Source organism: Bos indicus, chromosome 10 (assembly GCF_029378745.1).
Source record: "Bos indicus isolate NIAB-ARS_2022 breed Sahiwal x Tharparkar chromosome 10, NIAB-ARS_B.indTharparkar_mat_pri_1.0, whole genome shotgun sequence".
NCBI classification, from domain to species: Eukaryota; Metazoa; Chordata; class Mammalia; order Artiodactyla; family Bovidae; genus Bos; species Bos indicus.
This window is the reverse complement of record NC_091769.1, coordinates 57,516,691-57,638,586: the sequence shown is the minus strand read 5'-3', so window position 1 is coordinate 57,638,586 and position 121,896 is coordinate 57,516,691. Positions and strand designations below refer to the sequence as shown.

Here is a 121,896-nt window from a genome sequence, read left to right as displayed (position 1 = left end):
TAAGGAAAAAATAGAACTGTTTTGGGGATAAGAGATTTTAGAAGGAATATGAATGGGCATGATGATCTGAAGTTGCAAAGGGAATGTGAAGCAGCTTAGTCTGCATTGCACTGCCAAGACAGCATGTTACAGGACTACTGTGTGAGACAGCAATCGGGACGAGGTGTTGTAAAAACTAAACCTGGGAGATATAAAAAGTACACATGCTTGCATAGTGCGTTAATCTTAAAGAAGCTCAACATTTCATTCTCATTTTCAATAACTTAAATGAATAGTACTTAAAACACATCACGCAAAATTAAAAGACTTGTGCATATATTTCAGATTTCAACAGTAATGTCAAAAATACACAGTATGATTTTACATAGGATTTGTGCTACATTAGAACACTAGAGACAAACATCACTTGAGTATTAAGGAAAACATTAAATATTAAATAACTGAGAAATAAAAAGTGTAAACACTAATCTAATTGTGGGGGGGAGGGGATTTGCTATTGCAACACGTCCAATGAAGTGGTTTCAACAGTACAAAAAGGATTAGGACATGAGTGTTTCCAGTCTACTTGGAATATGTAGAGCTCATTCCAGGAATCCTTTGATTAAAAACTGGTCCAGGAAAACAGGAGAAGATCCACTCTCCTGCTTGTCAATTTGGTACACTCCTTTCTATGCTAATTTTTACTTTCAAACTTGGGTACTGGGCAAATACTTTAAGCTGTCACTCTTTATCAACATCTTGGTGAAAACTGAGGGTTTGTTGGAGATTCAGTGTAAGATTTGAGTTCGTATGCAGCACCGCTATCAACTTCCATTGACTTTCTAGAGAACAGGAGCCGTACATCTCTATGGAGGTAGATCTTTCCAGATTTAGAACTCTGGAACCTAAACAAAGAAACAACAAAAAGATGCTTCATTTCAGGAAATAAGTGTTTAAAACAAACAGATCTGAGTAAGTTTTGAGTTTGAAAGTTTTAAGTTTTGAAAGCAGGAAAAATCAGTCTTGTTACAGTATTAACAGTCCCTCTTTAACAAAATATTTGACATATTATATTGCCAAAGCAAGTGCTGCTATGTTAAATGCTTCCCCTTCACTATTCCGTACACATTTCATACTCTCTTTTCCCTCTTACAATGACAGAGGTGCTTTCTGTAAATCTGGGTTTCACATACAATCCTACTTTATATTCCTGACACCAAAGCACATGCACCTTTCCTCACCTATAGCATTAAGTTTCAGTTCATGTCAGCCAGTCATACTACATTTGGGCATCCTCTAGTTCATACAAAGAATGACTCATTGCACATAACCTGCCCTCCTACAATTTTGATTCCACACTTGGAAAGTTACCACAGAAAACTATATCAAGCTTTGAGGACAATCACAGGATGAGAAAGGACTGCTACCATCCGTAGTGGCTAGCAAAGCCTAATTATCAATAGAAATCAAGAGGAGAAAGTTAGCACTGAAATGAAAGTGGTAATCAAAGCTGTATATGGAACTGTTTCTGTCTTCTGCTAACATCTATAGTATACTACTGCCCCCTTCTGATGCCTATGTCAGAAGCTTTCTCTATCTCCTTTATACTTTAATAAAACTTTATTACACAAAAGCTCTGAGTGATCAAGCCTCGTCTCTGGCCCCAGATTAAATTCTTCTCCTCCGGGGGCCAAGAATCCCGGTGTCTTTGCGTGATTCAACAACAACCTTTCATCTTGGGGGCTCGTCCGGGATCCTTCAGGACAAGGTAAAGATGCTTGGAGCTCTAGTTCTTTGTTCTTTTAGCGAACACGTTTTCTGCTGTGCTTTACTAACTCTACCGTGTGCTTGTGTGAATGAATGACATGCCCTGCGTGAAGTAAGTAAGGAGCCCTGCTCTGTGGTTCCACAGTGATCTCATACGGCTTATGGCAGAAACCTGTTGGGGGTTTATACCGACCTGCCAATGCCAAGAGGCACCCAATGTCTCCTTCGGGAACCGACCAGAAATGGGCAAAGCATATAGACCGAATTCTCCTTTCTCGGTCAAACTTTTTGGTCTCTTTGACCATTTCATAACTCCTTGGGAATTAGAAGTACTAACCTAATCTATCGGATCATAGACTTTCAAGGGACTATTGATCCATACTGTTACTGTGTACTGTGGCTTAGGTCCCAAACTTGGACTGGTAGCCAAGAAAGCACCTGGCCTCACTAGGAATCCAAAGTTAGGAAGCTAGATGGAGCTCTAGCTCCAAGAACATCTCTGAGGTTAAAGGTTACTCAGATTGGGACTGCAATGGGTTTTTTCCTTTGGTAACGCTGGCTCTTAGTGGATCAGAGGAGGCTCTTATACTGGTGTGGTGATGCTTGGAAAGAACATCTCAGTTTTATGTTCATGCCGGTCTTATTGTGGTCAGGAAATACTCAGGGTCGTGCACAGGCACTCAGGTGACAAATGTTTTCCCCAGTGGTCTTAGCTTGGGAGGCATTCCGGAAGGTTACTCTGATTGCACCCCGGGTGGCTTCAGAGGCAAGCAAGGTTAAGGGTGAAGAGCTGGACATCAAGTAGGGATGCTATCAAGTCTACCCCTGGTACATCCCCACCCCATCTCGGTGGTAGAACCAGGAGGGACAAGTATAGCGCCTGCGTCAGTAAGGGACAGACTAAGTCCAACCAGGAAGGAAAAGCTTTTGGTGGTGTAAAGTCTGTCTACACCCCCATCTAGAGCAGGGAGGGACGCCTCCGGTAGAAAGATGGCGCTGGTCGCTTTTTTTCTCTCTTACAGATGGGAGCTAACAATTCCAGCCTCACTCCTTTGAACTGTATCCTAAAAAACTGGGGTAGATTTGATCCCCAGGGCTTAAAGAAGACACACCTGGTCTTCCTATGTGATACTGCATGGCCACAGTATCCACTGGAGGATGGCGAACGGTGGCTAGTTGGAGGGTCTCTTAAGTATAATACTGTTCTACAATTAGACCGGCTCTGTAAGGAACAAGGGAAATGGGTAGAAGTAGCAGAAGGCAATGGTACCCCACTCCAGTACTCTTGCCTGGAGGGTCCCATGGGCAGAGGAGCCTGGTGGGCTGCAGTCCATGGGGTTGCGAAGAGTCGGACATGACTGAGCGACTTGACTTTCACTTTTCACTTTCATGCATTGGAGAAGGGAATGGCAACCCACTCTAGTGTTCTTGCTGGAGAATCCCAGGGACAGGGGAGCCTGGTGGGCTGCCGTCTATGGGGTCGCACAGAGTCGGACACGACTGAAGCAACTTAGCAGCAGCAGCAGGGATTGGAGCTTTAATCACATAAAGCCTACAGGGGTTGGAGGCTTTAATCACATAAATCTATCTGGCAGATTATGGGTATGTCAGACATACCCTTTATTGCTAATTTTTGTGATTTTCCTTTTGTATAGTAGAAATATCTGGGACTGTGGGTGACATTCCCAAATTAGCTGAAAAATCTGGTGGTCAGTTGTATACATTAAAGCAGACCTCAGGCTGTCTCACTCTCATTCTTTCTGAAGTTTTTCACCTTTTCAATCTGAAAAAGAACATGGTGAACTTTGGGAATTACACCATACTTTCTAAAGTAGTTTCTTTACAGCATTTACGGTATCTAATCATTGGTTACATATGGGTAAGGTTGTTGCAACAGATTATAAAGAAATGGCTGGTACCTTCTCCTGATGAATGGGGCTTCTTGGAGTAAGAAGTTAAGATGAATTATTGTCACTGATGTAATCAGTCTCCTCACTGATTGAGGGCTTACTATTAGGAGTAGAGTTATGGACAAAAGACTATTGAGCTTTCTACTAAGCAACAGACTTGCTCATGGAACCTAAGAACTGCACTAGGATATCAGGGCTACAAGGCTTACCCCTGGAAGTATGAACTTCAAGAGCAAACAAATGGTTTCTCACAACCTAGAGCTATGAGCTGGGTAGTAAAAGTTTGAGGAAAACATCTTTCTGAAAGAATAACCAGAATATAAGCTGTATGAGAACAGAGATTTTTGTCACTGCTGCTTCCCTACAGTCTAGAAGCATGCCTGACACATCAATATTTTCTGAATGAATGAATGAATAAATGAAGGTTAAGAATTTCCCTGTCCAACTCAGAAGCCACAAGCACCTACTGAGCACTTGAAATGTGGCTAGTTCAAATTGAGGACAGCAAATGAACATAAATATCTCACTGATAATTTTTATGTATATTACATATTCAAATTATATTACATATTCAAATTATAACACTTAAATGTGTTCAGTTAAATAAAACATATTAATCCTCCACTACCTATTACTTTTATTAATGTGGCTACTAGAAAATATAGAACTATTTATATGGGTCATATTACACTTTTATTGGGCAGCATTGCTTCAGAAAACTGTTTCACTGCCCTTCCAGATATATTAGCATTTTTTCGCTATAAAATATTTTACATTACACAGCTACCAATAAAAACTCCCCTAAGTCAACAAGTAATAATGACTGTAGAAAAATATGCCATGTGCTTTCTGCATCCTGGCATATCATAAAAAGTGTCCAAGTTAAGCAAATTCCAAGGGGCACTTGTCTAGTTAGAGAGACAGTTCTTTAAAATAAAGTAAAAATTTTAGAGTTTTCTTCTGAAGTAATGTATTTTCATATTCATTTAGAACATTACCTCAGATGTATGAGGTAGCGTAATAACCGTTCTTCTGTATGTCGGATGTTCTCTTTATTAACACTTCTTTTCATTTCTTGTTTAACAGGTACAGAAAAAGTTCTTTGTCGTAGGAATGTCTGATGATTGGCTGGCATATCTCGCAAGTCATATATCACAACAAACATCTTCACCACAGTCTTATTAGGATTAAATAAGGTCTGAAGAAACAATATAAAAATTATTTTTTAAAAACAATGATTTGTTGGTTTGACTTACAATGATTATGCCAACAGTAAAATAGGCTTTGTAATAATAAATTAATCCCAGTGGATATAATTCAGTTTGAAGGAATAAAGCTAATAAAATTTCAGAAGTTTATGAAATGATATTCAGTATTTTTAATAGTTCAATTTATTTTTTTTATTTACAGAAATAAGAGATTCTGTAACAAATCAAAATCTTTTAGTCACAAATCTCTTATTAATAATAGACAATACACAACTCTTACTCTTGTTCATATATTAAGAAATAGTTCCATTAAATAAAATACAGCTTCACTGAATTAAAACATTCCAGTTCAAATATTTCAAATATTACTTTATTAAAATGCATTAACTGCAAAATGTTCAAAATAACATTTCAGCTTTCCTCACATTTTAAGTGAATAAATAGAATTTTTTTAAAATAAAAAGTTTGGTAAAACTAGACTTTGATGTTTTAGTTACATATGGTTATTATAAAATTTAAAATATGTTCTCAAAAAAGAAGTTTTTGTTTGGAAATTTTTCCAAGTTTAGGAAATAAAGTTCATTATTATTAGTTACAAAGTACACTAAGTAATACTTTATATTCTTACAGTTAGATTCATTTCAGAAACTTCAGTGACACTAGACTTTTTTTTTACCACCATCAATATCATAATAGACCAAAATTAAATTCAATTGCTATTTGGCCATGAAGGAATATTATTTTTTTTAAGTACTAATTTTTAAACAAAATTCCAAGCTGCTGATTTGACTTTAACCAAATTACCAACACATCAATAGGTAACTTGGTGCCCATGCTTTCAGAAGCTCATCCGTGGCACTGGACATCACTCACTGAATCAAAATGAGAAATATATCAATATTATGATCCAATTTTTGAAATCTAGTGAGTCTTAAAATTAAGGCTAATATATTTAACAACTACAACAACTAGTAAGCCAGAAGTTCAAGCCATGTTTATACATAATTAAACTTACATAAGGAATGAAAGACATACCCAAGTTTCAGATTTAAAATAGCCAGCAGAGTTGGCAGTCTTCAAACAAGGGGTAAATGTGCTGCCTCTGGGTTTATGCCTCATTATTATGACAACTGATAGCTAGTTTTCCAGTGACCCACACTTTCACAACAGCTACATAGCCAGAGGCAAGAGATCAGAAGATGATCACTCTTTTAGTTCAAGAAATCCATTCACATAAAAATCTTACTTTAAAATGCGATGATTTTTCCTAAGTTATATATATGTATACATACTCCAATATAAACATGCATATAAATTGCTTAGTACTATGTTTCATTTCTGTGTGACACAAAATAAACAAATGTACAGACTCTGCCATACTAGAACAATGGGGATGCATAAAAGTGGTCTGACAAAGAACTGATTACACTGCAGCCAAAAGTCATAGAAAGGCTTGCTGAATTAGACGAGATCCTTAGTGTGAGGAACTCAGCTAGACTCCTTTTTTTTATTTTTTAATTTCAGCTTTTTTGAGTTACAGTTGACAAATACAGCTAGACTCTTTTGAAGAGTTACAAGAGTCAATACTGTAATAGACTTTAGACTCACAGGATTATCCTGGGTCTGACTTGGAGATGGACTGAATCACAAATAGGCCTTGATATAAAATTACTCTTCTAAGAGCTGTGGATCAAAGATGATGAAGGATTACTGCACTGGGCTAGAAGAGTTCTCCTAAGGCAAAACTAGATCAACATCTAGGCCAAAAGGAAAGATGCATTCTTTACCCTGACGTCTGCAGGACTTCATTTCTGCTTTGTGTAACCATCTCATTAAATCAATTTTAGAAATTATTATAGTAGGGATAATTTTTCTTCCCAAGTTCCCTGCTAAAGCAATACTAATACATGGGTCAATCTCAACCTGTCTTATTATATTAAATAGAAGATACTGGTAATCTAAATTTTATTTATACTGAAAATAGCTCTATTTAAGTTGTGTTAACTGTCATATGCTATTTTTCTAAAGCATTCACCTTGATTAGCTTATTAATTCTTTCCTTTTATGGAGGTCCCCAAATGGTCATTCCTGAGGCAGAGCAGGGAAACTCCAAACAAAGCTGCAGCCCCACTGTTACTTACCAAAGTTGTTGCAGCAGCAGTAGCAGGAGAAAGGGCTAAGTTCTATATGTATGTGAGAGAATGATTATTGCAATTGTAGGCTATAAAACACATACCACTTGTATTGTTCCTGAAGGAGGTACTCGATAACCCCTTTTACCAAGGGACTCTAAAGTAATCACACCCTTAAAATAAAAGAAGACAAATTGAGTACAAACTGATGCATATATATACACAGAAAAGACTAAAATTAAAATAATAAATTATGTAATTAATAACTTTTCACAACTGTATTTGTATGGGAAAAAAATTCACATTGAATTAATAGAGATACATTCAAGGAATACAAAATAGTAAGGATTTCACCCATAAGGAAACAATTTACTATTTTTTCTGGAGATGTTGCAATAAACAATACATAACATCAATGACCATGCTGCTTGAAATTTCTATTAAGATATAAGAAATAGAAGTAAGAAGTTCCTTAACTAAAAAGAGGATAAAGGGAGATTATTCTCTTGTATCATGTGGGAGGAGGAAATGAAGAAGCAAAACAATTTACTGATCTTTGGACATATGAAAAGTCAAAAATGAGGGATGATCCTGTTTATGTCTGGCCCAAAAAATGAAGTCAATTATTCAGTCAGGAAATTAAATTGTTATATACATAAATGACTTTCTGACTTGAGGTGGACCACCATCATCAGCATCACCTGTGAACTTGTTAGAAACACAGAGTTTCTTATTTCTCCCCACACGCCTATTAAATCAGATCTACATTTTAACAACATTCCCCAGATGATATCATATGTACGTTAAAGTTTGAGAGGTACTGTCATATTACACAAAATAATTTTCTGAGAAAGATGCTGTAACTACTGTAGAAGTCCAAACAATGGCAAACAGTATAAATTACAACACAGAAACTACAATTGAATGTGTGAAAGTTTCTAGATAACCAGGATGACCAAATGACTACAGATGGTGATTGTGGTACTTAATTCTTAGGTAGCTTCAAGAAAAAAATGCTGATTCATTTAACTGGGTGAATAGTTTTCTTTTGAGTATTCAAGTAGAATAATTGCATGTTCTACGATTCATATCCCATCATTTTACATTGTACTTGCCAAAACATGCCAACCTTATATAAAAGTAAATATAAAACAGGACTGTCCCATCAGGTAATATCTCTGTTGGGTTTGAAAGACTGACCAGGGGTAGGGGTGGGGGATAAAAGGGAAGGGACAAAGGTAAAAAGGAAGGCCAGACTCGAATATGTGAGTACCTAACCTTCAAGTGAACAGCACTTGACAATCAGAATATTAAATTAATATGTTAATAATGGGAAATGTTCATGTTCAGTTCAAGGGCACTGAAAAGACATGTGGTTCTTAATCAATCTGATATATCAATGGTAATTTAAAGCATGAAAACAGCATGTTAACAAACTGCGTCCCTAACCAAAACAGTAATGAAGCTTTAATAATTTTTCTCTTACAATTTTCTCTACATGAAAAAATGCTATAGTATATATAGTGCTCCTCTTTTTCCTAGTGCCAGAAAGAAAAGCAAAATATATCTAAGTAATAGCTACCTTTCTAATTATATTACTCCAGCCAATACACTACTGTTTTTCCTTGCCATCCTCTGTTAAATATATATAAGAACACTGGTGAGGGAAAATCTACTACCAAGCCTGCACTCATTTCCTTTAATATAATTCTAATAGTTTTTAGAACATAATAATAATAAATCAATTTATAAGGGAAGAATATAGATTTTTCTAAAACCTCAAATTTTAAGGCAACACTTCACAAAATTTCTAAGCAATGTAAGACTAGTATTGACGATGGCAAGTTAGGAATTTTAAAAAGAGATTAGGAAAGTATTTGGAATTTCATTAGTAGTATTATTAAATTTATTATTTTAACAATTTCATTATTTTAATCGGTTGGCATATTAATATTTATACCTAGAAAATTACTGTATATAACATAAGGAAGAAAAACACATTTCCTTCTGGCATTTTAGAATGGAATAGAAGGATTAAGATGAACTCAATTTGGTCAAAATCTTACACAAAAACTCTTTCTCAAGTGATTGTGTAATAGAAAATATGCAAAACTAAGTAAAACTGAAAGAAGATATCTTAATATGGCTAATTACAAATAGAAAAAATATATAAAATACATAGTGTTACTTTTTAAAAATCAATTAATTAATTTATTTTTGGCTGTGCTGGGTCTTCGTTGCTGCACAGGCTTTTCTCCAGTTACAGTGAGTGGGGACTATTCTTTGTTGCGCGCGGCCTTCTCCCTGTGGTGGCTTCTCTAGTTGCAGAGCACAGGCTCTAGGGTGCATAGGCTTCAGCAGTTGTGGTGTATGGGCTCAGTAGTTGAGGTTCCTGGGCTCTAGAGCACAGGCTCAATAGTTGTGGCACAGAGGCTCAGTTGTTCCACGGCATGTGGGATCTTCCTGGACCAGGGATTGAACCTGTGTCTCCTGCATTGTCAGCTGAATTTTTTTTTAACTACTGAGCCACCAGAGAAGCCCCTACAGTGTTGTTAATATGATCATAATGCAAGTCATACCAGGACGCTGCCATGAGCAACCTGCTTTAGACCTTTCTAACTGGTATCACCATGCAATAGTTTCTAAACAGTGAAATGTCACATTACCTAACACTTGGAGAATATTCTTACCATTAACACTGGACTGGAGAGAGATATTTATCTGGCTTTGAGCTAATCTTAAAGGAATTATTAAATGAAAAGCCTGATACTATCTCCACACCACAAAGACAGAATTTTCTGTGCTAAAATTTCACTTTTGTGAGTCAACTGTATAATTTGTTATGAGAAATCCCAAGGTCATTATTAGAGTAACAAAGAGGGATTTGATGTCTCAGTTCCACTGGTCTATGATATATACTACCTTAGCAAAACATGATCAGTCCTTTGAAAACAGACAACTACCAAAATATAAATAAGATTCCCTAAAAAACAAGATTAATTTTATTAATATACAGTAGGAAAGATCTGTTGTATAAAATTTGGACTGGGTCATTTGCAAAGGCAACTCATTTTTAATGAGTAAAAAATTACATAATGGAAAATTTATTAAAGACAATTATCAGAGAAAAGTAAAAGACTCTTAAAGGATATACTAACTTAACCTGATTTTAACTCTTTTCAGTATTTATTCAAAATCTGTGATCACCTGGATGTACTTTCTGGAGAAAGAATGATAAAATCCTTTACCTCTTAATCCTTCATTTTTTAGATGTCAACCAAGGTCAAGGATAAATTTTGTTTTGCCTTCTTTAAAGAACAGTTCAAATTACCTCTTGCTCATGAATTTCACGCCAAGATATTTTTTGAGCTAATTTTCAGTCAATTCACTCTTTTATCTTGTTTCTAATTCCCCTAATGGTCATCTGGAACTCTGTACACTAATGACCTTAGACCTTATCTTTCCATTTCTATATTAGTATGTGCCAACAGAATATGTGAAACTAATGAGACTCCTTGATGTTCTAGTAAAGCAAAATGGGCATCTTTATAGATGTATTCTAATACTGTAAGCATTCAGTATGCACATTTTTTTGATATTGAGCTTATCTTAATGATATTTCAATGATATTTTCCATTATCTAAAATTAAGTTATTTTTTCAAAATTATACTGAAAAGTGGATATATCTTTCTATGTTAAGTGAATATCATTTGGTGTATATGATAACTGGGCAGGTTTGTGAAGAACTGAGCCTGTTTTTTGTAACAACCATTGTTATGCATCTTCACGATTATTACTCACAAATGTAATTATTATCAAAAAAAGAAAACCTTGAATAAATGATTACATATCGTTGTGCTTTTTGATTAAAGTATGAAACACATATCAGACTCCTGACTCTCAATTACATAATAGAATTCCCTTTTCATAGGTTTTATTCATAACAAAAGGCACTGTTGCTAACGTCCTTGAGAATCTAGAAGATGGGGGGAGAAGGATATTAGAAAGAAAGAAGGAAAGAAAGAAATTGGATCAGGTGATAAGCTAGGAAACTCAAATAGGAAGACCAGAAATATATATTTCTATGTCTATTGAAATTTGTATTTCCCAAAGTAAGGCCTAACATAAAAACCCTGATCTGACTCCATATTTTATACCATCAGTATAAACTTCTTAAACACTTGTATTAGTAGCCACTGACTTGTCTTTTGGAAAGGGGTTGACAGTAATCACACAGCAGGACCTGGTATCATTTTTGCAGTTGAGGGATTATTTTATCCTCAAATCTGCTGGAATAAAAAAATGATAAAGATAAAATTATAGGATCTTAAGGTTCAAGACGCTGCTCTTATTCCCCAGAGGTGTTTTACTCTCCACTAAAACATTGGTACAGAGTCAGAAATAGCTAGTATTCTAAAGAAACTTGTTGTTCAGTCACTCAGTCTTTGAGACCTCATGGACTGCAGCACATCAGGCTTCCCTGTCCTTCACTATCTTTAGGAGTTTGCTCAAATTCATGCCCATTGAGCTAAAAAATCCTGTTCTGTTATTCAGTCACTCAGTCGTGTCCAACTCTTTGCAACTCCATGGACCGTAGCCACCAGGCTCTTCTGTCCATGGGATTCTCCAGGCAAGAATATTGGAGTGGGTTGCCACACCCTCCTCCAGGGGATCTTCCCGACCCAGGGATCGAACCCAGGTCTCCTATTCTGCAGGCAGATTCTTTACTGCTGACCCACCAGAGAAGTCCAAATTCATTTCTACTTGATATTATTGGCCGTATTTAGCAAGCAGGCAAACTCGTTTGCAGTCCTGATGGTAGATTCAGAATAGCTTGCATTTGTGGCTAATTGTCGTAAATCAGTTTACGTACTCTGCACAGATTACTCATTCTTCCCTAACTCTGAACAGCAGGGCTGTGCTGCTAGAAGCTCTCAAGTCGGAGCCTCAGGAAACCAGGCAGCTTCTGGTGTAAAGTCTCACCCTTGGCATTCCCCGGGTCTGGGCCAATTTATCCATCAATTTCAAGAAACTACACAAGACCACATACAGAGCTAAAGAAATAAACTATGTAATATAGTATTCTCGTCTGTTTTAGGAATCCTAGGATTGGGATTGGAAAAAAAAATGGTCCAAAGATAAACCAAACAGGAGAAAGGGAGTGAAACGGTTTCACAGAAAACGTAGGTCACTAAATCTTTATTTAAACTCTACTGAGATGAGGATCATAGTGAAGGCAACACTGATAGGACTAGAGTGCACAGTAAGAACTTAAGAATTTGTGTGAACTCAGCAAGATATGGAATTACAGTGTCATTAATCAGAATTTTATCATTTTTTCAAATTATATAAAAACAAGTAAATTTTCAGCATCATCTCAAATACAAGAGAAGATATCTGTCATTGGAGCTTGCTCAGAAAGAAGCTGTAAGGTGCTGTTTTGGCATATTTGTCTCTATTTGGCCCTCAATCCCCTCTTAGGAAATGGTTTATATTTTCAAGCATTGCACCAAAGCAGTACTAAATCTCTTTAAACTTAAAGGCATTTGTCATTAAGATGGTTGATTTCAGCAGAAGACAATTGAAAAATACTTGCCATGTAAGGAGAGGGAGCATTATCCTCGGAAACACTGTAGAATGACACTTCAACTGGAAGAGTCAAATGGGTGGGGCAGAAGACACCACTTGCCCCTACCTCTGCAGTAAAGCCATCGACAATGCCAAGAGGATCTAAACGATAGTTCAAGACAGATTCCTGGAAGATAAGATAAAATAAATTTTCAGAAATAATTAAAAGTTAACACATTCTTTCTATTTAAAGCAATATGTTACTACCCTTTCTGGCACTAGAAGAGTGGTCACTGCCATTGCCATGCCCTCATTTCAAAAGTTCATCTGACCAGAAATCAATTTCCTCTCACATCAATCATATAAAGTTTGGCCTCCTTACTATTCCAATCTACATAGAACTATCTTTAAACTTAACCACTGTTTAGACATAATTGTGTAATAAGTTATTCTTATCTCTGTGAAGAAAAATATGCTCTACCAGAGCAAGTATAATATTACAAATTTTCTTATTCCTCACAGAGTATACTCCTAGTGTTAGCCACAGAGAAGCACTTGAAAGCTTGTTAACAGGTTATATTACAGAAGTTGCATCAAAACAGAAAGTCAAGTACTCAGCTTTGAGAAACAAGTGCTTCTTAAAAACTGTTGTATGTGACATATGTTTTATTTTTCAGTTTAATTTAAAAAACAGCAAATACACGTTGGGGAAAATATTTAAGAGTATATAAATAAAAGCAGTAGAGAAGCTCCTTATTCATCTCTCCCAAGTTCATTCAATGAGGAAACCACTGTTATTTAATATTTATCTGCCCAGGTATGAGAAAAAAGTAAATCTTTCCACAAGCTCTCTTTTACATATATATATATATGTGTGTATCAACACATATATGCATACATCATGAAATGTGAGTAGCATTTCTTTGATTCAATAATTCTTTGAAAAGAAACACTCCAAGCCCTCAAGAGTCTAAATTTGAAAGTGACATCAGCAATTCTCAAGTTCCATGGTCAAAAAGACCATGTCAATGATCTAAAGTAGTCTCTGATTTTAGATTTTTAAATGAATATACTAGCATGCATGCTAGGCTCTATTCAGTGCAAAACTACAAGAAAAGGAAATAAAAGGCATACAAATTACAAAGTAAAAAATAAAACCTTTCCTATTTCTAGATGATTTGGAAATCTACATACAAAAATCTGCCCCCATGAACAAAATTAATAAGCAAATTGAACAAGGTGATGGGTGGTTATATATGTGTTTATGCATGCATGCATGCCAAATTGCTTCAGTAGTATCTGACTCTGTGCATCCCTATGGATTGTAGCCTGCCAGGCTGCTCTGTCCATAGGATTCTTCAAGCAAGAATACTGGAGTGAGTTGCCATGTCCTTCTTCAGGATATGTTTTTATACATGCATATATATACATACAACATACATATGTACACACACACACACACACACCCATCGTTGTTGTTTAGTTGCTAAGTCGTGTCCAACTCTTTTGCGACCCCATGGACTGTAGCCTGCCAGGCTCCTCTGTCCTACATGCATATATATACATACAAACATACATATGTATATACACACACACACACACATATATATATATACACCCACTGTTGTTGTTTAGTTGCTAAGTCATGTCCAACTCTTTTGAGACCCTATGGACTGTAGCCCTCCAGGCTCCTCTGTCCATGGAATTTCCCAGGCAAGAATCCTTGAGTGGGCTGCCATTTCCTTCCTGACCCAAGGATTGAACCCACGGCTCCTGCAGTGGCAGGTGGATTCTTTACTACTGAGCCACCAGGGAAGCCTATATACATATATACACACACACATACACACATACCTATAAATACATACAAAATCATTCATTTATTCTTTGGCTGTACCTCACAGCATGCGGTATCTTAGTTCCCTGACTAGGGATTGAAACCCTACTCCCTGAAGTGGAAGCAGAGAGTCCTAACTACTGGACTGCCAAGGAATTCTTTAAAATCACTGTTGGTGGGAGTGTAAATTGGTATAGTTGCTATGAAGAACAGTATGGAGGTTCCTTAAAAAAATAAAAATAGAGCTACCATATGACCCAGCAATCCCACTGGTTTACCTGGAGAAAACCATAATTCAAAATGATACATGCACCCTAATATTCACTGTTGCACTATTTACAATAGCAGGACATGGAAGCAACCTAAATGTCCATCGACAGAGGATTGGATAAAGAATATGTGGTACATACATACAATGGAGTAATACTGAGTCACAAGAAGAATGAAATAATGCCATTTGCAGCGAAATGGAGGGACCTAGAGATTATCATACTAAGTGAAGTAAGTCAGGTAAAGATAAATAAAATATAATATCACTTAGATGTGGAATCTAAAAAGAGGGTACGAATGAACTTATCTACAAAACAGAAAGAGTTAAAGATGTAGAAAATAAACTTATGGTTACAGGGGGTTAAGTGGGGCAGGATAAATTGGTAGATTGGAATTAATACATACATACTACTATATATAAAACATAACTAATAAGGACCTACTGTACTGCACAGGGAACTCTACTCAATACTCTGTAATGACCCATATGGGAAATGGATCTAAAAAAGAGTAGATATATGTATATTTACAACTGATTCACTTTGCTATATAGCATAATCTAATACAACATTGTAAATCAATTATATTTCAATAAAAAACTTTTAATGTCATTTACAAGTACAATGTTTAAGACTTTTCTAATTGAAGACAACTAAACCCTTGATATACTTGATCTCAAGTACAACAGTCATTAAATAAAGCAGCACATGTATGAAAGACCATTTGACTTTTTAAAAATAATCTTATTTTAGAATAAATTTAGATTTACAGAGAAGTTGCAAATATAGTAAAAAGAATCATTTGATTTTGAAAATCAACCTCCTTTGATGATGAATCAGCTTCTATCAGCCCATCATCAATCCCTTCTGGATCCCAGAGACAGTTTTACCAGATAAGATGTGGTCAAGTCTATTTTCCAGGTAGAGTAATGGATACCTCCATCCAACCTGATTTCACCTATGTGCTCCATCTCTTCCCACCAGCTACCCAACTGTAAGCTATCACTGCCAACAATCTCCCTACTTCACTTGTCATGAAAAGGAAAGGGAAAAGGAAAAAAAAAAAAAGGAAAAATAGGAAAGGAAGGAAAGAAGGTGATTTCAAGGCTTTAGAAAAATATAATCTATTTATTTCCTTTTCAAAAACAAATGATATAGCACCATGGATCTAGGTTAAGAAACATCAACTCTTAAAATAGTTTTAAAAAACATTACCTCAAAATTTCCTAAGAGACTAAGACTTGTTACAGGTGGAGCACTAGAACTCAGAAGTGGTTTTTCATGAATATCTGGATCATCTTCAATGTTTAAACATGGTTGAGGACTATTTAAAAACAGAACAAAAAATTAAAAAAGAACAAATCAGCAAATAGGCACATTAACAACAATGTTTTCTAACTTACTTTTGTACAAAACTAACTTAGGAAGATCTGATCAATTTTACTTAAACTCTCATAATAAAAATTTAATGTAATCAAATGTTAAGATATGAAATATCTTAAATTCCTGATTTTATAATCTTTGTTATTGTATTCGATAAAGAATATATATAAAGCATCCTAGATTTCAAGGTGGAATTTATAACATATCACATAGAAGCATCTACTGGAAACATATAGTAGTGTAATGCAGTCTTCTTAGACTGCAAGGAGATCCAACCAGTCCATCCTAAAGGAAATCAGTCCTGGGTGTTCATTCGGAGGACTGATGTTGAAGCTGAAACTCCAATACTTTGGCCACTTGATGCGAAGAGCTGACTCATTTGAAAAGACCCTGATATTGGAAAAGATTGAAGGTAGCAGGAGAAGGGGATGACAGAGGATGAGATGGTTGGATGGCATCACCGACTCAATGGACATGAGTTTGGGTACACTCCGGGAACTGGTGATGGACAGGGAGGCCTGGCGTGCTGCGGTTCAAGGGGTTGCAAGGAGTCGGACACGACTGAGTGACTGAACTGAACTGAACTGAATGCAGTCTTCTATATCAATCTTCATTTTAAGTTAAGAACTAGAATACAAAGCAAAATTATGTGACTAAGGAATATAATGCGAGTATTATTTGTCAAAATGGAACAAACTGCCAAGGCTGTTTTGCAAAGGTGTATAAGACAAAGGAGGAGGTGAATGACCAGAAGCAGACAAACCCACTTAAATGTTAAAACCAATGTCAAGTGTTTGTTTATTATGATGCCATTATATAGTTAGCTATGCATTGTCTTGATCTCTCTCATCTTTAATAACTGAATGTGTGAAATCATCTTGAAAATGATAAACTGAAAAATAAGATTCCTGTTAAAATTTTGATTTTCAGAATCAACATCATTTACTATGAAAGGCTAGAATTTTGTGTAATACTATTTCATATATACAAATGAATTTTAAGATAAATACCTTCTAGATGATAAGCTTTTCAGATGCAGGAATGAAGAATCCAGATCAAAGCAACCTGATTGTGCCTTTCTTTGAGGAACCTAAGGTTAAAATAATCACTTGTTAGGTTTCAAAAGAATTTCAAAAGACTGTATTTTTTTCTTGAATTGATCAAACAAATTTCATATGAAAGTTAAGCATGTCTTAAAAATAATACTTCTCTCTTAATAGTGTACTTAAAATCACCCTTTTTATTACATATTGTCCCTATGTCTTCATTTTATTAACTAGTTAAAAAATAAACAAATGATTAATAAAAGCACTTTTACTGGTTTTTTTTTTTTTTTGGCCACACCTCGAAGCTTGCAGGATCTTAGTTCCCTGACCAGAGATTAACTAGGGCCACTGCAGCGCAAGTGCCAAGTCCAAACCACTGGACCACCAGGGAATTCCCTAGCTTTTGACTTTTTAAGGACCAGACCAGGGACTTCCCTGGTAGTCAGTCCAGTGTCTTAAGATTCTGGGCTCCCAATACAGGGCTCTGGGTTTGATCCCTGGTCAGGGAACTAGATTCCACATGCCACAGCTAAGACCCCAGTGTAGTCAAAGAAAGAAAGAATCAGAACCAGTTTTCTCAAAAACCAAATTTTACATGTAACCTTAATATAGAAAAATATTTTTACTTTTTACTTTACATACTTCTGTATTGAATGTGGTAGCAATAAATGATTTATAACTTTACAATAAAAGGGGGGAAAAGAATTAAATGGTGATGGGAGCCTGGGGTCCTAGCAACTCCACTGCTCCTTTACCTATCCCTACTCCAGTGCACATTTCTAAGAACCCTGGCTGGGGCTTCACAGAGAATAGTTTTGAAAAATACTATTTCGGATTTTCAATCACTATTGTATACCAAATTACATTTAAGACAAACCACCAACTAGCTCAAAATACTCTAAAAGTCAAAGACCCTAGTGTAAATTAAAAGGTAAAATCACATACAACATGCAGGTTAGATGAATTTGTCTCTAAAATTAAAGTTAAATATGTATTAAAGTATCTGAGTGATTGGTCTAATTTGTGATTAAGAAACAGATCATACTGAAAGTCTAAACAATCTCAATATTTTTGAGAGTTGTACAAGTATACCATGCTATATTTTGGAGTCAGAACTTAATGTGAAATATTCAATCCAAATTCTCATGTCTTCAATTCAGGAACATTTTCTACTTTCATTTCTTCTAATACTGCATTTTCTTTATTCCATCTAGTCTTCCTTTTGGAATTTCTACTAGGCTTATATTGAACATTTCATTTTATCCTCCAGGCCACTTTTATACTGTACCATCTGTCTTTCCTTCTGCACTTTATTCCAGGTGCTTTCTTAACATGTGTCTATCTATTTATTAAATCTCTATTCAGATGATTTCAGTCCACCATTTAATTCATGTATATGGGTATGTGCACATATGTGTACACTTCAATTATATTTTTCATTTCTATTTTCCCAATTCCACATGTGCTCTTATCTCAGTTCCCTGTCTTTATCTTCTTTTATATCCTGGAAAATTTTACAAAGAATTATTTTTAATTCTCTTTCATGCTGCTCTAATAACAAGATTCCTAAATATAAATTCCCTTACTTCTTTCTCCTATTGATTCTTTTAAGGTGCTTTGTAATTTTAATTCCCCTGAGATCATCTTTAGCAGGAGCTATTGTTGAAAATAAATCCTTGGTGCCATGGGTTATAGATGTGGGATAATCTCATGTTTTCTCATATATAGCACACATTTTGAGCCCCCTACCTCGGGGTGATTTAGGCTTAGGTCCAAATTCTTTTGGGGGCTTCTTCTCCCATCTAATCTATACCTTCCTGTTGTACCTTTTAATTAAATAGGTGATTTTTTTCTCCTCCTCTCTCCCATTTCTAGAATGGCAGTCCTCTTCTGTTTCTGGCTTTATGGAGTTTGGTTTTAGGTCTCAGCTATGATCAGTATAGACCTGACTCCTGACCCAGCAGGAACATTAAACCTTAGCACTATATTAGATTTAGATATTCTGGAAAGCCATAATTAATTCACCCCTAGTTAGTATTTGGAAATGTATCTTTCCTGCTCATACACTATATTATGTATTTAGAAGTTGTGTTATATTTTATCCAGTATTTCTGTTTTTAGGAAAGAGGAAGGATCTTGTATCAACTCAGTCCACCATATTGAACAGAATTCGTAGTGGTCTTTACACCAGGATGATGCAAGTATTTTTCCTGACAACTTGGGTATTTTGAAAGCACCTCATAGGTAGGCCAAATATTTGGGATTATTTTATATTGTTTGGAATTCAACTTCTGTAAAACAAATACCTAAGGTCCTAGTTACAATTTAAATCTAGATCTCTTATTCAAGAATTATTTTACATTAGTAGCAAAATAACAGCTTAACTCTAGTTTAACTGAAATGGCAGCACTAGTGACTGTCAAACGCTTACCATATGTCAGGAATGACACTAATCATCCTCCCAACACTAAAGCAGACATTATCACTCCCTTTTTACAGATGAGGAAACTGAGGCTCAGAGAAATAATATTTCTCAACTAATGTCACACAGCTAGAGAATAGTTGGTGTGACTTCAAAACAAGGCTCTTAACCATCACACTCAGATCTATAAATTTATTTGTAAATGTAGAAAGGGGAAACCTCTATATCTCAAAATAAGATGATGAATTGTACAGGTCCTAAGTCAAAGACAGCCACAAATCTGAATCCCAGATGATTCAGCTGGTGGTGTCAACCAGGCTCAGTACTATAACACAAATCTATCTATAAAGAATACATTGACACTTATTTTCCTTACATTTAGTAAGAATTAATATGCTGGATATTAAGAATTTCAGAGAAATTTTATAATCATAACATAATAAATTCATTTTATCCACTTTTCCTTTTTCCATATTAACATTTAGCTATTAAGGATATCAAAAGGTAAAATGATTTCCCACTAAAAATTTATTTTGAAGTATTTAAATTAAAATTTTTTCAATTAAAATTTTGATAAAATTATTTGCAAACATTTTACATAATAAGAGAAAAAAAATAGGAGAAAAACACTTACAGGACTGGAAAGAAGAGGCAATCCAGTTCGAGGATGAAAGGCTCTGGTTGAGGTTCCATCCAAGGAATGAAAATTATGTTTCTGCCAGACACTTGAGTGTCTAAGTGGTATAGTTCTCTGCTAGGAAAATAATTAGATTTTAATAGTAACATTTAAGTTTTTTGTTTTTAGACTTATTCTTATTATGTACTGAGTTATTATATCCTCGGTGGTAAAGTTAATGACCTATAAACCTATCTATACACACATATTCATTATTTGTTGTTAAGTCGCTAAGCCATGTCTGACTCTTTTGCGGCCCCACGAACTATAGCCTGCCAGGCTCCTCTGACCATGGGATTTTCAAGGCAAGAATACTGGAGTGGGTTGCTATTTCCTTCTCTGGGGTATCCTCCCAACCCAGGGACCGAACCTGCATCTCCTGCAGTGGCAGGCAGATTCTTTATCATCTGAGGCACAAGGGAAGACCACATACACACACAATTATATACACTTTCATTAGAAAACAGAGTTTAAGAGTTTTTTCTAAGATGCTGAATGAACTCAAATAAAGAAAGTATGTCTAATGTATGCCTTGTTGTTCAGTTGCCCAGTTGTGTCTGACTCTTTGTGACCCCATGGACTGCAGCATGCCAGGTCAATGTATTTTATACTTAGTCTAACATTAGTAAGCTAATATTAAATTCTTTTATTTGTGAAAAAAACAACTTCTCACAGTTAAAAAAAAAATTAGTACAATATTCTAGAATACAAAACTATGTCAATAGCAAGAGCCCTCCTCAGAAAACATAATTTGGTAGTTAGTGCATGATACAAGAATATAAATGTGAATTTTAAAATATACTTAACACAGTCACAGTACCATGTTTTTGAAGTGATATAAGAAATAGACTAGTTCTTAAGAATTTATGCAAGTTTATACTCAGAAATGGGAGAAGGCAATGGCACGCCACTTCAGTACTCTTGCCTGGAAAATCCCATGGATGGAGGAGCCTTGTAGGCTTCGGTCCATGGGGTCGCTCAGAGTCGGACACGACTGAGCAACTTCCTTTTCACTTTTCACTTTCATGCATTGGAGAAGGAAATGGCAACCCACTCCAGTGTTCTTGCCTGGAGAATCCCAGGGATGGGGGAGCCTGGTGGGCTGCCGTCTATGGGGTCACACAGAGTTGGACACAACTGAAGCGACTTAGCAGCAGCAGCAGCATACTCAGAAATCAAAAATTCATGAAAACACATGAATATAAACCAGAAAGAACTAATGGGTCCTGGCTTTATCATTTCCTAGCTTTATTACTTTGGGCATGTTATATAACCTCTCCAGGCCTAGAGTCTGCATTTGCAAACTTGAATTAGTAACAGCACCTAATCTCACATCGTAGTGAAAGGATTTAGTAAGCCAACATGTATAAAACATTCGTAAGAGTGCCTAGGCACATAGCAAAGGCTGGTATGCTTTTGGGTTGCCATTTCCTTCTCCAATGCATGAAAGTGAAAAGTGAAAGTGAAGTCGCTCAGTCATGTCTGACTCTTAGCAACCCCATGGACTGCAGCCTACCAGGCTCCTCTGTCCATGAGATTTTCCAGGCAAGAGTATTGGAGTGGGGTGCCATTGCCTTCTCCATAGCAAAGGCTATATAATTATATTTAAAGTACTGCTAAGTTGCTTCAGTCATGTCTGACTCTGTGCGACCCCATAGATGGCAACCCACCAGGTTCCCCCGTCCCTGGGATCCTCCAGGCAAGAATACTGGAGTGGGTTGCCATTTCCTTCTCCAATGCATGAAAGTGAAAAGTAAAAGTGAAGTCACTCAGTCGTGTCTGACTCCTAGTGACCCCATGGATGCAGCCTACCAGGCTCCTCTGTCCATGGGATTCGCCAGGCAAGAGTACTGGAAGGGGATGCCATTGCCTTTTTGGATATTTAAAGTAAGAACATGAAAAAAACTAATCGTAGTGGCTTGAAAAATACCATGGTCAAAGTAAGCCTCCCTATAACGTACCAGAAAGGATCATGAAAAGCTAGTATTCTTAAGGTCAGGGTAGGTTTTTGTGACAATTAACATTTTAGTAAATTGGAAACTGAAATTTGATTAAACCCATGTGTTAGAGGAGAGGAAATCTTCTGTTGAAAAACAGCAATTGGAAACATGGCATAATTTTAAGACTCTAATGTCCAACAAGACTAATCTGCCTGATAAAGAAGATGAACCAAGGTCATTCAGATTTGGATCAAGGCAGTTAAGTAGTTTTCCATATAACTGAGATATAAATTTGTAATGCTTTTTAGAGAAACAAAGGAAATTTAAGTCTAATAATAATTTTCTAAAGTTAAAAAGTGGTTTGGTGGACAAATAAAATGGAACTAACTTAAGTATGCCTGATTTATGCAGTAAAGTAAAAGTTTAAAAAATGTTTAAAAATCTACAATTATTACCACAACTATAAGCAAAAGAGATTCATCATTCTTACTTTAAAATTGAGGAGACTGGAAGTTTGAGAAGTGAGTGATTTATTCAGCTTCACTCAAGGACCAAATTTGTCAGGACTGGAATGCAGGTTATTTTGACCACCGATCAGTGATTTCACTAGATATTCCTTAGTTGAGCAGAGGCGTAACACAATGGGCACTCTGCTCATAATGGGCCAGAGTTGCTAACAAATAACACATTTAACTAATAATACAAGTTTCATTTCTGACTCCTTTTTACTCTCCAGCAACTGTTTCCAGTATTGAAATAAACAAAAAAGGACAAGAGGAAGAATTTACCTAGCATTTGCTCTTAAGGGGGTGGTTTATGTATAAGCATGTTAATACTAGTTCTGTAGCCAGATAGTCTGCTCTATAGACAACGGGCACCTTGGGCCTTTATAACAAGATCTTCTGTAAACAAAATTCAAACCATAACAAATATTTGAGGATTATATTTGAAATGTTATATATTACTTACCAACACCTCTTTATTTTTCAGTCGTTCACATGTGGACAAACAGTCTTTTATATTCTTTCTCTGAGAACAGTTTTGAGAGTTTTCATCAATCGGATCTTCTTTCTTATCCTGTTCGTTTCTTAATTGGTCTAGCTTTTTGCATTTGAAACCTTCACTATCTTTAATGAGATAATTTTCTATACTATTAAGTTGAGTGTTTTGTTCACATGGCTTAGGCCTTTTTGGGTCTTTATTTGAGCATTCATTTTCATGTTTACTCAGATATCCAGACATTTCCAACACAGTAACTTTTACTTTCGAGTCATTTTTTTTTGAATTATCACACTGGTGATTGATAAAAGATTCTGGATTATAATTTTCATTTATTATTTTGTCCTTATACTTATTTGTGCAAACCTGTTTGTCAATACTGTTACAATTTGAATACTCTTTATCAATTTCATTGTTAATTTCTTGCTTCTTAAATTGACACTCAGAACATGTGTTTTCTAACCTGATTGTCAAATCGAAGTTATTTTCTTTGCAGTGAGATATATTTGAAGGGGTCGTTAAACCAGTAGCTTTGTTCTGTGTCTGCTGAAACGTACCTTGGATTTCACTAGGATTGTCCTTATACAGATTTCTTCTTATTTGAGGTTGCAAAGAAGGCTTGACTTTACTGTTGCAATTAAAAGAACTAAAATATTTATTAGATATTGAATTTTTCCCTTCACTGATGTCATCTAACAAGGAAAATTTTGTATTAGAAATGGAAACAGAAGTGTCATCCTTGTTTTTCTTCAATAAATTTTTGTCTTCATAGGAACTCCTAAATACTTTAGAAGGAACTGAACTGGAGTCCTGCATATTGAATGATTGCCGGGGCATGTGAGATGCCATTGGATCAATATGCTCCAAGTGTTGAGCAATCCTTGCAATGATATCTTGCCGTTCCTGGAGTAAAGAGCTTATCAACGGATTAGTCTCACCAACAGACTGACGAGAATGAAGACCATTAGAGATGTAAGTGCCATTTCGAGGAGTTTCTGGTTTTACTCGAATCTTCCCTTCACTGGTGTCTTCTGAAGAGGTGAGCTCTGGACTGCCAAAAGAGACAGAGAATGTTTCTTTACATCTTCTTACACTTTCATTTTCTTGTGAAACACGGAAAAGTTTTGAATTAAGTGAACTAGATTCTTGCATATTAAGTGGATGTTCAGAAACATGGGAAGTACTTGGATCACAATGAATCAAATGCTGAGCTATTCTTGCAATAACTTCTTGCCGCTCCTGAATTAAAGAGCCTATTAAAGGATTAGTCTCACCAACTGACTGCCAGGAACTCTGGTGACTAGAGTCACTGGAATCAACCACTGAAAATGATTTTAAAGTTCTCACTGATGTTTCATGTGACTTTTTCTCTCCTATATTACTGAAGCCTAAAATATTGCCTTGAGATGTTCCATAGTCAGATTTACTGCCAATGCCTGGATATAGCTTGACATTTTTGACAGCTGCACTATATTCTGGAGTTGTGCCATTTTTTGCATGTAATATTATGCTTTCAGGTGCCATGGTCCAAGTTTGTTTGCTGCAAACACGCTGTGAACTGTCTGTACTACAGTGATCTGCTTCTGTAGAATTTCGGTGCTGATGGGTTTTAAGTTCGTGTTCTTGAATTCTTTTCTCATAAAGGCCAATATTAGTGTGAATACTACAGGTCAAAACTGGATAATTAGATTGTCTGGGCAAGGACTGAACGCTGACTTTCAAGGCCACATTGTGAGAAACATTGGGAACAGGAAACACATGTTCAATTGGAGTCTGTGAAAAATTCCACTGTAGGTCTACATCAGCAGCACTGATTCTAGAATCACACAGAAAAAAATGGAATCAATGGATTATAAAACATATCATTATTATATATTATTTTTAAAACTTTAAACAGTCATATACTTACCTTTGTTTGCACTAATTACTATTGAGATTTTATTTTAATCTACTTTACCATGCATGTCACTCTAACAAAACCAACAGAAATAAATAGACTATGCCTGCAATACAGACAATCTTCTTTTTAAGAACACTATAGTAGTAAAGCACTAAAGTTAAAAAATAGTGTAATTCAAAATTAGTTGTCAAAACAGAAAAAAGGAACTTTCCATTTGCTACTAAATAAATGAATTCAGTTAATCCTGTTATAATTATATGCTTTCTGTGAGGTGATTTAGACATACTCTCTATCTCATGGCTACCTGCCTAAAGAGACAGTTAAGACAGCTGTTCAGCAGCTTGTGTGTTTACAGTTTTCAAGATCTAAAGATTAAGTAGGTTTACCACTGTGAAAATTCAGCAGCCCAGAAAGTTTTTCCACTTTATTTATAATGGTGGTATCAATTCATTGTTGGTTCTACAAAGTAAGCTTAAAAGTTCTCGGAAAACTACTCTACACCAAATTTAACCCAAGAAGCAAAACTCATATTGAGTCATATCATATCTAAACTTCTCTAACTTGCTTTGAGAAAAACTTGAGTAAATTTTATCCACTTACATTTAGAAATGAAGGAAATAAACTGCTTAAAAGGTCAAATACCATTCAGTAGTTAACCACTTTAGCTGAATATGCATGGTTCTTTTTCTGCCCTAGACATACCTGTAAAGAATATTTCGTGGAGTAGCACCATGAGAAACACTCAGCCAAGCACTTAATTGAGAAAAAAACACAAATGAGCGGACAGCCAACAGGAGAGTTTTCTCTTCAATAAATCGATCACCACTCCTGAGGAAAGTAAAAAAGCATCATCTAAATGTGGGCAAGTACAAAATGACTGAATTTTAGAAAGAAACTGGTAAATATATCACTCAGGATATGTGCTTTCAAGAGTGTGGGAGTACATTTACAAGTGTCACTTGAAGTCACAGAAGTACAAAATAGGTAAATTTTACTACATAGAGGGACTCAAAGACATATTATTAAAGTAATTTATAGAAAGTAATGGAAAATCAAATTTACCAGGGACAACTTCAAACTCAGGTCAACTTACTGTCGAGGAACTGGCTCCAATATCCATCTTTCTAATAATAACGCATCTTGTTTAATAGCAGGATCATTTAGATCAATCCCTTCAGTGGTGGGCCCATCATCACTGTAGCAGCAGTCTGGTAGTAGCATCACTTCCACCATGATTGGAAGGTTATTCTTCCACAACAATGCGACCTCAGACCTAGTTCGTCTGGCTTGGCGACACTTGGAGAAGATGGAGATAAGTAAAATGGCTCAATAGCCCATCCAATTTTATATTTCAATTCAAAAAGTATAACTGTAAAGGAGACATCTGTATGAAAATGAGTCGCCTATTCAAGGGCTTTCCTCAGCCTTGTCTGTCTATTTAGGTTTCCTCATTAAACAATGCATCAGCACTATTAACTCCAGAGTGTGGGGATTAGTAGCTAAAATTACGATGCAAATTTTCTTGTGGTAGGATATCTTTGCTCTATTTTGTGGAAAAATAACTGCCATGCACAATGTCTGACAGGCCTCAAGATGGCCCAGCCTTGTCTCATCTGTCAATGATATCATTAATTATAGATGAAAGATTCAGTCTAAGAGCAAAATATTAAAAGTTCATTTTCATTAAACACTCAAAATAGACAAGATTTTAGAAGTTTAAAATTTTGGACTACACTTAAAAAACTAACTGGCAGAACTATCTTTACAGCAAATTATATGCTACATACCAAAATAAATATTTTTAACAGTATTATACAGAAACATTAATGACAGCAAAAGGCATCCTCCCATTAACATGGGGAAAATAATAATGAACATAAATCTAATAAATAAACAAGAACACAAAGTTGATGAACTAGGGCTGAAACTAAAACTAATGAAATCTAATTCATAGTTAACAAGGATCATCTTAAATCTGATGTGTGTGGACAAAGGTATGAAATTGGCTGCGCACTTACCTGATGATGGAAAAGCTATGTACTATACTTTTTCTTTATGTTGTAACCAATTTTTTACTTAAATGTGAATGTTATAATTGTAATAAAGGTGATGACAGAATTTAATTTATATAAAAGGCAGATAAAATGCATTCAACACACAATTCTCACCTGGGCCAGCTTGTCACTACATTCATGTTTTGTAGTTATTGGGTAACAGGACTGTGCTGGAGGACAATGGAAACTTTCTGTCCGACCTTTAACAGAACATTCAGGTGTTCGTCCTTCTGTTATTAGCAAGGCCAGAGAGACCAAGAACTCCTCTGCATCATACTCAAAATATTCATCCAGAGTATCTAGTATTAAAAGAAAGAAAAGAAAGAAAGATGGGTCCTTGCTTTAAGGTATCCTTGATAAGAATTCATTTTTTAATGTCTACAAAAACTAATACCACAGCCCAAATTCAATTATATCCACTAACAAAGAGTGAAGCTATTTCAAGTCCTAAAAGATGATGTTGTGAAAGCGCTGCACTCAATATGCCAGGAAATTTGGAAAACTCAGCAGTGGCCAGAGGACTGGAAAAGGTCAGTTTTCATCCCAATCCCAACAAAAGGCAATGCCAAAGAATGCTCAAACTACTGCACAATTGCACTCATCTCACACACTAGTAAAGTAATGCTCAAAATTCTCCAAGCCAGGCTTCTACAATACATCAACTGTGAACTTCCAGATGTTCAAGCTGGTTTTAGAAAAGACAGAGGAACCAGAGATCAAATTGCCAACATCCGCTGGATCACAGAAAAAGCAAGAGAGTTCCAGAAAAACATTTATTTCTGCTTTATTGACTATGCCAAAGCCTTTGACTGTGTGGATCACAACAAACTGTGGAAAATTCTTAAAAAGATGGGAATACCAGACCACCTCACCTGCCTCTTGAGAAATGTGTATGCAGGTCAAGAAGCAACAGTTAGAACTGGACGTGGAACAACAGACTGGTTCCAAATAGGAAAAGGAGTACGTCGAGGCTGTATATTGTCACCCTGCTTATTTAACTTCTATGCAGAGTACATCATGAGAAACACTGGGCTGGAAGAAGCACAAGCTGGAATCAAGATTGCCGGGAGAAATATCAATAACCTCAGATATGCAGATGACACCATCCTTATGGCAGAAAGTGAAGAGGAACTAAAAAGCCTCTTGATGAAGATTAAAGAGGAGAGTGAAAAAGCTGGCTTAAAACTCAACATTCGAAAAACGAAGATCATGGCATCTGGTCTCATCATTTCATGGCTAATAGATGGGGAAACAGTGGAAACAGTGAGAGACTTTATTTTCTTGGGCTCCAAAACCTCTGCAGATGGGGACTGCAGCCATGGAATTAAAAGATGCTTGATCCTTGGAAGGAAAGTTATGACCAACCTAGACAGCATATTCAAAAGCAGAGACATTACTTTGCCAACAAAGGTCTGTCTAGTCAAAGCTGTGGTTTTTCCAGTAGTCATGTATGGATGTGAGACTTGGATCATAAAGAAGGCTGAGCATTGAATAATTGATGCTTTTGAACTGTGGTGCTGGAGAAGACTCTTGAGAGTCCCTTGGACTGCAAGGAGATCCAACCAGTCAATTCTAAAGGAAATCAGTCTTGAATATTTATTGGAAGGACTGATGCTGAAGCTGAAACTCCAATACTTTGGCTACCTGATACGAAGAACGTCTCATCAGAAAAGACCTTGATGCTGGGAAAAATCAAAGGCAGGAGGAGAAGGGGATGACAGAGGATGAGTAGGTTTGACAGCATCACCAACTCAATGGACATGAGTTTGAACAAGCTCCAGAGATGGTGCAAGACAGGGAAGCCTCATGTGCTGCAGTCTATGAGGTCGCAGAGTTGGACACAACTGAGCGACTGAACAACAACAAAAAATCCTTTAAGATAATAATATTTTTAGATGTCAAATATAATAGCTTTCATGAAGAAAACTTTGCCAACAGCCAAAAGGTTAAAATGTCTTATTACATAATATATTTTTAGTTAAGATATTTTATTACTATTATTAAATATTAGAAAAAGAGGCAGATCCAAAAGTATGTTTTTCCCTTTCTCTCCTTTTCCCATTCCTTAACTAGTTCCTAGTTCTTATAGCCCTAATTCGGTGATGTGGACATTCATAGCCACAGGGTTCTTCTTTTTCTTTGTTACACAGTAGTAGTAGTTTCAGAGGAAGACATTTCATAATTATCTAACAGGAGATGCAGGCCTGATTGCAATATATGAAATGTGATGTTTTTTGGTTCCTATGAAGTTTCAACAATCTAATCTGCAAAAGTTTCACTTAGTTATATTAATTTTAAATTTCTTACAAGTCCTCCAATTTTAAAAGTACAGTTAGTTTTCAAAACTGTTAACCTGCTATGCAGGTTGGACATGCATGCATGTGTACATGCACACACAAAATTCAACTTATAGTACAGTCTTAAAAATGCTGCTTTCTCTCATCTCTGCCAATTAAGCAGTACATATAGGAGACATACACGCCTGTAATACAGGAGACACAGGAGACGGAGGTTTGATCCCTGGGTCAGGAAGATGTGACGCTAGTGGTAAAGAACCCGCCTGCTGATACAGAAGATATAAGAGACTTGGGTTTGATCCCTGGGTCAGGAAGATCCACTGGAGAATGACATGGCAACACACTCCAGTATTCTTGCCTGTAGAATCCCATGGACAGGGGAGCCTGGTGGACAACAGTTCTTAGGTTCACAAAGAATTTGACATGACTAAAGCAACTTAGCACACAAGTGACTAAGCACATCCCGAAGTAGATGACGAGGGAACGCAAAGTTGTATTGCATATAGCTACTAGTCTCAAACGGTTTGACTCAGAGATGATTTTTAAAACAGTGGAACGTTGAAGCACACAATAAATTCCAAAGAAGTTCAGATAATACTGGTAAAATTTTGCAAAAGAGGCAGATGTTGGGCTGAACCAGGAAAGAGTAAGTACAACTTGAGGGGAGCATTTGTACAAAAAAAGTGTAGAAAAGGTAGGACTGGAGCCTGATTGTGAATGGCCTTGAGGGGGGTATGATGATAAGCATCTATATCTAGCCTCAGGAATGCTTATCAGAAAAAGAAGGAACCTTGAGAGCCAACTTGATTGAGCTTGTAGTTTAAGGCCATTCCGAAAAGTTTCCCTAAAATGAGCATTTACAACATATAAAATTGCAGTCAATACTTGATGATATTGTCAGGTATTGTCAATTCTCACTACTTTCTATACATTAACTTTTTTAATCCTCAGAGCACCTCTAGAAGGTGGGAACTATTACCACCATTTTTATAGATAACCGAAGCATAGAGAGATTAAATAACTGCCCAAGATCACCCTGCTAGGAAGCTGCAAAGTTGATATTTGAACCTACATAAGTCTGGTTCCAGAATCTGAGTCCCTAACTACCCCAAACATGCTTTCTTTTATTGTAGCTACAAATTTTGCTTTTATATACTAATAGATATTTGTAAAAATATAAATATAAATAATATACATTCAACATATATTTTAATAATATATTTTGGAATATTTGTGGTACAGGGTTTGTTTCCAGGAAAAGGACCATAATTTATAATATTGTGCCAACTGGGGATAAAAGAGAGGTCTGAACTTTTATTTTTCCTCTAGGAACCAATTAGGTCATAAGCCAAGGGTCTCCTGTGGTCTCCTGAGATGCAGTGAGTTAAATCATGATGTCCTGCAGAGGGAATCAAAAGACATAAAAAGAAATCCATTCATCCTTTTTTCTCTGATGGTTCTGTGGGTTTTCAAGATTAGCTCAGCTTTGCCATGGGCTGGCAACATGGCATGATTTTAGCTCCTGGAAAATTTCTCTGGGCTCATCCTTTTCCCTCTCTCAAACTGTGGGGTAATCTTGGAGAGCTAAAAATTATGTCAGAACAGTTGCTCCTAAGCTATGAAATGCTGAGTGATTCCAAGATGTCAACTACTCCATGTGAGTACTAAGGATGGTCCACAGCCTAAGTAATGTCTCATATATATGTGATACTATTTTTTAAATTATAATTCATCTTCCAAATGGATAAAGAAGATGTGGTGCATATACACAATGGAATATTACTCAGTCTAAAAAAAAATTAAATAATGCCACTTGTGGCAAAATGAATGGACCTAGAGATTTTGATACTAAGTTAAGTAACTGTCAGACTTTATTTTTTTGGGCTCCAAAATCACTGCAGATGGTGACTGCAGCCGACGCTTACTCCTTGGAAGAAAAGTTATGACCAACCTAGATAGCATATTCAAAAGCAGAGACATTACTTTGCCAACAAAGGTCCGTCTAGTCAAGGCTATGGTTTTTCCAGTGGTCGTGTATGGATGTGAGAGTTGTACTGTGAAGAAAGCTGAGTGCTGAAGAATTGATGCTTTTGAACTGTGGTGTTGGAGAAGACTCTTGAGAGTCCCTTGGGCTGCAAGGAGATCCAACCAGTCCATTCTAAAGGAGATCAGCCCTGGGTGTTCTTTGGAAGGAATGACTCTAAAGCTGAAACTCCAGTACTTTGGCCACCTCATGCAAAGAGCTGACTCATTGGAAAAGACTCTGCTGCTAGGAGGAATTGGGGGCAGGAGGAGAAGGGGACGACAGAGGATGAGATAGCTGGATGGCATCACCGACTCGATGGACATGAGTCTGAATGAACTCCAGGAGTTGGTGATGGACAGGGAGGCCTGGAGTGCTGCGATTCATGGGGTCGCAAAGAGTCGGACACGACTGAGTGACTGAACTGAACTGAACTGAAGTAAGTCAGATAGAGAAAGGCAAATATCATATGACATCACTTATATATGAAATCCAAAAAAATAATACAAATGAACTTATTTACAAAACAGAAACAGACTCAAAGACTTAGAGAATGATTTATGGTTTCCAAGGAGGAAGGTGGGGGGGAGAGGCACAGATTGGGAGTTTTGGATTAACATGCATACACTGCTGTATTTAAAATAGATAATCAGTAAGGACCTACTATAAGACAAACAACAACAACAAAAAACAAGCCTAGTAGGATATGACTTACTCACATACTAGAATTATTAAGTTTAAAGTTATAAAAACCAAACTGCTAGAAAAAAGCATTTTTGAATAATTTAATATTTGACTGAAATTGGTTGTTTTGGTCATTACCTCCTCAAATAGCAAACTAAAAATACTCCAAACCATGACTGGAATCTGCAACCCTTTGGAAGGCTTACTGAATTTAGCCAGGGTATAAAATATCTATATGAAAAATGCCAAACAAAGATTAGAGATGACAGTAGTTACCTATTAGTTATCTATGTAACTATTACAAAAAATACTGCAGGGAATAATATGGACTAACAATGGTATCATGAAACACATAAAATACTAGCTAAATGCATGTGACAACATGATGACAGCCTTTAGCAACTTGTCAGTAAAAACTTATGGGTATCTGAATTTTAACAAATGATAATACTAAACAATAGTCATTAGAAAAGTTGCATTATTAAAATTTTAATAATTTCAATTTCTAAAACCTCTGCCATACAATAGAGTTTACTGTAGTAAAGAATATGACTAATGAACTGGGAAATTTTATGACATATTAAAGAAAATTCATTAGATATGAATTGCTACCTTAAGGACGTAGATTATCCCAGAATAAGGTATAATTTTGGGGGTCTCTGTAAACAATTTACTTTTATAAAAACAAAACGTTTCAAATGTAGACAAACATGGGCTGCAAAGGCTTACCGACTAGCCTTTTTTTTTTTTAAAGAGATAAATTGATTTAAAACATAACTTTGAACAGAAAGGTTGTTATAAATTTTCACAGGCTATCAATGACAGATCATTAGAGAATAGAAGTCAATCAATTAAAACATAGTTCTCGAATCCCTCTCCCCCGAAGACCTCAGTGAGGATACTGCTTACACCACAGCCTGACTAGAAGCTGTGACCAGACTGGCTCCCTTTTAGTGGCGCTCTCTTCTAGTTCTGGAGTTCAGCCATCTTAAAGTTCTTCATCTGTTCTCTCCAACAAAGAAAATAATTTTCCCATTGGGAAAATCTTAAACAATCAGAATGATCCACAGGTGAAACAGGCTAACCTGGGAAATAAACTCTTCATCACTAAGGATGCTCACCAACAGACGGATAAATAATTGCCCAGGTGTAGCTGAAGGGATTTAGCTGTCAAGTGGTAGCTGAATTAGACATCCATTGGTTCTTTCAACCTTGAGTGTCTATGAATCTCTACTCTTAAGTACTTCATAAAAAGCCCAGGGGACAGGCCAGAACCACCATTTCCTTCTTGGGAGGATCTAACTGGAGTCCCTCTGAACCAGAACTTATCATAAACACTTAATGGTGGTATCTGAATCCTTGATTTAAGAGAAATCTAGAATACTTCAAGGCTCTGTCCAAAGGAAATGGAAGAAGAATGTCCTTCCTATCACTGGGCTGCTGTCTATGCTGTTAAGTTTACTTCTAAAGTCTGCCAAGGTAGTAGATTTCACACCCCTCCTATATGGAATAATATGAAGCATGAGAACACCTGGGGGACTGCTAAAAAGAAAGTTTCTCTAAAAATCACGTCCTTTCAAACGTATAGTGAACAATCTGGTAATATGAATAAAGATTCTCCCATGAATTTATTCCAAAGAAATAACAGAACAAGTAACAGAATTGAATGTCGAAGGGTATTTATTAAAGTGTTTATATCAGTCAAAAAATGTAATCAATCTAAATGTCCAAAAAACGGCCCTGGTTAAAAAGGCACTGTGGTAAAGTTTTACCTAAAATAATGATATAGACCTACTTTTGACAAAAAAAGATTATCCACAACATAAGTGAAAACACAACTCTCAAAAGAAAGAATGTTATGATCATGTCTTTGTGGGATTACATATGCACACATGTGTAGATTCCTATAAAGCAAACACACAAACTAAATTTTAAATAAATTTCTAGTCTCTGATTGGCATTAGACAAAAGATAAAACCTATTAGCTGAAAATAATATGCAAATAAAAGAATTACATAGTGTCATATACATTAATTAATTAGTTATTGTTTTGTAAAACCCCTGCTAAGTAAATCACATTAATAGTGTGGTTACTTAGTAGAGGAATTTGTAACAACAGACATAGATAATGGCATACTAGTTCTGGTGTTGAAATTAGAACTTAGAAGTTTCAAATACTTTTCTGCTTTGTTTTCTTTCTTTTTTTCTCTTTAAAAGCAATCTTTTAAAAATAATTAGGTAAGAACTAGTACCTTATATTGATAATATGAAAAACATATGGATGAATCTGAGAAAGGGTGTTAAGATTTAGGAGAAGAGGTTATGCTTAGAGAATTGGGCTCAGTTGATATAGCCAGTATGTAGGTATGAAGATGGTGTTAACTGCAATACTATAATTGCAAAAACTGAGAGGAATTATGTGAATGCTTTATACTGACTGTTGAGGGATGGCTTTTCTCAGCAGATAACATTTAAGCCAAGGTCAGAACAAGGAAAAAACCATTAAAAAACTGGGAGAAAGAGCACTCTGAGCAAAGGGTCTAAGGTAGGAATGAAGCAATAATGTCCCAGGAACTAAAAGAAGGTGAGTAAGGATGGAATGGCAGTAGCAGAGAGGAAAAGTGGTAAGAATTATAGTTCAGAATGGTGATCAGGGCAGAGCAAGTTTGATGCATGAAGTAGGGCACTCAAAGCCAGTGCTCTAGGACAACCCAGAGGGATGGGGTGGGGAGAGAGGTGGGAGGGAGGTTCAGGATGGGGGACACATGTACACCAGTGGCTGATTCATGTCGATGTATGGCAAAAACCATCACAATAATGTAAAGTAATTATCCTCCAATTAAAAAAAAAAGAATGGTGGTCAGCGACTACATCATACAGGATTTTGAAGCTAGGGAAAGGAAATTAGATTTTATCCTAAACATAGTGGGAAGTTGTTGGATGGTTTTAACTAGAGAAATGACATGATCTGATTTACATTTTAAAATGATCGCCCTGACAGATATGTTAATAACAAAATAAGGGAAAAAGAATCAGAGTAGGTATACTAGTTAGGAGGTTGGTTTTTTCCCAGGGTTAGAGATAGTTTTGGGAAACACTGGCACTTAGACAGCATTTAGAGTGAAGAGTCACCCAGAAGCACATAGTGAGAATTCATGACAAAGGCCTGAGACACTCGAACAAGTAGAGATCTGGTGGAAGATGATGAACAAGCAAAAGGAGCTGGTATATGTCAAGTATGGTATAATGGAAGTTCCAGGAAAAAAAAAATGTTTCATGGAGGGTGTGGTCAACTGTCTCAAACAGTAGTGAGGTCTAATAAAACATAAACAAAGAAATGACCACTGGATTTGACATTAAGGAAGTCATTGGTGACTTGGACAACAGTGATCTCAAGAGATGGTGATGATGGAAGATTAGATAGATGTGGCATATATTGTCAATTATTCTGAAGGGTACAGATGATAAACACAAAAGCCTACTTTCTTAGTCCTCACTTAACACAGTGACGACTCATGTATCACAATATAAGTACTACACATGTAGAATCCTTTCTCATACAAAATTGTCTCCAAATGCCAAAAGAGAATAAAAGAAGTTCCCTTCTAAGTCTTGGATACAGGGGCAGGAGATTCTCCCTCTTCAGGGCCTAAAATCCAGTAACTGAATTTTACTAATTTGTTCTTCAAATGTCTCTTGAAATTAAACCTTCCTTTTTAACCAACCTCAAAACAGTTACCAAGTTAGATTCTTATTATTTACACCAATCTCCTAGTTATGGTCTAGGACTCCAGGCCCTTATTTGTCTTGCACACTGATGCAGATTAATCTTCCTGAAAAGCCATTCCACCACATTCCTCTCAGCTCAACATTTTTCTGTTTGTTTTTTGTTTGTTTTACTGGCTCCTTAACTGTCTATTAAACCCAGTATAAATGCTTAAGCCTGACACTAGGGCCTGGGCCACCATACAGAGCCAGCTACTCTGGTTGTGCACTGCCAGATTCTGATAAGAACACTGCCTCCAGAAGTTATAAACTGAGGTGAGTCCGCTTAAGGCTCCAGCTCTGGTTCTTAATCTCTTCTTTTACTGCTACCTACGTGTAACCCTGTTCTATCCAAACTACTGTCTATACCAAGCTCTACTCATTTCTCACCTTGTACTACCACCTTTTCTCTTTTACCTATTAAATATGCCTCAAGTTTTCTGAAGAACTTTCCTGACCATTTTTCCTACAAGAGTCCTTTCCTAACTCATTTCCACACTGATCTTTCACTTACTTGGTACTCTTCCCCAGAACTTATGTAAGCCATTACGCCATGAATGGTTACTTCAGGGTACTGGCACACAATCCTAAGGTCATAAATTTCACCTCCACCTGTGTATATTTCACTCTGTTCCATATACAGTCTGTACTGCTAACTTGAGCCAACCTTCTCCCAAACTGCAAGTACTTCCAGAGTTATAGTAACCCATCTATTTCCTTATAAAAATATACTTAATATTCTGTTGATGTTAATTTCCTAATGAATGAGGTTCTAAGTACTCTGAAATATTCTTGGTTTCTCATTTACATGCTCCAATCTCATAGGTATGTGTTGAGTGTTTCTGTTTTAAGTTAGAATTGTAAAAGATCTTAGAAATTATGTAGCTAATCTACCTTACTTTCAAATGAACAAAGGTAAAAAGACATTAACTTCCTTTTTATCAAACTTGTATGTATACCGCTGCACACCAGGATCTAGGTTTTTTCATTCCTAGTGCAATTTGATTTATACACTATGAGAAATCTTTAAGAAGAAAATAAAGGAGAAAGTTAACTTTAATGACAAGTGCAAAAAAGAGAGGCTGTGGCTATAAATGAAAGCAACTTTATATGTACAGTATTATTTTATTAATACTAGTGACATAAATATTTTCACTAGAAGAAGAGTACCTTCAAATACAAAAATATGCTTTGTTTTTGTTAGCCAAGAACAAAGCTTAAACTGATCCTCAGCATTCTATTCTGAAAAAGGCAAGTGATCTGTAAACAAACTTATCACAGACTGACTTTTAAAAACAACTTTCTAGACTTGTGTATAGTTTGCTTAAATTCAACCAAATATTTCTGCTGTACATATACATTATACAGCAACCACCAAAATTCAAGATTATGATTAAGGCAATTAACATTCTGAGGTTCTATCAGAAAAACAAAGTCATGTGTATGTGTAGCACAAAGTAATAGTTAAGAACATGAACTCTTAGATCAGGCAAACAGTTCTGCTACTTGCTGGTTGGTTTTGCACAGGTTATACCTCTTGTACCTCTCTTTGTCTTAGCTTTTAAAAAATCTATTAGATGGCAATAATAACACTATTGACCTTCAGAGGGTAGTTAAAAGACCTGCATTGCTATTTGTAAAATATTCTGAATATTGCCTGGTACACAGAGTGCACCATATGGCTTCTTAAACTTAAGATAAAAATAAATGCAATGACGTGGGTCTTTCTCTCACTTTACAGATGATAAAACTAAATTTGTAAAATCATTTGCCAAGGTCACAAACATTATCAGTTGAGAACCATCTCTAAGAGCTCACTTTATACTACCAATAGTTTCTAATAATTCTCAATTATGAAAGTGCATTCTTATTTTTCACTTCACACAAAATATGACTCATTTTTAGAGTAGAAGTTACCCTACCTACTCAGGGCACAGATTCTAGAAAGCCCCTCAGACAGACATATCTTCAAGGATTCCTGGTATTAAAAGAATTTTCAATGTTTCAATGTTCTGTTTTGTGCATTCAAAACCACTTACAGTTAATTACAACCAAGCTTGGTCCCTTTATCATCAAAGAAAAATGAGCAGCTTCTGTGGGCAAGACAACAGGGGATAAGTTAAAAAGTAGGGCAGGAGTGGAGAGGGGAGAGTCTTGGCTTTTGTATATAATTCAGTTTAAAAACTCAAAGGAACATTGTGAATTTTAATTAATCTACAGATGAAGAAATTAGACTTCATAGAAGTGACAGTTCAGACACATAGAGCAATATAATGGTAAACTAACGCCTTAAACTAAGATCTCCTATGCATATAAAACATTAAAAATTTGAGGACTTATTTCCAAGTTTTATCTAGTATGCCTACCTAAACTCTACTCCCCAGTTAGTCCAAATCCAATTCTAGCTCAGGAAAGAATAATGAACAGAGAGTCAGCCTCATGTATTTGTTAGTATCAAGGTCATTCTTACTGCTCATTCTGTACTGGTTATCCAGCCTCTGAACATTGATTCTAGTCCTTATTGTAAAACATCTTGATGTCTAATTCCCAATCTGTTTCCCTTTGAATCCTCACTGAACTTCCCTGTTTACATGGTTACTCTGCTGCAATCCTAACAGAATTTTCTTTGTTTCTTTGCTCATGCACTGAGACATGAGGATTGTGTCCTCAATATCTATTATATCTATAAGGATTCCTATATGCAATGGCTACCCAAACTAAACCTGGTATTTGGAAAGCTGCAAAAGAAGAGTTGTAAATGAGTTGGAAAACCAAAACCAGAAGATAAGCAGGGGTTAAAAGCCTTAACTAAGGAGTACACTGTTACAAACTGTGTATTTTCCAATGGAGAAGTTGAAAATCTGCCAATTTTTTTCTAGTGCCTGATTGCAGTGAAATTTCAACTCAGATGGGAAGTAGACGCAAAGGGAAATTCTCTCATAAGCTTCAGGTGTTCCTACTGCTCTAATGGCTATTTGTCTCTAATTAGATCATAAAATCCAGGCATGCAGGAACCAGGTCTAACACAGCCATCATTCTATTACCAGTGTCTAGAACAGTGGGCTTCCCTGATAGCTCAGTTGGTAAAGAATCCATCTGCAATGCAGGAGACCCTGGTTTGATTCCTGGGTCAGGAAGATCCCCTGGAGAAGGGGTAGGCTACCCACTCCAGTATTCTTGGGCTTCCCTTGTGGCTCAGCTGGTAAAGAATCCACCTGCAATGTGCGAGACCTCGGTTCGATCCCTGGGTTCAGAAGATCCCTGGAGTAAGGGAAAAGCTACCCATTCCAGTATTCTGGCCTAGAGAATTCCATGGACTGTATAGTCCATGGGATCACAAAGGGTCAGACACGACTGAGCGAATTTCACTTTCAGGACAGTGCCTGGTATATAGAAGATGCTCAATGAATATATAAGCATAATGAAAAATGATTAAGCATATTTAACTAATAAGATCTCAGGTGTAGATCAAAGACTACACACTGAAGTATGCCCAAGTTTGATTAAAGTAGATTAAACTGAAGAATTCAGGTTTTATAGGACAAATGAGCTCAGATTATTAGCTCTGTAACAAACGGCAGACTGAAGGTGTCAAAACATCAGGCAATGCACAAGAAGCTCTTTTAACTTTTATTTGACTATGCTTTTTAAAAGACAGAATTTAACTTATTGACACAGACATTTCAGCAAAGAGTTGTTAAAACACACTCACATACCCAACCAAAATGATTATTTCAAGTATGTTCCTGGGACCCAATCATCAGTATCTCAAGAGAATTTATTTCCTAAATTCCAACTTGACAGCCATTTCTGCCATTTGATAGTGTATTCTCTAAAATGCTGACAGCAGGTAATTTTGAGGGTCTGATCTTACACATATCTCACACAGAACCTCACAGAAACCAAAGGAAAAAGCCTTGGTTAATTCTCTAATCACTAATTCTCAATTGTTAACAATCAGTAGAACTAACCAATGGAAACGCACTAAAGAAAAGCAGACTTAGTGATTTGTTAAGTGACAATTTGGACTTTCAATTATTTTCAATGCTCTAAAATGTTTCTTAAATTTTTCTAAAGCTGTTCATGTTTGTAGACATTCTATCAGGCTCACAACTGGTGTTGTGCAATTTTCATATATACGTGTGTGTATAACATACACACAAAATTTTAATTATTGTGAACAAAATCAATATAAGATATTCATTCCATCATTCTTAAGATATTTTAAGGTTAATAGTATTTTCTAAAGCACTATGAACTTCTTGATACAAGGATCTAAAAGTTAAAAGTCAAATAGTTCTAGTTCTAAAACTAAAGAACATAAGAGAATTCTGGAAGTATACAAGGTGCTCCTTTGATGTGAGGTATGACAAGACTATTTACTCAGAACTCAGCCCATGCTAAGTTCCTCTGTTCCCTAAGTTATTTACAGTCAAATAATAAGTACTATCTCTTTTCCCACCTTTGCAAATATCACATTATATAAAATAGCAACTACCTACAAATCTGAATTTGTTTACCATAACTATTAAATGAACTACAGTAATAAAAAAATACAATGCTGTGTAGTTTCCAAAACACTATCATAGGCTACAGTAAAACTTAAAAAAAGCATATGTCATTTAAACTGCTCAGATGATTATATTATAGATTAAAAGTTTGCATAACAAAGAAATAAAGCATTTATGATTAGTATTTACACATCTTTCATCAAAATAATTTCTAACTAAAAGTGCTCTAAAGGTATAACACAAAAGAAACTACTCTTTATACTAGTAAAGCAATTGCTGAGTTCATTAAAAAAAAAAAAGAAATCTCAATCTAATTATGCAACTACTTATTATTGAATTTTTACCCAGTTGTTAACAAATAGATATTTTCTAGGCACAGAAGAGTAAAAAGAGTTCATCAGAAGCCAAGGAAGGTAAAGCTTGTACTTCACACAATTCTGCAAGGCGACTCTCTTCCCAGAGGACTATAATTGTCTGTTGCAACAAACATCATTTCTTTTACAATCTGAATTCTCAACTACACAAAACCTCTATATATGAGTGCCATCCACATTCCCCTTCTGGCTCCTTACAAATTCAGCCACAGTAATTCCTGTGGAGATAAGGGAATTCTTATAGAAAATAATCAGAAAAGAACAGAAGGATAAGTAACTAAGAATTGTGATCAAAATAAAGAGGAAAAAAAGGGGAGGAAAAGGGACAGGAATAGAGAATAGACAAAGAGGAAAGAACAAATAGGAAAATAAGAAGGGGGAAATATAAAAGGAAAAATAAACTGAATAAGAGTAGAACTATTTATTATTTGACAGTAAGAGTAGGGATGATTTGTTTGACAATCATATTGCTTATAATGATTTTCCTGTTGGCTTTAGACAAATGATCTCAAAAGATAATTTTTCTAAGGGACACATAAGATGCCAAAATTATAATTCATCTTAAACCTAAAATATTAAAATTTTATATTCTTCTATAGAACTATGATGGTTCTAAAACATGGCCTAACTGGGAGGTAAATACTGACGTTATATCAAACAGAGGTAAATTCAAATACTGAGTAACTGCAGGCAAGTTAAAATAATAATTCTCTCAGAAATTTCTGAGAAAGAAAAAGATTCTTTGGCATACCTTGCTATGGTGAAGTGAAAGTGAAAGTCGCTCAGTCGTGTCCAACTCTTTGCAACCCCATGGATTATATATGGAATTCTCCAAGCCAGAATACCAGAGTGGGTAGCTTTTCCCTTCTCCAGGGGATCTTCCCAACCCAGGGATGGAACCCAGGTCTCCTGCCTTGTTGGCAGATTCTTTACCAGCTGAGCCACAAGGGAAGCCCCTTGTTAGGGTAGGAATTATCAAATTAAATTTCAGTAATTATTTAACCTTCAAAAGCAAACCTCATTGAAATGAGGTTATATACAACATAACTGATGGCCAAAGTAAAAAAATTCATGTAAAGATCTGAAAACAAATTAACCTTTAATAACTCTCACAACTGCAAAAGTAAAACATGCACTGCAGAATCTGATTTTACTGTTTTCACAAAGAAGACAGCAGGATGTAATTAGGACAGTCCTGGGCAAGTTGAGACATGTCACTCAATTTCTTTATGTAAATACTGATAATGGTAAGTGTTAGGGGAGAAAGGTACTTTTCCCCTTTACTTGGGTTGGGTCTCTGTACATAGGAGGAGAGCAAGACTTCACCTTATCTTCCCACCAAGGAACATACTGGAGAGAAATGACTGATTTCTATATTCACCCATTTTATGAATTCTTCCACAAGGCTGGTAGGATGGGTAACATGACTGGTTTGGTTTTGGTAGTCATTAGGCTATTTCCAGTCGAAATGGAGTAACAGGGACTTGATTTACCTACACGCCTAAACCACGACAAAATACAAACAACTGTTTCCAGACATTGGACAACAGACAGTGCAAGACAGTGATCTCTGAGAGAAAAATAAACAGATGAGTCCTACAACTGCTCAGCTTTAATGCCTGGAGAAAGTTTCCAGGCTGAAGAAAGGAGAGAGTTTCCAAGAGAGAGGAGAAGCAGACACAACCCAGCAGTCTCCCTGAGTAAAGGACAAAAGAACTAAGGGAAAGGGAGGTTAAGTGGATAGAGTCACAGGGCAGAGTATCAGATAAAGGAGAGTAGGGTGCAGAAGGCGAGCTCAAGAGAGAGGAGTAAAGAAAAAATATAATAAAACTATAAAATTCAGCAAATATATATATTCAGCAAGAGTGAACCCTAAAATAACGTATAGACTTTTGATGATGATGTATCAATGTAGATTCACTGACTAACAAATGAACCACCATGTCATGGGGTATCCATAGTTGAAGAAGTTGTGCATGTGTGGGTAACAGTGTAGATATGGCACTTTGTGCTCATAGTTTTGCTGAGAATCTAAAAGTCCTTTCTAAAGAAAGTTTTTAATTAAAAAAACATTTCCCTTTTATACAATTCCAGGAAAATATTCTCTTTTTGCTTTCTGCAGATTTAAAAAATAAAAATCAATAATGAAAATAATCTATTCACTTATCCCAAAATTATACTTAAGAAGTTTCCTTTAGGAAACATAAATTATAGAAAAAAAATAATTGAAAGCAACGTCACAAGCAAGAAAGAAAATGATCAAAGCTCAGGTGAGTTTTTACCTCCCAGGACCAAAAAAAAAGGACATTCTGTACAAACTTAATATAATTTATGTTTTATATAGAAGGACTGATGCTGAAGCTGAAGCTCCAATACTCTGGCCATCTGATGCGAAGAGCTGACACATTAGAAAAGACCCTGATGCTGGGAAAGACTGAAGGCAGGAGGAGAAGGGGACGACAGAGGACAAGATGATTGAGTGGCATCACCGACTCACGGGACATGTGTTTGAGGAAGCTCCGGGAGATGGTGAAGGACAGGGAAGCCTGGTGTGCTACAGTCCATGGGGTCGCAAAGAGTCGGACACTACTGAGTGACTAAACAACAACATGTTTTATATTAAGCACTTTAATGTCTGATGGGTATGGATATACTTAAAAGTGTTCAGGGCCTGAAAAGTAAGTGTGAGTTACTGAAAGAAGAGAGAAATATTACTCCTGCAACAATTATTTGCTATTTAACTTGTATTACAGGTAAAAAAAAACTGTTGTGTGACTGAGGGAAGCACAGCTCTTATAAAAACTGACATACTCAAAGTCTACTGACAACAATCTTGTTTCTCATACCTGTAATCTCTGGTGCTGCATTTCTTGGACAAAATTCCCCTGGACTAGACTAGTGAATATCTATATTCAATTCTGTATTTTGGGAATATGCCAGAATAAGAGTCCATAATGAGCAGTACAGCACAGTATATTGTATAATGCTGGTTTTCAGCATTCTATATATACAGCAGTCTTGGAAATATCAATCTAGTGCCAGTCAGATTTGTTTATAAAAGAACCTGTCTACAGGAAATAACTGAAAGAACAGTTAATTTCTTTCACTTATAAACTGAAGGCTGCCGGTCACCTTTCTCTGGTCTGTAACTGTGGAGCCATGATGCAGTTATAACACTAATATTTACAATGTCATAACAACAGCTGACATTTCCTAAGCTCTTACTATGTGCCAGATACCATGATGATTATTTTATCTTATTTAATCTTCGCAATACCGAGAATATATCACACTGTTTTACCTCCCAAAATAGGCAGAGTATATATGGAATAGTCATTCATATATAACCACTGTTGTTAATTCATCAAATCCAAGATGTCATTAATTTTAAGACATACAACTATTTCATCATTCATGAACAGAAAAATCCACCAATTTAACTACAGTGGGCCATCAAAGTGAAAGAAACAAATTTATTTCGGACTTCAAAGATGTCAAATATAGAAAATGTGTTAAGATCAACCAAATATGGTAACCCTAAAATTATAAGTTTAATCAGAATGTGATTCAAATGCAATATTTCTTAATAGACTTGAAAACAAAGTGAGCTAACTAAGTGAATGCTTTTCAGCCTCTTTTGAAAAGAAACCCAATCTTAGAAAATGAAATCATTTATCCAACAAACTTCTTAATGGAATAGGGAAAAAAGAGAACTATAGCTGCAGGTGTTCATATGAACTGCATTCATACTTTATGCTTACACATTTTTAGTCAAAATATGTAAACTACTCAAAGTAAAAATGCCTTCATCAAAGTGTGCATTTAACAGGGATTGGTTAAAGTAAATCTATATTGTAATAAAAGGGTGAAATAAGACTGAATATTTATAGTGTTGTGGTTAAGATAATGATTAACAGACAATCTGAATCCCCATTCTGCTGCTAATAATGCAGCCCAAGGGAACCTAATTTGTCTCTCTAAACTTAACCTTTCTGAAAAATGGAGCTAATACCAATTTCATAACATCACTGATTTTATGAGGTAATGATATGTGTTGAACAACACAGTGCCTGGCATACAGTAAGCAGTATTATATAATACACAGCCTTACTGCTCCTTAATAAGCCAAAATATCTTGATAGAAATTTTCAATAGTTTTAGAATCTTGTGGTTTTGAATCCCAGGCACACATTGAACAAACTGGAAAACTTTAAAAACAAAGTATAAGACAAAACAAACAAACAAAATAAAAACAGAAACAAAACTTGAACACATCCAAGACTAGATATTATATTCGCATAAAAGCTCCCTATGTAATTCTAATGTGCAACAGGGACTGAAAATCACTGCTCTAGTTGAAAACTTGAGGCTAAGTAAAGGGAGAAAATGAGGATATTAGGCAAGGTAGGATATAGGGAAAGCAGAGGTGACATTAGAAAAGCAAGGGACCTGCTTTACACTGGAATTATGTTTTTCAGTTGTAGCTGTGAATTTGCATGTATCAATGTATAACATGTAACTGGGTAGAACTGGTTCTCAGACTGGAGTCTGTGGACATTCTGAGGATCTGAAACTCTCTCTCCAAATTTAACACATGATTTATTTTCAATGAAAATCTCAAAAAAAAAAAAAAAAGCATAAACCTAGTCTGGAACATTGTGGACAATGATAATCAAGGACTGCTTTCTTATTTCAATGTTATATTCATATGTACAATTATGACTTACATTGACAGTTTTGCTGGTGTTTAAACAGCATGACTTGAATAGCTCTTGGCTGGTAAGAAGAGAGGTGGACTTAATATAGTCCACAAAACAGTGACCTGGGGTACCAACAAAAGTTGACAGTGAGTCAAATGGGACAAGCAAATATCAAGCCATAGTATCGTAGGCATGTTCAACTCAAAAGGACTTGGCCCATAACACCAAGCATGATAGTCACATTTTGACCAATAGCTTTTTAATACATCACAATGACAAAGTTTAGTGGTTCTGTAATTTTATCCACATTTATTATTTTTTTAAAAATATTTTAATTTTATTGGAGTATAGTTGATTTACAATGTTGTGTTAGTTTTAAGTGTACAGCAAAGTGATTCAGTTATACATATACATATACTCATTCTTTAGATTCTTTTCTCTTTAGGTTATCACAGAATATTGGGTAGAGTTCCCTGTGCTATACAGTAGGCTCTTGTTGGTTATCTATCTTATATACAGCAGTGTGCATGTGTTCATCCCCAGCTCCTGATTTATCCCTTTCCCCTATGCTTCCCCTCTAGTAACCATAAGTTGTTTTTGCTATCTGTTAAGTCTGCTTCTGTTTTGTAAGTACATTCATTTGTATCTTTTTAAAACTGGATTCCATATATGAGTGATATCATATATTTGTCTTTCTCCTGTTTGACTTCCTTCACTTGGTATGATAATCTCTATGTTGCTGAAAATGGCATCACTTCATTTTTTATGACTAAGTGGTATTCCATTGTGTATGTACCACATCTTCTTTCTTTATCCATTCCTCTGTTGATGGACATTTAGGTTGCTTCCATGTCTTGGCTATCATAAAAAGTGCTGCAATTAACATCAGGGTACATGTATCTTTTCAGATTATGGTTTTCTCCAGATATATGCCCAGGAGTGGGATTGCTAGATCATACAGTAGCTCTGTCTTAATTTTTTAAGGAACCTCCATACTGTTCTCCATAGTGGTTATACTAATTTACTTTCTCACCTGCAGTGTAGGAGAGTTCCCTTTTCTCCATATTCTCTCCAGCATTTATTTTTGTAGACTTTTTGATGATGGCCTGAATTTAGCTTTTTCAAAATTATTTTGGTTTTACAGTTGCATGAAGTCTAAGAAATATGAAAATAAATATGGAGTTCATTTTTCTACATTGAAATTAAAAAATTATGTCAGCTGGTCCAAAAAAACTTCTTTAACTAGTTGTGGGGAGTCCTGGAGGAAAAACTAAATAAATGGATTAAAATCTCAGCTCCATTATATAAGGAAGAGGCTTTCAACTTTTTATGAACTCTTGAATATCTCTTTTTCTCTCTCAGATATTATCTTGAAGTTGGCAAAAAGTCTTATTTGGCACACCTATCAGAATGGCTACTGTCAAAAAGACAACAAATAAAACAAGTGTTGGCAAGGATGTGGAGAAAAGGGGACCCTCATGCACTGCTGGTAGGAAAGTAAATTGGTACAGCCACTATGGAAAACAGTATGGAAATTCCTCAAAAGATTAAAAATATCATCCACCAATTCAACTCCTGGGTATTTATTGAAAGAAAACAAAAACACCAATTGGAAAAAATACATGCATCCCTATGTTCACTGCACCATTATTACAATAGCCAAAACATGGAAGCGATCCAAATGCCCAGCAAAACATGAATGGATAAACAAGATATGACTTATTTATACAATGCAATATTACTCACCCACAAAAAAGAATGAAATTCTGTCACTGCAACAACATGGATGGACCTAGAAGGGTATCACGCTAAGTGAAATAAATGAGACAGAGAAAGACAAATACTGTATAATTTCACTCACATATGGAATCTAAAAAACAAATGAACGAATAAACAAACACAACAAAACAGAATCATAGATAAGGAGAACAAACAGGTGGTTGCCTAAGTGGAAGCGGATGGGGGAAGAAAAGAAAGAGGTCATGGGTATAAAATGAACAGTGTAAGCAAGACAGCTGGTAACTATGCAATATCTTTGAAAGGGTGACATATCATAACTAGACTTATTATGGTGATTATTTTGAAAGGTATAGAAATACCAAATCACTGTGCAACAGGAACTAACATAATGTTGGATGTCAACTGTACTTCAAAAACAGAAAAACTAACTTACTCACAGAAAAAGAGATCATTGTGGTTATCAGAGGCAAGGGGTGGGTGAAGGGGAAAATGGATGAAAGCAGTCAAAAGGTACAAACTTCCAGTTAGAAGACAAATAAATACTGAGGATATAAGGTACAACATGATAAAACCAAGCCAAACTCAATTACTAAAGTAATTTTCCTCATCTGCATCTAAAAGTCCACCTCAATGTAAAATTTATACAGATTTTAATATCGTGGGCCTTCTATTTTTAGAATTCATCATCTTATTAATAATTGCATGAAAGTCAATATATCACATTTTATTTACATTATAATTTTTCTGAGTCAGGAGTACTTTCTTATAGTTTACCTCAATTATTTTCACAAATTCTCTCAGGTGAAAGACTAAAGAAATATCAAAAAAAAAAAAATCTAGAAAAGGTTATATAATCTTCCAAAAATACATAGAAAATTTTTAGACTTGATATATCTTAGTCCCATTTCAATATTTAGGTCCCTAGCCAATATGCTACTGATCAAATATAGGCCTTACTACCAATTTTCTTGTTTTTTTGTTTCAGCAACTCTTTTTCACTTGTTTTTAACAACTGAAATAGAGTTGGCCCAGATGAGGTCTCTGAGTCATCTTACAGATTTAGAAATTGGTTAAATGCATTGTTTTAAGCCATGAAGTTGCAGAAATTTCTTACAGCAGAAACAGGACTCTAAAACAAGTATTATCTTAGGAGTTTGCAGAAAATGTATATTCCTAGGTCCTACTCCCAGAGATTCTGACTCAGGAGTCTGCATGTTTAATAAGAAAGCTTTATGCCTCTGATGCAGGTGACACACTTTGAGAAACAGCACTTTAGATCATACATGAAAATACAGACCTCACAGGTAAAAAGAATCACATCTAAGTTTTTTTTTTTTTTCCACATGTAAGTTTTAATGGGGAAAATATTCAATATGTATTTATTTAGTGAAATGAGACATTTCTTAGCTTGAAAAGAGAAAAATATATATAAAGGAAAATACTGGCAGATTAAAATGTATAAAATCAAAGTATTTCTTAAAGAAAAAGTAGAAGGGAACATATTTCTATACTATATGGTTGACAAAGTGTTCCTACATATATTAAATTATTCCATATGCTATTTTAATTAAACTTGCTATTTTCAAATTTGAAAAGAAGAATTCACATAAGTAAACACAGACCAGAATGTTTAATCTCTCTAGAGAGGATATTTAATCAAAGAAATACCAATATAAATCACAGTGAAAAGCCATGTTTTATCTACTATAATAGTAAAGTTAAAAGTATTTTCAAAAATTACTATGGAAAAAGGTTTGAGTGATGTTATGTCAACATGATGGAATATCCTATGGCCATTAAAATAATTATATTGTTTATAAAAAGGCATAAAAAATTCATTAAGTTAAACAGCAATACACACAATTTTATATTTACTTTTTTCAATAATGTATAAACTTAATTAAAGATTATCTGAAACAATAAAATATAAAAAATTAAAATAATCTCTCCAAAGTTTGCTAAAATAAGCTTTCTAAAACTCCTGGAGATTTTTAAACACTGCATTTCACTTCTAAAATTAAAACAAAATTACAAAGAAAAAACATGATTTCATAAAAGAAAAGACACTTAATAACAAAAAACTGACAGTCATGATCACAGAAAAGGAGTCTCTCTTGAGAATGGCTGCCATCTTTGTCATGGACAAATGAAAAAAAACTTACATTACACTAGCACAGGTCTGAGGACCAAACTTCAGGAACCACCACCACTATCCTGAAAATGATTTGACTTCAGGCCCTGTGTGAGTAATAACCAAGAACCCAACTATCATTCTCCAGAGGTCCCTCCCCTCTCCTTCTCCACTGCTCCCACTTCAGTCAGCCTGAGAAGCTTATCTATCATTTGAAGGAGCAATGATGGGGAAATAGAGACCACAACGTTCCACAAAAGTGGAAAACTGCCAATCCATTAAAAAAGGTGGTGGGGGTGGGGAGACTGCAATGGATCAGAAGTCAATGAGAATGATAGCTTGCCAAAAATAAAATGAGATAATGTAATAGCACCAAGAAAGAATACCCACCGATTCCTTCAGTGATTCAACAAGTTGAAGCAAGCAGACAATGTCAGCCTTGTAACCATTTGTTTGTTCAAGTGGATTCATTCACTGACCTCTGCACAAGTGTGGAGAGATCAATTATTTTGAATAGAAGTTATAGTTTAGTTGTAAATGGCTATTATAAAGATATCACCTTGCTATATTAGGTCGGTAAGATGAAAAACAACAGTTTTTCTATTTTTTTCTTTAGTTTCATATCGCTGTAGTTCCCCCTCAAATGTGTAACTCTGCCAAGGCAGTATCCTTTGATAAAGATAATGATCAAGCAGTGGGATTTAATGCTAATATAATGCTTTTAATTAAAGTTTTATTGGATAACTGTGGTCATTACCATCAACTTGAATCACCCAAGTATAGGATACTTCTAGAACCAGATTAAACTGGTTTTAGTTCAGTGAACAGATTCACAACTATCGTCAATTGAGCATAACTATTATTTATTGTTAGATTATTCTAAAATCCTATGTTTAGAAGATAAACTTGCCAACTGGCTTTAAATCCATATTTAACTTAGATCTTTCACCTAAATTTTTTGATAGCTAAATAACAGATCTGACACCAACCTTTACACTTATAATAGATCTTGAAATTGATAGATCTCTCGATAAAACAGAAAACAAATGAAAACAAAATTTCAGTAACTTGCAAAAAGTATGAAAAATGCTATACTAGAAGCCAGAAGATCTGGATTCCAATTCCAGCTTTCTCATGAACTAGTTACAAGACTTCAGGAAAGGTCAATTAAACTCTGTGACCCTCAACAAACTTACTTGTAAAATGAAGGAATGAGAAACAAGATGCCCCTTCCAATTTAAATAATATTTAATTCTACATGTGTTGATTTTTGAAATTATAAAATACTACCATCCCATTTACTGTAAGTACCACTTTGGCCACAAGCACAGACTGATCCTGGTACGTATAGCCTACCACAAACTAAAAATAATCATGGGGGTTCTGGTCAAAGTACAAAACTTGTTTCCAACTACAGCTGTTTTTGCTTTTTGTGACTTGAAATCTTAGAATGATCTATGCCTCCTCCCTTTCTCCTGTCTCCAACAAGTCCTCATTGGTAAAGTCTGACTGCTTCTACTAACAACCTCCCATATCTCATCTCTCAGCATTCTCAGTTTGGTCAGAGCATTGGATTCATAAAGGTGACCAATGAGAGATGAGGTGAAGAGGGATGCTATCTCACTTTTTTAAACCTCTTTAGTCATTACTGTCCTGTGTGCATCCAATGTTCTGGCCCACCTGATCTGATTCTCTCACAGGGCCACCTTGAGATATCTTACCCCTTCTTTATTCCATTGAATAACTAGAATTCCTTGTTTCCAGCACTCCCCTCCTCACAAATCTCATAGCCCCATCTCAATCTTTTTAATCTTTCTCTCCAACTATGCCAGTATTCTTAAAGTCACACCATGGAAAAACTTTGTGGAAAGGTGATTCATCCTTTGTGTATTATTTAAGGAGAGCAGTCCAACTCTCTAACACTCACTGCTTTTCCATTCTTGATACCTCAGTAATTTTTCAATGATTCCCCCAAATCAGAGTTAGCGACTCAAAAATCACTTCAACCAACTTTTTAAAAACTGCATTTTAAAGGGTCAAATCTCACCATTCACATTCTTTGGAAGATTTAAATGTTTTTCTTCATAAAGAATTTTCTAGGGCTTCCCTGGTGGTTCAGTGGTTAAGAATCTGCCTTGCAATGCAGGGGACCAGTTTGATCCCTGATCCCTGATCCAGGAAGATCCCACATGCTGCAGGGCAACTAAGCCCATGTGCCACAACTACTGAGCCTGTGCTCTAAAGCCCGGGAGCTGCAACTACTGAGTCCGTGCAGCTAGACCCCATGCTCCCCAACGAGAGAAGCTACCAGAATGAGAAGCCTGTGCACCACAACTAGAGAGTAGCCCCCACTCGCCACTACTAGCAAAAGCCCACGTGCAGCAAAGAAGACCCAGGGCACCCCAAAATTATAAATAATTTAAATATTAAAAATTTCTCTATTAAATTAATTCAAAATTAAATTTGTTACTCTTGTGTATGAGTTTTTAAAATTACATTTTCTAATGACCTACACATTTACGAAGTTAAAAATTTAACTTTACCACGTGATCAAAGTTCTAAAAATTAAGAGAATAGGGTAAAAAATAACGTGATGAGCTCTAGTTCAGCTTAATACACAATTCTTAATTAGGTCATATCCAAGCTCATCTGGTCCTATTATACCCTCCCATGATGCTTTATTGTTTTTAGGAGACAAGCCTGTTGTATCTTATGCTTTTCCTTCCTAAATTTTAGCCCGCACACACACACACACACACAAATAAATCACTATTTACCTCTCTTCTCTAACCCACTAAGGTCCATGAGAAGAAGGATCATCTCTCTTACAGTTGCCCAGCATAGTACTTGGCATGAACAAGCTCGCAAACACTACTAAAATAATGAATGGTTAATATTCCATCACATTTTGTTTTCTCCCTATTTCAGCTTACTTCCAGTTAAAGTGATAAAGGCTTGTTGTTTCCCTGTCCAGATAATTATCTTGAATTTGATATTTTGCACTGAAATAGTTTTTTGTGAGTTTTTTAAATGCCCTTATCTATATGATTTTCTTAAATGGGACAAGGAAATATCTGTTTAAAATTTTTTTTTAATTGCATTAGGTAGACACTAAATCTCTAGGCCAGGGCAAAAACATTTAATTTAAAAAAATAAAAAGGAGAGAGAGCACTTTCTGAGTTCTAATTTCCATATCTGTTATTGGAATTTCTAGGTCTCAACAGTCTTTTAAGGAATAACAGAATTCTTCATACCAACCTATTGACTGCTTATGTGATGAGTTGAGGGCAACTTAAGCTCTAGAAAGAAAACTAAATTTTAAGCAATTTAAATATTGGCTCAAAGGTAAGAGTGGAAAATGAAGTCTCTATGTGTCAAAAAATTCAAGTGAAACCCAGCTCGTCTCCTGAAAGCAACGGCAGAATCAGCTGCTGTTCTGCCTTCAAGCAGAGGACAGTCCTGTGGAGTACATTCAGGTAAAGCTAATTCAGGGTGATGCTTGATAAATAACAGGAGTATATTTCAGTGCTATGGGAATGGTTAGGTGGGAACTCAATCTTAGATATCAGAGAAAGCTCCCAGAAGTCTTAATATTTAAAACGAAACAATTAGAACCTGTCAGCGTCATTGACAAAATTTACTAGTGTCCATTTGTTTTGCCTCCTTAAGTTCAGGTTACCAGGATTGTGCTTTTTGCCATACACCACAGATACATGGACACAAACAGAGCTATATAGATTTTATTCATTTCTTTCTTAGTTGCACTGATCTTATTTTCTAATTTCTCTGTTCTCTGTGTAAATCATTAAGCCTAATTCGCTACTGTTTCAGGGCCTGAAAATACTAAAGTAGAAAATATTGTCCTTTCGACTGTCTTTTGTGGGAATATTTCTGATCATACGGGTGTTATCGCTCCACACCACATGCAGAAAGAAGCAGGGGAGGAAAAGCTGAGAAAACACTGCCACAAAAGGAAACAAAGTCCTTTCTCCCAAAACCACAAGTTCTAGATTTAGCTCTACACTCAAAAGATGACCCTGTGCTAAAAAAGCAACCATCTACTATTCTAGTGCTGTTTTGTTTTGTTCCAGCTTTACTAAACTCAGATAACTGGCACATAGCTTTCCAAAATTATCCTCAAGCTTAACCTAATTTAGTCTTTCTTACATTTTTACCTCATGGGAATATGGTTATAACATAGGCTGGTCCCCAAAAATACACTATGTCCTTTCAATCTCCTTCCCTCTACCACATGCATGACTCCTTCTAAGCACCCTCAACATTTGTATTTTCCACTGATTGTTGGTATGTGTGAATCCTAAAACTCCAGCAGAAATAAAAAGTGGATGTAGAATTGTTTTTAATTAAGAGTTGAAAACTTGAGCACATACACTAAGATCAGTTCTGCTCAGTTCTCTAGAACAAAGATGGAACTAGGTACCATCCACTGCAGTGGGTCTGTCATCTCTCGCACAGAGCAATTTCTGGAAGAGCATTCTGGTGAAAGTCTAAGGCCAAAGGAGGTGTCTTTGAGATTTCCTGTAATCTCAACCTACAACTCAGAGATGATATGTAGGTCCTCAGATCTAGATATTACACATTCTCGGCCTGGTCCTTTTGACTAGATTCTCTATCAGAAGCTCATCCAGAATAGAGAAGTCAGCACAGGAATGTGGGGTCCTCCCCAGAACAAATCCATCTGCAAGAGTACGAATGTATGGCGTTTATGTTAGAACATTTCCCCTCTCCTCAAAAAGTGACAAAACAGCACTGCACACTCACTACTTAATACTTTGCTTCCATTCATATCCTGAAGTTCTTATCCAATCTGTTTTAAACCTCAATTCTCTAAAATTAATGCTTTTATTCTCTGACTAAAACCAAATTATGTCTAATAAGATTTCTTAAGAGAATTTATGAACCTTTGGCTATTTTCCACAGAATTATCTATGTATATACATAGATGCATTTTTTCTAGCAAGAGGGTTGATATTTTTCATCAGATTTTCAAAAGGGTCAGTACCCAAAATATAAAACAAGGACATAGAGCAATCTTTTTATTCTTTTTCTATGTGGATATTTTCAGAAAAAATGATTTAAGGTAAACAAACACACCAATGCAATGCAGTCAGGTAAAACCAGGAAATGTATTTCTAAAAAGGTTCTCCTACCCTTTTTGTTAGATGTAAAATAATTTCTGGATCCAATGCAGAAGCCACTTAGGTAGTACCATTGAATGCACTGACAGTGAAAAAAATGGAGTAAACCAGTAAAAGATTGTCTTTTCTTTACATTTGCTGGTTCTCTAATTTTCAATAAGCTAAACTTTATCTTCAGCTGAATTGAAAGACTAAATATGTTTATGTAAGAATCACAAAATCTTAGCACTTGATTAAAATATGAAAACCAGGACGGGAACCAGATTGAACCTCTCTCCCAAAATAACATAAAATTATCACTACCCAAAGCAATGAAAATAATGTGATCAGTTGAAAAAGAACCTGAAATTTTGTGTACTTATTAAAATGACAAAAGACCATTTTCTGAACATTTTGGCTTGGAATTTTGAGTTTTTACATTTTAGCCCCTATATCACCAGATTTTTATTCTGTAAGTTCTTATATTTCAAAACAGTTACATTCATCATGTATGTGATAAAATTTAACTTCTGGTTTCCAGACAGCTGACTTGTCCCTTGTCATTAATGAGTGGTAAGTACAAGGTCATCCTTATCACAACCTAGTTGAGGAATTTAAAAGAAAAGTCAGAAACAAGTTACTTCCCAGTAAACAAATCCCTGGTGAATTTACCAGCTCTAGTCAGTCAGCCCAGCACTGGTGGGAACTTTTATGCATACATACACACACACACCCCTCAAAAATAACACTGTATCAAATAAATTTTTTTCTGCCTCCTTGACTTCATTTATTTTCCCATTTACTCATTGTTTCCTTGCCATTATTGACCATTATCTTTCTTCAGAGGTTTAGTCACATACTTCCCTATCAGCCTTGCCCTATCTTCTTCTATTTTGTTTGTTTTTCTGGCCATGCCAAGCAAGGCATGTGGGATCTTAGTTCCGCAATCAGGGATTGAACTCACTCGGCCTTAAGTGGGGGCACTGGAAGCTCGGAGTCTTAACCACTGGACTACCAGGAAGTCCAGCTCTGCCCTTTCTTCTGCCCAAATCCCCAAGTTTTGAAGACTTTCTGGGTCATAAAGTATCTTAGAAGATTGAGATTCTGCATAAAAGTATATCTGAATATGTGAAACTTAGAAGAAAAATATAAAAAATTATATTTATAGTATACTTAAAATTCTCATCAGAATTTAAAAATGTAGAATAATTTTTAAAGAAAAGAGAATGGCTAATATTTAGCAATAAAATGTTACATAAATAACAGGGATTGCAAATAACTGGCAGAGTTTTCTTTTCATACTCTGGATAACAAGAAGCTTACAGCAAAATGCGAGGTACAGCTATATATGACTCTTAGGACCCAATTCTTTTTTCTACTCTATCTTGACTACCTCCTGTAATTTATAATTTTAATGTTCCTGTGCTTATCATAAACCTTATAATTCAAATCCTTTGATGTTCAGAAGTCTTTGAATGAGTAAAACTGAGACCAGCGAAGAAAACAAGGCAATATTTCCAGTTTATCAAGTAATAGCTTAATAACTCAGCCTCATCACAAAGAATTATATAATCAGATTCAAGTAATACTCCAAACAACTGTGTTTTTAAAACTTGGGTCTCTGATATTAGATACAATGGCATCTGAAGATTTTTTTAAAAAGATTATACTCTTGCAAAAGCAATACAGTTTACATAATAGCACTGCTGCTATATGAAAATGTCTGATCAAGAGTTATTAAGACAAAACTGACTCGCCTAGCTGACTATAATAATCAAATCTTTTCTGGGTTCAGAACAGGAGTAAGTGAATGGAATTTCTGCAAGGAAGAGTCAAAGAAATACTGCATATAGTGCTACAATACTTAGAGCATACATGTAGGAATCACACACTTGGGGATAATACTTGCTGTAGGAATTATTTTTTAAAAAAAGATTTCACAAAAGACCAAAAGAAAAAGAAATACTTGGGTTGTTACCCCTTCTTAACCTGAAATTCTAAATAAGAGAAATTTTTTGAAGAATTATAAATGAAATACTATTTACATATTCTATATTATTGCCTGGTGATTTAAAAGTTAAAAATATTTTATTTGAAATAAAATCTGTTACAGAAAACACTGCATCTGATAAATATGAGAATTTCTATTTGCTATCCTATCAAGTGGCTAAGACAAAAAAGAAATCACTACTTTTGAGAACTGAAGTATTTTTCTATTTACAAGTACAAACAAATAAAGTCAGAAAGATCTGACACAGAATAAGACAATTAAAATTCTATCGTCAAATAACAGATAAATTCAAAGAGCTGAAGTATGCTAGCAATGTCACCTTGACCAGATTTTAAAAAATCAGTTATTACCCTGAGATTCTGTTACTGAACAGGAACTCTCACATGTATAAGATGTATAAGAACCATCTTTAGGTGATGAGCCCAGAAATAAAATCTAGGATTCTGCCAAGACTATTCCTCCTACAACACAATGGCAAGGCTTTTGTGTGACACAGAAGCAGATCTAAATTTCTTGCCAACATCATGTTCTTTTTTTTTTTGCAGCATATGAATGAAATCATCCTTCTCTTGGAAAGTCTGTTAACTCTTAAGAAATAAACCAAGCAGATGGGGAACCAATACGAGGAACACTTTGGTTTCTGTGGTTGTATAATTAAAAAATAAAATGAGTAATTGATGAGAGTGATAGCTCAAAAAAGGGAAATAACTAGACTGAGTTCCATGGGATTAGAGCTATATTTGATGAGTTTGGGCCCATTTAACAACCCTCTGCCTCCCATCCCTGCCCACCTGCCCCCCCCCAGCTTCTCTTCTGCAAATGAGTGCTTTATATCATGAAGGCTAGCAAGTACAAAGTATATAATAGCTTTTTTTATTTTGCCATAATTTTTATAATGCCTATCAAGTTTTGGCTACATATAACAAACTGAAAAAAACTAAGAAATGCCAGATTTTTTTTAAGTTTAGCAATATGTAGGTTCACATAAAATACCTTTCTAAATATACATGTACCCGTAAAAATGGTCAGTAATGTGCACAAAAGCATGAAATATATTTTGAGTTCTTTTCAAGGAAAAAAGAGCCCTCTTGGCTTATCAAATAATGCTGACCCTCCCTAATTACAAGCACTTCTTGAAGAGAATAATGTCAAAACCAATCATATTCCAAAATATATCATTTGTAGAGATAAAATATAAAGCTCGCATATTAGCTTGGAATTTATATTATACTAATTTTACTCAGACATAAATTGCCTAGTGAATTAAAAAGGAGCCACTTACAGGTGAAAGTAGATAAACAAAAGAAAACTGTTTATAAATGGGTAATATGTTAATTAATATTCTGTTCTGCTTTAATTAATTTAAAAGAATCATTAGCTAAATCAACTATGTAAGATATAATTTCACAGTATTTGAAACTGCGTGAAGATTTCTGTTTAAGATATTTTAAAACTTGCCTGTAATTAGTTGGATAAACTGGTTTTTCCAGATCTCATAAAAGTAAACTGTAACCCATATTTTGTTTAATTATTACAAATACTGAATTGGTGAGGTTTAATTTAATAAGACTTTACTATATCTGCAGTATTAACTAAGTCAGATAAGGAATTATTACATTTAATTGAGGCTTACTTTAATTTTAAAAATAGTATCTTATACATTTCTAGTTTGTCTGCAAAATCCTTTATATTTTCAATTTTCTATATGGACATTTATTTAGTAGAACACACCACTGTCTGCATTTTGATTATACTACTATACTTTATCTGAACTGAGAAGAACTAGCCAACAGATCAAACAATTAAGAGCTTATACAATTTGAGGTTGCATCTTCAGAAATCCTTTATAGAAAGATTGAACATCAAAACTATGTCAAAATTCTCACTAAGCTAAATTCTGATAATCTCTTCAAATTCAGAAACAATGAATTTCAGTTAAAAATACGTAACTTCTATAAAATACATTCTCCTTAAGAGCTTCTATTTAAAAAAAACAAAAACAAAAACCTCCCGCACCCAAGTACAGTTAATACTTCTGTCTAAACCTCTTTCTCTTCCCAATTTTCTCGTTTTTGTCATATTTTCCCCCATTAAAGTAAGCACATTGTATTTTGGTTTCTTTTCTCCCTCATTGTTCAGATGAGCATTTTAATAATCTTTTAAGCCATGCTGTTCAAAGAAAACAGGCTATTTGAAGGTAAAGAAAATTCTCTAAGTTCAATGGTTTTCAACATGAGATCATTTTCCTAGACCTGTTTATTAAAAATCCACGCAAAGCAAACACTGCAACTGTAAACAGCTACTGAAAATTGGAAGTTTAAAAATAAAGCCGTTGAAAACACTTCATTACACACCTTCTCTGTGAAGCCCTTTGTTTCCACTGAAAACCATACTGGAATCCTTGTACAAAAGAAGTTGCCTTCTGGCTGTCAATAGCTATACAGTCAGTAACTGAGGGATCCAGATGTCTGCAGTGGTTAAAACAAATGTTCAGCCGTGGGTGCTGATTTCGCTTCGCTCTGTGTAAGGTTTTTCACAAAGGCAGCAGAGTAAGAGCGCACATAGCAACAGCACTCACAGCTGATTGGATGGAGGGTGTGCTCTGCCGCCCCTGCTCGTTGGGTCCACTACAGCTTCCCTTCTACTTGGCAGCGCTATCTTGTTGTCTTTGCTCTTCTTACCAACTCAGCTGTGTCTAGGCAACGTGAAAGGAAAGATTGGTGTGACGATAATGACAAAGTATTCTAGCATGAGTCCCTAAAATGTGCGTCTCTGGGTACTTTTAAAATGGAGAGAAATTCATAGGGCAAACATTCACTTCAGTCGGTGTTTCACATAAAACAGAGGACAAAGGGGTGGTGGAGGGAATCAATTTATTACTTCACATTTCAAGTAAATCAGGTTCTACCATGTGAAACCCTCTGTAAACAAAGAATACAAAAATTTAGGACAATCAGGATAAAGCATTAACCTCTGTCTACCCAGAACTATGAATTACTTTACAACAAACTTCACAAATTCCAAGAAAACCAAGATTAGTTAGTTAAAACAAGACAAGACCTAAAAATAGTCCTCCCTCAAATTTATGCAGTGTCTTTTAAGAGGGCAAGACAAACTGAGGTTAACAGGTTGCTTAGAAAAAATTGCTCAGTAAACTCTGACAATAAAAGATTTAACTAGGTATCTGCATTAAAATATCTCTTCTCATACAAACAATGACAACATAAAACAATGACACTGAGTCTGAATTAAATTTATTTTTCAGGAATTTTTTTCCCTCTAGGAAAAATGTTTGGGGGAGTCAATGCAGGTAGTAGCAGATAAACAGATATGAAGAATCAGAAAAATTTCTCATTTAGGAAATATTTCCCATGAACTTCACACAAACTAGGATAGTGTTTTTCAAACTTTTAAAGCAATGGAATCCTTTAAATCTGCATTCTTCCAATAAAATGCATTATTAGTGGTGGCATTAGGATTTCTATACAGGAGAGAGTAGGCAGAGGCAACAGCAGAAGCATACTATTTATTACTCAGATCTTTGTTTATGTGGAGTGTCTTGCGGATAGGGCAGAGAGGCTGATGGAAATGTTGGCACTATTAAAGCACCCCATGAGCACCATGAGGCTATTTTTAAATAAGAGGCTACAAACAACACTGCAGTTTCATATTAGTCCCAGAATCTACAAAATTCCTACCCTTGAAAAAGCTTTCAGGATCCCTGGAGTTCTACAGAATACAAGTAAGAGATATAACCTGTAAGAGTTAAACCTTATTACCTTAGTAGTATAAGGAAAGAACCCGATCGTTGGCTTAACAATTAGCCAGAAGGAGAGCTGCTAAGCCTTCTGAGAAATAACGAGAGAGATGTGTTTGGGAGCACAATAACCTCTGAGATAAGCGACTCAGAGAAAGAATGGCAGAGTAGAGAGAACAAGGATGTTGGAGTCAGGCTGACCAACTTGGGTTCAAAATATGAATCTGCCATTTAAAAACAGTAAGATCCTATACAAATTAGTAAACTACTCTGAACTTCAGTTTTCTTGTCTATAAAATGGAATTAATTCACAGGACTACTGTGAAGGCTAAAAGGTGCTCTTTGCTAGTCAGACTGCTTTTTTTGGTTACTAAGGGCTCTTAAGGTTCTTCAAAACTTAAGAGCCTTTGCAAATTCTATTCCTCATTTGCTTGGAGTGGTCTCCCACAATCCCTTCCACTGATAAGTCTCCCTTAAATTTCTCTTCCCCAGGGCAGCTTTCTGAACCTGGTCTCCGTCTCTCTATACTTTTTTCTTAGTCCTTAGCTCACAAAATGTTAAATAATTATTTGCAAAATGACTGGTTGGACATTCTCCTCCACCACACTGTAAGTGCTTTGAAGGGAGATACTACAACTATCTACATTATTGCTTACCTAGCACCATGACTGATTTATATTCCATATACTACTTTATTTGATTTCATAACCATGCAAAGTTAAATAGAGCAAGTTTAAATAAGAATATCAATTCCAAACATTTATTCAAGTCATACAACTAGAACCAAAGAAAATAGATTTAAAAAAAATTTTGGATAAATAATTGCATAATTCAAAATTAACTTCTTCCTATATCTTTGAAAAAAAGAATATATGATCTCTAAACTGTTTTAGAATACTTCCTTTCAGTTAAAATTCTTAAAATTTTTAATTAAAGGCTAATAATAGCCAGTTTCTATAATCTAAAACTATTAACATATTCAAAGAGAACTTATTAAAAATACTAAATTTAATCAGAAGCATGTAATTACAAGTGAATAAAATGAACTGGAAGAGACATGCCACCTTAAAAAGTAAAATGCAACCAAGAGATTTATTTAGCAAAATGCTTCCTCTGCTACCAGTTTTCAAAATGATAAATAAATTTCAAAATGGCACTTTATATAATTCTGAAGAATGGTTGCTTTTTCCCCTGGTTCATTGTGGTACACAATGCTATAAATAATCTCAACAGTCAACAAGTTAAAAATCTGAATAATATATCAATAAAATGCTATACTAAGTACTAGTCTCAGGTTCTCAATTCTCAACCCTCAACCAGGAAAAGAAACCCTTTTTGCCCAGTATGGTCATAATTGTGTTCTCCAAATGGGCCAGTTCAAGAAGTGTAAATTATCTATATTATACTAATCTAAGGAAATAAGTAGGAAGCAGATCTCCCATGAGTTTTTTTAAGCTACATATTCCAAATACAGAATGGAAAAATTTGAAATATTAACTGTTTCACATAATCCGAGTCCTCTGTTAGCAGAAACAATCGAACTATCTACTTTTAAGATGCCGTGCTTAGTCACTCAGTCCTGTCCTACTCTTTGTGACCCCAAGGACTGTAACCCGCCAGTCTCCTCTGTCTATGGGATTTTTCAGGCAAGAATACTAGAGTGGGTTACCATTTCCTCCTCCAGGGGATATTCCTGACCTAGGAATTGAACCTGCGTCTCATGTGTCTCCTGTATTGCAGGCAGATTCTTTACCCACTGAGCCATCGAGGAAGCTTTTTAAGATACCTTATCTTTTAAGATATCTTTTAAGATATCTCTCTTTAAGAGATAACCATGCTAGCTTGGATAGTTTTTAAACAAAAAAGATAAATTGCTAGAAGAAAAAAGAACCCTTCAAAGGTAATTACATAGCTACTATATATATCACAAGAGTCGGACACAACTTGGCGACTAAACCACCACCACCATCACTATATATGTAGGCCCATAGACCAGGCATAGTGCTAATTTCTTTACATGCCCATCTCCTCTGATAGTTACTATTCTCACAGATGAGAAAACTGCTTTATAACCTGCTCAAGTAGGCAAAACTAAGTGGGCAAAGCCAGGAAACAGGTATTCCTAAATCTGTGTGCTTTTAACAATTCCTTTCATAATTATATTTCCATAAGACAAATATGGCATCATATAAGAATAAACTTGAAATACAAAAATCTCAAGCTAACATTTTTCTATTTATTACTCATTCAATAACCACCACTACAGCCCCATTACACCTCAGAACTGTCATTGATGTTACTTACAAGACAGAAAAACAGGATTTGACTGCTAAACAGGGAGCCAGGCTATAGTTACATTAAGGACACAATAAAAGGTTCAATCTGTGAACTTCACTACTTCATAATCACAGATCACATACCTGATTCAGAGAAAGTAAAGGAGGTAGAAAAGAACATTGAACCAGGAACTACGGATCTGGGTTCTAGACTAAACTCCACCTTAAATACTTCTCTGAAATTATTCATTTCTAAATCAGAAATATTTTTTTTTTCTTCTTCTTTTGACTGCAATGTTGGTATGTTGTAAGGATCAAATGGGACAAGATACAATAATTTTGAAAAACAGCACAAATAGGATATTGTCATCACTGGTAGTCAGTCTTCTAGGGGTTAACAGTGTAAACATGTTTGCACAAAATACAACCTAATTACTGAAAAGATCCCTTAAAGCAGCAAGACATAATGGAGAAGAGCTAGCGTGTCTAGGGTTCAAGTTCTTTCCTCTTAAGAAGCTGTACTGTCAAATGATTTAAGCTATCTGAGTCTATTTCTTCATCTGTAAAGTGGCAGTAATAATTTCTCTAGAGTTATGAGCCATCTAGCCCAATACTTGGCTCTCAGTTCAGTTCAGTCACTGAGTCGTGTCTGACTCTTTGCAACCCCATGGACTGCAGCACGCCAGGCTCTCAAGCAATTTAAGTTTCCTCTTTTCTTTTGCAAACATCAGTTCTATAAATATGTTGCTAAACAGCAAATGTACATTCATACATACACACACACCAACAAATAAAAGGATAATACATTAGTAGTATCCCATATTAATATCAATAGGGATAAAATTTAAATCTTGACTATCACAGAAAGATTTTTATGACACTGACATTTTTAGTTTGTTAAATAATGTCACTTTAACAACACATTTCACAGTTCACTAACTCACTAACTTTGCAAGAAAGACTAAATAAAACTAAATTTTACAATTTAAGGAATTAAGAAAATTTATGACTTTTCTCATTAAATCCATATTTATTCAAAAATTATGCTGTTAGGTCAGTATTGGATAAATTAAGCCATAAAAGGCTACATTAATTTCCACTCACATGGAGATTTCCAGTGATCATTATTGCTGAAATGATTATCCAGTGATTTGTATTCATTATCGCATGGTACAAATAAGCCAAGTGACTATACAATCCAAACATATTGTGTTTTTAAGACCTAAAACACTTCATAAATTTGCAGTATTAAAAAGAACTTAAAGTTGAGCTGTAGAAGTTGCTTGTATATTTTTGAGATTAGTTGTTTGTCGGTTGCTTCATTTGCTATTATTTTCTCCCATTCTGAAGGCTGTCTTTTCACCTTGCTAATCTCAAAAATATACAAGCAACTCCTACAGCTCAACTCCAGAAAAATAAACGACCCAATCAAAAAATGGGCCAAAGAACTAAATAGACATTTCTCCAAAAAAGACATACAGATGGCTAACAAACACATGAAAAGATGCTCAACATCACTCATTATCAGAGAAATGCAAATCAAAACCACTATGAGGTACCATTTCACACCAGTCAGAATGGCTGCGATCCAAAAGTCTACAAATAATAAATGCTGGAGAGGGTGTGGAGAAAAGGGAACCCTCTTACACTGTTGGTGGGAATGCAAACTAGTACAGCCACTATGGAGAACAGTGTGGAGATTCCTTAAAAAACTGGAAACAGAACTGCCTTATGATCCAGCAACCCCACTGCTGGGCATACACACTGAGGAAACCAGAAGGGAAAGAGACACGTGTACCCCAATGTTCATCGCAGCACTGTTTATAATAGCCAAGACATGGAAGCAACCTAGATGTCCATCAGCAGATGAATGGATAAGAAAGCTGTGGTACATATACACAATGGAGTATTACTCAGCCATTAAAAAGAATACATTTGAATCAGTTCTAATGAGGTGGATGAAACTGGAGCCTATTATACAGAGTGAAGTAAGCCAGAAGGAAAAACATAAATACAGTATACTAACGCATATATATGGAATTTAGAAAGATGGTAACAATAACCCGGTGTACGAGACAGCAAAAGAGACACTTATGTATAGAACAGTCTTATGGACTCTGTGGGAGAGGGAGAGGGTGGGAAGATTTGGGAGAATGGCAATGAAACATGTAAAATATCATGTAGGAAACGAGTTGCCAGTCTAGGTTCGATGCATGATGCTGGATGCTTGGGGCTGGTGCACTGGGACGGCCCAGAGGGATGGTATGGGGAGGGAGGAGGGAGGAGGGTTCGGGATGGGGAACACATGTATACCTGTGGCGGATTCATTTTGATATTTGGCAAAACTAATACAATTATGTAAAGTTTAAAAATAAAATAAAATTAGAGAAAAAATAAATAAATAAAAAGAACCTAATAGGCTTAATTGAGATTGTCATCTTTCAAAAGATTTGGGGTTATGATGACCTAGATTAGTTTTAGGAGCAGAGCCTTGTTTACAAAATCTAAGATCTTGGAGAGAAGAAAATGTTCTAGCCTGTTTTTTGGCATCATTCATACTACATTGTTTAAAATGAGCAAGAACAGGGGTTATTTATAATCTAAGCTACTGGACAAACACTCTAATAATATCTTATCTACACACTAGATACATTTAATAAGTATCAAGACCAGGAATAAGAGTTAATTTTTAATATCCTATACTATTTGGGTCTTAATAAAAATACTATCATCATTCTTAAATAAAATACATGCCAGGATACACATGGATTCCCCTTTACCTAGACCCATATTTCTTTAAAGACATGGTCTGGGATGTTGTCAATCTTTCACTATTATAAAGAAGGGTATGTTTGATTCAGTCTTAAAAGTCCAGAAACAAGAATTTTTTATCCTGATAAAATGATATTTTAGTAAAAGTATTTCCATGGAGATAATGTATCTTACATTTACTCGACCCTTTGACAATCACAACACTGTGAAATAAGAATGAAGAAACAGAATCATCTAACAGAGGTCTAATTCCAAGTCCTGTTTGTCTCCCCCAACCATCATCACCACCCCCCTACAGCTAGCTATCACTAGCCATAAATTTGAGTTATGCCAATAGTCATACAAATGACAGGTCCTGCATTTAAAATTTTTGAAGAATATTAACAAAATCTAGTAAAGTAAAACAGTTTGCTGCTGCTAAGTCGCTTCAGTCGTGTCCGACTCTGTGCGACCCCATAGACGTCTGGCAGCCCACCAGGCTCCCCCGTCCCTGGGATTCTGCAGACAAGAACACTGGAGTGGGTTGCCATTTCCCTCTCCAGTGCATGAAAGTGAAAAGTGAAAGTGAAGTCGCTCAGTCGTGTCCGACTCTCAGCGACACAAGAAAACCTCATGCAGCTTTAAGACTCACTTGTTAAGTCCTCAAAGCTTTAATACTGTTTACTTGCATTTTTTAAAAATTTGTTAATTTCAGACTATTTCATACACTCTTGTTTCCAAATGATGTGACTGAACTCTTTTGGCTATCTGTTTGAATGCAAACTCTAATATATCTAAAACTGAATTAATTTTCCTCTGAATAGGATTCACCATTATTATCACTTTCACTTTCCTAAGCTAACAAACTAGAGAGAATAAAAATAGCCATTGATTATGTGTTTAAGGGACTGGTACAACTACTTTCCTCAGGTTATGTCATTACAACAAACTTCTAAAATGAATACATTATCTCAATTTTAACCAATGAGGAAACTGAAACTCAACCACCCTGCTTATTTAACTTATATGCAGAGTACATCATGAGAAACACTGGGCTGGATGAAGCACAAGCTGGAATCAAGATTGCCAGGAGAAATATCAATAACCTCAGATATGCAGATGACACCACCCTTATGGCAGAAAGTGAAGAAGAACTAAAGAGCCTCTTGATGAAAGTGAAAGAGGAGAGTGAAAAAGTTGGCTTAAAGCTCAACATTCAGAAAACTAAGATCATGGCATCCGGTCCCACCACTTCATGGCAAATAGATGGGGAAACAGTAGAAACAGTGGCTGACTTTATATTTTTGGGCTCCAAAATCACTGCAGATGGTGACTGCAGCCATGAAATTAAAAGACGCTTACTTCTTGGAAGAAAAGTTAAGACCAACCTAGACAGCATATTCAAAAGCAGAGACATTACTTTGCCAACAAAGGTCCATCTAGTCAAAGCTATGGTTTTTCCAGTAGTCATGTATGGACGTGAGAGTTGGACTATAAAGAAAGCTGAGTGCCAAAGAATTGATGCTTTTGAACTGTGGTGTTGGAGAAGACTCTTGAGAGTCCCTTGGACTGCAAGGAGATCCAACCAGTCCATCCTAAAGGAAATCAGTCCTGAATATTCATTGGAAGGACTGATGCTGAAGCTGAAACTCCAATATTTTGGCCACCTGATGTGAAGAACTGACTCATATGAAAAGACCCTGATGCTGGGAAAGATTGAAGGTGGGAGGAGAAAGGGATGATAGAGGATGAGATGGTTGGATGGCATCACCGATTCACTGGACATGAGTTTGAGTAAACTCTGGGAGTTGGTGAAGGACAGGGAGGCCTGGTGTGCTGCAGTCCATGGGGTTGCAAAGAGTCGGACACAACTGAGTGACTGAACTGAACTAACTGAAGTTCAGAGAAGCTAGGTAATTTAATTAAGCTTAAACAGATCAGGTGACAAAACCAGAACTTTATTTATTTTTTTAACTTTTTATTTTACTTTGAAATACAATCAACGATGTTGAGATAGTTTCAGGTAGATAGCAAAGGGACTCAGCCATACATATACATGTATCCATTCTTCCCCAAACTCCCCTCTCATCCAAGGCTGCCACATAACATTGAGCAGAGTTGCCCGTGCTACACAGTACAACTTTGCTGGCTATCCATTTTAAATATAGAATTGTGTATATGTCCATCCCAAACTTCCTAACTATCCCATCCCTCTAATGTTCCCCCCAGTAACCATAAGAAAAATCAGAACTTTAACCAAGGTTTTTCAAGTTCTTCTAAATGCTAAAATAATCTGTAGGATTATATGTGCTGTGAAATTAATCTAAAGGTCTGGGACTATCATTTTCTTTTTAAATAAAATGGGAAAAAGAAAAGATCAGTTACCACTTCATGAGCAAGACTGAGTACCAAATTTTGTTTGGGAGGAGGGAATGCTGTTACAGGGCAGCAACTTCAACTGTTTGTAATTGTGAGCAGTCAAAAAAAATTTTAACCTACTGCTCCATGTGATACTACCTCTCAGTGACCCTCCCCCCACCTTAATTCTCTCCAATAGGTGTTTGGTTCTACCTTATCACGTTCAACCAATATGGACTTTGGAAGCACATATTAAAGGCTGATATGTTTTACCGAGTCTGAGAAAGAAGTAATTGCTAGAGATTTACCACCAGAATGCATGAATTCTGTAACTACTGCATCTACCCTTTTGTGTAGAGGGAGCATTTTCTTTTTATTCACACAAATGTTGTAGTCAGCCTTTCAAAGCTTTCCATTTTAGATACAATCTCAGTTTACACAATTATTTTACCTAGCAACCTTGTGCAAAGTACTTATTTTTTGACTACCTCAATAGCTTCTAACCTTTTAGACCAGAAAGGTTTTAGTTGCATCACCTAGAGGGGAAAATCAACAAAGTATCATGAACTAATAAGCACCTCAAGTGAAACCTGCACTTACTGAGAAAAAATTTCCATTCCTTATTCTCAAAAACAAAAACAGAACAACCAACACATACACACATAACCCTATGTTCAAACCAAAAATATTTGAGACAACAACAAATAGAAAAGAGTAGTGGAATGTCAAAGATCTACAAGTCTGTGCAGGCCATCTGCTACTTTTTTCCTCTGGGCCAGTTCCCCTACTGGCCCTTTGCACCTCTTCCAAAACAGCAAAGGGTAACCTCCAGGAAAAAAAGTGAGGAAAGACTACATTTAACTATAGGTTCCAGAGGGCAAAGTTCATGTTAGTTCTTGCTCATCATTTTATTTCTACCATGTAAGTGCCAGGCATGTATCAGGTGCCCAATGAACATGATTCAGGAGAAGAGAGGGAAAGGAATCCAATTGTCCAGAGTTTTACCATATTTAACAGTAAATTCTAAAAATAAGTCATTTTACCTATACACTGTACAATCACTAATTTAACATTTACCACAGAAGACACTGTTCATAAGAATTCTGATGACTTTGACTAAAATTTTTTTTGCTAAAACATGTGCAGTTTGGTAGAAACATTTTAGAAATCAAGACTTTCTGAAACAAAGTCCAGGTGTTTTGACTAAGTCAAAGCAAGCATTCCAGTCAATACCTTGATTTAGTACAAGAGTCCACATAAATTATAAAATATTAAATACAATACCCTACATAACACAGCAAGCTAGCTAAATACAGAATAAAACAGAAGTTAACAGAAAACAAGATTTAAGTGCACCAGCAGGACAGCACAACACTAGTGTGAACATAAAATTCTTTGTACAAAACAATAAAAAAAGGAGAGACAAACTGTGAAATAGGATTGAACACAGGGACATCAGGCGTAAACCAGGACCATCCCAGGTAGCATTTAACCCATCCCATCCCCCAAGAAAATGTGAACTTCATGGTTAAAATAGATATATAAAACAGTTAATTCAAATTAAATTTTTAATGTAATTTTTTTATTCCATGAAACTCACTGAGTCAAAATATAAAATTTACGATATTTTATGGTATGTGAATACTTTACAGCTGTGCATCAGGTTTTCCAAATATCCTTTAAAAAAGTAACCATAAGCAACTCACTACATCCTAGCTATCTTGTTTGAAGGAAAGATCAAGTCGTCACCCACAAAGCACTGACAGTGATGAAATGTTTTCTCAACTATCTAACAAATGCCAGCCCTGTGCCAAGGACCATAACAGGTGTGAGGGAAGAAGTCAGATGCTGTCCTGCCCTTGGAGAATAAGTACTCTAGTGAAGGAGACAGTCTAAAATGAGCAAGTAAAGGATGCCCAAACAGTGGTACATGCCCTGGTCTTCTTTTGTTTCTTAGCGCATGCCAGGCTCTTTCTAAATTCAGGACCTTTGAACATACCACTTCTTTGGCCTGCAATGTTCTCCTCACTCATTACACAGCAGGCTCCTTCTTATCTTCGCCTCACTTTCTCAGAGAGGCCTTAGCTAATCATCCCAAGCAAGGGGGTCTTCTCCCTGCCCTAAGTTGTCACCTTCTTAACCTTTGTGTATTTCCTTCAGAGCACTTACAACATGTACTTTTCTTACTTGTTCAAGAAATGTTAATATACTAACAATAATACATCACATTTATTGAATATTTCTTCAGAGTCAAACACTATTCCAAGCACTTTACATGTATTACCTCATTTAACCACTATGCCAGTCCTTTATTTAGGTACTATTACTAGCCTTATTTTTCACATGACAAAACTAAAAATGGACTTCTTCCTCTATAATTCTTAATAATAAGCTTCACATTATTTCTTAACTTTTAAAATTTAGACATTATCTCTAATTTCTTTATATTCCTTTCTCTTTTTAGCATCCCAGTTTCAAGGATTAAATATTTATTTCACATTGAGTCTATTTATTACCATTTGACTTTCTTTTAAAAGTATGTACACACTACTTGGAGAAGAATGTTAAAATATAATCACCTAGCCTTTGTTTCTTCCACGTTCCTTGAGGAAGGCTGAATGATCATGATGATCATGATCATGGGGCCAGAATCTAGGGGCAATTGTGCTCTTGTCAGAGGTAATAATATAGTATAGAAAAATTCTCAACTGGTTAGTAGGTAATTTGTTTTACTTTTATAGTTAGATAGGTTACTTTTTTTCCTTTGGGCCTTATGCTTTATCAGCTGTAAAAAAAATGAAAGAGACTCACACTAAGGACCTTTTCAATTCTGATTTCTGGCAACAGCTTAACTTTGAGAGTAATCTCAGAATCATAAAACCATTTTCATGTCCTGAGCTCTTTAGAATGGAATTTAATTTGCACCATGATGTAACCTGATGACTTTTTTTCCCTCCATTGTTAGTCATTCAGAGTCCCCTAGCAGATACCTGAACTCTGCAACATAAACTACAAGAAAAAGCACAGGAGGGTTGTTATATGCTGGACTACAGAAATATGTCTCCAGGACCAGCAGTCAATCAACAAAATAATTACCAAGATTTGAGTGCAGATTCCTCAAAGGCATAGATATGTTCCTTATTCCAACTTCTAAAGAGTGAGTATACTAACTTAAGAACACACATGCCCAGAGAAACAATTTTTAAGAAAGGAGTTATGAATGACAGAATCTAAGATTTCCTGCTGTGTTCTTTCTGCCACAATACACCGTTGAACAAACCCCTTGTATGGCCAAAATTTTTTTCTTAAAGCTTTGGTGTGAAATGTTTATTGGGTTGGATAGGGGAGAAGATATATGTTCATTCTCTCCTTAACAAAGATAGAAAAGCTTATCAGTATTGAGGGGACCTCCTCACTCTTATACCTCACATGAGGTTGGAAAGTATAAGGGCTTCTAATCCTCCAGAATTCATTAAGCTTCTACCATGAGAGAAGTAATCTCAAACTTCATCTTGTTTCCTCTTATTTGTTCTGCTGCTGCTAAGTCACTTCAGTCGTGTCCGACTCTGTGTGACCCCATTGACGGCAGCCCACCAGGCTCCCCCATCCCTGGGATTCTCCAGGCAAGAACACTGGAGTGGGTTGCCATTTCCTTCTCCAATGCGTGAAAGTGAAAAGTGAAATTGAAGTCACTCAGTCGTGTCCGACTCTTAGTAACCTCATGGACTGCAGCCCACCAGGCTCCTCCGTCCATGGGATTTTCCAGACAAGAGTACTGGAGTGGGGTGCCATTGCTTTCTCCGCTTATTTGTTCTAACACACAGCTATTTTAAAATGAACCATGCAGTTTACTACTCTGAACAAAGTGTATCATAAAACAAGAGCCATGGTACAACCAGTATTGTATACCATATTAATATTCCCAAGAATTTTCATAAAAGGCAGTAATTATTAATCCCTCATATATTACAAAGAATGGTGGTGAAGGGAAAACATACAAAGGAGAAAACAATCAGTCAACAGTTGAGATGAGTGTTAGGTAATTTTTATCATACCAGGTTATAATATAATTTTGAGAGCGAAAAAACTGATTTTTTAAGACTGTCAGATATTCAGTATCTGTACTGGTTTACAATGAAATAATAGAAATGTACTGAAATTATTCTCCCAAGAAGTTCTTTTTAATCATAGAAAGCTAATAAATGGTGCCCTGCTATCAAATGAATGAAGCTGAAAGTCCTTGACATTCAAAACCCTAATCTCACCCATTCCTAAGTAACCCCTCCAATTCACATCAGTCGACCTGCTATCCCTGGATCATTTTTATTGCTCCTTGTGTCTTTCAGTCTTCCCCTTTTTAGTCTCTGTAAATTTCCATCTATCCAAATCATACTGTGTTTTAAGGCTCAATACAGCTGTTATCTCTTCCAAAAGACAGGCTTTGCCCCGAAATTAATCACCCTCTATGAACTCTGATAGTAGACATTACTTTAACTATTTACTGTATACAAGCATCTTATACTATGCTTGTTTATAGTTATCTCATTTGATCCACCCAATAACTTTGAGAAGTGGGAATAAATTTAGAAACAAAATTGGACACTGTAGAATTAATTCTTACAGTTATGAAACAAACAAATCATAGAAAAATAATACAAAAATTTTTCCAGTAATAAGTTTTATGCTACACCACAAACATATTAAAATGCATGCAGATATTCATTCAGTGATAAATATTTACTGACTAGCTACAAAATGCCAGACATCAATCCATGCACTGACAAACACAGCAGTGGTTAAACACCACTAAGTCCCTGCCTTCGTGAAGTTTATATTCCTATTGAGAGAAAAACAAAAAAAGCAAATAAACAAACATAAAACATCAAGTCAAGTAGTGACAAGTACAATGAAGAGTAATTCAGAGTCAAGAGACAAGAAAAGACCTGTACTCTTTTGATAAGATGGTCTAGGAAGTGACAACTTCCTCACTTTGAAGAAGTGACAACTGCGTAGAAAGTCAAATGATGTAAAAGACAATCTTGAGACTTACAGTCCAAAAGGAAACAGCAAATGCCAAGTCCCCATGATGTCAATGTGTTTGTAGTGACTGAATAACAGTAAAATCGATGTGCCTAGGGTACAGGGAACCTTAGAGTACCAAGAAATGAAGTCAGAGAGGTAGCATGAGGCTTCAGGATTAAAAGTGGAATTCTTTCCAATGCAAAAATAATTTAAAATATAATTCTTTTTCAACTGGGAAGTCCTGGAATTTTACCAATACTCATTTTCCTCTTAAATCCACTTAGTCCAAGTAATTTTTTTTCCAAAAAAGTTAAACAAAATAAGGAAATACCCTAAAATCCTAATTAACTGTCCTATTTACATGACCTATTTTTTTTCCCCAAAAGCCAGTACTTTTACTTACTTGTACATTTATATATTCTTATGGTATTCTCCAAAAGCTTTCTAAATGTCCAACACCAGGGTCTAACTCCTTTTTTGTAACAGAAAGCAACTTCCTTCCTTAAAAGGCAGTATTACTATAGACAATACTGGGACTACTAGAGAAATATGAACATAAACAGTAAATTAGATATTAGCATTGTGTTAATAGATTTCCTGGATATGGTAACTGTATTACAGGTACATAGGAGAATTTTTTTTTTTTATGTTTTAATTGGAGGAAAACTGCTTTACAATGTTGTGTTGGTTTCTGACATACAACTGGAATCAGCCATAATTATACATTATATATATATACATAATTATCCCCTCCCAAGAATGCTTATTTTTAGGAGATACACACAGTAGTATGATGATAAATGTTTAACAACTGGTTCTGCAAAGGGAAAAAAAAAGTCCTGGTCTGTAGCAGTGCCAATTTCCATGGTGTAAATACTGGTACCTTTGCTGATAGCAAGCAACCAACTCGACTGAGTAGAGAAGAAATGTATACAATCAGCTGTCACATGCTGCTACTAGCCAGTTTCATACTGAAGTACACAGGGTTGAAGTGTCATGATGTCCACCACTTACTCTGAATTTATAAAAACAAAAAAATAAAAAAGCCCTATGTCTGTCTGTCTACCTACCTATCTACTGACCTAGCAGTCAAGAGAGGTAAAACAAAAGTGCTAAGATGTTCATAACCTATGAAAATTAGGATTCTAACTTTTTTTGTGGGTGTGAATACAGCATGCAATGTATGGAAGTTCAAAGAAATCCTATGGCTAATTCTTTCATATATCAAAAAATCTGTACATCAAAAAAATTTTTGCATGTCAAAATTTTGTGACATATACCAAATATGATATAGAGCTTTAACCTCAAGCTATGTTTAAGGTCAAAATCTTGGCAATTCTTGACAGTCTAGTGGTTAGAACTTTACATTTTCACTGCCAAGGGCCAAGGTTTGATCCTTGGTCCAGAGATAAGATTCCAGAAGCTAGCGCAGCCCCTCAAAAAAACAGATCAAAATTGCCAATATTGAGTGCTGAAGTTACACATTCTCTTAATATTATGAATTTAAGTAGAAGTGACCCACTGGATCACTTCCTTTCACAAAACCATGATATTTCTTCACAAAAGAAAATGGCTAATTTGGTTTTTAAAATGTACAAGAATTCTCTAATGTCAGGATAAAGTTTTATAAATAGCCTGATTTCAGCTATTATTATAAAATTTTAATTCTATTCAGAATATATAAGCTTAGTAAGTAGGAAAACAAAAAATGGAAACTTCATATTAATTTAAAATGTCAATTCCTAATTATAAACGAGTTGTACTCTCAAAGAGAATAAGTTTTAAAGTCCAAATAATGGTCATACTTTGAATAAATATTATTTACAAGTAATAGTACATAATAAATAATTACAAATAATAAGTTATGACTAGATTCCCAGGCTAGCCTACCAAAAGCTTCTTAACCTATAATATTAGGCCATTTCTTGCAGCATCAGGAACAAGTCTAGATTCTGACTCACAGAAACAAAAGGGCCATGCTCCAAACACTGAATCAATCCTAGCTAATGTTCTAAAATAAAGAAAAAAGCAATTTGGGGCACCATCTGGCCATTCTAATAACTTTCATCAACCTCCTTCTAGTGTCCACCCCCACCCCAATCTCTCTGCCTTAATGCTGCTCTAAATGCTCACAATGGTGTATGATCACCCAGAAATAGTTGGTGTGCTCCACTTACCTACTTTCCCTCTCCCCTTGCATGCACATTACAGATGTGTAGTTCCATACTGGTTTGGATTTCCTCTAGTTGTATATTCCAGAATGCAAGGTTCAGAGTGACAAACAATAAAGATCTGTTGGTCTCTTATGCCTTTTATGATTAGCTTTCACAACAAAGCCCTGAAACATTCATTTCCTCAGTGCAGCTGATTCAAGTTGCTTATCCTTGGAAATGAAACACTAATCAATCCCTGTCCCATGTCAGGCACATGCTAGTTGCTGAACCTTGGGTTCTCAGTTCACCTTTCCCACAACCGTTAAAGCTAATGGTATTTGAACAAAAAGAACTGAAGTTCTGACAGGTTATGTAATTTGCTCAAGGTCATTTGGCTGAAGTGCTAGATTTAGAATTTCTATCTAAGTTTGATCCTAAAGCCTTAGGGTCTTAACTCTATGCTGCTAAAAAGGACACATTTGAGCCAATTTTATAACAAAAGATAGCCATCATTTCAATATTCCTCAAAAATATATAATTAAATATACACTTATTAATCTAAGTGGTTCTCCTGTTGGTTTAATTTCAGTCAGGATAACAAGGGGAAACTTTAAAAACTGTAAAAAACCAGGTACTGCATAAATGGGTATTTTTAGACAGAATGACCTCCCCTAAGATACACCTGAGAGCACCTAGCTCTTTGCTCATGAGTACAGATCATCCTGTCTATACAGCAAACCAGTCAATATATATAGCATTTCACACCTTATAAAGTTCTTTGACACGTTATTATCTTACCTGAAGCTCAGAAGCAACACTTGGAGCCTAGTACATTTTACATATGGGAAAACAGGTTTGGAAATTGATCCCAAGTCACAGAACCTGTAAACGAGAGAACAGGCCCCAAATCTACACTCTAAATCCTAAGTCTTTATCCTACTTGTACTCATAAATCTGAAGTTATCCAATCAATTTAATCTCTCTCTCTTTCAAAGAAATAGCAACAGGAACAAATTCAGTATGGTGGTTGGAGAGCGGAGAGCTACCAACAAATGCTTCTGTGTGGATTATTTGTTAAGTAAATGTATATACATATATACATTTATATAAACTTAGAACTACCTATACCAAACAGCTTTTGCCTACACCTTAGTTATTTTACAGAATTTTATTTCAACTTAGTGAGATTTAATCAATTTTAAAATATCATCTTCTTTTAAGTTATTTGCAAATATATTTTAAATCTATTTTTTAAAATTAGGTACAATGTTGTGATAATAGCCTGTCAATAATGTAAGAAAATCCCTAAAATGAGAGAATTTCAGTTGGTGTCAGTAAAACAATCAATGATTTCTAGTCATCTGCTTCTACTCCTATTTGCTTCACAAATATTGAGATAAACTAGTGATTCATTTTTTTTAAGCACCTCCTACACACCCACCATGTATAAGTCCATCAGCTAGGTGATGGAAATCCAGTTGTGAACAAGAGACAAGGTTCCTGTCCTCATGGAACTTAAAATCTAGTCGTGGAGACAGACAATAAACAAAGAAAAAAAATCACATAATATGGTAAATGCTACGAAAGAGACTGTGGAGACACAGAACAAGGACCCTAATTTAATAAATAATAATAGCTGCTAACTTTAATTGAGCACTTTAGATAGTGTAGTCAGAGAATATCTCTCTGAAAAATGATATTTAAACCAAGATCAAAAGAATGACAAGGAGCTCCCCACGTGATGACTGGGGAGGTTTTTCAGGCAGAAGAAATAATGGACACAAGGCTGTGAATGGTCACTGAACACCTAAAAGGTGGCCAGTGGGGCTGGGCAAGTTGAACAAACATAAGACATTCAAAAAGCCTTATTATAATTTTACTGAATGAGTTTCTTTTATATGAAAAGGAATATATGTGAAATCTCAATTCAGGTTATTGCTGGGTCTGTTTTTGGCATTACACATGGATTAATGGCTAATATTTTGAGTAGCTACTGGCAATTTTTAGCCAGTTGATTCTGTTTCGATTTAATAAGGAAGTCTAACATAATCAACGTCAGATTTTTTCAACCATTTGAGGAAAGACAGAATTAACTATTGACAAATTGACTTTGGTTTACCTACTGAGAAAGAAATACTGTTTCCTGGTACTGCGATTGTGCTTTCTCATTTAAAAAAAGTCAGTATTCAGTTGGAATTTCTAAGTTAAACACTCCCTCCATTTTTAAAACCCTCAGCCTTAATTGAGTGGAAAATACTACTGTAATTAGATGCAAAGTTGAGAAGGACAAAAGAATAAATGAATGTAAGTATTCCTTATTTAACAACTAATTTTTTTCCTATACTTGTTCACAGTGCAGAAAGTTCAGGCCCCACAGGTTTCTTCACTTTTTGAAAAGGAAATCAGCTTTTGAGTTACTCTCCCTGTGTACACATTAGCTTCTCAATTCTGCTTCCAATTATCTTTTCTTCTCATCCTTCAAAGAAATGACAGTGTTCTATCCACTGAATCATATCTTTCTTACAGGATGACAGGCAAAAACATAAGGAACCTCTATGTTAATCCCTTTAGAATTGAGTCTCAGAAGTTGTATCAATCCAGCACTTATCTGACAGATACTGATGTGTCAAGACCCATCAGTGGATGAAAGGCCAACAGTAGTCATTTTCGGACTTGAGATCACAGTGAGTATATAAAACACATACAGCTGAATTAGCCCCTTTCTTTTGTCCTCCCCAGCCTTCCCTAAATAACTGACTTAATTAGAATATGTCCAATTATAGGAAAAGCAGTTCACACATGAATATTTACTATGTCCCAGCCATAGTTCTAAGCACATTATATACACTAACTTATTTACTCAAATAACTCTAAAGGCAAGGTACTATTACTTCCTCCATTGCAAAGATGAAAAAGGTAAGGCACAAATAAGATATATAGTTTTCTAAGATCGTAATAATTAGCAAATCTCTTTTTTATTTCCCTTGGGCCTGTTTTTAAACAAATTTGGCCCCCATATCTTATAACATTTTAATACAACATATTCCTACCAGAGGGTTTACAGCATGTACCCAAGCCTGCCTTTTCATACTGTTCATGGGGTTCTGAAGGCAAGAATGCTGAAGTGGTTTGCCATTTCCTTCTCCAGTGGACCATGTTTTGTCAATACCAATAACCTCAGATAGGCAGATGACAGTACTCTAATGGCAGAAACCAAAGAGGAACTAAAGAGCCTCTTGATGAAGGTGAAAGAGGAGAGTGAAAAAGCTGGTTTAAAACTCAACATTCAAAAAATGAAGATCATGGCATCTGTTCCCATCACTTCATGGCAAATAGATGGGGAAGAAGATGGAAACAGAGACAGACTTTATTTTCTTGGGCTCCAAAATCACTGGAGACAGTGACTGCAGCCATGAAATTAAAAGATGCTTGCTCCTTGGAAGAAAAGTTATGACCAATCTAGACAGCATATTAAAAAGCAGAGACATGACTTTGCCAACAAAGGTCCATCTAGTCAAAGCTATGGTTTTCCTGGTAGTCATGTATAGATGTGAGAGTTGGACCATAAAGGAGGCTGAGTGCTGAAGAATTGATGTTTTCGACTGTGGTGCTTGGAGAAGACTCTTGAGAGTCCCCTGGACTGCAAGGAGATCAAACCAATCAATCCTAAAGGAAATCAACCCTGAATATTCATTGTAAGGACTGATGCTGAAGCTGAAGCTCCAATACTTTGGCGACTTGATGCGAAGAGCTGTCTCTGGAAAAGACCCTGATGCTTGAAAAGATTGAAGGCAGGAAAAGAGGATGACAGAGGATAAGATGTTGGATGGTATCACAGATTCAATGGACCTGAGTTTGAGCAAACTCAGGGATATAGTGAAGGACAGGGAAGCCTGGCATGCTGCTGTTTATGGGGTCGGAGAGTCGGACACAACTGAATGACTGAACAACAACCCAAGCTTACTTTGAATCTGGGCTAGTTCTCTTCTTAGCTGTGTAACCTTGGATAAGTTACTGTGACTATTTCATTTATGAAATAAAGATGAACAACAGCACCTAGTTTCTTGAACAACTGTGATGTTTAAATGAGTTATATAAACTACTTGGATCAGTGCCTGGCACACAGTATGTAGAAGAGTTAGCTGTTACTAGTAATAGTACCACCACTACCTCCACTGAGGGAATTTAGCAAAAGGCTGTTCTATTTAATGTAGTCAACACTTCTTATCCTCTGTCATTTCTGTTACTTGATTTACATTGGCTAACAATGAACTATTAGCAAGTTAGAAACTCATCTACCTCCCATGCTATTTTTTTCTAGTCCTTACCATTTCTTTCCCCATTTCAGTTGCCCAGGAAGAAATGTTTGAGATTAAAATGATTTGCATATACTCTAGGTAAGTTCATAAGCCACTGCAATACTAACGCTAAACCCTAAATTTGTAATATAATCAAAAAGGGGGTGTCTCAGTCCATTTAGTCTGCAATAACAAAATACCATAACTAGGTAACTTATAAACAGCAGAAATTTATTTCTCACAGTTATGGAGGCTGAAACATCCAAGATCAAGGCACTAGCAGATATGGGTACCTGGTGAGGATCAGCTTTCTCACTAGGTATTTGTCTTTTCATTATAACCTAAAATGGTGGAAGTGGTGAGGGTACTTTCCTGGGTCTCTTTTATGAGGGCACTAACACCATTCAAGAAGTCTTCACCCTCATGACCTAATCATCTACCAAAGGCCCCTACCTCTTAGTACCATCATCCTGGAGCTAAGGATTTCAATCTGTGGATTTTATGGGCACACAAATATTCAATTTACAGCAGAGGGGGAAAAAAATTAAGCTTTCCTCTCAGTTTAAACCTCAAAAAAAAAAAAATCAATTGCTTGGTATTTTATTTGTGCAACAGGTTTTGCATTAATAGTTTTCACTTAATACTCATAAATGAATGACTCATGAATTGAAACACAGTATGTTTAAATTATTAAAGTTTTAATGATTACCTAGATATTATAGGCCTTAACCTTTCATAACAGTTGATAAGTTCAGACAACTTTCTTGGAAATATCTGATGAAGAAACTCTAACCAAAGCAAGTGTGCATGCATACTAAGTCGCTTCAGTCATGTCCAACTCTTTGTGACCCTATGGACTGTAGCCTGCCAGGCTCCCCCTGTCCAGGGGGATTCTCCAGGCAAGAATACTGGAGTGGGTTGCCATTCCCTCCTCCAGGGGATCTTCCCCACCCAGGGATCAAACCCGCATCTCTGGTAGCTCCTGCCTTGCAAATGGATTGTTTATCACTGAGCCACCAGAAAAGACCAACAAAGCATAAAGCACAGCAAAATTGACATTTATCTTTTAAATTAAAAAGATTTTGATTCTACTTAAACTGTTATACAATACCATGAATTTAGGAATTCTGAAACCTTTGGGGCTTTGAAATCAAAACATAAGCTTATATTATTTTGAAATACATTTTTATAGGAAAAAACATACCATGCATTCAAAATATACAAAATTATAAATACCACATATTTATAACATAAATATTAAATGTTAAAAATGTAAAGTGCTTTAATTACATCTGTGCAAAAACCATACTTTAGACATCTCTTGAAACACTGAACATTCAATATCTAACTAGGATCGGATCCAAACTTAACATCCTTGAGTACAAGGTGAAATAACATCATTTAACCTCTCCAACTGCCCAGCTCTAGTCAGAATTTAACACCATTTAAACAGGTATTCCTAGGAAGCTTGGTCCGCCCATGCCACCCTCTACACATAGAAATTAACATATTTATACTTGTAGTAACAAAAGACAGAGAAATAAATTCCACATATATCAAGCATTCTTTTGTAGCTTTTATATATTCTCAGATACCTATACATTAAAAGCCTATTAAATCTGCTAGAGCCTTAGCAGGTTTCAGGCTATGAATGTGAAACAAAACAAGGTACTACTAGGCTATTGCACATTTGACTAGTTCTTTACCTTTTTTGAACATATTTTATAACTGAACATATAAGCATCTGTAATATCTTAACATAATTATCATGTATTTAAAAACTACTATGTGCCAACCAGTGTCATATTTCTTTCTAGCAAAAGGAACCTGAAACTCTCAGAAATTAAGTAATTAAATGAAGATTACAGAGCTAGGAAGTAATGGAACAAGGATACAAATAGAAAAAGTCTGATTCCAAAACCTGTGCCAATGATAACATCAAAGACTCATCTCTGGCAGCATTGTGCAAGTAATGTTATATAACTGCTTAAAAATCTTAAAAAAAGAAAAAAGAGAAAAAAAGATTTACCTCAGACTGTAATAAAATTCTATTGACTACTGTAAAACATTGCCATTGTACAGTAACATCTTAGTTATCTGAAAGTACAGTAGAAATTCTCTTATTTTCACTTAATCAACTAGCCATATTGTCCAGTGCTTTCCATTTCCTCCATAAAGTAAACTGACAGATACTAGCAGCTAGTAAAGTACTTCCAGTTTCCTGTGCACTTCTACTTCTGCTAGTTGAGTTGTGTGCTTAACTAATGGCTAATATTTGGAGTTTAGTCCCAAACTTGCTTATGCCACTCAATAGTAATGAACTTATTTGAGTGCAAACAAAAGGTTATTTCTGTGAAAACCGTGTTGACTGCTTTGGAAATAGAATATTTTGATGAACATAATTTTGATGAATATATATTCCTTCTTCCCCCAAAGCACACTCCTGTTGACTACACAAATATCTTTATAATTCTTGGTATACATAGATATCTATAAAATTGTACTAAACATTAAAAAAGAATTTTACATTTTTTAAATGTAAAATATTCCACCCTTTGATTTGTTTACAAAGTCTTATTCCACTTTAAAGAAATCAAAAGTAGAAATCTTTAGGTTTACATTTTTGGTGTGGTTTACATAAGAAAGATCACATCTAACTGATTAAACAGGCTCCATTCTCTGCCACTCCCATTTCTAAAGAAGGGCCTTCTAGCCTACATCAAAAGACAGGCAAAATAATTAAGGCATTATTTTTTTCTGATTCCTCACTTTAATTTTTTAGATTATCCAACCGACTACCACATGCAACTGTGTAGGATAAGAGACTCTTTTTGTACTTATTTAGAAACCGAGGCACATTTGTATCCCACTCAGCAAATATCTCAGACTTTCGACACTAGAATTCATATACATTCTCAGTTTCTGAATGAATATCTGAAGATTCCCCTATTTACTCTCATTTTTTAGAGAACTCAGTGCTAAGTATGGTTATCTAGTTTTTTAACCACAGATATTAAATGCAAGAATAAGCATATTGACAACAAAGACAATTGACAGCATGGGAATTCAAAAATCAGATATTAAAGTAATCAGGCTGAAGGGGTTTAAATTAGAGGCAAAAAAAAAAAAATCTTTGTCCACATATTATGAGTACAACAGAAAATATTTTGGCATTTAAAGAGTGAAGTTTCAGTCATCCAGAAAACAAACTCATACAGACTAGTTTCTTAGACACCAATGTAGAAAAAGTGAAGTATTACTGTTGTCTAGCTCTCCCATAACTGTCCCTTGCCAACTACAGATCAAGAAATCAATTCAATGGGTTATGCAAGCAATTTTTAAAAACTGAAATAGAAGAGAAAAATACAAAACCACAATGCACGTAGTAAGTATGTTTTCTGAAAAGTTTATTTCAGTATTTCTGTACTATTTGCAAAGTCAAAGATATTACTTACTCTAGATCATGGTCAAAAGAAAGCCATGGGCCTAAAGACTCATAAAATATAGTCTCAGTACCAAACTTTCGATTCCCTCATTTTTGCATCATAATGTTAAAGAAAGACACAATTTTAATGAGAAAAAAAGTCACTTCTTTAGGAATCTTGATGCATAAATGTATTTACTTTTTCTAGTAATCTACATTAATAGATAACATTTTATCATGCTTAGTACTAGTTTTGGCTAAAATAGAGATTTTGTGTATGTATTTAAAGTAACTTTGAAACAATGACTTTGATTTTATTTGTTTATTCTGAGATGCAATTACTGACCTTGGTGCCAGCTTTCCAAAGTCACTAATGTAATCTAAAAGTCTAAACTTGGCAATCTACATAAGCAACCTGATTAGTAGCAATATAGTTGCTAATACTTAAAACATACAAAGCTGATTTTAAGAATCAACCAAACACTGAAACACTTAAAAACTAATTTAAACCTCTAAATTAAGTATGGCTTTCTCCACTTCTTTCTAGTGCATTTTAAGAAAATATCACCAAAGACATATTTGCGTAGAAAAGAGAATTTGACTTTCTAATCCACTTTGAAAATAATATGTGGAAAAAATAACCAGTTTAACACGTATCTTTTCAAATAATTTTATTTTTAAAAATTATTATGTGTTTTTTTTTTTCCTGTCTTATTTATTTACTTATTTACTGCCACACTGTGCTGCCTGTGGGATCTTAGTTCCCTATTAAGGATCAAACCTGTGCCTCCTACAGTGCAAGCACATAATCCGACCCACTGGATCACCAGGGAATTTCCTATATCTTTTTTTTTAAATGAGCATCTAATTCATAAGGATAAATTAACATTTCCAATCCAAAAGTCTCACATTTGGAAGGGACTCTGTCATCTAGTCCAACTCCTTACCAATTACATTAATCCTCTTCTTATAATATTCCTTAGAACCAAATTCCCATATTACTGAAACTCCTAACTACCACTGTATTAAAGTCTTCTAAAGTTGGTCCTTGCTATGAATCTAAAGCAGACTGATAAATGGGTTTTTCAATTCCTTTGAAGTGCTTGAAAAACACAGTGTATACATTATTCCCAGAAGTCCTGAAAATACAGGTTTAGAAAGAAAATGGCACATTTACAGTACTTATTATAGGGATTTCAGTAGCCCTGTCCATATACTGATATACTGCAAAGTACTCCAGGGATTTGTTCAAACTTTGAGAGTTTGCTTAAAGCATAAAAATCAGCAATGACAAATAATATCTGTTAACTCAAACAATCTTAAATTTTCTGTTTATCAAGTTCAAATTCTCAAACTGAGGAAACTTGTAAACTTTTTTAAAACTGAAGTTAGACTGACTTTACCTAAAAATGTGTAACTCTCGAATGGTATCAAATTTTGTGACTCCAGATAAAAATGCTATTATTGAAAATTTCACTTTTAGTATCTCTTGAAACTAACATTCTGAAGACACTTTTGAAGAATGTCTTCTCCCATCTAGTTCCGAACTCTTCCCCGTGCCCTTCTCTACCTTACCAGCTGGAAATCTGTAACAGAAATAATCATATGTAATTCAGTTGATCCTGCCGCAGAATTAGGTTAACCTTTCTAAAATGGGGCACAAGAAAAAAGAAATCCTACTTAAATTATGTACCTCGGTCTGGCTTCATTTTCACGTCGATATCCACCCAAGGTGCTGTGAAATACACGTGTGGGTTCTCTTCAACAGGCTCGCCGCTGATTTTGCAGCTACTGTTTCGTTTTCAAAAGGCTAAAAGAGGTCAAAATAAAATTAATCTGGTCCTGCCCTAACACTCGATCTTGCAAGAAAACTACTGCTAACAGGCCTCTTCTGGCACTAAGAGCGGTGACAGCACCATCCGCAGGTCTGAAAAAAGCAAAACTCTACACCGCCTCCCCCATCGACTCCGGACCAAGCACCCTTCTTCCCCGCCCCTGTGCTCTCCAGGCCAAAGTGTCCTTCTTTGACACGTCTCCAAACCAAAAGGAAGATCTATTTATAACTTGAATGTACAGGCGGGGGAGGGGAGGGGGGGAAATCAAGCAACTCAAGCTAACTAACCCCTTTGTAAAAAACGCCTCTGGGAATAGTGGCACCTCCGCAGTGACTGGTATAGATATGCTCGGACCTGATGACTTGGGCGCAGGAAACTCTTCAAGACCCCAAACGCCTCGCCGACGCTCTGCCCGCCCCGCAAGGCCTCACCTGTGTAATTACCCTCTGGCTAGTCTTCCTGCCTCAACCGCGGCCAAGTTTACACAATGAGAGGGTCAGAAAGAAACGCGAGACATCTCCTCGCGCCCAGCCCCCAGTCCCAAAAGAACTGTACTGTGCTGCCCCGGGTCGCCCCTGCAACACCCCTGGCCCTGAGAGGCCGGGCCTGAGGGTCGTCCCGGGAAGGTGTTTACAGCCGGGCGATCGCCCCTGCTCGGTGCAGCCTGCCGGTGAGGGCCCCTTCCGTCCCGCCGCGGCCCCGGATTTCCTTCAGTCCCGCCGTCCGCAGCGCCGCGCCGGCCCCTCTCTCAGCCGGAGAGTTGTTTTCATGGCTCCCTCGGCCGACCTCTGCTGACTAACTCTCTCTCTCGCCTCCCGTCCCAATACCTCCTCCTCCTGGCACTTCTCTCTCCGCCGTTCGCCCAGCGGCTCACATCACACTCCCACCTCAGACGTGAGGCTCCGAGAGGCGCAGGGCCGGCAAAAGCGGAGTGTGGCGCGCAGCGGCCCCCGAGGCTGCGCTAGAGGACCATGGGGGCCCGAGACGACAAGCCCGACGCGGCTCCCCGGCGCCCCTGTGGCCATCCACCCCCGCCTTGGCCGCCGCCTCGCTCCGCTCCCGACGCTCAGCCCCTCGTTCTGCCTGACTCGCACCCGAGCCCCGCGGCCCTCGGGCTTTGGCCGCCTGTCGACCTGGCCAGCCCGCTCGCCCCGCGCCTCTGCCAGCTCCTCGCCCGCCCGCTGTCTCTAGCTCTGGCGCCCCAGCTCCCCGGCCCCCTCGCTCGCCCAGTTCTTTCTCTGCTGTTTGCCCTGTCAAAACACTGCCCGGGTCACGTGTCCCAACAACAGCCAACCCACCGCTCGTCACTTCCTCCCCGGCGGCCTCAGCAGCTGGCTCCCGGTTGTTATGACAACGCCCGGCGCGCCCAGGGGCGCTAGCCTGGGGGCCTGGGTTTCCTTGCAGGTGCGGCGGGTTGCGAGGGGCTGGCGGAGCCCCGAAGGCCCGCGAGGCGCCAGGCGCATCGGCTGCGCTCGCCTCCTGTCTGCCCCTCGAGCTGGCTGAAGCGCGTCTGGGACCAGGAACCAGAGCTGCGCTATTAGAGCACAGAGTAACCGAGGAGATGTCATCCGAGGGCCTGCCCGAGACGTGGAGGATAATTATAGTCTCCTCCTCCACCTCCTCCACACGGGATACTGGCGCAGAGTTGTGACCCATCCCCGAGTGGCTTGCAGTGCACAGTGGAAGCTGGATCTAATTGTGGCCGGGACAAGAGCGTGGGCCTCCATACGCTTCAGGGACTGGGGAGTTTAAGAACAGCCCTCCTCACCCTAAATTTTTTTTTTTCACATCACTAGGGATTTTAGTAGGATTCAGAACCCAAGCTCCCGAGGCACTTGCTGTGCTAAAAATAATTTTTATAATCTCTGAAACACTGACTCATGGCAAGAGGACACTTTTGACACCGTGTTATTGTTGGGGAGCTGTAATTTTGTTGTTGTGCTATAACAATGTGACATGATGACATTTCATGTTGCGATGTTGTGTCATCATTTCAACACAAACAGATGACAAGGATCTGCTGTAATTAAAAAAAGCAACCCTAGCAAGGACTGAAGCTATTAGTTACTCAGTTTATAGACAAAGTACATATGGGGTTGTGAGCTTAAAATAGAGACAAAGTACAAAATTTACAGTCCTCTTGGTTTCAGTATAAAAACTCTTTTTTTAAAAAAGAAACAATTTTGCATACAAGAATCACAATGGGATGAGAAGGAAATAGCAATCCACTCCAGTATTCTTGCCTGGGAAATCCCATGAACAGAGGAGCCTGGCGGGCTACAGTCCATGGGGTAGCAAAAGAGCCGGACACGACTTAGCGACTACACCACCACCACCATCATGTATTTTGGGGGTAAGTGTCTAGCGCCACAGTTCCATCTGATGTGGTTCCCACTTTGAAGATGTTTCCAACAGCTTTTTGTTTTGTGCACTTCTGTCCTCTAAAATTAAGTGGAATTAATATTGAAGGTGTAAACGTTGTAAGTATTCAATAAACCACTGTGTGTGTGTTTTTTTTTTACAAACCCCTATCTTTTAATAGTTGATAACTCAAGAGAGTTTTGAAAACGAAACTGTTGTATTTGTTTTCATTATATTTAAAATATTCAGAAGTAAACTAAATTATCATTAAAAAAAAAAGAATCACAACAAGAAATTACTAGGATGGGTCTAAAGGTGATTTCCATTAGTCTTTGTATTCTTCTGAGGTTTCCGAAGTTTTACAGTGAGGATTGTTTACTTCTACCTCAGAAGTTTTTGTAAATTACAATTGGGATTACATTTTTTTTGCCTCAAATCAATCAAATGCATATATTTTTATTATGAAAAAATAATATTTTCTGGATGTTTTCATATGTACAGTAGAATTATGTATGCAACTGCATTTAAAAACCCTAACTCTAAGATTGTAACTAGTCAAAACTGGACAGAGCATTCAAGAGGGTAATATGCATGTTCTAGCATCTTGAAGATGAAACTTCTGACAAATGCCAACAGTTTGTTAATCAATGTAATAGCTACAAATGTTAACTCCCAGTGGATTTGACTTAGATATTATTGAATACCATATTATGTAGTTTCTTGTGTGAACTGAAGTTTTATTTGTTCTAACATCAATTCTCAGTTAACCTTGGTAAAGGGAGACAGAAAGGACAGTTAAAGATAATCCAAAATCCTAAATTTAGCACAACAGCTGGGACTAGCTAACAGCTATTGTAAAGGCTTACTGGGTGAACAGGCAGCAAGATCTGTGATTCAGCTCCTCTTCCTCTGCCAAATTTGCAAGAGGTATAAAGGCTAGGAAAAAAAGGAGTGGAGGCTGAGAGTATTGGATAATCTGGAAAACAAAATAATTATCTTTTAAACGATTAAGTTTTACAGCACATGGATAAATGATAATGTCTGAGCATTTGTTAGACTTGAATCTTTTTACCTTGAAACTTTTGATTGAGAATCTTAAATTTGTTGAAAACTTGGAATTAATTATGGCACTGGAAAAAGTATTTTTAAAGAAATATATTTTTGACTCATTAATTTATTTTTCAAATTATTTTTTCATTCATTCAACTCTCCTTTATAGAACACTCACTATCTGCTAGGCATATGCTAGTCTCTGAGAACACTAAAGTCACCAAAAACAGGGTCATTACTCTCATGGAGCTTAACAGTATTGACTACTGCAGTTGCATGGTCTAGGTCAGGTCACATTCTACAGCCTCCCTTAACCTATAAAAGTGAGGTATTTGGACTCAGGCAGTAAATAATCTCTTTATAATTCCAAAATAATTCTATAATTGTTTAAAACATTTGCAGAATGGTTGGAAATAATGACCTACCTACCATGGCAACTCTTAAGTGTTGGTGATAAAGTGTGTTTGCACCTTGGAGCACCCAAGCAAAACAAACATCTCTGTTTCCTGCTTGGTGAGGGGTGAAGGTGGGTGAAGCAAGTCAAAACAGCTGGCAGGAACCTTCCCCCTTTTCTATCTGATTTACTCTCCATTTTTTCCCCCTTAGTGTTGCAAAAAAAAAAAAAAGTGAAGTCACTCAGTTGTGTCCAACTCTTTGCGACCCCATGGACTGTAGGCGGCCAGGCTCCTCCATCCATGGGATTTTCCAGGCAAGAATACTGGAGTGGATTGCCATTTCTTTCTCCAAGGGATCTTCCCCACCCAGGGACTGAACCCAGGTCTCCTGCATTCCAGGAAGACTCTGAGGTGGCTCAGACAGTAAAGACCGGGGTTCGATCCCTGGGTCGGGAAGATCCCTTGGACAAAGAAATGGCAACCCACACCAGTATTCTTGCCTGGAAAATTCCATGAATGGAGGAGCCTGGATGGCTACAGTCCATGGGGTCGCAAAGACTTGAGTAATTAACTTCAAAAAAGCTAGCTTATCTTCAGCAAGGAGGTAATCCCTTCAACTTTGATAGGTTTTGCTGAAATGGGCACAGTATAACAAAACTATGTATTTAATGGAGGTCTTTTACTGACTAAAGTGATGAGGATAACTGGTTTACTCACTTTATTAGTGCAAAGCTGTTACTGTTACCAAGGTCATGGAACCAGTCCAGGCTAACAGAATGAGCTCCACAAATGCAGGGACTGGTTACCTTTTTCTTCTTATATCTCTAACACCAAGTAAAGGACCTGGCCCAGAGCAGGACCTCAATACATGTTAACTTTTGTATTCACGATAAAGTTTTCTTGTACATGCCCACAAACTGTACTTGTAATACCAGTTGGCATTTTACTCCCTAGGGATAAAGCTAGAGAGCTGGGAAATCAGTGGGTGGCACAAACTTTATACATGAAGGATATGTTTTCATTGTACTTTTGGTGTTGTCTTATAATAGTAGGATCTTGTTGTGGGTTGAGTTGTGTCTTCCAAAATAATATGCTGATGTCCTATCCCTGATACCTGTGAATGTGACCTTAATTGGAATTAGGGTCTTTGCAGATGTAATCAAGTTAAGATGAAGTCATGCTGGAGTGAGGTGTGCCCTAAATCCAATTTTAAGTGTCTTTATAAAGTGAGAGTTATTTGAAGACAGGATACTCAAGGAAGATGGCCCTGTGGCCAGGCAACAGAGATTGAAATGATGTAGCTGCAAGCCAAAGAATGCAGAAGATCGCCACGAGCCACCAGAATCCAGTAAGAAGCAAGGAAGGATTCTTCTCCGAGACTTCAGAGGGAGCATGTGCCTGAAAGTATCTTGCTTTTGTCCTTTTCATCTTCAGAACTCTGAGAGAATAAATCTCTGCTGTGTTAAGTCATTCAATCTTGTTGTATTTATTTACTGTGGCCCAAGAAACTAATATAGAACTCCAGCGAAGAGTTTATTGTTTAGTTGCTAAGTCATGTCCGACCCTTTTGTGACCCAATGGACTGTAGCCTGCCAGGCTCCTCTGTCCCTGGGATTTCCCCAGGCAAGAATACTGGAGTGGGTTGCCATTTCCTTCTCCAGGGGATCTTCCCAACCCTGAGATTGAACCCACATCTCTTGCATTGACAGGTGGATTCTTTACCGCTAAGCCACCAGGGAAGCCCCCAGCAAAGAATCTTGCCATAATTTTTTCTTGGCCTGTAAGTTGCACTGCTGATACTGCAAGCTTTCTAAGGCTTTCAGGTTCCGAATGGTCACGGAATCATGGGGATCTTTAATTATGTAAAAATTAGAGTAAATAAGTTGAAAATGTGAAGAAAATCTCTTCAGTGTCACAAAAGAACAACTTTATGATCATGAATAAGTGATTGAGAATCATCACATGAAAATAGACTGTTTTAAATATGGTGATTGGTAGATCTGTTTCACCATATTGTAGAAATAAAGACTAGTATAATTAATTAAAATGTATAGATACATCTTCTAAGGTAAGTGAAAAAACATCAAACTGTGTACTTTTAGTTCTTGAAGCAACAAGAGGAAAGGCAAGCTATTTTTTCCATTTCTAAATTGTTTTCAATTGTTCACTCATATTTATTACAGTTCATTTCTTCCTAAGGGAGAAGGATCACAGAGTCATTGCTAAGGTATCCGTTCATGTAAACAGTTCTCCACCTTCTTTTAAATGAGTTGGCTGATTTGTCCTTTTTTGAGACTCCTGTTTGTCCACCTTCTTTAACCACAGGTATAAGGAAGTGAAAAATGACTCTTTCTGGTTCCTGCCTGCAGAAGTGACTGTACTTCTTAGAGATATGAAAGCCTCTAAACTTGAAGTCATGGAAACCTTTAATCTGAAGGTTTGCTGAGCTGCTAGAGGTCTCTGAGCCATCAAGACTTAAGATTTTTTCAAAAGTTAAAAATAATTGCACATTTTGTGACAGTAATTGTGCTCAGCACTTCACATATATTATAAATTTGATCCTGAGAGGGTGATATTATCATTTAGATTAGAAAACTGGGGCTCTGAGGTGAGTATGTTTCCCAAGGCTGTAGTTAATAGGTAGAAGAAGCCTGCTTCCTAAATGGGCTCATTTAATTTCCATTACAACTTTACAAAGTAGGTTAAATTATTCCAAAATTTTCAAATGGGGAAACTGAGACTCAGTAACATTGAGAATGGTTTCATATTTGGAATATAAATTGGTTTATGTAAACGTAAGCTCAATGCTGTAAGAGATAAGTTCTAAAGAGAATGGCTCTGGCTTGTTTTATGTAAATTCCAAAGAGCAAATAGTCACACTTAGTTAATAACAGCAGCTAATGTATTTTGAGCACTTAAGCAGTAGGCACTACACTGAATGCTTTATAGGTATTAGTTCATTAGTCCTCACAAAGTCCCTATGAAGTATTATTCAGTATCAGTCAGTTCAGTCGCTCAATCGTGTCTGACTCTTTGTGACCCCATGAACTGCAGCACGCCAGGCCTCCCTGTCCATCACCAACTCCCGGAGTCCACCCAAACCCATGTCCATCAAGTCAGTGATGCCATCCAACCATCTCATCCTCTGTCGTCCCCTTCTCCTCCTGCCCTCAATCTTTCCCAGCATCAAGGTCTTTGCAAATGAGTCAGTTCTTCACATCAGGTGGCCAAAGTATTGGAGTTTCAGCCTCAACATCAGTCCTTCCAATGAACACTCAGGACTGATCTCCTTTAGGATGGACTGCTTGGATCTCCTTGCAGTCCAAGGGACTTCAGAGTCTTCTCCAACACCACAGTTCAAAAGCATCAATTCTTTGGCACTCAGTTTTCCTTATAGTCCAACTCTCACATCCATACATGACTACTGGAAAAACCATAGCCTTGACTAGATGGACCTTTGTTGGCAAAGTAATGTCTCTGCTTTTGAATATGCTGTCTAGGTTGGTCATAACTTTCCTTCCAAGCAGCATGTGTCTTTTAATTTCATTGCTGCAATCACCATCTACAGTGATTTTGGAGCCCAGAAAAATAAAGTCTGACACTGTTTCCACTGTTTCCTCATCTATTTGCCATGAAGTGATGGGACCAGATGCCATGATTTGTTTGCCATTAGTTTTCTGAATGTTGAGCTTTAAGCCAACTTTTTCACTCTCCTCTTTCACTTTCATCAAGAGGCTCTTTAGTTCTTCATTTTCTGCCATAAGGGTGGTGTCATCTGCATGTCTGAGGTTATTGATATTTCTCCCAGCAATCTTGATTCCAGCTTGTGCTTCCTCCAGCCCAGCGTTTCTCATGATGTGCTCTGCATATAAGTTAAATAAGCAGGGTGACAATATACAGCCTTGACGTACTCCTTTTCGTATTTGGAACCAGTCTGTTGTTCCATGTCCAGTTCTAACTGTAGCCCTATTTTATGATCAAATAAACAGGAAAAGGCAAGTTAAATAACATGATCATGTTCAATTAATTAGGAAATCTCAGAGCCAGGATTCACAGTGAAGGAGCGTGATTATGGGGCTTAAGTTCTTAAGCACCACCTAGTACTGGTCCCATATAGTTTCGTTTTCCATGTAAACCCTGTATCTTCACCACCAAACTTTTGCCATTTTCCCCACATAATGTCCCTTCCTAAATTCTTTCTGGGCATCACAGGTGGCTCAGCAGTAAAGAAGCCACCTGCAATACAGGAGATGTGGGTTCAATCATTGCCTGGAGAAGGAAATGGCAACCCACTCCAATATTCTTGCCTGGGCAATCCCGTGGACAAAGGAGCTTGGAAGGCTATAGTCCATGAGGTCGCGAAAGAGTTGGACACAACTTCTAGTGACTAAACAACAATAACAATTCCTGTCTAAACCCTTGTGGACATCCAGGGCCCAAAGTCTTACCTCACAATGCTTTCTAATGCTCACACTCACACACACCCATTTGTCTTTTCTCTGAACTCATGTTTTATTTATGATATAAAACCACATACTATATACTTTTTATCTTTTTATGAGTAGAGATGAACTGTGACCTCTGATTCCTTTTTATTTCTTGTGTTGATGGACAGCAGCTGGGCACAAATCCTCAGGTAATTACTGAAGATCTGAGACCATCATTTTTCTCTAGAATTGCTCTGGCCAACACAGTGGCCACTGGTCACATGTGGCTGTTGAGCACTTGTAACGTGACTAGTGAAACTGAGAAACTGAATTTCCCAATTAATTTAAATTGAATGACTAGTTATTCATTCCATTATTAGAAAAGTCTGTTTGGAACAACTTCAGTATGTGAATCTACTTTTTCCAACTGAAAATTGTAGAAAATGTAAACATTGATCTATTATTTCTCTTTTTTCCCAACAAATATATATTTTTTTATTCTAGCAAAATTCACATAACATAAAATTCACCATTTTAAAGTGCACAGTTTAGTGAGTGGCGTTTAGAACATTCATTCACAGCATTGTGTAACTATCATCATTGTCTAGTTCCAGAACATTTCCAACACCCTAAAAAAACCCTGGTACCCACTGTTTCTTGTGGCTCAGACGGTAAAGCATCTGCCTACACTGCAGGAGACCTGGGTTCGAGCCCTGGGTTGGGAAGATCCTCTGGAGAAGGAAATGGCAACCCACTCCAGTATTCTTGCCTGGAAAATCCCATGGTCAGAGGAGCCCGGTAGGCTACAGTCCATGGGGTCGAAAAGAGTCGGACACGACTGAGTGACTTCACTTCACCCACTGTTTAGCACTCACTCTTTATCTTCCCTCCTCCAAGTCCCTGGTACCCACAAGTCGGCTTCCTGTCTGAATGGATTTGCCTGTCTTGCACGTTTCACATAAATGAATCAATCGACTTTTTTTTCAGGCTCAGCACCTGCTAGGAACCAAGGGTACAAAGATAAATATGACAATCTGCTCTTAATGAGATTACTTCCAACTGGGATGCAACAGATTTTTAAAAAGCTGTAGTACAATGTGATGTGATGATTATTGTAATAAAAATACAGACTTTGTGAGAAAACAGATGAAGGAGATGAGGGATGCTGTAAGAAGTCAGTCTGAACTTGGGCATGGGGGCAGAAGTTTGCTAGATCAGTGAGGACCACGCAGGGTAGTGGTGTGAAAAAGAAAGAGCCAGAGTAGGACAGGGAAAGTGTGACCAAGGCATTAGATCAATTATTTCTAATGAAAATATAGCATTCAAATTGAAATGTGCTGTAAGCCTAAAATATACACCAGATTTCAAGGATTTAGTATGATAAAAAGAATGCAAAACATATTAATACTCTAAAAATGTTGATTCTGTGTTGAAATGACCCTACTTTAGATAGATTTGGTTTCTTTAAAAACTTTTTTTAAAATATGGCTACTGAAAAATATAAAGTTACATCTATAGCTCACATAGTACTTCTATTAGACAACACTGCTCTAGGACTTAGTGGCTTAGTAGCAATAATACAAAAGGCATTTAAAAATCAGCTATGCTCCCCAACCAAGTGATGCCTTCTAGCAGGTCAAATTTAGGGCTCAGGGAGCTTACTGCTTACTCTATCCTATCAAAAGTTCTATGCATCCTGTGGGGATTCCCTGGAGATTCAGTGGTTAGGACTCAGCACTTTCACTGCTGAGGGCACGAGCTCAATCCCTGGTCAGGGAAATAAGATCCTGCAAGTTGGCAGGGTGCAGCCAAAACTTAAAAAGTTATATGCATCCTAATGAAACTTGAACATACCACAAAATGGTGAGAGCACACCTTAGATACAGTAGACGCAGTAGTGAATGACCCTTCCAAACACACACATTGAATTTAGTAGAGTTTTCATAGAAATTACTTTCCCCTTTATGCCTGTTAAAGGATCACACAAAACTACCTTGCCCCCAAATAGTGTGAGCTATTTTCAGAAGCAGTGATGGGTGGACTCCAATGCACAATTAAACTCTCTCCATGAGCTAGTATAAGTCTATTATAAATCAACTTACTGTTCCTTTAAATCTTTTCATCAGAATAAACCAGTTCATGGTATCTTAATGAGAATTCTATGATAGTGCTTTTCATTGTTAAAAAAAAAATCCATACCATTTGACTTGAACAGAGATATAAACAACAGCAATGACCTCTTGTTTCAAAATGTATGTGATCAGATATTTCAGAAAAAAAAATCTTGAGCAGAGTCTAATTCTTCAAAAGTTTTAAAGAAGCAATCTTAGGTTATTATGTTATTAGGCTTTAAGAAAGAAAAAAGGTTTGTAAGACTATACAAAAACAATGCAGAAAATCTCCAACTCCTTTTCACAAATAGGAAAACTCATAATTGAAACTAAATTGTTCACATGTAACAGAGCATGGTAGAACAATCTGTAAAGTATTTTTTAAAATCAGATTTCTGCTACTTCTATCAGAACCCCAAATCTCAGTGCAGCATAAAAAGAATTCTAGAAGTGATTCCTTTCTTTGCCTGCTGTGTATATCGTAATAATTTCATACTGCCATGCTTCAGAGAGAACAGAACATTAGCTGCCTTCTTATTCCAAATTGCACAGGCAAAATTCTGTACTTGAAACTCAATGTAATTGGTCTTATTTCCAAAATGTCATTTCTGTCTAATGTAATTTTAATTCAATTCGGCATTCATTGAACTTTGCATGCCAAATACATTGTTGGGCCCTAGAGACACAGAGACAGAAAAGCAAATACTTAACCTCAAGAAGATTTATTAATCTAAAAAAGGAGGTGGCAATGTAAATAAGTAATTGCAATTTATTTGATAGAAAAAAAGTTCATGCATAAAGAAAACAGGTGGCACAGAGAAGGAAATGGCTTCTTTCTAGGAGAAGGGGTTACTCAGGAACGAGAAACAACACGTTAGCTATGTTTTAGAGAATGAAGGGGTCATCAGAAAAACAACATGGGGTAGGGTGGAGATGGGAGAAGCTGTTCCTAGCATGTCATTCAAGCACGTCATTCAAGCATGTCACTGAAGCATGATAGAAAATATTTTGTTCAAGATGTCATATTAGAAGGTCAGATTCAAGGAAGTTAAGTGCAAGTGATAGGTACATTAGACAGCCCCCGTCTTTTTTCCCCATTGGCTTCAGTTCTTCATCCGTCTCTGTATTCATGCTTTTCCCTTGTAACTTACAGTCTCTCCCAGTAATAGGTCAAAATATATTTCCTAGATCCTGATTCAGTCACATGACTTTGACAATTAGAATGAGGGTAACATGATAGTTTTTAGTTAGACCTTAAGCAGCCTTAGCTGTTTGCGTTCTTGTGCCTCTGTCTTTACCACGAAAAACAGATACCAAGGCTAACCTGCTGGTCCCTGGAAGAGTCAAGTGGAAGGAACTTTAGCCACCTCATGTGATCCACAGATCATCCCAGTTTTGATGAGCAGAACTACCACAGCCAACCCCTATATCCATGAATATGAATTGTTGTTATAAGCCATTAAGGTTTGGAGTGGTTTGTGACACAAGATTATTGAGGCATTAGCAAACCAATACAGCCATAGCAATGAATTTGGGTTTTATCTTGTGGATTACAGAAAACTATAAAGGATTTTAATAAATCAGTAATAAGATTGTTTCAGAAAGATGGTTTCAGCAACAAAGTGGAAGATGGAGATCAAGGTGGTGACAAAAAAAGCTATTATAGTGCTCCTACCCCAAGAACACGCAAACCTGAACTAAGGCAATGGCAATGGGAATGCAGTAGATGAGACCAGACTGGAGAGACGATTAGGTCTATTAGGTCTATTCTATTTGATAGAACTGGTAGAATTTGAGTGGTGATTGGTTGTAGGCAAAGAAAGAGGGCGACAACCCCACCTCTGCCATTCAATCCTACCCCGATTCAGAATAGTTGGTAGACCACCATATACTTATAGATAGGAAACACATGGAAAAATCAGATTGGCCTCTGAGGGCTAGGGTAAGGGTGGGAAACAGGAGTATAATGTATTTAGTCAAGACATAGTGTTTGAAAGACCTTTATTGTCTAGACCGACAGTTTGAAGGCAGAGGAAATTTCTGCCCTGACACTTGGGGATGGGGTCTCATCTGGATGTATAGTACTCAGAAACCATCACTGTACAAATGGCAGCTACTCTATAGAAGGAGATGAAGCTATCATGAGATAGAAGAAGATGTTCAGAAATGCTGGCTGTTGTGAAGTTAAATAAGGTAAGGACTGAGAAATATTCTTTTGATTTAGCAATCACGTCATCCTGACAAGAAGCAACGATTTTGAAACTCTTTTTACAAATGGACAGTGGTAGCCTGGGCCTAACTGAACTCAGTGTTTATTCAGAAAATAGCCCATAGTTGGGAAATTCATAGTGCCAGTGCTTTGACTCAGATCACTACTTTATACCAGGTCAATGTGACATAATTCTGAGAATAGCTGATAGATTTACTATGGGCACATGTTTTGGGAATTCAACATCATTTGTGCTGTATCCCAGAAAGACCATTATCCATAATTTCATGAAGTATACCAGCAAAAGTCAGCATGCAGAGATTTCACAGAAATTGTTTTTCTGAGAACAAGGTTTTCTGATTTATAGGAGTGTCATGTATGAAAAGCGCCCCCCCCCAAAAAAAACCCTCCCTAGCTCTTATTCATAAGTTCCCATATATTGAATTTCTCTTCAGCGTGCTATGTACATGACATTTTTCTCTCAATAAATCATGGTTCATTTCTATTCATCAGAATACACCATCATGATTCTAGGATACATGACTGGGTATTAATGGCTTGACTAGTAAATGAAATCCGCACAGTGAAGATGTGGCAACATGAATATAAAATAAAACTGTATGGCTGTTTGGACTGTTAGATGTTGATACAGAACAGGCCCTGGTGACTGCTTTAAATAGACAGGTGGTACTAGGTCATGCAAGGTGCCTCAGGGTACCTGCCTCACTAGTGGCCCCTCTTTTACCATGTGACTCTACTCCTTCACCACAGATGACTGAACCTAGGATCATTACCTCACCTGAAGGCAACCCTATACAGGTTGGCAAGTGACCTGCAAAGTGGCTCAGTGCTGGAGAACTAGACCTATTATATTGGTTAGTGGTTGGCTAATCATATTCATTATGACGGTGGTGGTAGGAGGGTAGCGATGCACTCAGACATGCAGAGTTAGTAGCAGCTGAGCAAACACAGAGGCCTCCTGAATGATGAACAATGGGAAAGGGGGCAACAGATACCCAATTCTGAAAAAGCATGATTGCTAGAGGTACCACCAGTCCAAAATGATGGTCAATCAGCTGTATACCTGTTGAGATTTTTTTTTTTTTTGGTCTTCATTTTATGGTTCCATGAATCCTTCCAATAAACCCCTATAACAAATGTAAGATCTGAAGATCTCTGATACGTGAAACTTGAAAGCATCTAACATAATTTTACATTGTCATTTTTAATCATGTATGACAATGTTAAGATACGTTATTGAATTAGGGTCCTTATACACATAAATTGATTATTCAGTCAACTGTATGTACTGATTAACTACTATGTGCCAGACATGTACTAGCATTAGGAATTTGGTAGTAAACAGATTGACGTGACCCCTGTCTGTATGATGCTATGGTCTAGACTGGAATATGTAGACTCTTTGGGTCTTAATATGTACTCTGGTGGCTCATATGGTAAAGAATCTGCCTGCAATGCAGGAGACCCGGGTTCTATCCCTGGGTTGGGAAGATCCCCTGGAGAAGGGAATGGCAATTCACTCCAGTACTCTTGTCTGGAGAATTCCATGGACAGAGGTTTGTCTGTGTACTATATGGACAAACCTAAACTTAATATGTCTCAGAAGCTTGTGGTCTACATTTTTTTTCCTTCTGTTTTAAATATTTATAGTTTTCCAAATATATTGATAAAGTTATAGGATTAATACTTATGTTAATAGTTTAAGGATACCCTACATTTGTATCTGGGTAACTTTTAGTTCAGAGCTTTCTAAGATTTACTGTATTAGAAACAGAGCAAACCACAGAAATCAGGATTAACAAAACTACAAGCTATTAATTAGAACCTGGCCCCTGCGTAGAGCCAGAAATATAGTAGTAAGACGAGGCTCGTAGAAATCAAAGGGAATAAAATGATGACATTTATATGCCAGCATCTTGCAACAGTGGTAATGTGTCACCTATAAATGAAAGTGAGTCTTGAAGTAGAAAGGCTGAACATTTTTCTTCGTCCTAAGTAAAAGATAAACTGAAAATTAATGGCATGGATTGCCCAAGATAACAAGGCTGAAAATAAAGATATAGGTGATTCATTAAACTAGATTGAAGAAAAATGGAGAAGATGGAATCAGATACTTGGTGAAATTGAAATGTCAAAGAATTGACATTGATGCATCCTGCTGGTAACTCAATAGTCAAGCAAAAAATTTTAATGCTGTATTTCTTAGACTGACTAAAATTAAGAGTGAATGTCTTTCTCAGTGCAGATAAGATGGTCCAGTGAGAGTAGAGGGTTGAGGGGATCACCGTTAAGCTCTTCAGAGTTTCTTGGACTCTATTTCACTTGGAGCATCAAGGGATTGAAATGCTCTTAGTTATATTTTACCATTCAAACTTTTTTATGTTTCCCTTTCAAGATACTCAAATCCCTAAGCCCTTGAACTTCTAATTGCTGTAAGACTTAGTCTGGTTGCTATAGTAACACTATGGAAATTATCTCTTGTTGTCTTCAATTCAATAGGTTGCAATCTAAAGGTCTGTAGCTCTCGAAGCAGAGAACACAGACAATGCTGGAAATTAGAGATGACATAACCACATCTATAGAAGATAATTTAATTAGCACAAACTTTATTTATATAATTTTATATAATTAATTATAAAATCAATGTGAAGTAGATAATCTTACAGAAAATATAAGCTTATAATATGGAATCAAGAGTAGGTAGAGAAACTGACTAGTCTGCTGCTGCTGCTGCTGCTGCTAAGCCGCTTCAGTCGTGTTCGACTCTGTGCAACCCCATAGACGGCAGCCCACCAGGCTCCTCCGTCCATGGGATTCTCCAGGCAAGAGTACTGGAGTGGGGTGCCATTGCCTTAATCTAAGAAATAGAAAAGTTAGTCAAAGATCTACTTCTTAAAAAAAAAGATAACAGACCCAGAAGAGTTTGAGAGAATTCTACCAAACGATTGAAGAACAGGTAATTCTTTTGTTGTGTAAATAGTCCAGGGCAAAGAAAGGAATAAAAAGCTTCCTATTTCATTCTGAGACCAACATAATCCTGATAACCAAAATGGAAAGTACTGCTTTCTCCCCAAAACCCACAGGAAACTAATGCCACTTATGTACATAGAAACAAATATCCCAAATATTAGCACAGAACATGACAGTATATTAAAGGACTATCACATTAAGACCAAGAGAGTTTATTCTAGAAATACACAACTATTTCAACATTATGAACTCTATTAATACAAATCACCATACTGATTAAAGACATAGAAACCAAATGATCACCTGACATTGAAAAAGGAACTTGATAAAATTGAATACTATTTCTATTAAAATGCTTTAGAGAGCTAATGGGAGGGGAAAACTTCCTTATAGAGAGTTTATCACAACCTTAGAGCAAGCATCATCCTAATAGACATTCAAATCAAGCATCCCCTTGAAAGAATGAGATAAGAATACCTACTTCCACCATAACTATTTATCATTGTATTTGAGGCTTTCGTCAACACACTAAATCAGGGAAGAAAGACATAAATACAAGTAAATGGAAAGGTTGAAACAAAACTATTTCAGAGGTTATGGTTAAACTAGTAGAACAAACAAGGAAATTTAGTACCAATATGTGATCAACATTTGAAAAATTAATAGCTTCTAACACTAACTTATTAGATAATGTTAGAGGAAAGGGATCCATTCATTATAGCAACAAAACCATTGCATCACTTAGAAATAAACCTAATAAAAATGTTAAAGACTTACATGGGAAAACAATAACAATGAAACAAAATGAAATAAAAGATTTAAATAACTGAAAAAGCAGACCATATTCCTGATAGGAAGAATCAGTGTTTAAAGATAAGATTTCTCAATCAATGTTTACAGTATGTATTTTATGTTTATGTTTACAGTATGTATTTTCTGATTTTTCTATAATTTCTATAATTGTTACAAATTACCTGTAAAATAAAAATGAAAATACATGCATACATGAAAATGAAAAACAAATATATACATACACACAAAGAATTCTAATCAAAAATTAAATATAGCCTCAATCAAAATCTCTACAAGGTTTTTAAATGGAATTTGACGAGTTGATTACAAAAGTTTATATGAAACACTGAAATTGCACTTAATACAGTGAAATGCTTACACTAAGAGCATGTGAAAACTAATACCAACCAATGGCATTGCCTCTTCAAACCTTGCTTCTCATGCATACACAGAAAAAGCTATTAGAAGGGGGATGGCAGATAGAAGTGCCGACACTATTTAAATCATTTCTCTTCTCTCTTTAAATCATTTCTCTTCTCTCTCTCTCTCGTACCTAGCTCTACTTTCTTTTGTTCAAAGACCCTGTGAGTTCTCTAAATTAAATGCAATATATAATGTGACTCCTTTGCATTTTGATACATTTTCTTCAAAAATACAAGCTAGAATTTTGCAACTTTTCACATCAATCTCTTTGCATTTTACATTTAAACCTCCAACTGAGTACATTTTTAATACAAGATCACTTAGAATTAAAGCAGATAATTACCATTTCTCCTCTGAGTGTCAAAAATTCACAGAAATGTGGTCTGGCACTTTTGTGTCAGCTAGAAAACAGAAAATACAAACAAAAAGAGAACAAAACATTTTGACACAAATCCTGCTGTTTTACAAAATTGGAAAACTTCATTACATGTTTAAAATCTAATTTTGAAATATATTTGGTCCTGCCTATTTCCCTAGATTACTGTACTTTTCCACTTTTAAATTTAATAGTTACTTTATGTTTTCTGATAGCTCTTTCTAGTGTTTTTGTTTTGCTGCCACATCTTTTTTGATGAGTTTTCTTATTTTTTTTACAAATTTTATTTATGTAGAAATTTGGATACAGTCAGGGTAAGAAGAGATTCTCTGTTCTTTTTTTCTTTGCCTAAACTAGGTCTTTGTTGCATTTGCATGGGCTTTCTCTAGTTGTGGCGAGTGAGGGCCTCTCTTTATTGTGGTGCTAGGACTTCTCGTTATGGTGGCTTCTGTTGCTGGGGAGCACAGGCTCTGGGCAAGCAAGCTCAATAGTTGTGGCTCCTGGACTCTGGAGCACATGGGCTTTGTTGTTCCGCAGCATGTGGAATCTTCCTGGACCAGGGATGGAGCCCATGTGCCCTGCATTAGCAGGCGGATTCCTAACTGTGCCACCAGTGAAGGCCCTAACTACTTTTTAAAAGTTGCTTTTCCTCCAAAGTTCTCAGTTTCCTTCTGTTATTAGGCAACAGGTACTCTTTGAACAAGCCCAAGCTTCAATTATCTCCCACATGCTAATCAACTTTCAAATCTAAAATTCTGTACCAGTAATCCTTTCCCTCAAATTCCAAACCAACTAGGTATCCACCAGGGCAACCCATGGATCCTTCTTTAATGTATTAAATCAATAATATTCTCCTTGTTCCCTGAAAGCGTCTTCTTCCTTCCTGCCTTTCCTTTTTCGGAGCTGCATCACCATCTCCACAGTGAATACTATATTCGTTCTTACAATATCTATTGAACACCTGCTGCGTACCAACCACTGTTCTTGATATTTTAGACCACAGTACCAAAACAAAGATTCCAGTCCTCATGGAGCTTACATTCTAGTGAGAGAATACAGACAAGAAATTGAAGAAGGGATATCATATGTGAAAGGCAGGAAAAAAATAAATCAGAGTAAGTGGGATTTGAGGAAATATTACTGAACCAAACTTGGGTCCACTAGCCCACATGCAGGAAAGCCTATCTACTGACATATGCTGAAGGAATGTGCAGCATTTATTGTAATGGTGCCAGACAAAGAGAACTGGTGGCTCATGTTCAAAACCCTCAACTCTCCAAAGGATTTCAGCAAAGCATTTTTACACGCAAGGTGAGAGAGGCTGGTCCCAGGGAGTGTAATCAACTCATGCACAATTCTGATTGGTTGATGGTGAGATAACAAGGAGTTGTCACAGAGGTCAACATTATCAGTCCTGAGTAGGTGCAATGTAGTCCAATAGGTCTGGGGGATACATTCTCATGATCACAAGTAATTAATTTCTTCCATGGGGTAGTGCTTTTAGCATCTGAAAAAACTCGGGAAATATGTGTCAGATACTATCATCTAGGAACTTCAGAGAGGAGCTAAAGCAGAGATATGGGGGAGGGATCTGTCCCAGAAAGGCCCCATAGGGTCCTTCTTAGTTACAGAGATGCTATTTCAAATCCAGTTATCACGGTAAACCTCACTGGTGTGATTTGAAGGAGGTTAAGGAAGAAAGGACTTGAGTTTTGAGCAAAGATTTGAAGGAGTTAAGGGAGTTAGCATGTGGCTGCTTAAAGGAAGACTGTCCCTGACTGAAAAAGAGTCCAAATGCCCAGGGCAGAAACATTGCCTTGTTTGTTTGAGAAGAGCAATTGTGTCTGAAACAGTGAGTAGGGGAGGGTGAGGGAGGAGAGAGAGAGGGGAGAGACAGAGGAGATAAAGCCAGAGAGAGGATGGACACTCAGCCCATGTGAGGCCCTAAGGACTATTGTAAGGACACTGGTCATTGCAGGGCTTTGAACTGAGACATTTTGTAATCTTATTTCTGTTTTAAAAGTCTACTTTGTTCTTTTGAAGTGAGACTGTAAGGGGAAAGGACAAACACTACCAGCCAGTTAGTAGGCTATTACTGCAGTCCAGCTAAGAGCTAGTATGGCTTGGACTGCCAACTCCCCTCTTAACCAAGCTCTGAACCTCAGTGAACTCCTCTAGTCAGGCTTTTCTCCTGCTTCCTCAGCCATCTCCCTGCCAACTTCCAAGACACACACACCTAAATTCTCTTTCCCAATATTAGACACTGCCCTTGACCCCACTACCATGGCCTCCATTTAAACTTGTCTGGACTATAGAAATGGCCTCCCTGCCTCCAGCTTATCCCTTCTTCTAGTCTATTCTATCGGCATGGGTATCCTGATTACAGGAAATCTTCATATGGGAGGTACAATGAGTGTGTGCCTCAGAATTCACTGAGTTTGTGACCTTGATGAGAAAAGAACATTTTAATTTTTGCTAACATTTAACTGTCGGGTCGCTAAGAGTTGGACACAACTGAGCGACTTCACTTTCACTTTTTACTTTCATGCATTGGAGAAGGAAATGGCAACCCACTCCAGTGTTCTTGCCTGGAGAATCCCAGGGACGGCGGAGCCTGGTGGGCTGCCGTCTATGGGGTTGCACAGAGTCGGACTTGACTGAAGCGACTTAGCAGCAGCAGCAGTATTTCTTTCACTTATGAAGGTAGGCAACAAACTATAGTAATGGTAGAACCTACAATTGTCAACAGAAATTATAGATATTTTCATATCCCATTAAAGTTGAAACATTTCAAGATATCATGTATAGCCATGACTACTTTGAAATTATGATAATCATTAGAGCTACCACTAGATCTTTTTATGCACCAATAATGGAGCAAACATTATAATTAAGAAATGCTCTGTATTTCAAGATTATTGTTGGAATGTAGTTTAATTTATACATTTTAAATTATTATTTTTAGGGATTCACAGGCAGACTTCCAAAGTGATTCAAGGCCAGAAAAAATTAAAAAGATTAAAATTATAGCTCTAATTATATCATAATTCCATTTGCTTATAAATAAATTTGCTTGCAAGTCACAAAATAGAAGATATTTGCAATACACACATCTGACAAAGGATTCAGAACCACCTTTAAAGAAAAAAGATTTCTATAAAGCAATAAGAAAAAAGGCAATGAATTCAATAAAAATATTGGGTAAAAGACTTGAATAGGAACTTGGAAAATGAGGATATCTAACTGGGTGATAAACAAAAATAAAACTTAACAGGAATTTATATGACTCATCAGAGAAATGCAAATTAAAACCACAATGAGATTACCAGGGGAGAAGTGTGGTGGGGAGGAATAGATTGGAAGTTTGTGATTGACATGTATGCACTGTTAAATTTAAAATAGGCCACAAAGAGCTACTGTATAGCACAAATCTAAATGGGAAAGAATAGATACTTGCATACATATAATTGAATCAGTTTGCTGTATACCTGAAACTAACACAACACCTGGAACTAACGTAACATTGTTAATCAACTATAAGTGAGTGAGTGAAAGTCACTCAGTCGTGTCCGACTCTTTGCAACCCCATGGACTATACAGTCCATGGAATTCTCCAGGCCAGAATACTGGAGTGGGTAGCCTTTCCCTTCTCCAGGGGATCTTCCCAACCCAGGTCTCCAGCACTGTGGGCGGATTCTTCACCAGCTGAGCCACAAGGGAAACCCAAGAATACTGAAGTGGGTAACCAATCCCTTCTGCAGTGGATATTCCCAACCCAGGAATTGAATCAGGGTCTCCTGCATTGCAGTCAGATTCTTTACCAACTGAGCTATCAGGGAAGCCTGATCAATCAACTATATTCCGATTAAAAAGCAAACAAACAAACAAACAAAACCCCAATGAGAGACCACTATTCCCTTCCCAGAAAGGCTAAGATTTAGAACACTGACAATATCAAGTGTTTTCAAAGATTAAATCTCATATTTTGTCAGTGGGAGCTGCAAAGTAATGCAATCTCTTTGGAAAATCATTTGTTCGTTTCTATTAAATATACATTGGCTTTAGGATACAACAATTCCATTTTTTAATCCTCCAGAGAAATGAATGCATATGCATTCATATGCCCTCTAATCTGTACACTATATTCATAGCAGCTTTATTCATAATATCTAAAAGATGAAACAACACAAATACTCATCACACAAACAGATAAATAAATTATGGTAATTTATATAATGGAATTATATAATATTTTATATTATATAACTACAAATCAATTTTTTTAAAAAGGCTCCAACACAAGGTAGAGAAATCTCAGGTGCAGTATTGCATGAAAGATGCCAGACACAAAAAAGTTCTAGCGTGTGATTCAATTTATATACAGTTTGTGTGTTTATGCTCAGTCACATCCAACTCTTGGACACCCTATGGACTGTAGCCCACCAGGCTCCTCTGTCTATGCGATTCCCCAAGTGAGGCTACTGGCATGGGTTGCCTTGCCCTCCTCCAGGGGATCTTGCCAACCCAGGGATCAAACCCATGTCTCTTATGTCTCCTGCATTGGCAGGTGGGTTCTTTACCACTAGCGCCACCTGGGAAACCATATACAGTTTAAGAAAAGGCAAAACTAAAAGATGTATTTAGAAGTCAGAATAGTGATTAACCCTTCAAGGAAAAGAATGAAAAGTGCACAAAACAATCTCATAGGGTACAGGAAATGTTATATCGTTTTCCCTCAATGGTGGTTATTTAGATGTGCACAAATGTTAAAAAGAAACTACATGCTTAAGATTGTGTAGTTCATGCACTTACTGTGTGAACGTTATTACTCACTAGGTGAAATAAAGTTGGTCAAATCTGCAGAAGTGGTAGTGTTTCAGGAAACTCAAACCATGGCAAAACCATTTGGAAAATGGTTTTAATTTAGTCCAAAACAAACTGCCAGTTGACCCAGTGGAAAAAATAAGAAAGTTATTCTTGGATGAGTAAAGAGGAGAATGAAAATAGAAGTATTTTGAAAGCAAAAGCACACCACACAAATGCACTGTTAACACAACATGCCCCAGCCTTGGATCAATGAGAATGTGGGTTAAGCAATGGCTCAGAAATCAAATCACTCAACAGAGTGACAATGTTGGCCTCCAAGCTATTAAAACATATGCTGTTTTGTTTAGTTTAACTTTTTATTGAGATATAATTAACACATAACATTGGATAAGCTTAAGGTGTAGAAGGTGTTGATTTGACACATTTAAATACTGCAATATGATGACCACCTTACCATACTAGTGGAGAAGGCAATGGCACCCCACTCCAGTACTCTTGCCTGGAAAATCCCATGGATGGAGGAGCCTGGTGGGCTGCAGTCCATGAGGTCGCTAAGAGTCAGACAAGACTGAGTGACTTCACTTTGACTTTTTACTTTCATACATTGGAGAAGGAAATGCCAACCCACTCCAGTGTTCTTGTCTGGAGAATCCTAGGGACAGGGGAGCCTGGTGGGCTGCCATCTATGGGGTTGCACAGAGTCAGACACAACTGAAGCGACTTAGCAGCAGTAGCAATTACCATACTAGCACCACTGTCATTTCTGCTTCCTTTTTCCTCTCTCTTCTTTCTTGTCTGTGGCTTCACACAGATAGCACCTAGGATTGAAGAATATTTTATTCCTTTTGCAGTGAGGCATGAGATGGGTAAATGTCTTTGAGGGAGATCATTTGGCTAGGGAAAATGGAACTCAGAGTACAATCTCCAAGGCCCACAACACTCCCACATCCTTGTTAAGTGCACTCAGCCATCCTGGATGGGCCCTCCAATGTGACCTTCAAATCCTTCCAGTCCTACCTCTGGCCTGCCACTGTCTTTTACGGCCCCTGATGTTCCTCTAAGACTGACTAGTCTTCTTGCCTCAGATGTCCTCTCCAGCCCCATTTTCACTTTCTAACCCCCAGAGTGATTACCCGCTAAGTAGGTCTGATCATGTCATTCCCCTTAAGTGGTTCCCTTTGTCTCAGAATAAAATTGAAACTGTCTGATGGAGAAGGAAATGGTAACCCACTCCAGTACTCTTGCCTGGAAAATCCCATGGATGGAGGAGCCTGGTAGGCTGCAGTCCATGGGGTCGCGAAGAGTCAGACACGACTGGGCGACTTCACTTTCACTTTTCACTTTCATGCATTGGAGAAGGAAATGGCAACCCACTCCAGTATTCTTGCCTGGAGAATCCCAGGTACAGAGGAGCCTGGTGGGCTGCCGTCTATGGGGTCTCACAGAGTCGGACACAACTGAAGAGACTTAGCAGCAGCAGCAGCAACAGATGGTAAGCAAGACCTTTTACCATCTGTCCCTGTATATCTCCCTCTCCAGCTTCATCTCCCCAGTAGCATCCTGTGATATCAAGAGGGAATGTCCCCAGATTAGCCTTCAGAGGATCATCATGACCCAGGATTCTAGGGGTGTCTTACTTTTGACCTTACTATAGCATTTGGGTTTAGTATCTGTGAGAATCTGAAGGATGCTGGCCACAGCACCAATTCTGTTATTTGCCTTCTGGCCTTGGAATGCTAGAACTGTCAGCACTAGAGTGAGGTTTCCAAACCTGAAAGAAATTAAAACTAGTCATGGGGGGCTCCCTGGACATAGCCCCATTTTCCTTAACACTCAGAATATGTATGGGTGTAGCATCAAGCACTTTATTCTCAATGTACAAATCCTTTAGAATCTAAAGTGTAGATTCTTAGTATGGAATTAGATTAACCACCGGTAGGGGAAGAAGTCTCCTTCTTTTAATTTCACAGGGACAACACTGTGATCTTCTTAGTGGAGCTTTGCCAAACTAAAATCTATTCACATCCAAATTATGTTAAACGATAGATCCCTCAAGAGAAACTGGAAAATATGAGTAATACAAATTAATATCAGTGAGTAAAATGTCCAAACCTAGATAGATATTGCCTCTGCAGCACTAGGTTTGTAAGCCTGTAATATATAATCCATAGTGTTGTTGTTGTTCAGTTGCTAAGTCCTGTCCAACTCTTTGTGAAGCCATGGACTGTAGCCTGCCAGGCTCCTCTATCCTCCACTATTTCCTGGAGTTTGCTCAAATTCATGTCCATCGAGACAGTGATGCTATCTAATCATGTCATATCCTCTGCTGCATTCTCCTTTTGCCTTCAATAATCCATAGTGCAGGGGTTCAAAACTAGCATCTAAGAATCAGCTTCATGGAATCTCTGCCCTCTCCTCCTACATGAAAAAATTTTGAGCTTATGTATTTTGGGAGACATGGAGTCCATGGCTTTCAGATTCTTAAAGGGATCCAAGATTCATTCATCTGTCTGTTTATCTATTTATCTAAGATTCATTCATCTGTCTGTTTATCTATTTATCTATCTGCCATGACACATGCCTTGCAGGATCTCAGTTCCCCAACCCAGGACTAAACTTTTCACTGCCTTTGCCAGCGAAAGCACAGAGTCCTAACCACTGGATCACCAGGGAATTCCCCAAAGTCTCCTTAAATAAACAAAAAAGACTTAAAGTGATTAGGCTTATTATTTATATTGAGGAGTGACTGCACTTCATATTGACCCAGAGCAGACCCAAGGAAGAGACATCCAGGAAATCTGAATGCTGCAGACCAAGATGCTTAACAATTCCCGAACACAATTAAAGCTACTCAAGTAGTGTGTTACTACTGTTTTTAAATTGCTTCTTTCCTTTATTGGAAAAAAGGCAAGATAGACTTCTTGCTTTTTAATATGTCTCATGGAACTAATCTCTGGTTCAATTTTTAAATATACTTACCTAAAACATATCCTATTTAACAAATGAAAACTTACGAAAACAAAAGGAAAGATACCTCTTGCTCATGGTTAGAATATCTAATCATCATCAAAGTATGTTTTCCCTCTGTTAATTCATAAATTAAACATGATCCCAATAAAATTACTAATAAACATTTTTCCCCCTAGAGCTAGACTGGTTGATATTAAAGTCCATGTAGAAAAATAAACACATGACAATAACCAGAAAATCTGAACAGGGAGCTCTGCTGTGGTGGGGGAAAGAGAAGAGACGTGTCTGGCCAGATAATACAAAAAAGCCTCTATTCTTTAAACAACATGGTGCTGGTAAATCCAGAATAATACCAAGTATGTACAGAAATGGGTTTCCCTTGTGGCTCAGTGGTAAAGAATCTGCCTGTCAGTGCAGGAGACAAGGGTTTGATCCCTGTATGGGGGAGATCCCCTGGAAAAAGAAATGGCAACCCATTCCAATATTCTTGCCTAAGAAATCTTATGGACAGAGAACCTGGTGAGCTACAGTCTATGGAGTCATCCACGAAAGAGTCAGACATTCTGAATGACTGAACTACAACAGCAACAACCTGTGGACATATAATGTATGATAAGGTGATTTTTCAAATCACTGGGGCCAAAAAAAAAAAAATGGGCTTTTGATATTTCAGTACCACTTTCTTCACACCACAGACAGAATAAACTTTAAATGGATCCGGAATCTGAATATAAAAAGGGAAACCAGAGTAATACTGGAAGAAAACATGGGTGAATTTCTCTGTAATATGCATAGAGGGTAGACTTCTAATTGTGATTCAAAATCCAGATGCAATTAAAGACAAATATACTTGACTACATAAAAATTTTAAAATTTTACATAGAATCACCCTAAGAAAAATTAAATTACAAATTACAAGCTGGGAAAGAATATTTGTAGCATATATAAAAGAAAGGCCTAATGTTCCCCAAAGACAAAGAACTTTAAGAATAAATAAGACTAAAAATATTACAAAAAATTAACAAAATGAATGGACAATCACAAAAGATAGAAAATGGCATTTGAAAGATGCTCAGTTTCACTCACAACAAGCCATTTTTCTTCCCCTTGGGTAAACACCCAAGGAAGACAAAAACATATGTCCATGCAAAGCTTTGTACACAAAAGTTCATGGCAATTTTAATCATGGTAATTCCATACTGGAAAAACCCAATGTCCATTATCATATGAATAGATAAACAGCTTTCCTTTTGTTACTTATTCCTAACTTCATCCCATTTGTAGTCAAAGAAGATACTTTGTATGATATCTTAATTTTAAATCCATAGAGACTTGAGTTGTGGCCTCACCTGTATTCTACTCTGTAACGTATCTGTGTACACATAAGAGTGTGTGTTCTGCTATTGCTGGGTAATATTCTATATAAGTTTGTTAGATTGAGTTGACTTATTGTGCTTTTAAATCCTCTATGTCTTAAGGACAGGAAAGTAATGGATGAAGAATTGGAAGTGGAGGAGAGATGGAAGGAGTATGACTGGAGATCGAGCATGGGTGGAGGCAGTATGACTGAACAGGTGGAGTATTTAGAGAAAGGAAGTAACTTTGTGGCTTGTCATGGTTAAATTTTATTTGGTGTTGTTACGATTAATAATATAATGCAGTTAGCATAAGTCTGGTTCAAAGTAGAAATCTGATAAACATAACATTTTGTATTTTCTTTTAAGTTGATACGAGGACTTCTTTACATAGTGAATGTGGTTCACCTAATTTGTCACATTATGCTGGTTGATGCTGAGGACGCAGTGGTAAGAGACACCCAGGCCCTTCTCTCATGGTGTTCATCATCCAGTAAGAAAACAGATCTTGTCCCCAGATAGTGATGACCCAGGGTGGGCAGAACAGTATCGGGGAGCACAGGAGGGTGAAACTGGAAAAAAGCCTCACACACATAGAGAGAATGGCACAGTGTGGTATACACTAATTTACCCACTCACCAGATTCAGAATGTGGAAGACTTTGACACCAGAAGCACAGGTTACAAAAGAAAAACAGACAAATTGATGTTATGAAAATTTTAAAAATGTTATGTATCCAAACACACTACACACAGAATAAAAAGGCAACCTACAGAGTAGGAGAAAATATTTGTAAATCACATATCTGGTAAGGGATTAATATCCCAAATATACAGAAACCCCCTAAAACTCAGCAAGAAAAAAAACAAACATCCAAACAACCCAAGTCAAAAGTGGGCAAAGACCTGAATGGACATTTCTCCAAAGAAGACTTGCAAATGGCCAATAAGCACATGAAAAGATGCCCAACATCACAAATAAGTAGGGAAATGCAAATCAAAACTACAATGCGATACCACCTCATACCCATTAGGATGGCTGCTATCAAAGAAAGAGAAAACAACAGGTGTTCATGGGGATGTGGAAACATTGAAACTTTGTGCACTGTTGGTGGGAATGTGAAATGGAATAGTCAGTGTGAAAAACAATATGGCAGTTCCTCAAACAATTAAAAATAGACTTATCATATGGTTCAGGAATTCCACTTCTGGGTGTATACTCAAGAGAACTGAAAGCAGGGTTTGGAAAATATATTTGTATCCTCATGTTCATAGCAGTATTAGTCATAGCTAAAACTTGAAAGCAATCCAGTGTCCATCAATGGGTGAATACATATGGAAAATTTGGTATGTATAAATTATATTCACACACACACACAAACACAGACACACTAAAATGTTATTCAGCCTTAAAAGCGAAAGAAAGTCTCCAATATGAGACTACACGGATGAACTTTGAGGACATTCTGATAGTCATAGAAAAATAAATACCATATGATTCCACTGAGAGTACTTATAGTAGATGAAATCATAAAGTCATAAAGACAGAGAGAATTAGTGGTAGTTGCCAAGGGCTCAGGGGAGGGGAGAAGGGTGTTATTGTTTAGTGGGTGTAGGGTTTCAGTTTTACAAGATGAAAGAGTTATGGGGATGGATGATGGTGACTGTTGCATAACAATGTGAATATATTTAATACCACTGGACTACAACTTTAAAGTGGTTAAGATGGTAAATTTTATATATATTTTACCACAATTTTTAAAAAAAGGAAAACCTGCTGAACTGTATACTTCAAAAGGGCAAATTATATATGGCATGTGAATTACATTACTAAAGCTGTAAACAAACAAACATTGGCATAGAAAGGAAAACTTTGTCTTACAACAAATGTCATTTAATAAATGTAGAGTCAGTGTGGTGTAATTGGGAAATTACCATTTTGTAACCATCATGAAAAAGAAAGGATGCTAAAAGTAGGGGAGAATTTAACGAGAAGCAGAGCATTTGCATGGTCTCATTGTCTCCGAAGATTGTTGTTTGGCTGAAGGGTATAAGCAATAAATACATAGTGAGGAAATAAACAATGACCGGGTGGTTGAAATTAACAGCACCTAATACATGCTGACAGATATCATGTGTCTCCAGATAGGATAGTCTGGGGAGAACAAAATCACCCAGGAATGATCCACTGGGGATGCATAATTTGAACCTAATTCTAGTGAGGAAACACTAGGTAAACCAGTTGAAGAACATAAAACATAATTGCCCTACAGTCTTCAAAAAGGCCAGTGCCTTGAAAGACACAGACAGACCAAAGAACTACTCCACATTAAGGGAGACTATAGACATGATATGATCATATATGATAAAGGAAATATTATTTGGATAATTGACAAAGCTGGAATATAGACTATAGATTAGATTCAATTAGTTTATCAGTATTAAAATTCTGGAACTTATTAATGATATTGTACTTATGTAAAAGAATATCTTTGTTCTTAGGAAATATATGCTGAAGGCCCATGAGATTTGCTACTTGCTCTCAAATGAGTAAAAAAAAACACTGTAAAATAGTGGTGAGGTTTTGTGAGGGAGAGGAAAAGAAAGAATGATAAAACAAATGTGGCAATAAGGTTGAAAAATCAGTAAATTTGGGTATAGAGTATACAGTATCTTACAATGTTTCAGTAAATAGAGAAGTTTCATAAAAGTCTGCTAGATATTGTTAAATTCATTTGTCTTTCATATGTGAGCCCCTGCGAGAAGTTTTTTAAATGAATTTTTTTTAGAGTATAGTTACTTTACAATGTTGTGTTCATTTCTGCCGTACAGCAAAGTGAATCAGTTATACATATACATATATCCATTCCTTTTTAGTGGAATAGGAAATGGCAACCCGTTCCAGTATTCTTGCCTAGAAAATTCTACAGACAGAGGAGCCTGGTGGGCTACAGTCCAAGGAGTTGCAGAGTCGGACTCGACTGAGCACGCATGCACTTACTTTTCTTTAGATTCTGTTCCCATACAGGCCATTCAGTTCAGTCCTTAGTCGTGTCCGACTCTCTGCGACCCTATGGACTGCAGCACGCCAGGCTTCCCTGCCCATCATCAACTCTCAGAACTTGCTCAAACTCATGTCCATCGAGTCAGTGATGCCATCCAACTATCTCATCCTCTGTTGTCCCCTTCTCCTCCTGCCTTCAATCTTTCCCAGCATCAGGGTCTTTTCTAACGAGTCAGTTTTTTGATTCTTTTTCTTTTGGTTTTCCTGATTTTGCTTTATCATGAAGCTGATCAAGAGTCAAATTAGTCATTACAGAGTACTGAATAGAATTTCCTGTGCTGAACAGCAGGTTCTTATTCTTCACCTATTTTATACATAGTAGTGTGTATATGAGATCGGGATTGACATTTATACCTAAGAGCAGTTTTGCTTTGAAAAGCCAGGAAAATCCTAGTTTTATCAGTACACTAGCTCTTTGTTACAGAAACCTTATCAACAGAGGGTGGAACCAGAGGAGGCTTAGGGATGTTTTCTGAATCTTCAAGAAAGGAGTCAGAAAGACAAAGACAAGTCCCATATTAAATCACTTATATGTAGAATCTTATAAAAGACACAAATGAACATAACTATGAAACAGAAACAGACTCATGGACATGGAGAGCAGACTTCTGGTTGCCAAGGGGAAAGGCGTTGAGGGAAGGAGGGGATGGGAGGTTGAGGTTAGCAGATGTAAGTAATTACACATGAAATGGATAAGCAACTAGGTCCTACTTTATAGAACAGAGAACTATATTTAATATCCTATGATAAACCATAATGGAAAAGAATATAAAAAATGAATATATAGCTGAATCTCTTTGCTGTCCAGCAGAAATTAACACAACATTGTAAATCAACTGCTGCTGCTGCTAAGTCGCTCCAGTCGTGTCCGACTCTGTGCGACCCCATAGACGGCAGCCCACCAGGCTCCCCCATTCCTGGGATTCTCCAGATAAGAACACTGGAGTGGGTTGCCATTTCCTTCTCCAATGCATGAAAGTGAAAAGTGAAAGTGAAGTTGCTCAGTCGTGTCCGACTCTTTGCGACCCCATGGACTGCAGCCCACCAGGCTCCTCCATCCATGGGATTTTCCAGGCAAGAGTACTGGAGTGGGGTGCCATCACCTTCTCCATGTAAATCAACTACATTTGAAAAAAAAATTTTTTTTTAATGGAGTGTAGTTATCCTGTGGAAATTCTTGTGATTGTTAATTTAGGACAGTAGTCAATAGGAGAAAATGAAAAATGAAGAAAATGAAGGGAAGGCTAATCCCTCTTAGTTCTGTTCAGCAGCTCTACAAGCAGAACAGCTTACCCCTTCCAGAACCTTCTCCTCTCATGTACATGCCCCAACCTGCCTCTTCTCAATAGAAAATGGAGGGAAGAGAGGTAGGGGACTTTCAGTTTCAAACGTGAACCAAGAACGTTTTCAGAATGACTTGATGGTAAAGGCCTCTTCCTGATTCCCACTCCTCACCCAAAATAAACTTCTTACCTGAGTCTTAATCCTTTAAACAAAGCAAATCTCTTTGCAATAAAGTCTTCAAATGCATATAATTGGCCAGAGTAACACAGATATGGAAATGCATTCACGCTCCAGTGTAATCAGCGAATGAATCAGTACAATCCACGACTGTAAAGGACTAAGAAAATTAGAAATAGATTTGTTTTGGAAAAGAGAGGCACTGAGAAAAAGAAATAAATAAATTCCTGAGATTTAAATAAAGGGGAGAAACAGGAGAAGAGAGATCTTCTCTACCTTTATAATTTGCTGGAAAGTTAATCCTGGGCTTCCCAGGAACCAAAACACTCGACAGTCATTGCTATTAAGCTGCAGGACACTATCTTTCCTGCTTCTAAGATGTATGAAGCTTGCTTATCAGTCTGACTTCATAACAGATCTTGGGTTTGGAGGATATTCTGGATCAAGACATGGGTGTTAAGGCACTTTTCTTTGCCTCTATTTTAAAGTCTGTAAAGTGGGAATAGTTATATTTGTAAAATTGGCCTCACAAAATTGTTGGGACTGAAGAGAGTTTCTGTTAAACTGCTTTAGGAAAGAAAGAATATAGCCCCAATTAGAATTGTATCATTTTTTTTTGTATTCTAATTGGTCTGAACAAATTCTTCTCTAGCCTCCTACCTTAACCCTTAGGTCATTCACCCCCATAATATCCATTGTTCACAGATAGCAAATTGTTTCACTAACATGATGGGAGACTTCTCCCTTCCTCCCTGGTAAAATGAGGCTTCTTAGTTGACCAGTGGTCACAACATCAAATCCTCCAGGGCCCAACCAGGTACCACAATTCCTAAGGCTGACTGCTATGAGTGAACATTAAGGAGCGGTGGGGGCCGGGCTAGCTGAGATAGGGGGCCCTGCCTGAACCCCTTCACATACAAAACATGCCCAGGCAAGAGGGTCAGTTTTGCCCCCTCTAGATTAGAGGATGTCTAAATTCCCTTTTAGCTCTTAAACCTCATGATTGATTATCCTGAAACTTCACATTTAGCCTGGTAACTGGCCTGGAGCTCCTCTCCCAGTACTTATTAACCTGCATGGCTCTTGCTGGTCATCTATCATTGTGAAACCATGGGCCTTTGCGTAGTAGACCGGTTACTATTGAATGAGAAGTTCACATAAAATGTTTCATGTATTTGAGGTACTTTGCCCCAAAGCTCAAATTTAGCTGTCTCTAATAAAGGACCAAGGTACTTGTTATAAAATGACAAGTTACAGATTATTTTTCACGTTAACTTTTTTTTCATTTGGCTCTGCCACCTGGCATGTGGAATCTTATTTCCCTGATCAGGAATCGAACCCAAGTTCCCTGCATTGAAAGGTGGAGTCTTAACCACTGGACCACCAGGGAAGTCCCAACACATGGACATTTTAACATGAAATGTATACAAATCCCTTTTACCCTGACCCTAATTTCCTCTTTATCTCCTTTGAATATTCCAAATAACTCTAACCTCATCTGACTACAAATCCCTTCACTTTGCATGGTCTCTTTATCCTCATCACTCCCACCACAATCCCCCATCTCTTATCTTTTTACACCCATTCCCCCTTTCTGCTCCTCCCTATTCTCTGGACACTTACTAGGTTTTGTTCACAGAGGCTGGAGTGTTTGCTGCCACAGAAGATAAGATGAGGATCTGGGAGTCTGGAAGAAGGAGCAGCTGCCTAATTCTTCCCTTCAGCTGCAAATAGGCAGAGCGCCAGGCATGTGGGAGAGGGAGGGAGAGCTGTTCATTAGAGAGGCTGGGAATTCTGGCTTGAGAGAGGAGGGGCTCTTGGACCATCACAGCCTGCTAACCCGAAATGGTTTTGTTGCCTAGTTCCTGATGTTTCAGCCTGATTCGTTCAAACTACATCTAAAGCAACTCAGGATGTACTTTACTGTTGTAATAATAATGACAATTATGCCTCCGCAAGAGCTCATAACGCCAAATTTCTAGTCAGTTAGTTGTATTGCTGGCAGCTGATCCAAAGAAAGGCAGCAGTGAGGTCAGGTGTCCTAAAGTTCAGAGGTCTGATGCGAGAGATTGCAACCTGAGAGATTGCAGCTGTAACTAGGACGTTTCTGTTCCTGTTGGATGTGTTGCTGTTGTTTCAGTCGCTCAGTCGTGTCTGACTCTTTGCGACCCCATGGACTGTAGCCCCCCAGGCTTCTCTGCCCATGGGATTTCCCAGGCAAGAATACTGGAGTGGGTTGCCATGCTCTCCTCCAGGGGACCTTCCCGACCCAGGGATCGTACCCAGGGTTCCTGCATTGCAGGCGGATTCTTTGCTGTCTGAGCCACCAGGGAAGCATGTTATTTTAGGTCCATGAAGAACAAGTCTGGGCCAACCGACTCTTTTAATTCTTATTAACAGCTTGCTGTTCTGCAACCCTGGAATCAGTCTCTATTATGGCCTACAAGGTCCTCCCTGCTCTGCCCCTGCCAACATCTCAACTTGATCCCCTACCATGTGACACTCTTCACTATGCCCTAGCTACACTGTGTTCTCAGTGAACCATATCCCATAAATAAGTCAAATGAGTTCTGCCTCAGGACCTTTACACCAGCTATTTCTGCTCCTGGAACATTCATTCCACTGTTCTTTCCTGTACATAAACATCTGGCTCCCTGTGCCCCCCTCTCCCCATTCATTAGACAGCTCATTGAAAAAACAGTCTTTCTAAGGGTTTCCCTTGACTTTCCCCTCATTCACAGGACACCGTTCGGTTTTCTTCATAGTTATTAGCACTACCTGAAATTATTGAGTTTATTTGTTTACTTGTATTTTTCTCCAATACTCTCCCCTCACTAGATGCGAAGTTCCATGAAAGCAGAGTTGGGCCTGTATTGTTCACCATAATACTATTATTCCTACATCCAAGATCAATACCTGACACAGTAGGTATTTAATGTATGTTCATTGGCTAAATGAATGGTACACTGTTCATTCACTGACTAAGTATTATTCTGTATTTTGTGTGTGCCAGCTGCTATGAGTGCAAGAGATATAAGGGTAAATAAGATGGGCAAAGGCTCCCCCAAAGAGGCTTCAGGTCTAGAAGGAAAGATAGCTATTAAAATAATAATCAATCAAAACTTTTTTGTAGGTTTTATTGAAATATAGTTGATTTACAATGTTGTGTTCATTTCTGCTATACAGCAAAGTGACTCAGCAAAGTGACAGTAGTTTTTTTTATATTCTTTTCCATTATGATTTCACTGGATATTGAATATATTTCCCTGTACTAAAAACAGTAGAAGCTTGTTGTTTATCCATCCTATATGTAATAATTTGCCTCTGCTAATCCCAAACTCCCATTCCTGCCCTCCCTTACACCTTGGCAACCACAAGTCATTTTCTAGATTTGTGAACCTGTTTTTGTTTTGTATATGTTGATATGTATCAAATTTTAGATTTCATGTATAAATGATATCATGTGGTATTTGTCTTTTTCTTTCTGACTTAGTGTGATAATCTCTAAGTCCATCCATGTTGCTGTAAATGGCACTATTTCATTCTTTTTGATGGCTGAATAATATTATATAGTGATAATATATATACCATATCTTCTTAATCCATTTATCTGTTAATGGACATTTGGATTGTTTCCATGTCTTGGCTATTATAAGTAGTGCTGAAACTGTATCCAAAAACAACAAAGAAATAAGAAATTGTTTGTTCACAGATTACTATAAATGTATATGCCAGAAGTGTGGATAGTGTAGGTGAGCTGTCAGTCACAGAGTCTAGAATTCTCAGGGACCCAAACCACATTTATGAATTGATAAAAGGATTTTATTTCTGGAAACTGGATGGAATCCCATGAAGCAAATGATCCATTTCTAGTTCTCAGGCTAATTTTGTGCTGAGGTGTCTGATCAAGACTGCCCTTTGGCACCAGCACATTTATCAGTCTCAGTGAGTTTGATTTGAGAATAACCTTTGAATCCATGTTTCAACATCCAAAGAATTCAGATTCTGGGGATGGCTCAGGGCTCTGCGAGTGTTCTTTGGAGATTGTAAAAGAGATCAGGCATATGGCAGGCATTGCAATAGGTAAACTTTAAAACTTAAGAAGGGAAGTTGGAAACAGGTCACTTTCTTCTAGAAGTCACAACCAATAATTTTGTTGGAACTCTCTGGTTTCCCCCAGGCTCCTGAATCTCTACTTGACTCATTTTTTTTTTTTTTAAACCAGTCAGGCCCCTGAAGACATTTGATTTTCTGAGCCCTGCTTCAAGACTGAATTGAACATGCTGAGAGTTTTAGTTTTCTGAAATCCCTGGAAGTTTTTTATTAAACAAATAAAATATGATTTGGGGAAATTCAAATGCTAAAATGCTGGTGATTTGAGTACCAGTCCGAAAATCTTCAATACACATGGGTCCAAGATGCTAGGATTATAAATCTCAAATCCTAAAGATTCATAAAGTAAAATTTCTTTAGCACATTCTTTTGAATTTCCTCAGCAGCAACAAATTTTATCCTTTGGGAGTTGTTTAGTTACTGTTATTGTCAAACATCCTACCCTGAAATTTAGGGACCAAAAATACAGTCATTCCTTGTAATCCAAGGAGGGATTTGTCCCAGAATCCCCCAGGATGTCAATATTCACTGATGCTCAAGTTTTTTCTATAAAATAACATGCATGTGTGTGTTAATTGCTCAGTCATTTCCTATTCTTCGGGACCCCATTGAACTGTAGCACACCAGGTTCATCTGTCCATGGAATTTTCCAAAAAAGAATACTGGAGCGGGTTGCCATTTTCTTTCTCCAGGGGATTTTCCTGACCCAAGGATCAAATCCCAGCCTCCTGCATTGCAGGCAGATTCTTTACTGCCTAGGCCACCAGGGATGCCCCGCGAAATGGCATAGTATTTGTATATAAGCTACACATATCCTCTGTATACTTCAAATCATCTCTATATTACTTATTATACCAAATACAATGTAAATACTATGTAAATGGTTACCAGGCTTCCCCAGTGGCTCAGTGGTAAAGAATCTGCCTGCAATGCAGGAGACAAGGGTTCTATCCCTGGGTCAGGAAGATCCCCTGGATAAAGGAAATGGCAGCCCGCTCCAGTATTCTTGCCTGGGAAATCCCATGGACAGAGGAGCCTGGCGAGCCACAGTCCATGCGGTCGCAAAAAGAGTCAGACACAACTAAGCAACTAAACAGCAACAACAACAAAATAGTTATCAGCATGGGACAAATTCAAGTTTGCTTTTGGAACTTTCTGGAATTTTTTTCCAAATACTTTGATCTGTGGTTGGTTGCATTTGCAGATGCAGATTTTCTTAGGCTCGTGGATTCTGTGAGTTAGGGATTCTGACAGGGCAGAGAGGGGACAGTGTGTCTTTGCTTTGTGATTCTGGGTCCTCAGTTGGGAAGAAGGCCCAGGTGATAGGTAACTGGAGGTTGGAATCAGATGGAGACATCATCACCCACGTGTCTGGCAGTTGATGAGGGCCATTGGCAAGGCACACCTACACATGTGTCAGCATAGGGCTTGTTTGTGCCCAGAGAGCAAGGCTGAAGTGCATGACATTTTGATGATCTGGCTCAAGGTCTCAAGGCAAGACAAGCATGTGGGATGGGATTATTGCAGGCATCTTTGGAGAATACAATCTGCCACAGTGGTAGATTTGACTTCAGTTGTAGCTAAAAGTCATCAAGAGTTAAATTCTTTTTTTTTTTTTTTTAATATTCATTTATTTATTTTGCTGTGTCAGGTCTTGGGCTTCCCAGGTGTTGCCAGTGGTAAAGAACACATTTACCAACCCAGGAGACATGAGATGCAGGTTGGATCCCTGGGTCAGAAAAAATCAGAGGGAGAAGGGCATGGCAATACACTCCAGTATTCTTGCCCAGAGAATCCCATGGACAGAGGAGCCTGGTAGGCTACAGTCCATGGGGTCAGAAAGAGTCAATTGCGACTGAAGTGACTTAGCATGCATACATACATCAGGTTTTAGTTGTAGCACGTGGCATACAGGATATTCGTTGTGGTGTGCGGGCTTTCTCTAGTTGTATGTGGGTTTAGTTGCCTTGTGGCATGTGGGATCTTAGTTCCCCGACTAGGGACTGAACCCTTTTGGGAGGCAGATTCCTAATCACAGGACCATAGCGAAGTCCCTAGACAGGTACATTCTTTCACTTAGTTTATGAGAAGGCAAATAGCCTGGTCATCTTATATCATGTTTTGTACATACAGCCATCACCAAAAGCTACACTTTGCTTGGGGGTTAATTTTGAGATGCTGAAAATAATCAGTAGATCCTACCTAAATGCTTTGAAGAAGCGTTTTCCAAAACTGTGTTCTGAGCACTAGTTCCTAGAGGAAAAGAAAAAAAAATCTTCTTCCTGGATATGAATAACTAATAAGTTATGTAGGTATTAGAATTTCCACAAAAGAAACTGTTTGACATTATTTAACACAGTCACCAAAAAAACCTCTTTTCAAGGAGAGCCTATTAATATCTCTTGGAACTAGTACATCGTGGTAATACTGCCCTGTGGCCTTGTCCCTAAAAGTGTTGGGAAATAGCAACAAAAAAGTACTGTTGGTTTGTCATTTTGTCCTCCATGTTCATTTTTAACTTCTGATTAAACTGGTGCCAGCTGATCTGATTAGCTTGGGGGGAGAGAGGACACCTGGGGCCATTTGAAAAATATAGTACTATATCACAACTGTGTTACCTAGGTTTCAGGGCC

General features: G+C 36.9%; 1 protein-coding gene across 18 annotated transcripts; it reads right to left on the bottom strand.

The window, feature by feature from the left end:
- Positions 1-293: 293 nt before the first annotated feature.
- Positions 294-85,840, bottom strand: ATOSA (atos homolog A). Of its 18 annotated transcripts, none has more exons than XM_019968815.2 (14): positions 85,638-85,840; positions 84,198-84,314; positions 37,900-37,953; positions 27,206-27,390; positions 26,131-26,333; positions 25,740-25,865; positions 23,108-24,953; positions 20,157-20,276; positions 17,065-17,144; positions 15,887-15,995; positions 12,594-12,752; positions 7,101-7,169; positions 4,655-4,854; positions 294-884 (listed from the first exon to the last, which is right to left on the bottom strand). In XM_019968815.2, exons 2-14 carry the CDS (start codon positions 84,211-84,213, stop codon positions 731-733), a joined length of 3,321 nt encoding a protein of 1,106 aa, XP_019824374.1. In that variant the 5' UTR covers positions 84,214-84,314; positions 85,638-85,840; the 3' UTR covers positions 294-730. The 18 variants fall into 18 exon arrangements, 17 of the variants coding, with proteins under 17 accessions (XP_019824374.1, XP_019824375.1, XP_019824369.1 ...); XM_019968816.2 differs by lacking the exon at positions 85,638-85,840 and adding an exon at positions 85,434-85,554; XM_019968810.2 differs by lacking the exon at positions 85,638-85,840 and adding an exon at positions 84,627-85,423.
- Positions 85,841-121,896: the final 36,056 nt, after the last annotated feature.

What these genes read in the sequence shown, in the direction of transcription:
- ATOSA (XM_019968815.2), bottom strand. An exon ending in GTAGTGACAAGCTGGCCCAG is followed by an intron (nt 26,334 to 27,205) that starts GTGAGAATTGTG and finishes ATCTTCTCCAAG; the next exon opens with TGTCGCCAAGCCAGACGAAC. An exon ending in TTGGAGCCAGTTCCTCGACA is followed by an intron (nt 25,866 to 26,130) that starts GTAAGTTGACCT and finishes TACTTTCCTCAG; the next exon opens with GAGTGGTGATCGATTTATTG.